At 34.5% G+C, this 130,919-nt stretch overlaps 2 protein-coding genes across 6 annotated transcripts; both read left to right on the forward strand.

The window, feature by feature from the left end:
• The first annotated feature begins 15,123 nt into the window (after window positions 1-15,123).
• On the forward strand, window positions 15,124-88,148 carry LOC127555412 (protein argonaute-3). Its single transcript, XM_051987678.1, has 18 exons — window positions 15,124-17,857; window positions 31,394-31,514; window positions 36,618-36,826; window positions 40,018-40,154; window positions 59,266-59,400; window positions 65,346-65,433; window positions 65,584-65,731; window positions 66,570-66,689; window positions 74,129-74,251; window positions 74,608-74,741; window positions 75,602-75,786; window positions 76,414-76,573; window positions 78,460-78,550; window positions 81,258-81,452; window positions 82,318-82,452; window positions 83,679-83,780; window positions 85,604-85,803; window positions 86,477-88,148. The coding sequence occupies exons 1-18, from the start codon at window positions 17,655-17,657 to the stop codon at window positions 86,583-86,585; spliced, it is 2,595 nt and encodes an 864-aa protein (XP_051843638.1). The 5' UTR covers window positions 15,124-17,654; the 3' UTR covers window positions 86,586-88,148.
• A 30,301-nt stretch (window positions 88,149-118,449) lies between these two features.
• On the forward strand, window positions 118,450-128,532 carry TEKT2 (tektin 2). 5 transcript variants are annotated; one of them, XM_051987674.1, is made up of 10 exons: window positions 118,450-118,527; window positions 119,280-119,484; window positions 119,771-119,896; window positions 120,097-120,302; window positions 125,090-125,233; window positions 125,503-125,617; window positions 125,906-126,013; window positions 126,186-126,329; window positions 127,272-127,351; window positions 128,156-128,532. In XM_051987674.1, exons 2-10 carry the CDS (start codon window positions 119,332-119,334, stop codon window positions 128,502-128,504), a joined length of 1,425 nt encoding a protein of 474 aa, XP_051843634.1. In that variant the 5' UTR covers window positions 118,450-118,527; window positions 119,280-119,331; the 3' UTR covers window positions 128,505-128,532. The 5 variants fall into 5 exon arrangements, with proteins under 5 accessions (XP_051843634.1, XP_051843633.1, XP_051843636.1 ...); XM_051987673.1 differs by having other exon boundaries at window positions 118,462-118,527; window positions 119,277-119,484; XM_051987676.1 differs by having other exon boundaries at window positions 118,501-118,578.
• The last annotated feature ends 2,387 nt before the right edge of the window (window positions 128,533-130,919 follow it).

Here is a 130,919-nt window from a genome sequence, read left to right on the forward strand (position 1 = left end):
TAGAGTAGGCTTTATGTGTGTGTCCCAGAGTAGTTTTAAGAGTTCCTTGCTCACCTCACCTTATTGTCAGGATTATCGAGAGAACGAATGTATTTGGAGTAGTTTTGGAAAAGTGTATAAAAGTATATATATGGTGATACTAGATGATACTCGTTGCTACTACTCGCCTCTTTGTTTTTAGCATTGTAAAGTGTTTCAAAGTTACCCCTTTAAGATAGTTGTGTTCATGCCGATGTGGTCTAGCACAAACTCAATCCCTAGGGAATATGGAAATATTTTTTACTCTACCTGCTCATTGACAGCAGGGACTATGTTTCTTTTTGCTTCTATTTGTATTCTGGCGCTCTGCCGCGTACCTGACACATTGTAATCGCTTAATTTGGTCTTTAAGCCTGTGTAAACTCTTCTAAAAAAAAAAAAAGTGTCAATTTGTTACCAAATTGTTTTAAATGTAAATATAAACTTTTTAGAGATTTTACTTTGGGGAAAGTTGAAATCTAGGCGATACTTAATTTTTCCACCTTCATCAAAAGGCCCTTTGTGTAGAATATTAAAATGTATGTCCAACTTGATTTGTTTCTAAAATGACCATATTTGGAAAATCTAACTTTAAAAATTCGATGTATTCAAGCAACCAGAAATTAATTTGATTTACTGTTTAGATAATTATCATAAATGGAGCTACAAATTACTGAGCTTTGAATTCACTCTTTGCCTGTTTTAGAAACAGGGAAAAACTTGAACAAGAAGAAACCAATATTATAGTAAAACCAAATTGCTTCATTTTTCTGGGCATGGTGCCCACCACAACATCCAGCAAATGCAGAAAACATTCTTTTTCAGAAAAGATTGTGAGGGAGGAAGAAAAAGCCTTCCATCTCCAAGTTCATTGACTACAGTTTTTACTCTTAAAATGCTACTTTATTGCCTTTACAATATCCTGTAATGAGAAGATTTTGTTTACCTGGATTTGTATAATATATATAATTGTTCTACAAGAATTTTAGCACCAGACTTGGAAATCAAAAGAGACTTGGGTTCTCTGATATTATCTGTGATTATGAAAATTCAGTAACTCTTTTATTAAATTTGAAGTAATATACCAAATACTTGTACTAGATAAAGAGGATATTAAGAACAAAAATTTCTCTCCCTCAAGCATCTTGCTGTTGAAGATTTGCAAAGACTTACATACATGATTTAATTTGATCTTCATAACAACCTTAGGAGGTAGGGGCTATTATTGTCATTTTATAAATGAAGAAATTGAAGCTCAAAATCAATAAACAGTAAGCACCTACTATGAGTAAGGGATTTTGGTAGAATAAAAAAAAAATTAGGGATTATGCTACAAAATAGGAACAATAGCCACAGAACTTGCTCCCATTGTTCTGAAATATAAATAAAATATGTAAAATGCTTTGCAAATTCTATACTTCTACATAAATGTCAATTATATCTTGTATTTGATTTATCACGTGGTTTTAAACTTAGCTCAATAGTAATATATGAGCACTTTACCTTTAATATCTTATAAGTCATTCTAAATCAAATATTTTTCACTTCTGCTTTAGGTAAAAGCAAAAAAAGTCTGGGTTTTTTTTTCCCTGAAATTTTTTCTGCTGATCCCCTTTCCCTTTTTGAATTTTTTATGTAATCTAGTTCCATTTTTCTGTATATGTGTAAAGTTATACAAATAATCTGCATTTAAAAATTAATTCCTTAAAATATTTTCTCCTAACTTAGCCTTTCATCCCAGAAGTTAATTCAATGCAAATTATACTAAGTTTTTGTCATTTTAATAGTTTTAATGTTTTTATTTTATACAAATACTGAAAAAAATCCTCATTTAAGTGAAAGCAGAGGTAGTGGTTAATATATACCTTTTCCATATGCTTGAGCATCATGAAACAGAGAATGACTTTATATGCTTATACATAAATTTTCAAAAGCCAAGGAACTAAAATAACTATAACATTGTTTTTAAATAATCACCTTTGGTTATTGGTCAAACAAAATCTTACACTATTCCAGAATATACTTGTAAATGTGAGCTATGCATTGACTTAGAAAACCACAGATGAACATTATTTATGTTTATATGTAGTTTATTTTGCTAAATATTTCTCAGTAACATTTTATTCTTGTTCTGGCTGCACTTGGAAGTATTGTGGTCTGCCTGCAGGTTCTATATTTGCAGCCTCTGATCTAGTCTAACTCTTAACGTGTCTGAACTAGAGATCCCAACTACAACTTCCTTGATAAGTGGTTACCTCGAGTGTTAAAATAACCTATTTGATCATTTTCCTACTCTAGAAGTATCATTTGAGTACCACAATTATACGCTGTTATTTTTCTGAATTTCTGAAATGCTCTAAAATAAGAATTGCAGTACATAAGTTAATTGTTTTAATTAGTGGTTAGAAAACAAATTGCAATTATAGAATTATTTTGTATTGTATGGCTCTGGAAAGAAAAAAAAATTACAATTGTATTTATTTTGTTAATCATTTTCACAAACTTTAATCCTGTTTCAGATGAAATACTTTGACTAATATTTAAGATTTTTTTATGGATTTGAGGTCTGTATTTAGCACAATTAGTTGGTACTGGCAAAACTATCCAAGATTAAAGTATGGTTTAAGACACCAGATATAATTAAATTATATTTATATTATTATTATTTAATTTTTTATTATGTTAGTATATATTATATGTTATTATATTTAGTTGTATAATATATTTTATTTAATTTAATTAAATAATACAACTAAATATAATTAAAACTTCAGTTCAAACTCTTAAAAAAATCTGAGTTCCTTTCCTTCTTTCTTCTTCTTCCCTTAAAAAAAAGCAAGATAATCTTTTAAAAGCAAAGATATTAATTAATTTTGACCATTAGCTTTACATGATATATAAACAGAGCAAAACAGTCCCCACAATGCAGTTTGAAAGACATCAGAAACTGTCAGCCAGAAAATACTGAATCTTGTCCACTAAGCAGTTGTCAATAGAAATGCTGGTTTTAATTATAAACTCCTTTGTAAAGCATTTCAAGGATGATAAAAAATTATGAGCAAAACAGTAAAAAGAAGTTGAGTAGAAAACAACTACAGACGGGTAGCTAACCTTTGGAGCTGGCTGAGTCAGGGCTTGTGGAAAGAATTTGTTTATGAAATTAATTGATAAATCAATGATCATTTATTAAATACTATGTATCAGGTATTATGAAGCACTGCAAATGCAAATATAAAAGTGAAGCAGTTCCTGCTAATTGGTGAAGCATCACATGTATACTTAAAGATAGATAGTAGATAGCAAATAAGGGAAGGAGAGAGGAAGGAAAGAAAGAAGGGAAAAAGGGAGGGAAGAAAGAAAGGAAGGATCCACTGAAGATTTTTGAGAGGTGATGACATGGTCAGAACTATACTTTAATACACTAGTTTAGCAGCTGTATAAAGAAGATAGATTGAAGGAGAAAGAGTTGAGACAGGGAGACCTGTTAGAAAGCTATTGCAGCAGTCCAGATGAGAAATAATGAGAGCCAGAACTAGAATGATAACTATGAATGGGCATGTATTTTACTGTTATCATTCATTCTTACTGAGTTTAGCTTTACTGTCCCATCAACTTATCTCTTAAACTTGTCCTCAAATCAGTGTCTCTTATTTTTGTCATTGAAGAAATGTAGACTTCTTAAAAGAATGAATCTCAATCATAGACTTTTCAAAGAAAAGCCAACAAAGGTTGTAGGCAAAGATAAAAACATCTATATATAGTCTTTTAAAGATAAGATTATATAGATTAACCAAAAAATTTTGCCCACATGATTTTTGTATTTAAGTTCTTTAAAATCTTAATTTCATAAGCAGTACTATAGATATAAGATTTCTGTCCTTTTAAACTTTTAAAAATTTTATTAATTTTTGGCATTACTTTTATAAGATTTTCATTTTCATTTTTTCCTCCTTCCTCCCCAAGACAGCAATCAATATGATATAGGTTATACATGTGCAATCATATTAAACATATTTTCACAGTAGTCATATTATGAAAAGAATCTGAACAAAAGGAAAAAACAAAAAATCCACTGAAAATAGAATGTTTTGATTTGTATAGTTCTTTCTCTGTATGTGGATACCATTTTCCATCACAACATTAGAAGTGTTTCAGATCATTGTATTGCTGAGAAGAGCAAAATTTACCAAAGTTGATCATTTGCATAATGTTGCTTTTACTATGTACAAAGTTCTCCTGGTTCTGTTCACTTCAGTCAGCATCAGTTTATATGAGTCTTTTCAGATTTTTCTGAAATATGCTTGCTCATTATTTCTTATAGAAAAATAGTATTCCAATTTTTTTGGAACCATTTGGTGGAACAAAAGATCAAGAATATAGCTCTACAAAGTAACTTTTTGGTTGCTTCGTTGGTATGATTTTAAGCAAATAAATTGATTTAAATAGTAAAAAAAAAAAATAGTATTCCATTATATCATTGCCCTTAAACTTTGAACATATTTTGTTATAAATTAGCTCTTACAGTCTTCCATACAGCTTTTGGAAAGAGTAATTCTCAAAATAATTTGAGGATTTTTACCTTAAAAGAGTAGTTTAGTAATTTTCATTAAACTTAACCATATTCTTTCAATTTTTCTACTACTCACACTATTGTTCTTGTATCTCAATACTTATTTAAACCTGATATCAGTACCAGCCCTGAAGTCAGGAGGACCTGAATTCAAATCTGGCCCTTAACACCTTTTTGACTGTGTGACCCTGGGCAAGTCACTTAACCCCAATTGTCTCAGCAAATAAATAATAATAATAATAATAAAACCTGATATAAATGCCATTCTAAGAATCATAGCGTTCACTTATAAGTTAAAGCACAAACTTCCATGTTGATCTTGGCTGCATCTACTTAATGAGGGACAAGGCACTTCAGAAATTCTTGTCAATAGTAGCTAGTAAATCAATGAATACCATAGTTTAAGTTAAACATGGATGTTTTTCTTTCTTTTCATCTTTTTTTTCATTAAAGTTTTTTTTTTCAAAACATATGCATGGATAATTTAACATTAACTCTTGTAAAACCTCATGTACAAATTTCCCTCCCTTCCCTTCTCCTCTTCCTTAGATGGTAAGTAATCCAGTATGTATTAAACATGGCAGAAATCTATGTTAAATCCAATATATTCATATATATTTATACAATTATCTTGCTGCACAAGAAAAATCAAATCAAACAGGAAATTGAGGCAAGGCTAAGATATGAGAATCCTGGCTCCCATATCTCATCACTATCTGAGACAGGATTTGAACTTGTCTTCCTGTCTCTAGGTCCAACTCTTTATTCACTCTGCCAGCTTGCTACTTGTCATTTAAAACTTTTTATACACTGACCTTTTTCTACCTTTTATCTAATTACATTTTACTTTTCTCCACACTGTGAACCAAACGTATTAAGCTACTTGTATGATACTTCATCTTTCCCCTTGTGCCTTTACATTGTCTCAGATGCCTGCGACTTGCTGTCTCTTTATCTCCTTTTAGAACCTTTGGCTTCTTTCAAGACTCAGCTCAAAACCCCATTCTAGAGAGATCTTTCCTGAGATTCCTCTTCCTCACCTCTCTGGAGGTCTTCCTCTCCAAGATTACTTTCCTTTTACTTTGTATTTATTGAATCATTCTCATAACAACTTTCTGCTAGAATATAAGTCCCTTGAGGGTGAGAATTGTTTTTATTCTTCTGGTTATCCTCAGTAAGCTATAGCCACTGAGGAGTATCCTGATAGTTGAGTGGGTAATTTGGTGGCTTTTAGTATATTGTTATTGACTTTATTTATAGAGGTAGTTTGATTTATAATGTCTGGAGAGGTTGAAGTTGTTATAGCCATTGAGCTATTTGATTCGGTGGGTAATTATTGTGTAGGACAGGATTGGAAATACAATACTTATCTTGTAGTATGTACATAAATTAATAAGTATTAAAACATAAGACAACTCGAATATAGACTACAATTATTTCTTGATATGCTTATTATAATTTAAGAAGAAAAGGATATTCTGTATTTGGAAATTCATGGATTTAATATTTCTCTGATACTAAATATTTTTATTAATCACTCAATTTCAATTTGTTAGTATTTACATAGGATTAACTAATTTAATAAGATTTTAAACAATTGTGGGAGATTTAAATGAGATCTTGTTAGTAGCTGTAGTATTTACTAATGATAGACTAAATTGAGGGAATAACTTTCTTAAAAACAATTCAAAGAATTGCAAATGTTATAAAGAAATGATTGAAAATTAATGAAATGAATGAAAAGATCTTTAGATGATGGTATTAAAAAAAAAAAAAAAAAAAAAAAACCTCTCCCTCTTTCTTTTGAAGGGGGTGAGTATATCTTTGTTAATGTAGAATTGACTTATATTTTCCAAAGGAAGTGATGAGCTGTGCTGGCTGGGCCTGAGTCTAAGCAAAGGTCTGGGGCCCCGTAAAAGGGAATTTTTCCTAGAAGGGTTCTTTCTGTTGGACATAGGCCAGTTCTCAATAACATAGAAAAAGCCTCAGTTTAGAGCAAAATAACTGCTTAGACAAATTATCTTGAGCTTCTGAACCATAGTTGAGTAATATTTTATTTAATAATGAAATTATCTTGTCTTATTGTCTATTTAAAAGATTTGGCTTCATTAATCAAGCCCCAAATACTTTGTTTTATAATACTAAAAACTTAGAATAGAAAGTATGCTGTTTTCATTTGTTGGCAAATAAGTATATGCTCGGAGGAAAGAAGAGCTGACTCTTCTTGATTGAGTGAGAAGTTAAAATACAAGGAAAATTTTCTTTCAGAACAATATTCTTTTTATACTTGCTCAGAAGATTAGAAAAAGTTGTTGTGATACCTCAAGATGCTTCTATGAATAGTGTTTACCAGACATTCCTACTTCTAATTTAGTTATCTAAGATACTCAATAGATCCTTATCCTGGACTTTTAAACAAAAAAATTGACCAGATTAAATATATTTATGTCGTTCAAACATAGTATTTATGTTCTTAGGATACATAAACAACCCTTCTATGTTTGTGGAATTTGTTTGGTCTTCCTTTATCAGTGTAATATTAGTAACTTTCTTCAGCAACTTTCTTCTCTTTTCTTGGGGGAAGAGAGGAGGGAAAGGGAATGGGAACAGGGAGAAGAGAGAGAATGGGGAGAGAACTTTTTCACATACTTCCATTTTTCCATTTTTAGTTATAGTCAGAGAAAGTACTGATGGAGTCTGAATGCAGATAAAAATATCATTTTTCACTTTATTTTTAAAAATTTATTATAGCTTTTTTATTTACAAGTTATATGCATGGGTAATTTTACAGCATGGGTAATTTTACAGCATTGACAATTGCCAAACCTTTTGTTCAATTTTTCCCTTCCTTCCTACTACCCCCTCCCCTAGATGGCAGGTTGAACAATACATATTAAATATGTTAAAGTATAAATTAAATACAATATTAGTATACATGTCCAAAGAGTTATTTTGCTGTTCAAAAAGAATCGGACTTTGAAATAGTGTACCATTAGCCTGTTTTTTCACTTTATTTTGGTTTTTTTTTTTTTTTTTTGGCCTGCTTTCTTTTATAATATGACTAATAAGGAAATTTTTGCATAATTTCACATATATAACACATATCAAATTGCTCACTGTCTTGGGATAGGAAAGAGGAAGGAAGGGAAAGATAGAATTTGGAACTCAAAAAACTCCCAAACAAATGTTTAAAATTGTTTCTCCTGGAAATTCTTTTAAAATTTCTTTGTCTGGCATTCAAGATCCTCCAATTTCTTAACACTACCTTTTTAGTATTCTCATATTAATATCCTTCAACTATGTACTGCTTGACCCCTAATCTTCCTACATTTTACTGTTTCACTTTTTTCTGTCTTGAATGTCTTCTTTCCCTCTGCTTATTTTATTTCTAATCATCTAATAAAGCTCAAGTCAAACATTACTTCCTCCACAAAGGTTTTCAATAACAGCCCTTACTTACAAACTTTATCTCTTAAAGGACAGAGAATGTTTTATTGTCATTGTATCTTTAGAATCTAGCACATATTTTGCACATACTAATAAGCATTTGTTAACTAGAATATTATGTGTGACATTCATTATGTTTTGGTTTATTTCTAAACCAGTACTAGACCAGTAACCTCCACAGGAACCAGAATCCTGCCTATCTTATCTAAGTCCTCTGTCTTCCCCAGTAACTATTTTGTTTGAGTGAAGTTGGGTAACACACAAAAGTTCAAGAGTATCATTCCAATACATAAAGACTGTAGACCACTATAAAGTAGTGCGATGTCATTTTGGATATCAATTTGGAATCATTCAAGAAAAATACCAAAGCAACTATTGAAGATACATTGTAAGAAAGTCAAAGACAAAAGCAAAAGTCCAATAAAAAACCAAAATCTTTATAGCACCTGTCATAGCAAAGAACTAAAAACAAAGTGGTTCCTCCCCCCATTAAAGAAATGCTTTAAAAACCCCAAACTTTGCAATTTGGCATGTTTTTAAAATTTTTTTTATTTTTGAAAATTGTACTGTCCCATGACCTAGTCCATATAACATCACCAGGAGAAGAGAATTCTAGAATTATTTTTAAAAATGAAACTCAAAATATGCCAGATAAAAATATATAGGGAAGATTACTAAATCCTAAGGCAGACAGCATTATAATTATTGAAAGAAGCAGATAGAAAGAATTGAAGAACAATTGCTTTGGTATGTGAAAACTATTTCCAGTATTCTGTTGTCCCTCAGTTTCAGAAGCAACATATTATAATCAGAGAAATTTTTCACGTCCAAACTTAATTGAAGAGCATCTCTAACATAGTTTCCTCATTTTATGCCTGTAATCTCCCTTAGTGAAAATAAGGAATGTATTTTATCACTTGTTCTCTATGTTTATGATTGATCATTGCAAATAATAGCCAATTGCCTTTTAGGGCTTTCATTTATGTTATTTATAGTCATTATTCTGATGATATCTATCTCATCTCTACAGCTTGCATTGACAGACCCCTATGTTTAAAATACACTTCCATGTTTGAGGAGATGTGGGAGAAAACAGGGACACTGATACATTGTTGGTGGAATTGTGATTACATCCAGCCATTCTGGAGAGCAATTTGAAACTATGCTCAAAAAGTTAACAAACTGTGCATACCCTTTGCTCCAGCAGTATTTTTACTGGGCTTATATCAAAAGAAATCTTAAAGAAGGGAAAGGGACCTGTATGTGCAAGAATGTTTGTGGCAGGTCTCTTTGTAGTGGCCAGAAACTGGAAACTGAGTAGATGCTCATCAATTGGAGAATGGCTGAATAAATTGTGGTATATGAAGATTATGGAATATTATTGTTCAGTAAGAAATGACCAGCAGGATGATTTCAGAAAGGCCTGGAGATACTTACATGAACTGATGCTGAGTGAAATGAGCAGGACCAGGAGATCATTATTATATACTTCAACAACAATATTATATGATGATTAATTCTGATGGATGTGGCCATCTCCAGTAATGTGATGAACCAAATCGTTCCAATGGAGCAGTAATGAATTAAACCAGCTACATCCAGCGAAAGAACTCTGGGAGTTGACTATGAACCATTACATAGAATTCCCAATCCCTATATTTTTGTCCGCCTGCATTTTTATTTCCTTCACAGGTTAATAGTACGCTATTTCAAAGTCCCATTCTTTTTGTACAGCAAAATAACTGTTTGGACATGTATACTTATATTGTATTTAATTTATACTTTAACATATTTAACTTGACAAGGTCAATCTGCCATCTGGGGGAGGGGATGAGGGGAAGGAGCGGGAAAATTGGAACAAAAGGTTTGGCAATTGTCAATGCTGTAAAATTACCCATGCATGTAACTTGTAAATAAAAAGCTATAATAATAAAAAATAAAAATAAAAAAATAAAATACACTTCCAGATTGTCTTTCTTTACCTCTTAGGATCTCTTGTTTTCTTCAGAGGTCAACCAATACCCTCTATATGAAGCATTTCCTGATCCCCTTGACTGCTAGTACCCTCCCTTCCAAAAAAAGAATAATTTATTTTGCATATTTTAGATACTTTTAAGATTTTTAAAATGTATTTCTCTTCTACTTTCTCCTCCTTAAAAAAAATTAGAGAAATAAAACTCCTAAGAAACATGCGTGTCAAGCAAATTCTCATATTGACTATGTAAAAAGTATGTCTTATTCTGGATTTTGAGTCCTCTCTCTGTCAGTAGGACTTGGAATGAGGAGGCATTCTTTTTTTTTTTTTTTTTAAAGCTTTTTATTTACAAAACATATGCATGGGTAATTTTTCAACATTGACCCTTGCAAAATCTTCTATTCCAGATTTCCCCTTCCTTCCCCTCACCCTCTCTTCTAGATGGCAAGTAGTCTAATACATGTTAAATATGTTAAAATATATGTTAAATCCAATATATGTATACATATTTGTGAATGTTAACTCAAGGCATTTACTACATTTGCAAATACCCTTGTTCCACTCTACATTCACTATTGTCAGTCTTTCCTAATTCCCAAGACCTCAGAGAAAGCTCTGGTCACTATCTTTTGCAGTGCTTAAACCAATTTTACAAAACTTACCTCTGTCTGAGGTCTTCAGAGATCTCTGGCCACCATTTCATAGGCATGATGGTTTAGATACACAATAGAGCTCTAGAGAACAGCCATGTGCAAGTTCAAGGTCTTTTATTCATGTGTTCACATTCTGCTCCTAACTGCTCTCCTGCTGACTCCCAAATGAACATCAGGTCAAAGAGGACCTATTTCCTTCTCCCATAGCTTAAATAGGGTCTATGACAGGGGTCCTCAAACTTTTTAAATAGGGGGCCAGTTCACTGTCCCTCAGACTGTTGGAGGGCTAGACTATAGTAAAAACAAAAACTTTGTTTTGTGGGCCTTTAAATCAAGAAACTTCATAGCCCTGGGCAAGGGGGATAATCGTCCTCAGCTGCCTCATCTGGCCTGCGGGCTGTAGTTTGAGGACCCCTGGTCTATGAGGTCATACACACAGCCAATCAGAGAAGGAGACACCTCCCGTTAATGATGTGATCCCAATGTGGCCAGAGTTCCCGGCAACAAGGTGGTCTCTGTTTACTCACAGAAATTATTTCCAGGGGTCTCAAGCTTAATTGCTTGTTTACTTTCTGTTGCACTGAACAAGACCTGACCCTTATACATATTTATACAGTTATCTTGCTGCACAAAAAAAAAATTGGATCAAGAAGGGAAAAAAACTGAGAAAACAAAATATAAGCAAACAACAACAGAAAGTGAAAATGCTATATTGTAGACTACACTCAGTTCCCACAGTCCTCTCTCTGGGTGTAGATAGCTCTCTTCATCACTGAATTATTGGAACTGGTTTGAATCATCCCATTGTTGAGAGCCATGTCCATCAGAATTGATCATCGTATAGTCTTGTTACCATGTATAATGATCCTGGTTCTGCTCATTTCACTTAGCATCAGTTCATGTAAGTCTCTCCAGACCTCTTTGAAATCATCCTGTTGGTCATTTCTTATAGAACAATAATATTATAACATTCATAGACCATAATTTATTTAGTCATTCTCCAACTGATGCGCATCCATTCGGTTTCCAGTTTCTCACCACTACAAAAAGGGATGCCACAAACATTTTTGCACATGTGGGTTCCTTTCCCTCCTTTAAGACCTCTTTGGGTTATAAGCCCAGTAGAAACTCTGCTGGTTCAAAAGATATGCACAGTTTGATAACTTTTTGAGCATAGCTCCAAATTGCTTTCCAGAATGGTTGGATCCGTTCACAGTTGCACCAACAGTGTATCAATGTCCCAGTTTTCCCATATCCCCTTCAACATTCGTCATTATCTTTTGCTCTCATTTTAGCCATTCTGAGAGATGTGTAGTGTATCTCAGAGTAGTGCTAATTTGCATATTTCTGATCCATAATGATTTGGAGCACCTTTTCATATGACTAGAAATAGTTTTAATTTTTTCATCTGAAAATTGTTTATATTCTATGTCTATTTTATCAATTGGAAGATGGCTTGATTTCTTATAAAATTTTCTATATATTTTAGAAATGAGAACCTTTGAATATAAAAATGTTTCCCCAGTTTATTGCTTCCCTTCTAATCTTATCTGTATTACTTTTGTTAGTACAAAAAAAAATTTAACTTAATATAATCAAAATTATCTATTTTGTGATCAGTGATGATTTCTATTTTTTTTTTTTTTGTTTGTTTATAAATTCCTTCCTCCTCCACAGGTCTGAGAGAGAAACTATCTTATGTTTTTCTAATTTGTTTATAATATCATTCTTTATGCCTAGGTCATGAATCCATTTCAAACTTATCTTGGTATACGGTGTTAGGTGTGGGTCTATGCCTACTTTCTGCCATACTAGTTGGCTAATTTTCATTTTTAAAAATTTTTAATGTTTTGGAGCATTTTGTCATAAAGCTACTGATAACTTAGATCTCTTCCTTTGAAAACTGCCTGTTCATATCATTTGACTATCATTTTTGGGTAATGGATCTTATTCTTATACATTTGAATTAGTTCCTTATATATCTTGGAAATGAGACTTTTTCTTTTTTTTAAATACTAGTTTTTTATTTTCAAAATAGATAGTTTTCAACATTCACTCTTGCAAAACCTTGTGTTCCAATTTTTCTCCCTCCTTTCCTCCCATCCCCCTCATATACAGCAAGTAATCTAATATATGTTAAACATATGCAATTTTTCTATACATCTTTCCATAATTATCATCCTGCACACACATAAATCTGATCAAAAAGGGAAAAAAAGAGAAAAAAAAAAAAGCAAGCAAACAAAAACAAAAAAAGGTGAAAATACAAGATAAGCATTCAGTCCCCACAGTTCTCTTTCTGGATGCAGATGGCTCTCTCCATCACAAATCTATTGGAATTGGCCTGAATCAACTCATTGCTGAAAAGAGCCATGTCTTTAAAAATTGATCATCACTTAATTTTGTTTTTACTGTGTACATTGTTATCTTGGTTCTACTCACTTCACTTAGCATCAGTTCATATATGTCTCTCCAGGCCTTTCTGAAACCATCCTGCTGATCATTTCTTATGGAACAATAATATTTGATAATAATCCCCTTACCATAACTTATTCAGCCACTCAGTTTCTAGTTCCTTGACATTACAAAAAGAGCTACTTCAAACATTTTTTGTATATGTGGATCCTTGTTTCTTTTTTATGATCTCTTTGGGATACATGCCCAATAGAGTTGGAACAAAGGGAATCACAATTTGATAGCCCTTTGGGCATATAGTTCCATATTGCTTTCTAGAATGGGTGGATCAGTTCACAACTCCTCCAATATCCCCTCCAATATTCATCATTATCTCTTCTTGTCATCTTAACCAAGCTGAGAAGTGTGAAGTGGGGCTGAGTTGTTTTAATTTGAAGGAAATGAGACTTTTTTCAAAGAAATTTCCAATTTTTTTTAAACCCACCACCTATTTTTAAATTTAATTTAATTTTACTCTCCTCTCCCTTTCCTTCCCCACTGAAAAAGAAAGGAAACAAAACTTTTGTACCAAATATGAATAATCAAACAAAATAAATTCCTGCATTGACCATCTTAAAAAAAATATGTAGATACTGATAGATTGCCTCTTCTTTTATTCCCAGTCTATTATTTTCAGTTGTTCCCTGTCTTCTGGTGCTTCCTCACCACCTGCAAGAACGTCCAAGTCTTCCCCAGTTTAAAAAATCCCTACTTAGTTCATCCACTCCTGAATAGCTATAGACCCATAGGGGCAGCTAGGTGACATAGTAGATAGAAAATTAGACCTGAAGTCAGAAAAAACCTCAGTTCAAATCTGGCCTCAGACATTTACTAGCTGTGTGACCCTGGGAAAGTCACTTAACCCTGTTTGCCTCAGTTTCCACATTTGTAAAGTGAGCTGGAGAAGGAAATGACAAACTACTTTAGTATCTTTTCCAAGAAAACCCCAAATGGCTGATGAGGAGTTAAATGTGTCTGAAAAGATTCGATTACAATAGACCTACAGTCCTTTACTATTTTGTGGCCAAGCTCCTTGAGAAAACTATCTATAATATGTATCTCAACTTCCTTTCTTCTCACTTTTAACTTTCTAAATCAGAGTTATCAAACTCAACAGTAGTCAAAAATCTTGAAAGTAGTCAGAATCATATTAAAATGTTTTAAGGAAATTCAATTCAGTAAATATTAGGTGCCTTCTATGTGTGAGACTACTGAGCCCAAGGTATACAAAAAGAGGCAACAATCACTTTCTCCTGGAGCTTATAGTATAACAGGGGAGATAATATACAAACAAATATATAAAAATAAACTATATACAGGATAATTAGGAAATAATTAACTGAGGAAAGGCCCTGGAATTGAGAAGGGTTGGGGACAGCTTCCTTTAAGAGGTGGGATTTTAGTTAGAACTTAAAGGAAACCAGGAATGTCAGTAGTCAGAGTGGAGAAGGAAGAGCTTTCCAGGTATAAAGGAGAGCCAGAGAGAATGCCTGGAGTTGAGAGATGTGTCTTGTTCATGGAACATCCAGGAAACGAGTATCCATGGATTGAAGAGATATTTGAGATATGTTGGAAAGGTGAATCCACAGGCCTTGGTAACAACTTGGATATAGGAGGTGAGAGATAGTGAAGAATCCAGAGTAACTCCAAGATAGTAAGCTTAAAAGTCTAGGAGAAAGTATCACCCTCTACAGTAATAGAGAAGGTGGGAGAGGGGGATGATTTAGGGAAAAGATAAATGAGTTCTGTATGGGATATAATAAAGTTTAAGAGTATCAAGTTTGAGATGTCTGAAAGGCAATTGGAGAAGTAAATTTGGAGGTCAGCAGATAGATTGGGGCAGGAAAGATAGATTTGAGTATCATCAACAGAAAGATGGTAATTAAATCCATAGAAAATGATTTTCTTAATAAATGAAAGTACAGTACAATAGAGATAATTTTATTTTATTTTTCTAAATCAGTATGTGTTTAGTAGGTATCCATTTTTATTTGAGTTTGACACTGCTTTTCTACAGTATATTTTCCAACTTCATCCTTCAACTGATTGCTTTCTCTAAATCTACTGGTATTTTCTCAGTCCTAATTCTTCTTGGTCTCTGTGCAGTTTTTGACAACACTGATTAACTTCTTGATGTGATCTTCTTTCCAGATTTTTGTGATATCACTCTCTTGGTTCTCTCCTATGTCTTTGACTGCTCTTCCTCAGTCTTTTTTTTTTTTTTTCTGCATCTTCATCCAGGTCATTCCTATTAAATAGGGGTGTCCCCCACAGCTTTCTCTATACTGTCTTCTCCTCTATTTCACTTGATATCATCATCTTCCATGATTATTTCTATTATTTCTATGTTAATGATTGTCACATTTGTCCAGTCTTAACTTTCTGATGATTTCCGGTCTGCCATCTCAGTTGTCTATTGTTCATCTTGAACTGAATGTTCCAAAACTCTTAAATCAAAACATCCAAAACGGAACTCATATTTTCCCCCAAACCCTTTCTTCCTTACAGACTTTCTTATTATTGTCCAGGACACCATATTCCCAGTTACCCATGCTTACAATCTAAGTGTCGTTCTTTACCTTCCCGTCTTCCCTAATATCTAATCAATAGTCAGATCTTGTCATTTCTACCTTCATGTCATCTCTCACATAGACTCTCTTTCTTCTTTATATCATCAACACCTTGGTATGGGCCTTTATCACCAGATATCAGGAACATTACAACAGCCTGCTATTTGGTCTCCCTGCTTCAATTTCCTCCCCCCATTATTTGTCATGTTGTGCAAGAAAAACCACACTAAAAGGGAAGAAATAAATAAAAAGGTGAAAATACTATGCTTTGATCCACATTCAGTTCTTTCTCTGGATGTGATTGGCATTTTCCATCCCAAGTTTTATTGGAGTTGACTTTAATCACTGCATTGTTAAGAAGAGCCAACTCCATTATTGTTCATCATACAATCTTGTTATTATGTACAATATTCTCTTGGTTCTACTCACTTCATTTAACATCAGTTCATGTAATCTCTCCAGGCCTTTCTGCAATCAACCTGTTCATCATTTCTTATAGAACAATACTATTTCATTACATTCATACACCATAACTTAATTCAGCAATTGCCCAATTGATGGACATCCACTCAGTTTCTAGTTTCTTACCACTACAAAAAGGGCTGCTATAAACTTTTTAGCATATATGGTCCTTTTCTCTTTTTTTTAATTATCTTTTTGGGATACAGACCCAGTAGTGGATCAAAGGATATGCACAGTTTTGTATCCCTTTGGGCATAGGCAGAATTTATTCTCCAGAATAGTTAGAACATTTCACAACTCGATCAACAATGCATTAGTGTTCCTGTTTTCCCACATCCCTTCTAACATTTATCATTAACTTTTCCTGTCGTCTAACCAATCTGAGAGGTGTGAAGTGGTACCTCAGAGTTGTCTTAATTTTCATTTCTCTAATTAATAATGATATGTAGAACATTTTTTCATATGACTAGAAATGACTTGAATTTCATCAATCTGAAAATTGTTCATATACTTTGACCATTTATCAATTGAGGAACGGGTATGCTTATAAATTTGAGTCACTTCTCTATGTATTTTGAAAATGAGCCCTTTATCAGAAACATTGTCTACCTCAATTTTCTATATATTCCAGTTCATCTTCTGAATGTAAATCATTCTTCCTAAAGAACATGTTACAACACTATTCAGTAAACCTTTCCCCTCCCCAATGCTTCTCTATCACCTCCTTGATCAAATATAAAATCCTCTGTTTGGCTTTTTGACTCTTCATAATTTGGCCCCCTCTCACCTTTTCAGTCTTCTTAAATACCCACCTTTCCCTTTTATACTCTACAATTAGTAAAACTGGCTTCCTTGTTCTTTTGAAGTATATGACAGTACATGTTTTGATTCCAGATATTTTCACTGACTGTCCTCCACGCCTGGAATTCTCTCCTTCCTCATCTCTATTTCCTGGTTTACTTTAAATTTTACCTAAAGTTTCATCTTTTACAAGAAGTCTTTTTTAATTTTCCTCATCCTTAATATTTTCCCTCTGGAACCATCTCTAGTATTGTCTGTACCTTTTTTTATACATAACTATTTGCATGCTGTCTTTCCCATTAAATTATGAACTTGTTGAGAGTGGGCACTGTTTTTGATATTCATTGTATCCTCAGTGCTTAGACTAGTACTTGGCACATAGTAGGTTCTTGATAGTAGATGCTTGATTTGAAATAGATTTTTATGGTCTATTGTAGTGGATTTTTTTTTAAGGTGTGGGTTGGACTAACTGACCATTTGAGTTCTTTCTATTTCTATAATTCTCTTATTATTATCTGATTTCTCTTATGTCTGTATGTGCCTAATGTGTATAGACATTTCTACTTGGTTGTCTCAGTGACACTTGAAAATCATGGAACAAGGGAAAATGAAATAGTTACAAATATATATTTTTAAATAAGATTCCTCAAGATAAGACGCCCTCCTCACAATCTCTGACCCTAATATAGCAACTGCAAGGTGTAATGATATATTTCTCTTTTTTTTCCCTAGTAGGACCCGTTGGGGCACAGCCCCTGCTTATGGTGCCCAGACGTCCTGGCTATGGCACCATGGGCAAACCCATTAAGCTGCTGGCCAACTGCTTCCAGGTTGAAATCCCAAAGATTGATGTCTATCTCTATGAGGTAGATATTAAACCAGACAAATGTCCTAGGAGGGTAAACAGGTAAGATATGAAACATTGTGATTTTTAGGGGTACTGTAATCTACTTTAATTTTGCATCTGTTGTAAGATTATATCTACAATTTGACTAAGTTACTCCAACCTTTTTTAGAATTCAGTATACCTTAGGGATAGAACAGTTACAAAAATAGTAGTTCAATTGTATAAACTGCTTTGAAACTCCATTTCATTTTAACTTGAACATTTACATTTCCCTAATTATAATAGAAAAAGTCTAATGTATATGTACATCCCTCCTCATCTGGGTAAAGCCAGTAGGCCTGTGGGAAGTGTGGAATTCTAACATAGTCAAAAGACTCAGAGGAGCTGGATTTGAATGTAAGTTTTAGGCAAATCAGTTAAACTCTGGCCCTCAGTTTACTCCTCTCTAAATATAGGGCTTATTACTAGATGATCCCTACACTCCTTTCAAGTTCTAAATCTCTAGTCTTTTCTCTCATTTCCACCTATTTTCACCCAACCTGCATGGGTGTCCACATTTCCTTATTTTCAGCTCCTGATGAGTTGTTCCTAAACAGGTCCCTAAAGACCAGAAATGTAATTTATGATATTAAGCTACTAGGACAGTTAGCATATACTAATTCTCTGTCATACTTATTAATCACAAGGCTTTGAATCAAATAATATATTGGTTCAGTTTAGAGATTCTTTTGGTCAGTCAGTAAGTTTTTAAATTTTTTAAAAGTTTTTATTTTCCTCAGTTACATGGAAAACAATTTTTTACAGTTGTTTTTAAAATTGAGTTCCAGATTCTCCCCTTTCCTCTCCACCCCTCCCCCTATTGAGAAGACCTATGTGAAGTCAAGCAAAATATTGCTATGAAAGTCATGTTAACAAAAGAAAACAAAGATTCTCTTCCCCCTCCCTCTACCCTTATAAAAATCTCAAAAAAAAAGTTTTTAAAAAGTATGCTTCAGTTTATATTTAGACACAATTAGTTCTTTGAGTATGGATAGAAGTTTTCAACTTAAGTCTTTCGGAGTAGTTTTGGATCAGTGTATTGCTGAAAATAGCACAGTCATTCACAGCTGATCATTCCACAATTTTGCTATCAGTAAGTATTTTTTTAAGTGTCTATGTGCTAAATTTTACTCTCCTAGCTACTTGGAGAATAGAAAGACTAAAAAAAAAAAAAAAAAAAAAAAACCAAACCAGTCTTCTTTCAAGGAACTTACTTTTTTATTGGGAAGACAACATATACAGATACAAGTGCATACAGAATAAATATAAGTAACTTCAAGGTCGTTAAGGAGAGTGAGTTAAGTCAAGAAGATGAGTTACATAGTGAAAAAAATGAGGGAATTTTTGAGGCATTGAGTAAGGAGTCCTTTCCAGGCTTGGAGGAGGACCAGTGCAGAAGCTCAGAAGTGGCAGTTAAAATACAATATGTGAAGACCAGAGAGAGCTGGTTTGGATGGATCATTAATTTGGATGGACCATAGAGAAAGAGAAGAGTAATATATAATGAGCTGGAGAAATGGGTTGAGACCAGTTTATTGTAGAGATAATGATTTCACTAGATTTTATCAGGTAATAGAATGATATAGTTAAATTTTAATTTGAGGGAAATCATTCTGGCTTCTGTGTAGAATTCAGAGGTCCTCAAACTATGTCTGTGGGCCAGATGCAACAGCTGAGGACGTTTATTCCCCTTACCCAGGGCTATGAAGTTTCTTTATTTAAAGGCCCACAAAACAAAGTTTTTGTTTTTACTATAGTCCGGCCCTCCAACAGTCCTCAGACTCAGTGAACTGGCCCCCTATTTAAAACGTTTAAGGACCCCTGATGTAGATTAATTGAGGTAGGGAAAGATTTGAGGCAGGAAGATTAAGTAGGAAGCTGTTGGCAGTAGTCCAGATGAGAGGTGAGGAGAACCTGAATTAAAGGTGATTTTGTGAGAGACAGAAAAAGGTTCAAGTGAAATGTGAAGAATATTATGAATGTAGAAATGGCAATATTGGTCAAATGATTCAGTATAGTTTGCAAACCTGGGAGATTGGAAAAATGATAATGCTATTGACAGAAATAGGGAAATTAAAAAATGAATTCTTTTGGATATGTTGTGTTTAAGACCTCTCTCTGAAATATCCATTTTAAAATGTCTTAATAAGCAAGTGGTAATGCAAAACTATAGTTCCACGAGAGATTTGGGCTGGATATGTATAGATCTTGGAGTCATCTGCATAAACATAATTAAACTCTTGGGAACTGATAAGATCACTGTGAGAGAGGGGAGGATTCATGAGAAAGCCTTAGGGAATACTCTCAGTTTAGGGGTGTATGATATAGAAAATTAGCAGAGGAGTAGTCTTTCAGTTTGATAGGTACTATCACTGGAGAATAGGATGGAGAAAACATCCTGGAGGAGAAAGTGATCAGCAATGTCAGATGCAGTCAGAGAACAAGAAGAATGAGGACAAAGAAGACTTAATCAGATTTTGTGATTAAGAAATCATCATTTTGAAGGCAGTTGAGTGGTACAAAGTAACTTAATGATCCAGTTACATTCCAGTCCCAAAGTTGTAGAGAATAATAGTTCACATTTACATAGTATTTAAACTTGGAAAAAATATTTTAAATTTTATTTTATTTTTCAGCTAACCAAATCTATTTTCTGTCTGTACCCACCTGTCTCTTTCACCAACATCTTATACTTTTAAAGCCCTTGACAATTTTTCATTTAATCCTCAAAAACTTGTCATGAGACTTGAAAGTTTATAAAGTGATAGTAAAAATAAACAATTAAGACTAAATAGTGTAAGAATTGTTCTCTTCACTGACACAAAAATGGAGGCTTAGATGTAATCTAGCATCATGACTTTAGAGATCATCTAGTCAAATCTCTTCATTTTTCAGATGAGGAAATTGAGATCCAGAAAAATTAACTTGCCTAGGTTTACTCAAGTATAAGATTAGGGAGGTAATAGTTGCACTATAATTGAGTATTGCTTCCACTTTTGGGTGTTATGACACAAGAAGAAAATAAACTGGAGTGTCTAGAGAAAGGGCAATCAGAATGGTAAAGAGCTTTGAATTGTCAATAAATAAAGATCAGCTGGAAGAACTGAGTAAATTAATGATAGAGCAGAGAAGACTCTAGGAAAACATGATACATATAAGTATTTGAAGAACTAATATATGGAGGAAGAGATTAGAGTTATTTTGTTTGAACCAAGAGCCAAATTTTGTGTTGATGTCAATAGAAACTTCCCATCAGAAGTGGATTTCTTCGACAAAGAGATCTAATTCAGTTTCAATTGATCAATGATGGACAGAAGCAGCTACACCCAAAGAAAGAACACTGGGGAAATGAATGTACTGTTTGCATTTTTGTTTTTCTTCCCAGGTTATTTTTACCTTCTGAAACCAATTCTTTCTGTGCAACAAGAGAACTGTTCGGTTCTGCATACATATATTGTATCTAAGATATACTGTGCCATATTTAACATGTATAGGACTGCTTGCCATCTGGGGGAGGGAGTGGAGGGAGGGAGGGGAAAAGTCAGAACAGAAGTGAATGCAAGGGATAATGTTGTAAAAAATTAACCAGGCATGGGCTCTGTCAATAAAAAGTTATAATTATGGGAAAAAAAAATAAGAGACTTCCCATCAATTAGAAGTTTACAAAAGTGAAATTGGCTTCTTTGAGAGGTGATGGGTTTCCTCTATTTGGAAGTCTTGAAGCAGAGGATAGATGACTACTTGACAGCTTAATAGTGATTCCTTTTGGATTATCACTTAAACCTAGACTGTCAAACTATTAACTCTTAATTATGAAAATTTGTGATATTGATGTGAATCTTGCAAGAAGATAAAGATTCTGAGAGGTAGAAGTGAGAAGGAAATATTTCCCAGACATGGGATACAAATAGATAAGGGGTGAAAAATGCCTTCCTGTTGTCTAACTTGCAGTTTATTTCTGATATATTTTTTATATCTGAAAATGGATAAGAAAAAACTACAAGATAGGACATCTTGGATTCTATTATAGATATTGGAGAAGGAGAATGAAATGTTAAATGACATGTTTAATTATATTTAACATATTCTGGGAAGATCTATCAGTTAATTAGCAGTAAGGTAGAGCCTGTGTGAAGGGTTTATTAACTCCTTTCAAGGAGACCAAATTTGATGTGATGAGAAACTGGACTAGAATTGTGGCAGTCAAGAGTAAAAGAAAGGGATATACTGGTTTACTAGATGTTTAAAAACAAACAAGCTATACTAGTTTACTAGATGTTTAAAAACCAGCCCCAAAAAACCCATAAATTTGTATGTGTGAATATTGATTTTGTTTGTAGTTTTAAATTTTTGTGTGGTTGATTTATTATAAAAATGCTAACTGTAGATGAGATTAATCCTTGGGTATAAGTTGGATTAGATGGCTAATAATTTCTTTTCCAAGTCTATTTCTTGTTCTTAATACATTGTTCCATTGTTTCCAATTTTACATTTTGAAATTAGATGATCTCATTTGTGGCATCATTTTTTTTGTTACTCAAGTACGAGAAAAGAGGATATCTGATTTTGTTCATTTTATTTTTATTTTCTGTTCCAAATGTTCTTCCTCCTCTATTCTCTTCTCCACTCATTGAGAAGGCAAGAAATGCAATACTCATTATACATAAGAAATCATGCAAAACATATTCCCATATTAACCATGTTGTGTGTGGGTGGAAAGAAGGAAGCAAAAAAAAAAAAAAAAAAAGGTTTAAAAGAAAAGGCTTCAGCATGCACTCAGTTCATCAGTTCTCTCTCTCTCTAGAGAACTGGTAGAATTAGAGAGCATTTTTCATCATTTGTCATTCAAAATTGTTGTAGATCATTGATAAAAGTGGTTAATTCTCTTAAAATTGATTATTGTTATAATATTGCTGTTGAATCAGTTCATGCAAATCTTTCTAGGTTTCTCTGAAACCATTCCTTTTGTCATTTCTTATATAGCATAATAATATTATATCACAGTCATATAGCTCAACTTGTTCAGCTGTTTCCCAATTGATAGATTCTGGATTCCTTCTCAGTTTCTTTGTTACCACAAAAAGAATTGCTATAAATATTTTAGTATTTTTTCCTTTTCTTTAAACTATTTGATCTATAAACTCAATAGTGACACTGCTGGATCAAAGTTATATACAGTTTGATAACCCTTTGGGCATACTTCCAAATTGTTCTCCAGAATAGCTGGATCAGTTCACAACTCCACTAAGAATGCATTAATGTCCCAGTTTTTCCACATCCCCTCCAACATTTATCTTTTATCTTTTCCTGTCATCTTAGCCAATCTGAGAGATATAAGATTGTACCTCAGAGTTATTTTAATTTGCATTTCTCTAACTGATGGTGATTTAGAGCATTTTTTGTATGACTAGAAATAAATTTTTTCATCAGGAAAAAATGAAATAATTTCTTCATCTGAAAATTATCTTTTCATATCCTTTAACCATTTATCCATTGGGGAATGGACTTATATTCTTATAAATTTAAGTCAGTTCTCCATATATTTTAGAAATGAATATTACCCCCCAGCTTTCTGTTGCCCTTCTAATCTTCATGCATTTGGTTTTGTTTGTTCAGAAACTCTTAAATTTAGTGTAATCAAAATTATCCATTTTGCATTTCATAATATTATGTGGTTCTTCTTTGGCCATAAATTCCTCTATTCTCCACAGATCTAACAGGTAGACTATCCCTTTGCTCTCCTATTTGCTTATAGTATCATCCTTTATGTGTAAATTATGAACCCATTTCAACCTTATTTTTAGTACAGAGTGTGAGATGTTGTTCAAGCCAGTTTCTGCCATGATATTTTCCAGTTTCCTCAGCAATTTTTGTCAAATAGTCATTGACTGTTATTGTGTCTTGTGTACCTAATCTATTTAGGTACCTGATCTATTACTCTGTTTCTGAACCAGTACCAAATGTTTTTAGTCATATCATGTGTTTTAAAAGGAAGTATTAATTTACCTGAAATTTTTGAATTCCATAAAACCCTATTCATACCAAACAGAATTGAGTCTGAGAAGTACTGTTAGCATTGATTCTAAAAAGAAACAATTTTGGTTTTATTCTTTCTAGTATTTACAATACTTTTTGCCTTAAGGCAGCAACTATTTTGTTTTGCCTTTTTATTTGCATTACTTTCCTATTGTAATAGTCACTTAATAAGTGTTAGATTAAACTAATTTGAATTTAGAGGCTTTTTGTACCTCTGGAACCACTCAGTAGTGGTTATCAGTGGTATCAGTTTTATGTTTTATAAATATTTTTAATTACAGTAGACATAGATTGAATTGTCAAGATTAACAGAATTTAATTCTAAATTCTTGGTATCTTTTTATATTCTTTCTATTCTATTCTACAGAAAAGTGTTTTCAATTTTCCTACTATGACTGCTTGAATGGACTAACTGAACCTCTTGATTAATTTATGAAATTTGTGGTTTAATGGGGGAAAAATAACCCTGAACTTGCACAGCTGCTATTCTAGAAGAGTGAGAGGGAGCTAAGATTCATCTGTTATTGCATTTAGTTTTAACCAGACAGCTGTGAATAAAACCCCAAAGCCAGTGTATGATTAGATTTTAATTTGCAGAGTGGTCAGATTCTACCCAGTGACTTGTCAGTGGAAAGGTTTGCTAATTTCTGAGAAGGCTTATAATGACTCACCAAAAAATGACTAATGCTCTGAAATATTCTGAAATCAACATGTGTTAGGTTCAGTAGGTCCCTATGCAGCTTGCACAAATATTTGCCACAATTATATATATATATATATATTTTTTTTTTTTTTAAATAACTTTTTATTGACAGAACCCATGCCAGGGTAATTTTTTACAGCATTATCCCTTGCACTCACTTCTGTTCCGATTTTTCCCCTCCTTCCCTCCACCCCCTTCCCCAGATGGCAAGCAGTCCTTTACATGTTAAAATAGGTTACAGTATATCCTAGATACAATATATGTGTGCAGAACCGAACAGTTTTCTTGTTGCACAGGGAGAATTGGATTCAGAAGGTATAAATAACCCGGGAAGAAAAACAAAAATGCAAGCAGTTTATATTCATTTCCCAGTGTTCTTTCTTTGGGTATAGCTGCTTCTGTCCATCCTTGATCAATTGAAACTGAATTAGCTCTGTTTATCAAAGAGATCCACTTCCATCAGAATACATCCTCAAACAGTATCGTTGTTGAGGTATATAATGATCTCCTGGTTCTGCTCATTTCATTTAGCATCAGTTCATGTAAGTCTCACCAGTCCTCTCTGTATTCATCCTGCTGGTCATTCCTTACAGAACAATAATATTCCATAACGTTCATATACCACAATTTACTCAACCATTCTCCAATTGATGGGCATCCATTCATTTTCCAACTTCTAGCCACTACAGAAGGGCTGCCACAAACATTTTGGCACATACAGGTCCCTTTCCCTTCTTTAGTATCTCTTTGGGGTATAAGCCCAGTAAAAACACTGCTGGATCAAAGGCTATGCACAGTTTGATAACTTTTTGAGCACAGTTCCTAATTGCCACAATTATATTAAACAAAATAGTAGAATGATAGATCCTGACGAATTTCCACTTCAGTCATAAGGAATTTAATTGGTTCTCAGCATGTCATTAAATGCCTTTGGGTCATCTCATGGCTAAACTTGGCTAGATTTAGTCAGACTTAAGAGTCTGCTATCTTTGTGTCTTTTCTTGCTTTAAAATTTTTTAAAAAAATATATATTTTATTTATTATATATATATTTTGCAGTTATACATTTAAAACAATTTTTTTACTTTTGTTTTTTTAAACTTTTGAAATCCAGATTCTTTGCCTTATTTCCATCCCAAATCCCCATTAAGAAACCACAAGTGACATTCATGCAAAATATTTTCAGAGGTCATATTGTGAAAGAAAATATAGATCTCCCATCCTAAATTTTAAAAAGCCCTCGAGAAATAAAGTTTTTTTTTTCTTTAAAGAGAAAGTATGATTCAAACTGTATTCAGATAATCAATTTCTTCTCTGGGTATGGATAGGATTTTTCACCATAAGTACTTCAGAGTAGTCATGGATCCCTGAACTGTTGAGGATAGCAAAGTAATTTACATCTGGTCATCCCAAAACATTGCTATTACTTTTTATCAATACATTTCACTTTGCCTGAGTTCATGGAGGACTTTATAGTTTTTTTTTTTTTCCTAAGAGCATTCAATGCTCTTAGAAGCATAACTTCCCATTGAATAACAATAGTCCATAACCATCACACACCACAACTTATTCAGCCATTTCTCAATTGATGGGCATCCCTTCAGTTTCTAATTCTTTGCCCTGAGAAGGGAGCTGCTACAAATATTTTTAAACATATAGGTTCTTTCCCCTTTTTCCCCTTTTCCCCTTTTAAAAAATCTCTTGGTATTCATGCCTAACAGTGGTATTGTTAGATTAGATGATATATATAAATTTATAGCCCTTAGGGTAATGATCATATTTTTTGATCATTTATCAATTGATATTCCTTTCTCTTGATTTTATTTCTGTCCAGTGGTTTTGATTAGAAGTCGTCAATAGTAGGTGACTGTTTTTATTAAACTACTATCAAATGCCACAAATGCTCATTTAAAAAATTAGATGGATTATATTTTAACATATTTAACATGTATTAAACTAATTGCCATCTAGGGGAAGGTGTGGGGGGAAGGAGGAGATAATTTGGAATAGAAGGCTTTTGCAAGGGTCAATGTTGAAAAATTACTCATGCATATGTTTTACAAATAAAAAGCTTTAATTTAAAAAAAAATTAGATGGATTATAATAAAAAGAAAATTTTAAAGAACTAACCTAGACAGAAATACTCTGAGTTCCATGCTGGTTCTTTATTTTGCTCATATACTTTATTATATGTACATTATTTTACTTCTTTCCTTCTGTGATTATGTCTACAAGTACTTGTAGGATAGAAATTATTTTAATTTCAGAAGGACTATATGTTCTACCATGTGTTTTATTTTATATTGTGTTAAACAGTATTTACTTTCAAATGTCTATCTATGTGCTATGGTAATATGGTATTCGCAAACAGCTTAGTTCTGCCACCTGGCCCTATTCCAACAAGGGTAACTCTTAAGGATCTTAAATGACTTTATCAGCAATATTATACTAACCTCTGTCTAGATGGGACCATTTAAGGATGCCTATCACTTCCCACTACTTTATTGATGCTTACAATAATAAAGTCCATGAAAAAGCGATATAGAATTGTATACAATTTTAAACTATTTTTCCCCCTGTACTAAGGCCACCTAGGCAACAAAGTGGCATTCTCCTTTTTCTGCCAAGTAAAAGGAACAGAATGTATATTAATTATTCATTATGTTCATTTAAATGATTTAGTGTGAAATGAGAACATGAAATATTTGAATTATATTTCAGTCTGTATTGAAGCTAGATTCTTTAGTTTCCAAATATGGTAAAAGTACCATAACAAATACTATGTAGAAATAGTTTAAAATCTAAGCATCTGATTACAGCATGGCTCAAGCTTCACATTCTTTTATAGAGCAACTGGATTATTTTGGAATAAGGTTATTTATTTTTTCTTATGCATTATGTGATTGTTACTGTGGATTTTACCCAGCAGGTTAGGTAAGATTTTCTGTTCTACTTCAGTTCCACAACTGCCATGGCTTCCAGAGTTGTAGCTTCTTTGGCCTTCAAGTCTTTTTCTTTTTGTAGTCAGTACTGTTCACTCTCACTCCAGGCCTGCTTTTGCCTGCTTCAGTCTCTGTTTCTTCCACATTACTGCTTCTGAAACCTCAGCAGCTCACTTCTGAGCATCTGTCCTTTATTCCACAGCAAAATGGCTATAACCATGCCAAGACTGCTAAAACCAAACTCACACCACATATTTAACTGGTGGGAAAAAGACAGTGAATTTTTTGAATACTTTTCAAACTGTGTCTTTGACCTGTATCATCAATTTGCCAAGTGCTTCCCTTTTTGTCCATATCTTCTCTGTAAAATATAGGATAATATTCCTTTTGTTGCAGAGATATTATGAAGATTGAGATATTAAGTGAAAAAATATTTGGATGCAATATTTAGTTGTGATTTCTTAATGGACTAATTTTAAGGAAAAAAAAACTTATGTTTTTCTGAATAAGGATGTTTTTAATTGCTATGCTAATTCTACTCCAATTATAGGAATATTTGTGGCTACAATGGAGTAATTGTTCTAGTGGGGATTTAGAATGCTTTTGTTTGATGTGATTTGAAAAAAAAGACCAAGAAAATATTGCCCATGAGAACTAAATATTATATGGTTCTCTGAGTGGTTAGCCCTCTTGGGGAAACTTTAGCAAAGAAATATATCAACTAATAAATAATGTTCTTAATTACTTTATTTAGAAGGTAAGAAAACTTAAGAGATACCAATTGAATGCTTCACAAATCTTAGACTAATACTACTAAATTACATCAATTATTAGAAAGGAAGGATGATTCTTCTGAAGGCAAAAATTTGGAATGACTATATAATATGGATTTTTATATGTAAAATTACATACCTTTCCAACTTTTAGGCATTTTGGCAAACTGTAATATTTTAGAGCTGAATAAATAGAACCCCAGGGACTTTGATTCTTTATGTTTCTTAACTTTGTTCTTTTTTAAAATAGAGGTTTTGGCAGGAGTATGTGGGGCCTCAGGGGCTGAAAGGTACTTTTTTGTTGAACATTTCAGGGCTGAAGTAGTCTTCCAGGATGAAGACATTTCTGGGACATATGGAGAAGTCCTGAGGAATGTAGCCAATTGGAAATGAAGAGAATTATGTAATGACAGATTTCGAGGAGGACCTTAATTATTTAGCCCAATTCTTACTTGATTAGGAATTCCTATAACAATATCTCTGAATAGTCATCTTTCTACCTTTCCCTTAAAGACCTATTCTGAGGGAACCTAATGCTTCCTGAGAAAACCTGTTCTATTTTGGGATAGATCTAACTGATAGAAAATTTTTCTTGAGTCAAGACTAAAGGTAGCTGAGACTACTGAATAGAGGTCAGTCCAAGTTTTGTAATCCTAAATCAGTTGGTCATCTAGCAGTTATTAAGTACCAGGCACTGCCTAAGCACTAGAGATACAAAGAAAGACAAAAATATAATTCCCTGTGTTCAAGGAGCAAGTTCATATTCTAATGGAGAAGAGAACATGCTAACAGATATGTACAAACAAGATAGAAGCAGGATAAATTAGAGATTATCAATACAGAGAAAACACTAGAATTAAAGGAAATGAGGAAAGTTTTTTGTGAAAGGTGAGATTTTAGAAGAAAGCCATAAAATCCATGAAGACCAACTAGCAAGCTATTTGTAATGATTCAGATATGACATGATAAAGACCTGTACCAGAGTGATGGCATTTTGAGAGAATGGGAGATATAATGAGAGTTATTAGGAAGATAGAACAGGATTTGTCCACCGATTGGAAATAGGAGTAGGAGATGGTGAGAGAGTGATAAGTAAAGAACAGTACCGAAGTTTTTAGACCTGAAAATGGTTGTATCCTAGATAGTAATATGAAAGTTTTGAAGGGCAGGGAGGATTTAGGGGAAAAAGATAAGTTTAGTTTTGAACATACTGAATTTTAAGATTTCTTGTAGGAAATTCAATTTAAGATACTCAATAGATTGGAGACTGAAGATCATTAAGGTTAGGACTGGACAAATAAATCTGAAAATTGTCTACAAAGAGATATACTTGAGTCAATAAGAATTGATAAGATCACCTACTGGTGATTACCAAGTAGTAAAAGAGAATCCAGAAGTGAGCTTTGGGGAACAGTTATTTAAATCTGTATATCTGCAAAAGTGTTTTGAGTTTGTGTTCATCCAATTCTTATATATATGTTAGCAAATGGACTTAGAAATACATTCTATTCCATTTAATCAGTTAGTCAATAATTATTTATTTATTAAGAATTTACTATGTGCCAGGCACTTTGCTAAGCACAAAGGATGTAAAGAAAAGTAAAATCCCAATTCCTGCTTTCAAGGAATTCATATTTTAATGGGAGACAACTTGAAAAATAACTTTACAAGATGCATACAATGTAAATAGAAGGTAATTTCAAAGGGAAGATACTAGCAGCGAAGGGAAAAGGAGTAGAACAAGCAAGAAGGTGGAACTTAAGTTTGACTTAAAATCTTGAAGGTACCCCAGGAAACCATGCATCTGAGGTGAGGAAGGAAAAAAACATTCCAGATATGGGAGCTGATAGAGTGCAAAAGCAAGGTTAAGAAGGTGGTGTATGGTGTTCAAGAAATACCAAATAACCCAATTTAAACTAGATCATGCTATGTATAGAGGGGGAGTAAAGCATAAAAGTCCTAAATAGTGGAGAAATTGTATCATTAGCAAGCCTGGAACTAGCTAGTAGTTTATTAGTTTAAGTTCAGTTTTGGAATGAAATGAATCACATATTTAGTTAAGGAGATTTACTTAACCACTAGCTGGAGATCATCAGTAAGAATACTGTACCATTTAACTTGGTAAATTCAGATTGATTCAGATCTGCTCCTTGCATAGCCTATTTCCCATGTTTGGAATGCATTCTTCCCTTTATATTCCCCTCATAGAATCCCTTTCATCCTTAAAAGCTCAGTTTGTATTGCCTACAGGAAGCCTATCCTGATGTCTCCAATCATTAGTTCTTCCTTCCAAAATTAATTTGTATTTATATTTTGTATTTTTTATTCCTGTATTTCTCCACTCTAATAAAACATTAAGTTATTTGAAGTCAGACAACATTTTGTATCTTCATTATCTAGTTCCATACTTGATTCATAGCAGTCAATCACTAAATGCTTCTTAGATGGTGAAAATGGAAAGAAATTTCAGTGTAGGAAATAAAACTTTTTTTTTAATAAAGGAGAAGAATGGGGAAAGGTTAGAGGCTTGAAGAGAGTTAAAAGGTTTGAAGAAAGCTTGTGAATGATTGGGGTTCAGAAAAAAATTATTAGGTAACAGTGTGGGCTTACTGCACTTCTAACTTCAGGTTTATAGATTTCCATATAGTTATATGTGCAAAGCTTCTTTATATACAATGCTATTTCATTACCCTTCTTATCACACCTGATTCTATTGAATAACTACTGTATTTCAAGCATAGGCCTATTTTACTATTTAAATTTTAACTAAGATATCTAACTCTACAGTTTTTAGATTTCTTTTTCTACCTTCTCCCTCCTTTCACTTGGCAAACTGCTTCATCAAATTATTCAGCCAAATGCATCTTCCCTATCTTCCCAAAACATTCTCCTTACCAAGAGCATGTTGTTTTGATAATCATTTTCCAAAAAACCAGATGCCCTTCAGAATACTGACAGGTTCTTAAATCTTAACAAAAATTTATTCAACTAAATAAGTGATATTAAAGATTTTCAAATTTGTGATTTATTACATTTCTCACCCTCCCCCCCCAACCCCAGTCTCACATAGAAGTTTGTGTTAATATTGTGTTTTCTTCTTTAGGGAAGTGGTTGACTCAATGGTACAGCATTTTAAGGTAACAATATTTGGAGACCGGAGACCAGTTTATGATGGGAAAAGGAGTCTTTACACAGCCAATCCACTTCCTGTAGCAACTACTGGAGTAAGAAATTAATTTTTTTGTAGTCTTTATTAGTATATATATATTTTACTAAAGGTCCTTCCCCCCTCCAAAAAAGAATACAACCAGAAAAACACTACACACTACTATGACTGTATAAGGAGGAAAAATGAAGGAGAATGAAGGGAGGTGGGGGTGGAGAAGCAAAGAACTCTGAGATGTGGCTGAAAAGTTATGATCTTTTGTGATATGTGATGTTATGTGATATGATAGATATGTGAAAGTTAATTTAAATGTTACATTTCATCTCTTGATTCCAAGCATTTTCTCTATCAGTCTTTCCTGCCTATGTAATTCTGCCTTCTGCCTTCTGCTGCTTCCTTCAAGTCTCAGATAAAATCCTACTTTGTACAGGAAGGTTTTCCCAGTCCCTATTAATTACCAGTCCCTTGTGCCTTTCAAGCTCTGTTGCTTACTTCTTGTTTGTCCTGTCAACAGCTTATTTTTATGTAGTTCTTAAATTTTGTCTCCCTCATTAGATAGTGGGGTCTTGGACGGCAGAGACTGTCTTTGTCTTTTTTTTTTTTAGTGGTATCACTTGAGCTTAGTATAGAATTTGGCACATAGTAGATAATAAATGCTCATCAATTTATTACTAAACAGGTTTAGTTGTTTTAAATGGTTGTTATTAAGATTTTAGTAACATTTAATTTAAAATCTGTGTTTATACCTTTGTAAAATGTCTTACATTTTATTTAAAATGCTTATTTAATATTGTCCATGTGAATAATATTTATTTTTCAAGTTTTATTTTTATCTTTTAATATCATCCCATTTCCTATTATGTTCCTCTCAGAAAGTCATCTACTCTTAACAAAGAGTTTTTTTATAAAGAGAAAAACTTAGTTCAGCCAGACAAATCAATAGTATGTCAACCTTGTCTAATGTTAAATGTAGCATTCTTCATTCATGGTCCCTCAGCCTTTGCAAAGAAGAAAGGGAGGTCTGTCATTTTACCTCTTCAATGACAAGGTTGTTCATAATTATGCAAAACTAAATTTAAATTTTGTTTTCAGTTTATTTTATTGTAGCTATTGTATGTATCGTTTTCTTGGTTTTGTTGACTTCACTTTGTGTCATTTCAATTTTTTTTTTTTAATTTTTTGCTGAGGCAATTGGGTCACACAGCTAGGAAGCATTAAGTGTCTGAGGTCAAATTTGAACTCAGGTCCTCCTGACTTCAGGGCTGGTGCTCTATCCACTGTGCTACCTATCTGCCCTTTTTATGTCATTTTATATGACTTTTTATGCTTCTCTGAATTAATTTTGTTGTTTCTCACAGTACAGAAATACTCCATTACATTTTATGTAACGCAATTTGTTTAGTTATTTTCCAGTTGATGGCATCTACTTTTTCTAACAGTTCTTTATATTACAAAAAACAATGATGCTAAAAATATGTTGATTTATTGGATCTTTCATTTTGCTATTATCTCTTTGAACAATATGTAACCATGGGATCTCTTTGTCATAGTGTATGGACATTTTACCCATTTGTTTAGCCTAATTCCAAGTTACTTTCTAGAACGTTTAGATCAATTCATAGCTCCACCAGCAGGGCATCATTTCCTATTTGTAATTTACTATTCTTTTCCTTTTCCATCTTTGCCTATTTTCTGAATACAAGATAAAGCATCAAAGGTTTTTTAGATTTTCATTTTTCTTATTAATGATTTGAAAATGTTTTCATATAGGTAGCATTAGCTTGTAGTTACATTTTTGAAAACTGTTAGTATCATTTGACCACATTAGGTTTATAGGGTATTCTTTTGTCTTACATATTTGCCTTCTCTATCTTATATCTCTTAATCAGAGATAGTTGATGCAAATATCATATGTTTGTTAATTTAATTTTCTTGTATAAAAGCTTTTTAGTTTGAATGCATGCATTTATTGTATTGTTGATGTATTAAATGTATAACATGTTACAAACATATATTAATATATATATATGTATTTAATATATTTATTTATTTAATGCTTACATACAAAATGGAAAATGACTGAAAAAGAAAAAAAATTGTCTTGTGTCCAATAAAACATGAGAGGATTCAAAATATATAACAATAAGTTTCCATTTCAAGAAAGCACATATAATAATAGAAAACATCGAATTCAGAACTGTCCTTTTTTTTTTTGCTTCTTTGTAGTTTTTCTTTTGTTCTCTGCTGTGTACTTTTAACTTTATTCTTTTCCCCCCTTTTCTCCCTCCAATTTCCCCCAAGCAGACACACATACAAACACACACACATATACACCTATATATATGTATACACACATATATATAAAACAATATTAACATGGGTGACATATAATGAAGATTTCTCTTTTGATTACATTTTTTAACTTTAATTTTGAGATCAATGATTACTATCTCTACTTTCTTTTCCCTAATAAATTCTACTCCTGATCATTTTTATTGCATTTGTATATATCTATTGCTTACCTCTATTAATTCTTCTACTTTACTTCTATATACTAGCTTGCTTTGCTATTACTTAACCTTCCCCTCCCCCTAAAAATCCCTCTTTTATCCTTTCTTCCCAGTATTTCTCTCTCTCTTTATCCTATTCCTATTAATCTATATACTTTATCCCATTTTCCTTAATATATCTTCTGTACCCCACCTTATGCTATTCCCTCTTCCTCTTATTTCTTTATATATTTTGAAGATAATATATATACATATATATATTAAAGTAAATGTATTTATTATTCCATCTTTAACCCATTCCCAATGTGAGTAGGATTTCAGAACTACCTGCCCTACTTCCCAGTCTGATTTCTTTGTATCAGTTCTTGTTGCCACACTTCCATTGTATAGGGTAATTACTGTTTTTACCTTTTCCTTCATAATTTGGCTTTTACATCATATTCAGTTCTACCGCAATCTTCCTTTTAAACTACTCAATTATAGACTACTCAATTATTGACAATCTTAGTCATATGGCTTAATTTCCATGTATAAAAACATAAAAAGTTCTGGTTAAGTCTCTTGAAATTAGTCTTTGATTTTGGCTTTTGTATATCAAATTTTCTATTGAGTTCAGGTTTGCCAAAAAAATCCTGAAAATTTGACTTGAATGTCCATTTTTTTTCCATTTCATTACTATTCTTAGTTTTACTGGATATAATATTAATGGCCACAACCCTAGTTTTTTTGATTGTCATCATATAATAGTCTAGGACTTGTGATCTTTGTATTGTAGTCACTGATAGGTCTTATGTGATTCTAATTGTAACTCCAACATATTTCAATTGGTTTTGTTGTTGCTTGTAAATTTTCTCTTTGTTCTTGCAATTTTGAAATTTAGCAATGGTGTTCCTGTATGTTTTCCTTATAAGATCTTTTTAAAATAGTGATTGGTGGATTTTTTTCTATTTCTACCTTCCCCTCTTGTATGATCACTTCAGGACAATTTTCTTTAATTATTGCATTATTGTATTAAGGTTCTTTTTTGGTCATAGCTTTCAGGTAGTTCAGCTATTCTTAAGTTTTGTCTTCTTGATCTGTTCTTCAAATCTGTTGCTTTTCTTATGAGATGTCTTATATCTTTTCAATTTTTTCATTTTTTATATTTTATTAATTCTTGATTTCTTTTACCTTTACTGGCTTCCTCTTGCCCTCTTCTAATTTTCAAAGTCATTTTCTTCCTAAAGACTCCAGATCTTTTGCTTTCCATCTAAGGGAGGGGATAGGGGGAAGGAGGGGAAAATCTGAAACACAAGGCTATGCATATATAGGTCAATGCTGAAAAATTATTCATGCATATGTTTTGAAAATTAAAAGCTTTAAAAAAAAAAGATGCTGGATCTCTTCAAATTGGTTAACTTTCTTTTTATAATCTTGTTTTTCTTGGATTGTTCTTTTTTCTTTTTTAGTTTTTCCTCAATTTCATTTGACTTTTGAATTTTTTGGGGGCAGGTAATCATTTACTCTTTGGGGTTGGAAAGGCTTTTTTTTTTTTTTTAAACTTCAATATCCTCCTCTTAAGATGAACCTTGATCTTCCCTATTCCCACAGTAATTTTCTATAATTGAATTATTTCTTCTTTGTCTGCTCATTAAAAATAATAATAATAAATAAGAATTTGTTAATGTAATCACTTCTAGTCCTTGGATGGAGGGGATAGTGCCTCTGAATTCAGATCCTCTCCCATCTGACCTGGATCCCCAAAACCAAGAATTTCATCTTCCTGTAAGTGCCCACAGCCAGCAGCTTTCCTTTCCCACTGCTTCTGTTCTTACTTCTGTAGTGGTTCCTTCTTGACCAGGGTCTTATCAGCAAAGTTTCCCTCAATCTTCCTAGACTCAGACCCTCAAATCCCCACACTGTCCAGGAGGTGAAAGTTCCTGTGGTTGGGGCTGAAGCTAACTAAGAGCCTAACTAGTCCCAGGGCTCTCCCAACTCTTGCTATTTCTAGGGAGCTAGAAGGTGTTTACACTTCATACTGGCCAAAACTCAGTCCTGGGGTCTTTTCTTCTGATCTTTTCTGGTTGTTCCAGAAGGACTACTGTTCTGCCCCAGATCTTATTTGTTTTTCACTGGTCTTTGTTTGCCTTGAGGTACAATTTTGTTTTGTTTGTGGGGGAAATCTGGAAAGCTTGAAATTCTCTGACCCGCTCTTATCTTCCCACGATCCTCTCTAATGTATTATTTTTTAAAGCTTTCATGTAAATTTGCATTTTTACTTGGTGTTTTTGCAACTATCACTTTAGTATTTTAAGGCATTTGTGTTCACTATTATATGCATTCTGTCTCTGCTTGAATAAGTAGTTTTTAACAACCAAAAAAAAAAAATCAATCCTTTTGTCAACATTTTAGTGATGAAGTTACTTGACTACAGCCTGGCTAGTCTCTCCATTAAAAGTACTCTTTAAAGTCTTGTTCCATGTTTGAAGCCTTTTTTTCTTTTGATGCAGGATATGGCTTATAACGTCTTACTGACATAGTCTTGATAGCCTAGTGATGTCCCCTCTGCCATGATGAAGCTTTGGACCTTAGTGGAGAACTTGTAATTAAAGATCAAAAGCTATGTGGTTATGTTGTTAGATTTTGATTTGGTTATTTTTCCCTTTCAACAGGTAGATTTGGATGTTACATTGCCTGGAGAAGGTGGAAAAGATCGTCCTTTCAAGGTGTCAATAAAATTTGTTTCTCGGGTGAGCTGGCATCTGCTGCATGAAGTTCTGACAGGACGGGCTTTACCTGAACCTATAGAACTAGACAAACCAATCAGCACTAACCCTGTTCATGCTGTCGATGTGGTGCTACGACATCTACCCTCCATGAAGTGGGTCTTCTTATTTTCTTTGTAAATTTTTTTTTAATGAGGAGTGATTTGTGCAGATTTTTCTTTGAAATTTCCTCACTAGGTTACTTATGTTGATCAGGCATAACATATACAAGTATAGCTGTATTTTCCTCCAAGATCTGAAGTCTTATACCTTATTGTGTCAGTATTCATTATATTTGTATTCTGATGGCTACTTGTGGTAAAATAGACATTGTGGTAAACACTCATCTTTTGTCTTAGCTGATTAATTTTTACAGTAGTCTTAATGTTTTACATGTAATCTCATTTAATCTTCACAAAAAAAAAAAACCCTATTGGGTCATATAAATATTGTTTACATTTCTCAGGTGAAATTGAGGCTTAGAAATTCTGACTTGCTCAAGTCAATGGTAGAATTAAGGTTAGAACTTAGGTTTTCTGATTTCAGGCTTGTTATTTTTTGCGCTAGACTGCAATATCTTTATTCCTACATTTAAATCACCTTATATTTTAAAATCTACTTATCTGGCTCTGACTCAGCCAATCAGTAAAGCATTTGGTACGTTCCTATCATTTCTCAGGCACTGTCCTGGGCACTGGGTTACAAATACAAAAAATGGAGCCTCTCAAGGAATTCGTATTCTGATGAAGAGATAACAAATACACATATAAATTTTATAGAATAAGTGTAAAGGAAACAAATACAAGGTTATTAGAAGGGGCACTAGCAGGTGGAAAATAGAAATCAGAAAAAGCTCCTTCATGTAGGAAATGGTGCTTGAGCTTCCTCTCAAAGGAAGAGAGGAATTCAGAGGTAGAGATGAGGAAGGATTGTTTCCAGGTATGGTGCATTCAACGCAAAGGATATTGTGGGAATAGGGACTAGAAAGATGACCATTTGGAATGAATCACAGCATATGGGAAAGATAGTGATATATTGAATACATAGATTGGATTAGATTTTAAAGGGCTTTTAAAGCTTAAAAAAAAAGAAAAAGCCCTAATCATATACTGGGTGACCTAAATTCCTATGCTGACTTCTTCCATCATTAGTTTTCTATGGATCATTGAGATTCAGATTATCAATAGGATCTTCTTTGGCATATCAGATTAGAACACTAGAATCATTAGGGCCCCTGGGCCGGGGCTGGCCAAGCCTGGGTACCATTTTACTGTGCTCGACTTTAAGCTGAGCTAGGCTGGGCTAAGCTGCCCTCTTGTACCCAGTGGCTCTTCACCTATCTCTAGGCTTTCTTAAGGGAACTTTAGGAAACAGAGCCTTTTGTTTGCAGGTTGCAATTGCCTATTTCTGGTCACTCTACATTGGCACTGGCAGATTTATTCCTGTTGCCCCTGAATTTCTGGCTCTTATATAGTTCTGGTAAGTCATTTAGTATAGTTTGTCATTGTGTTTCTTGATCATTGTCTTTCTCTCATGCACACATAAGGTCCTTGCTAGAGTAGGCATGTCTACGTAGACTCCTGTTCAGGCAACTATCTTGGCAGAAAGACTGATAGTCTTGTTTCAGTCTTCATCCTTCTTAACCTGTTTTCTGTTTTATTGGACACTATTGATAAATTTCTTCTTTGGGTTTTTATGAAAATTCTTTCCAAGCTCTCCTCTCTGTGTATAGATTTTTAATCTTCTTTGCTGGCTTATCTTCCAAATCATGGTCTCCAACTGTGGATGTTCCCCCAGGTCTCCTTCTTAGATGCTTTTCTCCCCCTATTGATTCTTGGTAACCTCATTAACTCTTTTGCTTTGAACTATCATCTCTCTGCTAGTAACTCCTAGATCTATATATCTAGCCCAATCTTTCCCCTAATTATCCCCATTTGAATTGAATATTTATATTGGATATCTTTGAAGTATCTCAAAGTCAGCATGTCCAAAATTGAACTCATCTTTTCCCAAAGCCCATTCTTCTTCCAAATTTCCCTATTTTTGATGATAGTCCTACCATCCTTCTATTATCCTTCATTGGCATTATTTTCAATTCCTCATTCTCCTTTACCCCATTTTAATTTAGTTGCTATCTCTTTTTATTTCCACATATCCAACCCATTCTTTACACTTACATAACCACCATCTTAGTTTATCACCTCTCGAGTAGATTATTGCAAGGGTCTCCAAATTGGTAACTTTATTTCAAGTTTTTTCTTAGTTCATCTTAACACGTTGCACTCTTCTGACCACATAACTTATCTACTCAGTAAACTCTAGTGGCCTTTTAGTCTCTCAAGATAAAATAAAAATATTTTTGTTTAGTTTTTTAAAACTTCTTAAACATGACCTTATAAGACCAGTCTTTCTAGGCATTAATTCTCATTCTCTGATTTAGTCTAACTGGACTTCTCTCCACTCTTCAGTCATGACTATCTCCCATCCCTGTAATGCCTTCTTCCTTCTAGAGCCCCTCTCTTTAAGATGGAGCTAAAGAACTCTTTTAAACTTAACTTAACTTAAAAACTTAAGCTTTTCTTGATTTCCACCCCCCAATTTTTATTGCCCCTCTCCCAAATGACCTTGTGTTTAAGTATTTTGTATATATTTATATTAACTTTATAGTTATGTTATATATACATGTTATATTGTATATACATATTTACTTACTGTCTCCCCCATTAGAATGTAAGTTTCTTTTGAAAAAAGATGATTTCATTCCAGTACATGTCATAGATATGTTTTAAATTCAGATCTTTCCAATTCAAGTCTGTTCTTCCGTCATTTGCCTGGCTATCTCCTGTATAGTAGAATCTAAATTACTAGTATGTTGGGAACGAGTGTTTTATTGTGCTACCACCTCATATTTTAGTTCAGTTATAGAAGAATATCTCTTTTGTTTATAGCAGCTTTTTATACATCAACAGTTATATAATCTAGACAGCATTTTCTAAGGCTTATAGAACTCTTGAATTTTTAAGCCATGTAACTTCTTGGAATGTCAAAATAAAACACTCATTCTACCAAATATATTTTTTTAAAAAATTAACATTGAGTCATGATGAATAGTTACAATCCAATTGGGTCCTTTTTCTTTTCCCTGACTAGGAAAATGTTCCTTTTATTTTCATATATTTGACATTTCTAGTTTTTTGATAATATAATTGTATATGTGACAGTTAAAGTTTCTAATATGTTCTAAGGGTCGTTTAAAAAGTCATGTAGGAAATCAATTGAATACAAAAAGTGATTTTTCTTTTTATAGATATACCCCTGTGGGCCGTTCCTTTTTTTCTGCTCCTGAAGGATATGATCACCCTTTGGGAGGGGGCAGGGAAGTATGGTTTGGATTTCATCAGTCTGTTAGACCTGCCATGTGGAAAATGATGCTCAATATTGATGGTAAGGAATCTAATTCTAGATTGCAATATTGGTGTAACTTTTGTGTAATGTGATTCTCTGATAATAAAATTATACATTTGCATTTTTTGATAAGACTTTGCAAACCAGGAAAAAGAGCCTTTTAAAATTTCATTAAAGCAATAGCTTTCCAAGAATCTTATGATGTTGTTTACAAGAAACACATTTGAAGTAGAGAGATACATACAGAGGAAACGTAAAAAGCTGGAGCAGAATCTATTATGCTTCAGCTGAATTAAAAAAAAAAGTAGGGCTAGCAATCCTGAACTCAGATCAAGCAAAGACAAAAATAGATCTGATTAAAAGAAATAAGGAAAGAAACTACATCTTGCTAAAGGATACTATAGATAATAAATTAATATTAATACTAAACATATATGTACCAAGTGGTATAGCCTCCAAATTCTCAAAAGAGAAGTTGAGAGCTGCAAGAAGAAATAGACAGCAAAACTATAATAGTGGGGGAACTCAACCTTGCTCTATCAGAACTTAGACAAATTGAACCACAAAATAAACAAGAAAGAAGTTAAGGAGGTAAAGAGAATTTTAGAAAAGTTAGATATGATAAACCTTTGGAAAATATACTTTTTTCTCAGTGGAACATGGAACTTACCCCAAAATTGACTGTGTGTTAGGGCATAAAAACCTCAAAATCAAATGCAGAAAGGCAAAAATAGCAAATGCATCTTTTTCATATCATGATGCAATGAAAATTACATGTAATAGAGGGCTGGGGGAAAAAAAGACCTAAAATTAATTGGAAATTAAATAACCTAGTCCTAAAGAATGAATAGGTGAAACAAAAGATCATAGAAACAATCAATAATTTCATCCAAGTGAATGATAATAATGAGACAACATACCAGAATTTATGGGATGCACTCAAAGCAGTTCTTAGGGAAAATTTTATATCGCTTATTTGAATGAAATAGAAAAGGAGAAGGTGAATTGGGCATGCAACTAAAAAAGCTAAAAAAAAAAAAAAAAAAAGAACAAATTAAAAGACTACAATTAAATACCAAATTTGAAAATTTGAAAATAAAAGGAGAGACTGACAAAACTGAAAGTAAAAAAACTATTGAACATGAAAAAATTAACAAAGTAGATAAACCTTTGGTATCAACCAATGAAGAGGAAATTAAAACAGTTGCTATTTTGCCCAACTGTATGACAGTAGATTTGATAATCTAAATGAAATGGATGAATACTTAGAAAAATACAGATTAACAAAGTAGGAAATAAATTACTTAAATAGTCCCATTTTAGGGAAAAAAATGAACAAGTTATTAATGAAGTCCTTAAGATAAAATCTTCAGGGTCAGATGAATTTATAAGTGAGTTCCACTAAACATTTAAAGAACAGTTAATTCTAATACCATGAAAACTATTTGGAAAAATAGAGAAAAAAAGAAATCCTACAAAATTCTTTTTATGACACAGATATGGTGCTGATACCTACACCAAGTAGGGTCAAAACAGAGAAAGAAAATTATAGACAAGTTTCCCTAATGAATATTGATGCAAAAATCTTAAACAAGATATTAGCAAAAAGATTACAGCGATTTATCACCAAAGTAATAACACTATAACCAAGTAGGATTTATACCAATAATGCAGGGCTGGTTCAATATTAGGAAATCTATTAGCATTATTGATTGTATTAGTAACTAAACTAACAGAAATATGATTATATCAATAGATGAAGAAAAAGCACTTGATAAAATTCAACTACCATTCCTATTAAAAACACCAGAGAGCATAGGAATAAATGTTTTCCTTAAAATGATCAGTAGCATCTGTCTAAAACATCAGCAAATATCATATGTAATAATAATAAATAATTTAATGATAAAGATAATAATAAACAATAAATAAATAATAAGCTAGAAGCATTCCCAGTAAGATGAGTGAAACAAGATTGTCTACTATCACCAATATCTTCAATATTATACTAGGAATGTTTGCTTTAGCAATAAGAGAAGAAAAAGAAATTAAAGGAATTTGAGTAGGTAATGAGAAAACTAAATTATAACTCTTTGTGGATGATATGATGATATACTTAGAAAATTAACTAAAAAATTACTAGAAACAATAACTTTAGCAAAGTGCAGGATACAAAAAAATCCACATAAATCATTGACATTTCTATGTTACTAATAAAGTCCAAAAGCAAGAGGTACAAAGAGAAATTTAAAATAACTGTCGATAATATAAATTATTTGAGAGTCTATCTGCCAAGACAAACTGGGAACCTATGTGAACACAATTACAAAACACTTTATATGCAAATAAAGTTAGATCTAAACAATTGGAAGAATATCAAATGCTCACAGATAGACCAAGTTAATATAATAAAAAATGACAATTCTATCTAACTTAGTCTACTTATTCAGTGACATATCAATCAAACTGCTGAGAAATTACAGAACTAGAAAAAATAATAACATAGTTCATCTGGAAGAAAAAAGATCAAGAATTTCAAGGCAATTAATGAAAAAAATGCAAATGAAGGTGGCCTAGCTGTACCAGATATAACACCATATTATAAAGCAGCAATCATCAAAACCATTTGATACTGGATAAAAAATAGAGTAGTAAATGAGTGGAATAGATTAAGTTTACAAGTCACAATAGTTAATAACTATAGTAGTGTTTGATAAACCCAAATACTTCAGCTTCTGGAATAAGAACTCTCTATTTGACAAAATTGCAAGGAAAATTGGAAAATAGTATGGCAGCAGTAGCATTCCAAAAAAGCCTTTAAAAAAAGCTTTAAATAAGGGTGTTCAAATTCATTTCATTGAAGTATTAAACATGGTGTTTGCACATAAGAAAAATCAAATCCTATTACTGTGCTCTGAACAGAGTTTTCTGTTGACTAGTTTTTGTCATTTTAACTCTTAACAAGCAAGTTTTTCTTTGTGAAATTTACAATTCATAACAACAAACTGGAACAGTTATAATGACCAAAGATATTAGGTTCTCTCTCCCCATCCTTTCCTATGTTCTCACACCTTACTCCCTACATTTCAGCTCTACAGCTCAGCTATACTGCCCTCTTTGCTATTTTTTTAACAGGATACTCCAGCTTATAGTTCTCTTCATTTTCACTGGATGTTCCCCATATTCGGAATTCTCTCCCTTTTTTATATTTGCTTCAAGTCGTAGGTAAAATGCCACCTCTATAGAAGACTTTTCCCAATCCCTTTTAATTTTAGTGTCTTCACCTGGAATTATGTGTATGATATATACAGATACATACATACATATATGTATGTGTGTATATATATATATATATATATATATGTATATGCTCTATCTACACATATACACACACACACAGTATATATGTACTATTTAGGCCGTGTGTGTGTGTGTGTGTTTGTTTGAATGAGCAGAGTTGGACAAAGTCATCAGCCTTACTGTTTGAATGAGCAGATTTATCAACTTTATTTTCTCTTCCAAAATCATTGAAGGATGAAAGCTAACGACTGGTTGATGACCAAGGATATAGTAGATGACTGGTTTCCATTGCCTGACCAAGCTCTAAGTGCTCCACAGCTCCTGCTTCATCTGCCTTTACGGCCTTTGAAACAAATTAATCTCATTTGCCCATTTCTGCCAGGAGAAGGCTTTCACATCCTTGGGATAGACATCTCTCTAATTCACCAACAACAAGTTTAAATTAAGGCCTACCAGTTACCCTCAACCTGGTTTAGCTTGTTTGCCAAGATGGTTTATGGGGGTGTGGCAGCGGCTGCTAGCTATAGCTTCTTGGAGTCACAAGTGAGAGTTGGGTGAATCAGATGGAGGATGGGAAGCCCTGAAAAAGGCTTGGCATGCCATTACACCAGAAGTACTAGTCTTCCTGAACATTCCATATATCCCATTACACATTTAAACAATACATGTATGTGTGTATTAAAGGGGTGTATGTATTTCCTGTAGGAAGCTTTTCCGAATCCTCTTTAACACATACATTGCAGGAAGCTTCCTATAGGAAGCCTTTCCCAATGCCTTTAATACATATACATTCACTAATCCTAAAAGCAAGGCCTTAGAATTAAAGGGATTGGGAGAAGCTTCTTTTATTTAGAAGGTGGGATAGAATAGAAATACAGTTACAAAGTTTCACTTGATAAATCTTGTATGCATTGTTGTTTTCCCCATTAAGTGGTAAAGAGAGGGATTGTTTTTGTTTTTCTTTGATCCTCAGTGTTTAGCAATGTCTGGAACATAGTAGATCCCTAATGAATGCTTACAGATAGATATCACCAAGGGATTCCCCAAGAAGCAGTTATAGGATGAATGTTTAATATTTTTGCAACTAAATTATTTTAAGGAATATATTGGAATTACATTGAGCTTTTACAAATAATAAAAGATCAAATGGATGAGTATTAACTAGAGAAAGTTTTTATTTTGCTTTTGGTAAATAGAAAGGAGTGAGAGAAATAATCCAAATTTTATGAGAGTTCTCAACTATCACTTATGACTAGGAAACACACACATAAATAATACTCCACTGCTGAACCAAAAAGGCAACAAAATGAAGGACATGAGAAGGAAGAGTATAAGATTTAACAGTATGGCAGCAATGTTAGTGACTGGAATATTGCATATAGTTTCAGTTAACAAACTTTGAGACAAACATCCTAAGGCTAGAGATGACTATTCATAACTAGAGGACAAATTAATAATAATTAGAACTTTAAGACTCATGATGTTTGAGCTAGAAAGGGACATTATAAATCTAGTTGGGGACTGTATGAAGAATGAAAAAGTGAGAGTGGAAAACAGTTTTATGACTTGCTATCAACACCAAATAGAGAATCTCATAATTGATCCTGGCAGTGATTGGGAGCTACTGAAGCAAATTAGGGAGGTGATGTCAAATTTGCAATATAGGAAGATGATTTTGGTAGCTGAGTGGAGGAGAGAAGAGGTTATGTGTGAGCGATATTATGAAGGTTAAGTAGACAGTGTTTGGCAATAGATTGAATATGAGGGTTGAAAAAGTGAGGCATCAAGGATGACATCAACATCATGAGGTAGGATATCTAAGCCCTGAATAGCAACAGGAAAGCTAAGAAGAGAGGAAAAGTTTGGGAAATGAGTACAATTTTGGACATGTTGAGTTTAAAATGTGTATAGAACATCTTTGGACATGTGATCCGGGAGGTCAGAAAGGTTTAGGACCGAATAAGTAGAATTGACAATCATCAACATAGAGCTAATTGAATCCATGGGGCTGATGAGAATAAATTTGTATAAAGAAGAGAAGAGGGCCCAAGACAGAACCGTATGGGACACCCAGAGTTAACAAGCATGATTTGGCTACAGCTATAGACAAAGAGTCTGAAAAAGAAAATATCATAGTTAGGAAGAAAATAGAGATTTGTGTCATGAAAATCTAGAGAGGTGAGTACTAGAAAAAACAGGGTGATCAACAGTATTAAGGCTACAAATATATAAGAATGAAAATTGAGAAAAGGTCATTAATTGGCAATTAAGAGATCTTTAGCATCATACAGGAATCACAAGATTTGCTTCATGTCTTTCTGATAAGATCTCCTTTCAAAAATATATAAAAATTGATTTAAATTATAAGAAGTGCCATTCTCAGGGGCAGCTAGATGGTGCAGTGGAGGTAGCACCAACCTTGAAGTCAGGAGCACCTGAGTTCAAAATCTGGTCTCAGTCACTTAATACTAACTAGCTATGTGACCCTGGGCAAGTCACTTAACCCCAGTTGCCTTGGCAAAAAAAAAAAAGAAGAAGTGCCATTCTCCAATCTATAAAAGAAATAAGAATGTGAACAGCTAGTTTTCAGGGAAGAAATCCAAGCTATCAATAAGTGCATGAAAAAAAAAAATGCTCCAAATCGCTAATAGGGAAATATACATTTCCCTATTTCTTAGCAGCTCTGTGGTTTCAGATCATATCAATAAAACTGACTAAGATCACAACAAAAATGAAAAATGGCAACTATTTAAAAGAGCTATGGGAAACCAGATGCATGAATACAATATTGTTTAAGCTGTGAATGAATCCAATCATTCTGGAAAATTTTGGAACTATATCTATAAATCAACTAAACTGTCCATGGTCTTTGATACACCCTCTCTCTATATATACATATATACATTACACACACACACACACACACACACACACACACACACACACACACACTTAAAATATACATAGTTACATAAATTTGAAGAGAAAAGTTTTAAGTGGAAGTTAAAGTTTAGAAGTCTGTAGAGTTGAGAGTGAGAGAGAGAAAAGGAAATGGAGGCATCTATTATGGATAGTTATCTCAAGTTATCCACAGGAAGGAAGAATGGAAAGGGACAATAGTAGGAATAGATAGATCAATTGAAGTTTTTTTTTTTTTTTTGATTTGTTTGTTTTTTTGAGAATGGGGTAGATAGGAGCAGAAGCAGCTAGATAAGAGATTGAAGATAAATGGAAAAAAAAGGGGGACGATATGAAGGATAGTCTACTAGAGGAGACAAGAATGGAGTGAAATGATTTGTGCATGTTAGGGGGAGAAGGGCCATCTCTTCATGTGAGTCAGATTAAGGAGGAGATAGTGGAGAAAGGCCCTTGAGGCAGTGTAGAAGAGGGAACTCTGATCTCTTTTACCTCTTCCCTTTTCCCAGCAAAATAGAAGTTCTTAGCTAAAAGGGCAAAGGATAGGCTTCTATTGTAGATGACCTCCTCAAGGAATTTAACCATAAAAGAGAATTGAGATAATGGTTAATAGCTAAAAGGAATGGAGAATTGCATTCTGTCATATATCACAGTTAACTGCATAGTTGAGGGTCAAGCAAAGTATGGTAGTGAGTACTATTAGAGGAAGAGATTATATTTACTTGGTGGCATTGAGAAGTAGTACCCGAATTAGACCTTCAAAGAAGGGAAGTATTTTAAAAGTGGCAATGAATTAAGAGCACAATTTAAAACAAAGGAATACACAGAAAAAAGGACATTAAGTTCTAGTTTTGCTTGAATATAGGCTAATTTTTCAACATTAATTCTTACTAAACCCTGTGTTCCAATTCCTCCCCCCTTTTCCGCATCCCCTCCCCTAGATAGCAAGCAATCCAATATTTGTTAAACATGGTAAAAATATATGTTAAGTCCAACATATGCATACATATTTATTCAATTATCTTGCACAAGAAAAATCAGGTGATTTAGGTTTTAAGCATGGACAATTAGGATTATATGGTGTTGCCAACAAGAAAAGTAGAATAAAGAAGAAGATGATAATTTTTGGATGTATACTAACTAGATATTTGTATGGAGATTCCCTGTTTGGAATGTGGGGCTATAGTTCTGAGGAAAAAACTGGTCATCTGTATAAAAGTAGTGGAAACTATGGGAGTAAATGAGGTCTTCATTTATTCTGATGAAGGCTAGAAAGATAGCTCAAGGATAAAGACTAATGGGACATTTATATTTTAGGAATTGTTTGCTCCTCAGACTTTGAGAATTCATTGTGACATAAACCAAAGAGCAGAGTATCTGGGAAAGATGGTTACATCACATAGAGAGATAGATATACACACATACATATATATACATACATGTATAAACATACACAAACACATGCACTTTGGAGAGATCACTATTTGATACTTATATTCTGATATATCTGAAAGAGGGAAACAGTTTAGTATAGAACATATATACAGATGCCATTTTAATTTGTATCTTAAGTACTTAACAAAATTGATGTGCTGAGACATCAGAAGGAAGAGGTCATTTCAGACTAATGTTCAAAAAAGAATTCATGGAAGAACTATTCTTGAGCCTAGTCCTAAAAGATTATTAAGATGTCATTAGCTTTGCTATAGCCAAGACAGAGTATGACACAGAGCAAGGATACAGAGATACTTTAAAAGACCTTGAAAAGTCTATGGAGAGAGATGAAAGCAAAGGATTTATCACATTTCCTAATTTTGTTGAAGTTTATGTATTGGATAGGTTTTTTTTCTAGATTGCCATTTCTTGAAAGTTGAGATTATGTATTACTCAATTTACTATTTCCCAAACAACCAAATATGGGACCTTGTATAAAGGTTTTCTGTTTTAGTAAAATTGAGTAATGTAGGTTTGATGTGTTTTAAGACAGTTATTTAGTGTTTACTATTTGCCAAGTCCCAACCTAGAAACAGAAACAAAGATAGCTGTATGTTCTCATAGCTTATAACCTAGTAAATTACTTTGCTATAGAACAACATAATTCAGTGCTGAATATCATCCTAAAAATTCACTCGGCATATACAGATTTATAGAATATACTGTTTCCCTAGGGATTATTAAATTCCATTTCCCCTAGTAACCTAAAACTCAGCAAGTTTGAGTTGAAAATTTTATTTCAGCACACTTTTCGAGCTCTTTTTTCAATAAGTTATATTTTTGTATCTACTTTTCCAGAGGAAAAAGTTTCTAGGAAAAATGTAGGGAGAGTAAATAATATATAAAATTTAGTTGCATTATAGTCAGAACCACCTAAAATGTCTCCTTTGGAAAGGAAAATATAGGTAACCAATCAAAATTAGTCTACAACAATGTTGTAGGCTTTTCGTGATTTTTATTATCTTGGATTCATAAGGGGAAACCCTAACTTAAAATTAGAAAACATTTTAAGGTAATCAGTTTCTATATCAATTATTGAAAATATTACAAACAGGTCTTTTTATTCTTCTATACTTATGGTACATAGTAATGAGACAGTTACTGAACAGCCTTCTTCCTTTTAGTAAATTGACCTGCATTTTATTTTTTAATTCGACCCATAAATGGGGGAGAGGGGGAAATGACTTATCATAGAGATGAAATTTTAGATATCTTCAACTATTCTCTAATATTGTTGTTTTACATTGAAAAAATGCTATTTTCTTTCCTATGCCATGCATTTACTTGATTTTAAAAGTACTAGGTACCTACTTTGTGTCAGTACCATCTTAAGCTGTAGAGAGACATAGATAAAAATGAAACATCCTTACCCTCAAAGAGCTTATGTTATGCTGAGAGAAGTCAGTATTGAACTCATTTAAATAAATACAAAATACATACAAAATCATTTGGTAAGAGCAGAAGGGAGTGGTGACTATTACTACTTCAGACAAAAGAATAGGCCTCATCGAAGAAGTGGCACTTGTCTGAAGAGATTTTGTGATGAACACACTAGGCTATACAAAAATACTGAGATGAGAGGTGCACTATATGATAAAGAAGACTGGCAACTAAGCCAATTTTACTAGAACATAAAGTGCTTGGGGCAGAATAATATATTATAAATCTGCAAAGGATGGGAAAAAACTAGATTGTGAAGGACTTTAACAGCCAACCAGCCAAGAGTATATTTTATCCTAGAGGCAGTTGTTAGCCACTAGAGCTTTGATGGGTGAGGGAGGGAGTTGTTCATGGTGACCCTGAGTTTTAAAGGCTTTAGGATAGGTAAAGAGATAAAAAAAATATCCCTATTTGATATTGGTGTGATGATTTATTTGGAAAATTCTAGGCAATTGAAATAAATTGATTAGTAGCAGGTTTTTAAAAAAATCCTCAAAAATTAGCTGCATTTCTATATAATAATAACACAATCCAAGAGACAATAATAGAAAGGGAAACTCATTCTAAATAATGATAAAATGCATAAATTATGTGGGGATCAGTTTTCCAAAGTCCACAGAAGATGTGCATAGATTCAATTACAAAGTGCTCATTAAATGAACAGTTTAAATAGCTTGAAAAATGTTTGTTCAGTACTCATGCCTAGACTGTGCCAATGTGATAAAAATGATACATTCAGAATTAATTTATACTCAATGCTATGCTAATCAGATAATCAGATAAATACTTTACAGAACTCAATAAAACAATAACAATTGACTTGGAGAAATAAAAGATCTAGAATATAAAGGGAAATAAAAAGAAGGAAGAAGGAATAGTACTTCCCAACCTCAGACTGTATTATAAAGCAATCAACCATTTGATATTGGTTAAAAAATAGAAAGTAGGTCACTGGAACACACCAGAAAAGGGAGACTCAAGAACAATGGAACTCAATAATCCAGCGTCTAATAAACCAGAAAACCTAATAAATTAGAACTCCCTATTTGATTTTTTAAAATTGCTGGAAATATTAGAAAACAAGCTGGAAGAAATTAACCTTTGACTATATTTCACAATTCATTCTAAATGGATACATGACCTTATTATCTGTATAAAAATTAAAAGAAAAAGCAGATCATATACCATAATAGCTCTAGGTAGATGTATTCTTCACTAAAAATGGGATAGAGATAATTACAAAAGATAAAATATTCTTTTGATTATAGGGAAACAGTTGAGAGGAGGAAATTTTTTTGTGTCAAATTTCTCTGGCAGGGAATTATTAATCAAAATAAATAAGTAAAATATATCATCAAAAGGCATTCCTCAAGAGATGTGATCAAAGAATATGAGCATGAGTTCTCAAAAGGATTGCAAACTTAACAAACATATGAAAGAATGTTCCAATTGACTAATAATAAAAGAAATGAAACCTTTAGGTTTCACTTTACACCCTGAAAACTGACAAAGATGAGTATAATCATGTTGGAAGGATTGTCGGAAGATTGCCATTATTGATAGAGTTGTGTTATTCTGGTAGAGCAGTTTGGAATTATGCAGATAAAGTGACTAAAGTGTACTCTTTGACCCTAAATATTCACATAGACTATTTGTGCCCAACTTAAGAGTAGAGCATTCTGAGCTTATATTGGTCCAGTCAGTTACATAGTCAGATATATACTACTTTGACTCCCAACACTGATATCATTTTGTCCTCTTTGAGAATGAAAGATAACAGCCAACCAATCAACTCTTTGACCCAGACATTCCATTACTAGGCTTATTCCTCAATAAGATTATTGATAAGAAAGTCCCCATATATACACACAAAATAGATACCCATTGAGTGGGGGATGGCTAAACAATCTGTAGCACATGAATATAATTATTGCACAGCAATGCTATAAGAAATAGTGAATGTTATTAATAGAGAACCTTAGAAAGATTTATATGAACTGATACAGGGTGAAGTAAGTAGAGCCAAGGATCACCCAACATACACATTAACAAATTTTTTTTTCAAAATTTAATAATTTCCCCCAGTTACATTTAAAACAATTTTTACACTTTTTTCAAATAATCTCCATTAGAAAACTTATCATCTCCCTGATGTCATTGTCTTCTTCGAGAAAAGGAAAAGCATCAAAATTTTAAAAATGTGAAATTATGCAAAACATTTTTATAAAAGTCATATTGTGAAAGAAAACATAGATCTCCCATTCTAAAAAACAAACAACCCCTCCCCACAAAAAAAAAAAAATTCAAGAAAAATAAAGTGAGCCAGCTCCTGCCCAGTCCCAGCCCTAGTCTAACCTCTGAATCAGTAATTTTCGTGGATCATTGTGTGGCTAAGAATAGCAAAGTTATTTACAGCTGATCATCCCAAAACATTACAAAATTTTATTTTATTTTATTTTCCTAGTAAATTTATTTATTTTTTAATATGTATTGCTTTATGAATCATATTGGGAGAGAAAAACAGAGCAAAGGGGAAAAACCATAGGAGAAAAAAAAAACGGAAAAAAACAAGTGAACATAACATGTATTGCTATACATTCAGTCTCCTTAGTTCTTTTTCTGAATGCAGATGGCGTTTTTTGTCCAAAGTCTAATGGGATTGCATTAGATCACTGAACCACTGAGAAGAACCAAGTCTTTCATAGTTGGTCATCACACATTCTTGATGTTATTGCTTACAATGTATTTCTGGTTTTACTTGTTTCATTCAGCATCAGTTCATATTAATCTTTCCAGGCCAACAATGCATTAATGTCTCAATTTTCCCACATCCCCTCCAACACTGATAGTTATCTTTTCCTGTTATCTTAGCCAATCTGGGAGGTGTAAGTTAGTATCTCAGAGTTGTTTTAATTTGCATTTCTCTAAATAGTGATGTAAAGCATTTTTTCATATAAATATAGATGACTTTAATTTTATCATCTGAAAATTGTTCATATCCTTTGATCATTTATCAATTGGGGAATAATCTTATAAATTTGACACAGTTCTTTTTTTATTTTAGAAATGAAACCTCTGTCAGAAACACTGGCTATAATAATTTTTTCACAGCTTTGTATTTTCCTTTTAATCTTGTTTCATCTTGTTTCTGTCGGTTTTGTTTGTGCAAAACCTTTTTAATTTAATGTAATCAGAACTGTCCATTTTGCCTTTCATAATGTTCTCTAGTTCTTCTTTGATCATAAATCCTCCCTTCTCCAAAGATCTGATAAAGTAAATTATCCCTTGTTCTCCTAATTTATTTATGATATCATCCTTTATGTGCAAATCATGTGTCCATTTTGACCTTATTTTGGTATGGGCTGTAATATGTAGGTCTCTGCTGAGTTTCTGGCATAGTATTTTCCAGTTTTCCCAGCAATTTTTGTCAAATAGTGAGTTCTTATTTCAGAAGCTGGAGTTCGGGGGTTTATCAAATACTAGATTATTATAGGTCTTGCTGTTGTGTTGTGTGTATCTAATCTATTCCATTGATCCACCACTGTATTTCTTAGCCAGTACCAGATGGTTCTGATGACTGCTGCTTTATAATACAGTTTTAGTTTTGATACTGCTAAGTCACATCCTTTATAATTTTTTTTCATTAATTCCCTTTATATTCTTGACTTTTTTGATCTGATAGAAATATTTTCTTTTAAAAAAGCATAGTTAAAAACAAGATGGTATCACTCCACTCCTCCCACATATATGGGAGGTTTATAAGTGTAATACATTGCACATATTTTTTAGCTTTTTTAGAGGTATTGATCAGTTATACTCTTTAGTTTTCATTTTCTTTTTAAAAAAATGTTATATCAATTAGCACTCTGGAAAAGGGAAGAAAAAAGGGATACTAGTAGAAACTAGTGATTTAAAATTAATGGAAGACATCAGTAAAAACCATTAAAAAAAAAAAGAAAGCAAAAAGCTAATGAGGAAAAGAATTTCTTAAAAAGCAAAATTGGCCAATTGGGAAAGGAGATACAAAAGTTCATTGAGGAAAATAATCAAGCAAGTGGAAGCTAATGAGAAATCGATACAAAAAAGCAAAACCAAAAAAAAGAAAAAGAAAAAATGTGAAATATTTCCTTAGAAAAACAACTGACCTGAAAAGTAGAGATAATTTAAAACATTATTGGTCTTCCTGAAAGTCATGATCAAATAAAGAGCCTGGATATCATTTTTCAAGAAATTAAAAAGGAAAACTGTCCTGATATTCTAGAACCAGAGGGTAAAATAGAAATTGAAAGAATCCCTTGATCATCACCTAAAAGAGATACCAAAATGAAAACTCCCAGGAATATTCCAGAACTGGGGGTCAAGGAGAAAATATTACAAGCACCCAGAAAGAAAAAATTCAAAAATAGTAGAATCATAGTTAGGATAACACAAGATTTAGTAGCCTCTACATTTAAAGGCCTGGAGGACTTGGAATATGATATTCTGGAGAGCAATGGAACTAGGATTACAACCAAAAATCATCTATCCAGCAAAACTGAATATAAACCTTCAGAAGAAAAGGTAGTCTTTCAATGAAATAGAGAATTCTCAAGCATTCATGATGAAAAAGACCAGAACTGAAAGGAAAATATGATTTTCAAATACGGACTCTGGAGAAGCATAAGGAAGTAATCAGGAGAGTGATATCAAAGGGACTTAATAAGGTCTGTTTACATTCCTCCATGGGAGGATGATACTTGTAACTCATAGAACTTTCCTATTATTATGGTAGTTAAAAGGAGTATATATAGATAGAGGGCACAGATCTGAGTTTCATATGAAGGGATAATATCTTTTTAAAAGATGAAATTAAGAGGTGAGAAAAAAATGTGCTGAGAGGAAGGAAAAGGGAAAAGTGGAATGTCCCAAATTATCTGTCATAAAAAAAGAGGCAAGAAAAGCTTTTACAGGGGAAGGAAAGAGGGAGAGGAGAGGGGAAGTGAACCTTACTTTCATCAGAATTGGCTCAAAGAGGAAATAATATACATACTGAATAGGTGTACAGGTGTATCTTACCTTGTAAGAAAATAGGAAGGGAATAGAATATGAGAAGGGAGGAGAATGATAAGAGAGGTTATATTAGGGGAGGGAGTGGTCAGTAGCAAAACACTTTTGAGAAGGAATGAAGTGAAAGAGAAGAAATGGGGAAAATACAATTAGCAATAGTAATTGTAAAAAATTTTCAAAGCAAGTTTCTCTGATGAGGCCTCATTTCTCATACATAGAGGGAACTGAGTCAAATTTATAAAAAATGAGAGCCATATCCCAGTTGATAAATGATCAAAGATATGATCTATGTCCAAACAGCTATAACTTTATGTTTTCCTTTGATCGTTTATCTCATCACACTAGCAAATACCTGCTCTCATCTAGTTCATAAATTTAGTTACCAAGGAAACCAAAACCTTGATTTGCAACTGTTGTGGGTGTAAGCTATTCATTTAGTAATTATCTTTGGTAGACTTTGGCTACAGCTTATGTCATTTGATGTTGCTGGGGCTGATGAATGATTGAAGAATGTTTTGTTATATTAGGTTTTTAAATATTTTTTACTATTTCAAATCTCAGAACTTTAAAAAATGCTGGTTAGCTATTGTATATTTGTCAAATTAAACAACAGATTTTGATGTTATACTTTAAAGCTAATTTAGCCATAACTAAGTGTTGTTGATCAAAGATAGTAATGGAAATTATATTAGTTCATTTTAGCCTGTTTGATAATCACATCAAAAGTCAAAATTGTAACATAGGGAAGATTTTAAGTCTGTCATGATAAAGAAGTAGCTTATTGGTATTGGAAGTAGCATTGTCAATTAATCATATAATTTTAGAGCTAAAAAGATTATCATCTTATCCAGATTGAGGAAGATGAATGGTAAATATATTTAGTTGTTTGCCTTAAGTTTCACAACTAGTTTGTGACCAGGATTAGTATCTTGCTAGTCCAGTTCTCATTATAACCATTAGGGAATTCCTCAATCCAGAGATGCTAAGATTCTTCTGAAAAGAACTTCCATCTTGCTCCATTTGACTGAAGGTCAACAAATCCAGAGACAAGCCTAGAAAAAAAAGTCAGTTATCATTAGCTGATGGGCAGTTGCCAGCTGACTAGCAACTCCACTTAATCAAGGGAAATACACACATATATAGTATTTCACAAAGCCCCGGGCAATATTACAGACGTTCATTTATAAGTTTTTTTTTTATCCTTAAGAAAAACTAGCTCAATTATTCTAATTCTTACAAGTCCAATTTCTGTTAGGAAATATAGAAATTTATAAGCCACCATAAGAGTTCAGAATTATAACTCAATTGGATCTCTTTCTACTTATTGCAATTGTTCTGCATTAGTCATGTATAGATAATATATTGTAATATTTTGAAGGATTGGCTTTCAGGGAATTATACAGACTGAAAAACACAAGGCAGTTAATGATTTATAAACTGGCAAACCCTAGATTTTGAATGTGGAATAAACTTATTTGTGTTTATTCTTTTATTATGCCTAATGTTGAGAATGTATGTGTAATGTTAAGTAATGTTAACAAGTGTCCTGTTTCCCTCTTTTGAACTCTTAATTGCCTAGTCCCCATCTCTCTTGGAAATCTATGATATGTGACAGTGATTTTTGTTTAGAATGGTGGCTGGATGGTTATTTATGTATTTCTCTGTCTTATCACTTTTTGAGAGCTACTACCAATCTACCTTCTAGCCTTTACTTGGCTTTAATCTTGCCACATTGTATTTTAAATTATTTACTATTGTAAAATACTTAAGTAATTTCTTATATAAGACCTTTTGATTTACTTAATAATTACTATTAAAATAAAATGTCTGACTATTTGCTATTAATAGCAAATGAATTGTTTAGCTAGCTAGATCCAAAATAGTTTGGGTTTTGCTTTTTAAACTTTAATCTGTTTTGGATGGAAATATTTTAAAAATGAACTAAACTCATTGTGTACTCTTTCCAGGTCACACATATGCAGGCAAATTTGCAGTGTATTTCAGATGTTAAGAACATCCTGCACAGGTGATATGATGAAAGTGGTCTTTTAGGAAGGTTATTCTAGCAATGCTAGATTGGAGTTAGATGTTAGGCTGTGTGACATGATAAATCCAAACCTAGGATGGTAACATTTGAAATGGGGGTTGAAGGAGATTTCTTGGAAAGAATTGATAAAAATTTGGTGACTATTTGTGTATATTGGAGTGAATAGAAATGATTAAGATTTTGTACTTGAAGATTTTTTAGTAAAAGATTGATCCTATTGATTATTTTGTTTAAATGGGAAAAAATAGTAAGAGTGGTTTTGTTTGTTTTTTTTTTTTCCTTAGCCTTTGGTTCTTTATGTATAATTGGAAATAGGATCCACTTCTTTTCTATTTACTGTGTCACATTCCTTCTAAAATAACATTTATAGCTAAAATTTATATATTGGTTACTATGTGCCAGGCACTGTGCTGAATGCTTTACAATTATCTCATTTGACCCTCATAGCAAACCTGATAGGTAGTTGCTAATATTATTCCCATTTTACAGATGAGGAAACTGAGGCAAACAGGTTAAGTGACTTAGCCAGGGTCATCTAGCTAGTAAGCATCTGAAACAGGATTTTAACTTGTGTCTTCCTAACTCTAAACCTGGTACTCTATGCATGGCACCATCTAACTCCCCTACTAAGGGAAAAGATTTGGGAGAAAGAGAACTGTTCAAATTCACAAAATCTATAAGGCCAAGCTTTAAAACAAATTTCTCTGTTGCACTTGAATGATTTTATAAAGTTACTTCCAAGCTACTTCTCATGCCATCCTGCCTAGAAAAGCCAAAATAACTTTAATGGTTTTTATATAAAATACTACTCAGTATTGTTTATGAGATCATGAAAGCTTTGCTCTAAAGTTTAATATATTAACCCAAGTGAAAGGTTTTTATTGCCTTCAGTTGACTGTTTCTGGTATTCCAGATCCCTGGTATCAAAATACTATTTGTCAAAATAAATGTTGCCTTTTAATTTCTAAAGATTTGATGTGAAAAAATATACTTTATTTCAAAATATCTCAAAATTATCAAAAAGGGCTGGAATAAGCCCTTGTTGATAACTGTAATGTCATATGGTATTTTATAGTTACAGATCACATGCCATACATTTTTTGATCACCCTTATCCTCATTACAACCCTATTCAAGAAGTTGTATAGATAATATTATTTATTTACAAAACTGAAAATGAAGTTCCTTAAATGTAAATAACCTTCCCATAATCGCCCATCCCTGAATGCCTATGGTTTTTAGTTATTAACATTTGATAAATTCTTGTTGATTAATTGCAGAGCATAGTGTAGAAATTTCAGAGAATGCTACTACAATAAAACCAACATGAGATATAGTATGAAGCAGCATGAATATAGCTCTACAGCAGAAGGAACACTGGACTATGAAACAATAGACTTGTGTCCTGATTCTGGTGCTTACTAAACCAAGTTTACTTGGTTTACTCTACTCTTGGTTTACTGTTTACTCTAAACAGAGTTACTTACTTACTTCCCTTCTCATCTTATTTTTCTCATCTTATAAATAGAGCAATGGTATTTGTGCAACATACCCCTCAGGGTGATCAAATGATGTAGTGTTTTATAAAGCATTTTACAAATATGAAGTTTTTTTAGTTGTAGCTTTGTGCCTTACTCTTTGGTTAGGAATAAAATTTCAATTGTAGAATTATTTTTATGGAAAAATCATGCTATGGTTTTCAGAAATATACTGCTGCTCAAAGTGAATAGCCTGAAAGTACAAAAGCAAGTCAGTCTGTGTCTCACATGACCTGTACATGTGCACGTACACATACATGCATAAAATTCCTATAAATTCCAAATAAAATAAGTAATATTGGGAAACATTTATTTATTTATTATTGTATCTTATTGACTATTGACATAGCAAGAAAAGCATCTTTTTGACAGCCCATTTATTAAATGTCTATTATTGACAAGGGCACTGCTTGCTAGACAAGAGAAAGGGAATATCCCTCTTAACTCTATAGTGTTTAGAAATGTTGAATAAGAAGCGTAATATGACTTAACAGAACTAGGAGAATTGCATCAGTTCTAACTTGTAGCATGCTTGTGCAGATAGGAAAATTAAAGACCCTATATTTCTTGCCCTTAACTTTTTATATGTTTTCCTCATTCATATGAGTCATTGGGTTTTATGATGATGATAAAAGGCAGGGATAGACCACAAATAGTAGCCTATTTACTAGGTTAGATTTTTTTTCTTTGAGGAAGAAAAAATGACAAAAAAAAAAATCTTGTCACAGATTTAAAAATCTTCTAGATCTGATACTATTCATAACAGTTTGACTCAATCACTTTTGTTTTATTTTGTTTTTTGGTTGAGGCAATTGGGATTAAGTGGCTTGCCCAGGGTCACATAGCTAGGAAGTATTAAGTGTCTGAGTTTAGATTTGAACTCAGATGTTCCTGACTTCAGAGCTGGTGCTCTATCTACTGCCACCTAGATGCCCCCAACTTAATCACTTTTAAAATTAATATACCATTATGAAAAGAGCAGGAGGGTGAGAGCCAGATAGCCTGTGTTTAAATGTACAAGTGACTTAATCTTTTTGAGTCTCAATTTCCTTATCTACAATGAAATTGAACAAAGTAATGCTGTATGATGTTAACTTTACTAAAATGATTTTAGATTGAAAGAATTGTATAAAGAAGATTCATTCATTGGTATTTTAGTAGTTATCTACCACAAATCAGGTTAGGATCATGCCTCATGAATAGGGCTTTAAAAACAAGTCTATAATTGGTTATGTTAGTAACTTTTGTTACATGTACTGTTTATGAACTCTCGATCTATATATTTCTTTTAAATAGCCTTTGAACTCTGTACAAAATAAATATGATAGAAGATTCCTTAATTTAAAAAAAATTTTTTTTTCTCCTTCTAGTTTCTGCTACTGCCTTCTATAAAGCACAACCTGTAATTCAGTTCATGTGTGAAGTCCTTGACATTCATAATATTGATGAACAACCAAGACCTCTTACTGATTCTCATCGGGTAAAATTCACTAAAGAAATAAAGGGTGAGTAGACGAGGGTGTCTTAATCTAGAATGGCTTCTATAATGACTAAAAATGGAATGATGATTATAGCTTTCTTTTTTTTTTTTCATAATCCAAGTAGTTTTTCATGTGTCACATATCACCAGTAAGACTATTCCCCAAACTGTCATATACATTCATATCTACAGCATCTTAAGTAAGGCTTTATTTAGCTTCATCTGCAAGAAACGAAATAGCAAATAATGAAAAGATTCTGTATTTTTTAAAAGCAGGATTGGCCATTGTTATGCAAAATAAAATTTGTGCCAATTATTATTTTGACTGAATACCAGAACTACTACCCCACGCGGAATGTTGGTAGAATCCATCTTTTGCCATGCCCTTAAAAAGCAGGCAACTCATCTCTCAGGTGTGTCTAATTTTCAAAGCTGGAGTCCTTAATCTTTGATAGTGTCCAATACAATGGCTTTCTTAAGTTTCTGTGAAATGATATAATGCAGACTGTCAAGCATTACCTCGTCAAGTTCTTTCTACTTTCTGTTTATTTAAAAACATTTGGAATGTGAAGCTGATCAACCCTGTTTAATATATGTTGTTTGGAGTAGTGCAGACTAAGGACAGTTAGAATTAGTCACATATTGGCCATTGATTCATTGAGATCCTAACAATTGGTAAAAACTTGTATACAGTTACTTGGAAAAGTGATGCCAAACAGATTAATTTTCCTATCATCTGAGTGGCACAGCCTTCACTTAGTATAAATAGTAATTAATTTACAAAATGCCCATGGCCAACGATGGATACATCATATTTTTAAAAAAAGTATTCTTGGTGAATATGTTTTGGTTCAATGAATTTAGACCATTCCAGCTGTCCACTGTAAATGTTTTAGAATGTCAAATAATACTATGAAGTGATATCTCCTGCTTCACCAACAGACTTTAATACTATGCCTGTCATCAAGAGAAGAAAAATTAGAATTTCTCCTGCTTTGAAAATAAGCATCTAAGTTTCACTTTAAGAAATGCTGCTCAATTGCTACCACAAGAAACGTTTATTTTAATCTTGCCTACTTTGTCATTGTCATTACATGATTAGCTTAACAGCACAGTTTGCATTTTTCAGGAGTTAGTGCAGAACCATTAATACGTTACCATCTAAGTGCCATAGTTTCCAATGGAGTTGCTGCTTAGTTACCACCTCAATATCATAAAATCACATACATTACTTTGGGTAACTATGCAATCAACTCATATCACCACTCTATCACAGAAAATACAAGATGTACAGAACAAGGATTCAGCCGCTGCCCGAAGAGCATGGAATCGAGCTTAACTTCAACTGCTCAGGGGCCCAAAGAAATGACTGAAAAATCACTAGAAATCATTATAAAGTTGATGTTATAGTGAAGGTAAAGCCAAGTTTATAGGTTAAATATTTGATTAAAGCCAACCAAACATTTGGTTGGGTGGAGGTGGTGGGGAGGGGAATGGGCACCAAAACATTTAGCCACATTTAAAAAAAACTCAGGTTTTATATCTTTTTTAACAATGATTTGAATATTTTGTTTCTGTTATCTTATGGTTGGGAAAGTGGGGGGGTGGTGACTGGCTAATAATATTATTTTTCTAAAATAATGGCATTTAAGTACTTCTCGTTGATAGGTTGAGTTTTTTTCTTTACTTCCTTCTATGAAGAAGACAGTTTTAAAGAGTTAATTATATATATATTTTATTAACTCTCTCTATGTATATATGCCAACAGTAGAAAGGCAAGCAAACAAAATTTTGGCCTTTCATGCTATACACATTAAATGGAAAATATACATAAATTCCAAATAAAATAAGTAATATTGGGAAACATTTATTTATTTATTATTGTATCTTATTGACTATTGACATAGCAAGAAAAGCATCTTTTTGACAGCCCATTTATTAAATGTCTATTATTGACAAGGGCACTGCTTGCTAGACAAGAGAAAGGGAATATCCCTCTTAACTCTATAGTGTTTAGAAATGTTGAATAAGAAGCGTAATATGACTTAACAGAACTAGGAGAATTGCATCAGTTCTAACTTGTAGCATACTTGTGCAGATAGGAAAATTAAAGACCCTATATTTCTTGCCCTTAACTTTTTATATGTTTTCCTCATTCATATGAGTCATTGGGTTTTATGATGATGATAAAAGGCAGGGATAGACCACAAATAGTAGCCTATTTACTAGGTTAGATTTTTTTTCTTTGAGGAAGAAAAAATGACAAAAAAAAAAATCTTGTCACAGATTTAAAAATCTTCTAGATCTGATACTATTCATAACAGTTTGACTCAATCACTTTTGTTTTATTTTGTTTTTTGGTTGAGGCAATTGGGATTAAGTGGCTTGCCCAGGGTCACATAGCTAGGAAGTATTAAGTGTCTGAGTTTAGATTTGAACTCAGATGTTCCTGACTTCAGAGCTGGTGCTCTATCTACTGCCACCTAGATGCCCCCAACTTAATCACTTTTAAAATTAATATACCATTATGAAAAGAGCAGGAGGGTGAGAGCCAGATAGCCTGTGTTTAAATGTACAAGTGACTTAATCTTTTTGAGTCTCAATTTCCTTATCTACAATGAAATTGAACAAAGTAATGCTGTATGATGTTAACTTTACTAAAATGATTTTAGATTGAAAGAATTGTATAAAGAAGATTCATTCATTGGTATTTTAGTAGTTATCTACCACAAATCAGGTTAGGATCATGCCTCATGAATAGGGCTTTAAAAACAAGTCTATAATTGGTTATGTTAGTAACTTTTGTTACATGTACTGTTTATGAACTCTCGATCTATATATTTCTTTTAAATAGCCTTTGAACTCTGTACAAAATAAATATGATAGAAGATTCCTTAATTTAAAAAAAATTTTTTTTCTCCTTCTAGTTTCTGCTACTGCCTTCTATAAAGCACAACCTGTAATTCAGTTCATGTGTGAAGTCCTTGACATTCATAATATTGATGAACAACCAAGACCTCTTACTGATTCTCATCGGGTAAAATTCACTAAAGAAATAAAGGGTGAGTAGACGAGGGTGTCTTAATCTAGAATGGCTTCTATAATGACTAAAAATGGAATGATGATTATAGCTTTCTTTTTTTTTTTTCATAATCCAAGTAGTTTTTCATGTGTCACATATCACCAGTAAGACTATTCCCCAAACTGTCATATACATTCATATCTACAGCATCTTAAGTAAGGCTTTATTTAGCTTCATCTGCAAGAAACGAAATAGCAAATAATGAAAAGATTCTGTATTTTTTAAAAGCAGGATTGGCCATTGTTATGCAAAATAAAATTTGTGCCAATTATTATTTTGACTGAATACCAGAACTACTACCCCACGCGGAATGTTGGTAGAATCCATCTTTTGCCATGCCCTTAAAAAGCAGGCAACTCATCTCTCAGGTGTGTCTAATTTTCAAAGCTGGAGTCCTTAATCTTTGATAGTGTCCAATACAATGGCTTTCTTAAGTTTCTGTGAAATGATATAATGCAGACTGTCAAGCATTACCTCGTCAAGTTCTTTCTACTTTCTGTTTATTTAAAAACATTTGGAATGTGAAGCTGATCAACCCTGTTTAATATATGTTGTTTGGAGTAGTGCAGACTAAGGACAGTTAGAATTAGTCACATATTGGCCATTGATTCATTGAGATCCTAACAATTGGTAAAAACTTGTATACAGTTACTTGGAAAAGTGATGCCAAACAGATTAATTTTCCTATCATCTGAGTGGCACAGCCTTCACTTAGTATAAATAGTAATTAATTTACAAAATGCCCATGGCCAACGATGGATACATCATATTTTTAAAAAAAGTATTCTTGGTGAATATGTTTTGGTTCAATGAATTTAGACCATTCCAGCTGTCCACTGTAAATGTTTTAGAATGTCAAATAATACTATGAAGTGATATCTCCTGCTTCACCAACAGACTTTAATACTATGCCTGTCATCAAGAGAAGAAAAATTAGAATTTCTCCTGCTTTGAAAATAAGCATCTAAGTTTCACTTTAAGAAATGCTGCTCAATTGCTACCACAAGAAACGTTTATTTTAATCTTGCCTACTTTGTCATTGTCATTACATGATTAGCTTAACAGCACAGTTTGCATTTTTCAGGAGTTAGTGCAGAACCATTAATACGTTACCATCTAAGTGCCATAGTTTCCAATGGAGTTGCTGCTTAGTTACCACCTCAATATCATAAAATCACATACATTACTTTGGGTAACTATGCAATCAACTCATATCACCACTCTATCACAGAAAATACAAGATGTACAGAACAAGGATTCAGCCGCTGCCCGAAGAGCATGGAATCGAGCTTAACTTCAACTGCTCAGGGGCCCAAAGAAATGACTGAAAAATCACTAGAAATCATTATAAAGTTGATGTTATAGTGAAGGTAAAGCCAAGTTTATAGGTTAAATATTTGATTAAAGCCAACCAAACATTTGGTTGGGTGGAGGTGGTGGGGAGGGGAATGGGCACCAAAACATTTAGCCACATTTAAAAAAAACTCAGGTTTTTATATCTTTTTTAACAATGATTTGAATATTTTGTTTCTGTTATCTTATGGTTGGGAAAGTGGGGGGGTGGTGACTGGCTAATAATATTATTTTTCTAAAATAATGGCATTTAAGTACTTCTCGTTGATAGGTTGAGTTTTTTTCTTTACTTCCTTCTATGAAGAAGACAGTTTTAAAGAGTTAATTATATATATATTTTATTAACTCTCTCTATGTATATATGCCAACAGTAGAAAGGCAAGCAAACAAAATTTTGGCCTTTCATGCTATACACATTAAATGGAAAATATACATAATTTTCAATCTATTACCAGAAAGAACTCTGATGTCAGGTACATTGGTACAAAGTGTGCCATGTAGGAAATGGAAGCACATACTCTCTTATTTTCCATGGTATTATTTTGCTTCCAGTTGAAATTTTTCTTGTATTTCTATTAATATTTATTAATAATCTAGGAAACATTGATTAATTTAGCCATTTTTCATAACTGTACTGCAGAAATCTTAAGGGAAATTTGTTTTTATAACTTAATAAAAATGTAGTTGCAGTAAGTTTGAAACTTATTTAGGATCTTTTCAGAACTTTATTAATGAAAATAATTGTCCATTTCAGAGGAGAAATCAGTTCAAATGATTCAGACAGTTAATTTGGCAATCTTTTTCCAGTTTATTGTTTGAAATATTTTCCTTATTTAACAATTTGCTCTACAATACACATACCTTTAGTTTATATTTTTGTAGCATTTCTCACTATATTTTATTAGCCTTTATTGTTCTACAGAAAAAATCTGAGTTTTGACTAATGTAAATTTTTGTAAGGGTCACCTCAAGGAGTTACCAGTAAAATTTTCTCCTTCCTTATTGACTCAGTTAATAATTTGCTAACAAGTCTTTACGAAGTATATCACCAAGAAAGTATTGAAGCAAAATCTTTTAGGAGGTCTAAGAAGCATTTAGGTTGTCTCTTGCTCCCAGTAGCTAGGAATAAAGTAGCTCCCTACAGAATAACCCCCCTTGTATACTAGGATCTATTCAAGATAGCTCTTGCTCAGTCAGTACATTAGTAAATCAGGCTTATCATATTTAATTTTTGCACCCTCAGTTTCCCTTCTAAACACCTGGATTTTATGACCACTAGATGTTTGTTTATAGTAAACCTTTGTCCCCTGACTTGCAGGGATTACTAATTTATAGAGTTTTCATTGTTTAAGTATAGAGTTTTTGAAGGGGACTGTATTGGGTATGATATTCCCTAAACATGTTAGTCTATCCATTAAATAAGTGACTCTTTAGCTCTTGTGGTAGTAGACAGGCTTCTCATTTTTTATATGTTCAAATGCAAATATATTTTATATGCAACAGTTTGTAACCTCAGTTTTTGTTGTTGGGTACAGGTCTGAAGGTTGAAGTGACTCATTGTGGAACAATGAGGCGGAAATATCGTGTTTGTAATGTAACAAGGAGACCTGCCAGTCATCAAACGTAAGAGAAGCTGGTATTTGTAAGTGGACAGAAATGTGTAGGAAATGTTCCAGCATTAAATAGATTGGGAACTTTGCTCATTCATAATAGAATGATAATTGATGATCTTACTTTCCATGATATTTCTAAAAATCTTTCTTTGTTTTCCAGCTTTCCTTTACAGTTAGAAAATGGTCAAACAGTAGAAAGGACAGTGGCACAATATTTTAGAGAGAAGTACAACCTCCAGCTAAAGTATCCTCACCTTCCCTGTCTTCAAGTGGGACAGGAGCAGAAGCATACTTACCTGCCTCTGGAAGTAATTAAAGCTGCTTGTCATGGTTTATAATTTATAATTGGGGGAACTGGTTTTTGTTGTTGTTGAGTTACTTTTTCAAATGTTTTGAAATGATTGTTTTTCAAATGTTTGTTCTAATGTTTATGACCCCATTTGGGTTTTATTGGCAAAAATATCGAAATGGTTTGCTATTTACTTCTCCAGCTCATTTGATAAATGAGGAAACTGAAGCAAACAGGTAAATGACTTGCCCAGGGTCACATGACTAGTAAGTGTCTAATGTTGGATTTGAATTCAGGAAGAGGAGTTTCCTGACTACAAACTTGGCACTCTATCCACTGTGCCACTTAGCTGCATCTTGAGATCTGTTAGAACATGTAAATAATAGGTTAATAATATATTTAGTGATCCATGAAGTATCCCTAGGATGTGGTATATTCAAATTTTTTATACAACCTTTCTTCTTCTTCCTTCTAATAAATAAGCAAAGGTATAAATTAAACACCACAAATTGTCCCTGATTAAAAATGGAAAAATCTCTCTACTTTCAAAAGTTCCTTAAACTTTTCACAGATGAGGAAATATAGGCAAATGGAAGTTAAATGACTTGCCTTAGAGTCATCTATCTATCTAGTAAGTGTCTGAGGTCTAATTTAACTCAGCGATTCCTGATTCCAGACCTACCACTCTATCCACTATACCATATAGATACTTGAGTAGAGTTTTGTGGAAGTAGAAGAATCACACCAAATTATGTATAGAATGGTTTGGTTTGGCTTAAGTTTTTTTTTTAATTTGTTTGTTTTTTTAAGAAGAACTCAGGTAACATGTAGAACATAATCTTTATCCCCATTTGTAGGTCTGTAATATTGTGGCAGGACAGCGATGCATTAAGAAGCTTACTGACAATCAGACATCCACCATGATCAAGGCAACTGCAAGATCTGCTCCTGACAGACAAGAAGAAATTAGCAGATTGGTTAGTTTTTTATTAATCCTTTAAAATCTGAGAAGTCACAGCAAGTCACAAGCGAACCCTTATTCCTTGGTCCACATCTAATCCAAATTTTTCATCCTTTGTACTCTGCCTTTACTCTACTTCCCCAGTTGCATCTATATAGATTTTCCTTTGTCTTTAGGAGCAGAATCTACTCTCCATTTCAGCTCTAGAAACTGTTAAGCAAACATTAAGTTTCTGCTATGCTAAGTTATGGGAATATTACAACAAAAATAAAATAGTCCATGTTTTCAAAGAGCTTGCATTTTATTAAGAGAATTCAAGAACACAATTTATACAAAATAATTTGAGTAAAAAGGCACTACTCACAGGGAGGAACAGGTAGGAGATGGTGTATATTTGAGGTTCAAAGCAAAAAGGAATTCTTTAGAGTGCATTCCAAACATGAGGAATAGTCTTTGCACAGGCTTTTAAATTGAGTGGTGCTTCAGAAGAACAAGTAGTAGGCCAGTTTGACTGGACCTTAGGATATGTGAAGGAGAGTAATAGATCCTAAGCCTAAAAATATAGACATGAACCTAAATGTAAATGACCTTATTTATTCCCCCCTCTCCCAAAATCAAATTTATTGTAAGGTAAGTATTATGATATCAGTTATACATGTGAAAACATGCAAAACATATTTCCATATTTTTCATATTACAAAAAAAAAGACAAGAAAAGTAAAATAAAAAAATTTTGCTTCAGTTTTTATTCAGAGTCCAGTTTTTTACTCTAGTGGTAAGTAGCATTTTTCATCATGAGTTCTTTGAAATTGTCTGGGATTATTATCTTGATAAGAGTAGCCAAGTCTTTTCATAGTTGCTCATCCTTAAAATATAACTATTACTATGTACAATCTTTTCCTAGTTCTATTCATTTCATTTTGCCTCAATTCATATAAGTCTGTCCAGGTTTTATGAAACTATCTTGCTCATCATTTCTTCTAGCACAATAGCATTCCATCACAGTCATATACTGCAACTTTCCATTCCCCAGTTGATGAGCATCCCCTCAGTTTCTAATTCTTTACCATTTCAAAAACCTACTATAAATATGTACTTATGATCCTCTTCCTTTTGATTTGCTCTCTTTGGAATGTAGGACTGGTAATAGTATTCTTGGATTAAAGGGTATACACAGTTTTATAGAAATCTTTGGGATATAGAATTAGTAATACTATTCTTTGATTAAAAGGTATACATAGTTTTATAGAAATCCTTTTAGACATAGTTCCAAATTGTTCTTCAGAATAGTTGGACCCGTTCATAATTTCACCAACAATGCATTATCAGTTTCTAATTTTTTGTATCTTCTTCCACATTTGTCATTTTGCTTTTTGTTAATGTTAGCCTGTCTGATTGATATGAGGTCGTACCTCAAAAGTTGTTTTAATTTCCATTTCTTTAATCAATGTTTTTCACTTGATTTTGATTTCTTCTTCTGCAAACTGCCTGTTCATATACTTTTACCATTTATCACTTAGGTAATGATTTTTATTTTTAGAAATTTGGCTTTGTTCCATATATGAGAAATGAGGTCTTTATTAGAAAAAACTTGCTATAAATTTTTTTTTCAAATTTCCTGTTTTCCTTCTAACATTGACTGCATTGATTTTGTTGGTACAAAACCTCTAAGTTAATTATCAAAATTATCTATTTTACTTTCCATGATCATCTTTCTCTTGTTTGGTCATAATTTTTTCCTTATACATAGATCTGATAGGTAAAATTTTCTAAGCTTCTCTAATTTGCTTATGGTAATATGCTATCTGCAAAGAGTGGTAGTTTTGTTTCCTTATTGCTTATTCTAATTCCTTCAATGTTGTTTTCTCCTCTTATTCCTATAGCTAGCATTTCTAGTACAGTATTGAATAGTATTGGTGATAATGGACAACCTTGCTTCACTCCTGATCCTATTGGAAAGATTTCTAATTCACAGATAATGCTTGCCCTTGGTTTTAGATAGATATTGTTTATTATTTTGAGGAAAGCTCCATTTATCCCTACGTTTCCTGTTGTTTTTAATAGGATTGAGTATTGCATTTTGTCAGAAGCTTTTTCATCATCCATAATTGTGATTTTTGTTGGTCTTATTATTGAAATGGACAATTATGCTTATAGTTTTCCTAATATTGAACCAGCCCTGCATCTCTGATATAAATCCCACCTGGTTGTAATGTATGATCTTTATGATATTGTTGTAATCTCCTTGCTAGTATTTTATTTAAAATTTTTGCATTGCTATTCATTAGGAAATTGGTCTATAATTTTCTTTGTTTTTTTTTTCTTCTTGAGAAACATCTCAAACATCAAAACCATATGCAAGTCATAAAATGTTTTTACCTGTTTTTTTTTTCCAGATAGTTTATATGGTATTGGAATTAATTGTTCTTTAAATATATGGTAGAATTCACTTGTACCTGACCTGAGGGTTTTTTCTTAGAAAGCTCATTGATGGCTTGTTCAATTTCTTTTTCTAAGATAAAGTTATTTAAGCATTCTCTTTCCTTTTCTGTTTATCTGGGCAATTTATATTTTTGTAAATACTTATCCATTTCTAAGGATTGTCAGATTTATTGGCAAGTAATTAAGCAAAATAATTCTTAGGATTGCTTCAATTTCCTCTTTATGGACAATCTATTCACTTTTCATTTTTCATACTAGTAATTTGGTTTTCATCTTTTTAAAAATCAAATTAATCTTTTTTCATAAAATCAGCTCCTAGGTTTATAAATTAAATGATTTTTACTTTCAATTTTATTATCTCTTTTGATTTTCACGATTTCTATTTCTACTTAGATTTTTTAGTTTTATTTTTTAAATTGCATGTCCAGTTCATTGATCTGCTCTTTTACTTTTTTATTGATACATATTTAGAGATATAAATTTTCCTGATTTCCCCTGATGCTTTGACTGCATCCCACAAATTTTGTTCATCATTGCTATTATCTTTAAAAGTATTGATTGCTTCTATGATTTGTTCTTTGACCTGCTAATTCTTTAGGATTAGATTATTTGGTTCCCAATTAATTTTTCATCTATGCTTCAAAGGCCCTTATTGAATATGAAATTTTTTGCATCATGGCCTGAAAAGGGTGCATTTAATTTTTCTGCTTTTCTGAATTTGTTGGAGAGGTTTTTATTCCGTAGTCAGTTTTTTGAAGGGATTATGTGAAAGTGAGGAAAAGATATATCTCTTTCTATTCCCATTTAGTCTTCTCCAGAGGTTGATCATATTTAACTTTTCTAAAATTCTATTCATCAATGTTTGTTGGGGGAAAAAAGTCTTCCCACCAACAAGATGGAGGCCTCCCATGGCTCATGACTCCAAGAAACATAGATAAGTCTGTTCAGAAAGAGAGATCACACTGAGGAGAAACTAGTTTGCTTGAGGTAAGCCAAGCCAAGAGTTCCATCAAGATTCTAAAGTGGTTGGGTAAGCAATGAGTGTGATTAGCACATGTAGAATGGGACAGTTATTAAAGTATAATGGCAAAGCTATTGGAACTGACATCATACCCTTTACTCTGCCTGGAACATGACCCATACATTATCTTCTCAGTCTTTTGTATGATCATGTTTCTACTGGGATAAGGAAAGAGCAATAAAAGTGAATTCATTTGGGAATGTAAAAAATAAAATAAAATTCTCTTCATCTCTTTAAGTTTCTTATTTTATGGTTAGATTTATCCTAGTTCTAAGGGAGGAAAGTTGAAGTCCCCATTAGTATAGTTAATTTTATTGTCTATTTTCTTCTGTAACTCATTTAATTTGTAAGACTTTGGAAGCTATGCCATTTTGTGTACATTTGTATATATAAAAAATATAACATATACATACATATACAGTATTGGTATTACTTCATTGTCTATAATATCTTTTAGCAAAATGTAGTTTCCCTGATTATCCCTTTTGATTGATTGTTTTTGCTTTTACTTTGTTTGAAGTCATGATTAGTACCCCTACTTTTTTTTTTATAGCTCTTAGCTGAAGCATAATAGTTTCTGTTCTAGCCTATTATAGTCTTTTTGTTTTGAATGTGTTTCTTTGAAAACAAAATATGGTTGGATTCTGGTTTATAATCCATTCTGCTATCTCTTTTATAGATGAGTTCATACCATTCACTTTCACACTATTTTCATCTGTTTATACTTCTCTCTTTCATTTTACTCTTCAAAAGTCTGTTTTGCTTTCTTTCATCCACCCTCCCTGCCTTCATCTTCTTTTTCCCCCTTCTGCTCCTACTTCTTATCTGGATAAGATTGATTTCATACCTAATTTAGGGAGTGAGGGGAGTGGCAGGTGTGGGGAGGTAGGTTCTTCCATTTAAGAGATTGAAGATGGTAATGAGCTTTCAGAGTTCAAGAAAGCAAGCCATCAGGGGTCCAAGCTTTGCCAAAAGCCAAATGGTGAGAAGTAAGGTCTCAAAAAATTTATCTGCTCTAACACTCTAACAATGTAGACACATTCATTCATTGATCATGATGAATTTGGAAATGAACTTTTTAATATTACTTTTGAGCTCTTTTTCCTCAGGGACTGAAATTGTATAAAGAAAAATACACTCTTAAATATTGGAAGCAAATGTTTGAACTTGAGGTCTTCTTTGATTTACTTCTTTGAAGTAAATACTCTTATTTTTTTTTTAAATCTCATTTTGGCTATAGTGTGGAGAGTAGATTGGCACAGGAAAAAATAGAAGCAGGAAGACTCAAGACCTGATGAAGTTTGAACTGGGATGGGGTTCTATGTAATGAGAAAGAAGAGGTAGATACAAGAGACACTGTAGAGGTGGAAACCATAAATAAGACTTTGCAACTGAATATAGGGAGTGAGGGAAAGGAAGGAATAAGAGAGAGGAAGAGTGTGCTAAGGTTGCAGAGCTGAATGATTAGAAGGATTAAGAGTAGTGCCTTCAATAGAATTATTACTGTTCCAATTCTGTTAGCTCTTAGTAATGGAAAAGAATATGGTATGGTTTGAAAGAGACGGTCTCTGCTAGACTCTGACCATTTCCCTATTAGACATTGAGATTGCTCTTTTGTTTTCTGCAGTTATATGTATTTTTACTATGAAAAATCTGAACAGATATAAAAAATAGAGAACTAATATTTTTGGGATATTGTCTCAACAGCATAATTGTTGGTCAAGTGATATGATTACTTTGTATCTTTTACTCTATTGTCAAATTGTTTTCAGGAAAGATTCTATAGGTTTTTAAATTACACCAGTGAACAAAACTACCTATTTCTCCACATCCCTACCATTTTTTTCATTAATTGGATGTGAATACTTCAGAGTTTAATTTATATCTCTCACTGAGACATCTTGAATGGTAAACATTCATATCTTGAATGGGTGAACATTTTGTATTTCTTTAATGAATTGTGCACATATTTTGAGCATTTATCTATTATTCACTAGGAATTACCTTATATATTTAATTTTAAGAGTTCCTTTATCTATTTTTATCTTAGCTTTTTAAGTATTCTGTTTGTCATAGATTCTCAGTCTTTTGCAACTGTATTTCATGGTATAGAAAATTTTCATTTTAATATAGTTGAGCACATTTTTTCTTAATTCCCTCTTTCTATTGAATAGAAACAGGAAATCCTTTCTCCACAGTTGAGATACATATATTCCATTTTTTCCATCTTTTAAATTTTTTTCATGTTTTTAAGTCTTTTCATCTAGCTATAATTTACTAAAGTAAATAATTTAAATATAATAAGGATTTAGATCTTATTTTCAACCAAGTTACTGAACAGTTTCCCAAGTATTTTTTATTAAATAACCTTTTCCTCAGTTTTTATCTTATAGATTTGTCAAGCCAGTTTTACTTACCTACATTGTTTTTTCTTTATTATGAGAGCATTTAAGCTTGCTTTGAAGAATACTTAATTATTACAACATTGTTACAGGTGTGAAAATTCTAGCTTCATGTTAGATTATAATTGTCATATCTTTGATTTTCTGTGATTGCAGTAAAATGCCAAGTCTTGTCAGTAAATGTCATTATGTAGAAATCTGTTCCATAAAAATAGGATTTTTTTTTCCTGAGGCAATTGGGACTAAGTGCTCAGGGTCACACAGATAGGAAATGTTATGCCTGAGGTCAGATTTGAACTCAGTTCCTCCTGATTTCAGGGCTGGTGCTCTATCCACTGCACCACCTAGCTCCCTGCAAAACAGGAAATTTAACCCAGAGAGTCATTAAAGAACTGCTGGTGCAGAACTACTTGTTTATTTGCCATTTTCAGATATATCTTTTAGAGATATATCCTTCAACTGAGCTGTTTTTTGGTTTTTTTGTTTGTTTGTTTTTTTGTTTTTTTGGTTTTTTTTGGTTTTATCTTATTTTTTTATTTTTAAATAACTTTTTATTGACAGAACCCATGCCAGGGTAATTTTTTATAGCATTATCCCTTGCACTCACTTCTCTTCTGATTTTTTTCCCCTCCCTCCCTCCACCCCCTCCCCCAGATGGCAAGCAGTCCTAAACATGTTAAAATAGGTTACAGTATATCCTAGATACAATATATGTGTGCAGAACCAAATAGTTCTCTTGTTGCACAGGAAGTGTTAGATTCAGAACGTATAAATAACCCGGGAAGAAAAACAAAAATGCAAGCAATTTATATTCATTTCTCAGTGTTCTTTCTTTGGGTGTAACTGCTTCTGTCCATCCTTGATCAGTTGAAACTGAATTAGATCTCTTTATCAAAGAGATCCAATTCCATCAGAATACATCCTCATACAGTATCTTTACTGAGGTATATAGTGATCTCCTGGTTCTGCTCATTTCACTCAGCATCAGTTCATATAAGTCTCTCCAAGCCTTTCGGTATTCATCCTGCTGGTCATCTTACAGAACAATAATATTCCATAACGTTCATATACCACAATTTACTCAACCATTCTCCAATTGATGGGCATCCATTCATTTTCCAGCTTCTAGCCACTACAAACAGGGCTGCTACAAACATTTTGGCACAAACAGGTCCCTTTCCTTTCTTTAGTATCTCTTTGGGGTATAAGCCCAGTAGTAACACTGCTGGATCAAAGGGTATCACAGTTTGATAACTTTTTGAGCATAGTTCCAAATTGCTCTCCAGAATGGCTGGATGTGTTTACAATTCCACCAATGTATCCAACTGAGTTTTTTTTAAAAAGAAGAAGCATTATAAAAATTTAGTAATCATATCTGGGATATGAATAAAATTTATCAATTTGACATTTTGATCAGTGTTAACAATCTCATATTGTAAAATTTTGTGGAAATTGTTAGAGCAAATTGTTAGAGCCTTGACATTTATGGTTCTATTAGCAAAACAAACCTAGAAAAAAACACAAGCTTAACTATTGAAGAATAACAGTTTCTAAATACTTAACAATTGCAATTTTTTTTCCTGTCATTAGGTAAGAAGTGCAAATTATGATGCTGACCCATTTGTTCAGGAGTTTCAGTTTAAAGTTCGGGATGAAATGGCTCGTGTAACAGGACGTGTACTCCCTGCTCCTATGCTGCAGTATGGAGGACGGGTAAAAGCCCTCACTTGTCTCTTCTTCACACATATTTCATTTTTTCAAGGGTGGCACAGAAGGATAGCTGATTTGGGCTAGCATTTTAAAGCTTTTTCCAGCTTTTCTTTAAGGTGATAATAGATCATTTAAAAATAAAATTGTTAATAGCTTTCATTTAGATTGTTTTGCTATGACTTTACTTTTTATTTAAGATCAGAATATGAGGTAAAAAGAGAAACCAGTCATTTCTTGGTTTAAAGTGAAAAGTTTCTGTTTTCATCAAATGATGCATCATTTAAATAGATTATAATGTTCTTACCACCCTTTGGCCTTAATACATATTCATCTTGTCTTGTCTTGTCTTCTTTTTTTAGAATCGAACAGTAGCAACTCCAAGCCATGGAGTATGGGACATGAGAGGAAAACAGTTCCACACAGGGGTTGAGATCAAAATGTGGGCTATAGCTTGTTTTGCAACTCAGAGACAGTGCCGAGAAGAAATACTAAAGTAAGATAAGTTATTTTCTTAAAACCTTTTGATCATAATTTGATTTTAAAATTTCTAGCTACATTTATATCTTGTTTGTCTATACTTTTGTTCTCTCAATGCTGAATACACTTGATTACTGTGTATAGTAATCTGATTGATTACTCTTTGAAATGAGTTATAATCTATCATCTTAATTGACCAGCAGATCTTGAAGACTTAAATGATTGATTTCTTGGATAGTTGATATCACTCAAAATTGGTGAAAGAAAAATACCTCAAATTTTGTCTTGCTATTCTCAGTAAAGTTTTACTGTGGCTTTCTCTGTATTTCTTGGCTTAAAGGGAAATCTTACCATATTTTTCCTTCAGCTACCATTCAAGTTCACCCTTCTCCCATTTATCAAAGTTATTCAGCTGTTTTTGTTAAACCCAAACTGAGATTTTAGATTGTTTTGTTTTTTAAAACATATCTGTTCCCTAATCATTCACTGACTCATGACAAGGTCCTTAACTTTGAACCTTTTTTATTTTAGTTCAGCTGATATTAACGTCCAAATAAATACACATTTATTTTAAGCCATACATTTAATTCTATTTTCCATCTGAGCTTTCCCATGTTCTTTTGAAATGGATTAAAGAGCATCTTCATTAATATGCAAAAATGCAAATGAAATATAAATGCAAAAAATAACTTTTTTTTTCCTCCATGGTTTCTGCCAGTTATCTTCATTTTCAAATAATTACCCATTCTGATTTTTCTTATGGAATGCATTTATGGTCTGATTCACTTTATTTTTCATCTTACACATTGGGCTCTTATATGATATATCATATTGTTCCTAGAGAATGTTAATGCATTCAAATGTTCTTTTCTGAAGGGGTTTCACAGACCAGCTCCGTAAAATTTCCAAGGATGCGGGGATGCCCATCCAGGGCCAGCCTTGTTTCTGCAAATACGCTCAGGGTGCAGACAGTGTGGAGCCTATGTTCCGCCATCTTAAGAATACCTACTCAGGACTGCAGCTCATCATTGTGATCCTGCCTGGGAAGACACCTGTGTATGGTAAGAAGTTCATATAATACTGTATTTTTATTCAATTATGTTATTTAACCTAGTCTTTCCTCACCTTTCCAATCTCCTTACACTCTGCCACACATTTAGTGATTTAGTGACACTAGCTTCCTTGGTGCTTCTCTTACAAGACAACTTTCTCTCTTGACTCTGGGCATTTTCACTGTCCATCTTCCCCCAATGGAATTCTTTCCATCCTTTCCTCTATCTCCTCATTTCCTTCAAACTACCTTCTCTGAGAAGCTTTTCCTAATCCCTATTAATTTTAGTGCCTTTCCTCTGTTATTTTCTATTTATCCTGTTTATAAGTTGTGCATAGTTGTTTAAAATATCAGATTGTCCTCCCTCTTTAGACAGGGAGCAGAAACTTGTCTTTTACCTTCTTTGTATCTCAGCACTATATGCAGTGCGTGGCACATTGTAGGTCTTTAATAAACTTTATTTACTGACTGATCTTCATTTTTTTCTTTAAATAAAACTCGGGTGCTTTATTTGGCCCTAAAATCAATTTGTCATTTTGTTTTAAATTTAAACAAGTAAAATTTTGGTGTCGTAGTATATAGTCAATTTGATTTTTTGTTGCTTTTTCCTAATGAAATAAGTGTATTTGTTTTTCAGCTGAAGTGAAGAGAGTAGGAGACACACTTTTGGGGATGGCTACTCAATGTGTTCAAGTGAAGAATGTTATAAAAACATCTCCTCAAACGCTCTCAAACCTGTGCCTAAAGATTAATGTTAAACTAGGAGGCATCAATAATATCCTTGTACCTCATCAAAGGTAAGAAAATCTTATAATATAATTCTCTAAATGACCCCATTTGGTTTTGCATAGCCATAATCTGTCAAAAATAATAGTCATTCTTTTAAACTTACATAGCATTTTATTTTCTTAGAGTACAAAATATGTGATAGTGGTATTTTCCCCAGTTTTCTCTTTGAAGTAATTTGCATTATTGGGTTTTTTTTCTTTTTTCTTTAGAGTTATATCTTGGGGTTATATAAAACAACAACAACAACAACAAAACAACATAATCCTAAAATGATTTTCTAAATTTATTGCATTTCTACCATTAACCTAATACAGATTAAATAAGATATTCTCCTTTTTTCACAGATCTTAGAATTTGGGGAATTTACATATAAGTGACTTTTTAAAGCACTTTCTAAAGTGTCTGAATCGAAATCATTCCTGCCTCTGGCAGGCAGGGCATAGGTAAAGGATAGATAAGCAAAGATTTATTTGGAAGAGATGTAATTTTCAAGTTGGGTTCTTAAATTACGAGGACAAGTTTAATAGCCATTCCAGGCAGAGGGAACAGAATATGAAGGTTAGAAAGCACAGAACAGGTTCAGAAGATTAGCTATCAACAAGCATTTCTTTGTCATTTTTCGATCATTTTTAGTCACGTCTGACTCTCCATGACCCCTTTTGGGGTTTTCTTGGCAAAGATACTGGACTGGTTTGCCATTTCTTTTTCCGGTTCATTTTACAGATGAGGAAACTGAGGCAAAATGACTTGCACAGGGTCACACAGCTAGTAAGTTGTCGGATTTGAACTCAGGAAGAGGGGTCTTCCTGACTCCAGGCCCAGCACTCTATCCACTGTGCCACCTAGCTGCCCCAAACATTTCTTACTTGCCTGCTGTGTGCCAGGTCCTGTGCTTGGTGTTGGAGGTACAAAGACAAAAAAAGGAAAGCATTCTATCAGAAGAGGCATGAACTGTGTGTGTGTGTGTGTGTGTGTGTGTGTGTGTGTGTGTGTGTGTAGACAACAGAATAAAAACATGCTAGCTAAATAGAAGAAAAAGGACTTTAGCAATTGAGGAAATTGGGAACGGCTTTGTGTATAAGATGGTGAAGTGAATCTTGAATGAATCTATGCATAAAATCATAAGATATAGATATGGTGAATTGTACATGTGTCTTAACTAATTCTAGGAATACTTGAAGTAATAAAGTTCTTAATCCTTAGTTTCAGAATAACAAAAGAGAATCTGGGGCAGAAAGTGGAAGGGGTGGGATAAATGTTATACCAGAACCCAGAAAATGTAGCTCCTAGTTCTGGCTGCTTCTTGACCATGTGACTTTAGACAAATCACTACTCTTTGGGCAACGGATTCCTCAGATGTAAAGAGAAGTTGGATTAAGTGCTTTGTAACATTTATTTACATAAACTTTAGTATTGTACTTCAGAAAGTAATAAGTAGATAGTGAAAATATAAAAAAATTGATAATAATTGGCAGATCTTATATCTGTAAAAATGTACTTAAGGGAATTTGAGAATATTTGGGGTAATTTCCTAGTCTTTTGTCAATATCTTTGAGGGTTATTATTATGCTGCTTCTTATTACCATTTTCATAACATTGGACTTGGAATCATTGTTTTGATTTAACGTAACATTTAAATATTATAGGATAGTGAGACATTGAGTTAAGCAAAAAAAAAAATGTTTTGACTAGAACGGGCTTATCAAGCAAACTATTCATAGATTTTTTTCACTTATGTAGTCTTTTTATACATAAGGGTTTCCCTCATTGCAAGTAGGCAGATCTGTAAATAAACAGTTTATAACTCAGTATTAGTAGACTAAAATGTGAGTATGTGTGTGTGTGTATGTGTGTATGTATATATATATACACATTTTTTTTTTTTATCTTAAAGACCTTCTGTATTCCAACAACCAGTGATCTTTTTGGGAGCAGATGTCACTCATCCACCTGCTGGTGATGGGAAGAAACCTTCAATTGCTGCTGTAAGTTTCTACTTTCTAAAATTTTTCTTAATTCTGAATTTAAATACATATACAAAGGAGAAATGTGTATGAAGCTATGAGTCCCCACTTCATATCATTGTCTTGGTAAGTTCCTTTCTGCTTTTTATAAGCCTATCAGCATTTTTTAAGCATTAGATTTACTAGTGGACTTGATAAATTTTAGAAATTAATTTGCAGTATTTTGGCATATACTTTGTTTCTACATTATGTTCTGGTTATCTCCCTAGAGGGACTTTAAATTTTCAATTAATGGTTTTTGAATTGTTTAACAAAATGGAGAAAGTTATCTCTTTACTTTATACTTTATAACCCAGTACTTCATTGGATCCATGATCTCCATATAGACATTTCATTCATAGTATAAACCACAATCTACTTATGGCCAATTCAGCCTGTGCAATTCATGTCAATCTTTCTATAAATTATCTTCATAGCAACATATTCAATATACTAGAGACTTTTCTCTAATTTATTAATATTTCTCTCACTCTTAACTATGTATCTGATATATCTCTTTTTCTCATCATATATACCTTGATGTCTTTAACTTTTCACATACTGAGTAATATGTTCCAACTTGTACCTACCATTTTTCTTTCCATTGCCCTCTGGGTCTCCTGTAATTGTGATTCTTCTATGATCTACAACTGCATAGCATCACAAGGAGAACATTGATATTCAAAAGATAGGATTTGAAAACATTGAGCCGTTTGGGGTCATTAAAAATGTTGTCATTTCCTAAATGTTGCCTAGCTCAGCCTCCTCCTTCTTATTCCAGATCTCTAGAATCTCTAACTCAGGCATCTTAATAGGAATAATACCTATTCCCCTATGATGAATAAGTGATTAAAAATTATGCAGCAAGTAGTTCTTGAATTAATACATTATTAATAATCACCTAAAATACTGTTCCAATTCTATAGTCTGAGAAATTGAAATTACAGTTTTGAAGTGAGTCAATAATTTTACCATTTGTCAAATTGTCAAAGATATTAAAATTGATTGTTGGAAGTATTGAGAAAACAGACATGAAACTGCATTGGTACAGTCTCTTTTGAAAGTGTATGTAATAGGGGCAGCTAGGTGGTGCAGTGGATAGAGCACTGGCCCTAAAGTCAGGAGTACCTGAGTTCAAATCTGGTCTCAGACATTTAACAATTCCTAGCTGTGTGACCCTGGGCAAGTCACTTAACCTCAATTGCCCGGGGGAATGGGAGGGAGAGGGAGGAGTGTATTTAGACATTCTACAGTGAATTATAAAACTGATCATAGCTTTTAACTTAGTAACCATATTTATAATAGAACTGTTCCTAAAGATATTAGTAAAAGAAAAATGCATATTTGTAGTAGCTTTACTTCTGATAATAAAAATTGGAAACTACCCTCTAGGTCTAATGATTTGGAAATAGCAATATAATAAAATATTATTGTGCCATAAGTGAAAAAGAATACAGCAAAACATGAAGACTAAAAGGCTATATTCTTTGATTTTACTTAACCTTTTCTCACAAGGGAGGTTAGAGGTCTCAACTTTAGGGAAAATTACTATGAAAGTGATTCAGCATAAAACAGAATCAGGACAAATTATAATGACCAGGGAGGATGGAAGGGGAGAAAATGCAGCAATCTGATAAATTTATGGAATAAGAATGATTAGAAGGGGACATGGGAACAAAATAAATGACAAAAAAACTTCCCCAAAATTCAAGCTTTCCAAAAGTGGTAAGTTTCAACCTATTAAAGATCTTCAGGTGAATGCTAGATGACTACTTGCAGAGATGTTATAGAAAAGATTCCCATGTTATAGAGAACTACCCATTCATCTATGAATTAGATGGTCTATGAGGTTCTTTTCCAATTCTGAAATTCTATGATTTTATATAAAGATATTTGTAACCTTTTGTTAAACTTTTTTATTGGAAGTTAATAGTTTTATATTTAATTATATTATTTTCACATCATTAAATTTATATTTTAAAGAAAAATCTTCTAGTATGATGCTTCTGAAGCTAGTCCTGTTGAATGGACCTTGAGGCAGATATTAGAGGCCTTTTTTTTCCTCCTCAATTCCTTTCTCTTCCATTCATCTCCTTTATTTCCCAATTTTTCTTTCTTCATTATTTTCTTCCCTTACTTATCTTGTAGGTTTCCAAGTTGCACTTATCAGTAATGTCCATACATCATTGGCGTCATAGGCTAGAGAGGTGCAAAGTTATATATAATACAATATAATATATGTGACATATATAATAAGGAATGCTCACATTTGTTTTACATTTCAACTTATAAATTGTATTCACATGCAGTAAATATTTCATTTCTTTCACAGAATGACCCTGTGATGTACTAATCAACAGGGCAGTATTAGTCACATTTTTCAGATGAGAAAGCCAAGTCTTGGAAATTTGATTTGTCCATAAGTATATTGGAGCCAGGAAAAAACTCACTTCCAACACTGACTCTCCATTACCTTTTGTGTTAATTTGTGCTGTTCAGAGGTTTGTAAAACAATGACAAATATAGACTCTTACAGCATAATTTGTAGGGTTGGGGTTACCTCTGGGCCTTAATTCTCTTCATTAACAATCTAATAATGCTCAATATGTGTAAAAAAGATATTAATTTGTCATAATTTCACATGACTTTAATAGTCGTTTCTTCATTTTCTTATATTTCTTTTTTGTAGGTTGTAGGCAGTATGGATGCCCACCCAAGCAGGTACTGTGCCACAGTAAGAGTTCAAAGACCCCGACAGGAGATCATCCAAGATTTGGCCTCCATGGTCAGGGAACTTCTCATCCAGTTCTATAAGTCAACTCGGTTCAAGCCCACTCGCATCATCTTTTATCGGGATGGTGTTTCTGAGGGCCAGTTTCGGCAGGTGAGCTGCCAAGAAGTTCTTATTCTGGGGTTGAATCCAGAAGTAGTGCCTATGTAATGAATTCTACCTCTCTGAAGAATCTAAAATTGAGAAGTCACAAATGGTTTTAAATTTTGATGTTTCAATATCAAATTATTTTTGAAATGATCAGTAAATAGATTTTATATGGTTTTAAATGTATAAAGAATAGAGTTTGACAGATGAGATGCCATTGTGTCTTGAAACTTTTCCTTATCATCCTGTCTGTCCTGCTCTCCCTCCACCATCAGAAACATCTCTACTGCCCACATACGATGCTTTTTTTTTTTTTACTTCTTTAGTACATTTAACATATAATGCCAAATATAACTATATATTTTTGTTTTACCCTTCTACTACTATAATCTTCATAAGAGCAAGAATTGTTTCTTATTTAAGTTTTTATCTTTCTTTATCTCAGTATACTACACAAAATTAGCAGTCAATGAAGAAAAATTTAAGTGATTATTTACATACCAGGCATGCTGCTAAGTACTGAGAAAACAAATACAAGCAAAAAAACAAAGAGAAAAAGAAAATCTCAATGTCCTCAAGGAACTTATGTTTTGTGGGGAGAAGTGAATAAATAAAGGAATATTCTAGAGTTGAGGGTGAGAGGGACACTTGTTTAGATTCTTCTTCAAAATGGAAGTTCTGGGAGGAATTTAACAATGAAAGAAGGAAACCATAGGAGAGAGCAGGTAAAGAAGCTTGGCTTCTGAAGAAATCTGAAGAGTCTGAAAGAAACTAAATTGAAAAAAGGGGAAGAGAAAATTAAGGAACCTTAAATACAAAGCATTCTTTTCAATTCAGGCACCACTGAATTTCTAAACTTTCCCTGATATAGGTATTATATTATGAGCTACTAGCAATTCGAGAAGCCTGCATCAGCTTGGAGAAGGACTACCAGCCTGGTATCACCTACATTGTGGTGCAGAAACGCCACCATACACGGTTGTTTTGTGCTGACAGAGCTGAAAGGGTAATCTTGCATTTGGGACAATGCCATCAGTCAGGCACACATCACACAAGATCAACAGAGTCTTCACAACTTATGACTTATTTGGGGAGATCTTTGCCATGGAAATCATCCTCTTTGCTTTGAAGAGTGGTGATTGTGTGTGTGGAACAAAGTGTGGCTACAGAAGCAATAGACTGTCATAGGTGTTGACTGTTAGAAATGAATGATCATTTTCTGGTTCTAGTGTTTTGAACAACTGGATAAATATTCAAAATTAATTTGATTTTAAATTAGTAAAAATATTGCCTATCTATTTATAACTGTTGATGTTCAAATATTCAGAAAAAAAAAAACCTAGCCTTTAGAGATTTTAAGAGAGTTGGCTGTGCTCTCTAGTAGAAGCCAGGTTATTAAGAAGAAAACTAAAACCTGATAGACTAGTTCATGTGTGATATTAATCCATTTACTGCAAATTAGCTTTTGTAGCAAAACTAGTTTCAAAATTAAATGAATTAGGGAAGAAGAGCTGCCCAGTTGTAAGAGTTTCCATGTGCTGCTTTTTTTAGAGATCCTCACATGGTTAGGTGGCCTTCTCACATGTACATAGCAGGAAGGGACAGATTTATTGAGCTAGAAAGCTAAGCTACTTGGAACAGAGGACAATGTGGAGAGTAAAAGGCAAATGTCATCCTCTTACAAAGAAGATTGCTAAGGTAGCAAACCAGTACTCTCTTTAATAAGTGGAAAATAAGTAGTCAAAAAAACTGTTAATTGCTGAAGCATAAATGAGAGAAGGCCAAAGACTTTAACTTAAAGCAAAACAAATGAAACCAGAATGCCAAGCTGCCTCTCCATCATTTTCTTATAATTAGAAATAAATTAATAATTATGCCCATATATCTTGAGACTTGAGTGTTTTTAAAAGCAAGCTTCAATGGCTAACTCATGCTAATCTATGTTATACAAACATGGCAAAAAAGAGATCTAGATAGTTGACCCAAGTAACCATAACTCATGGTATTCATGGTTTAAATGATGTACTCCATGGAATAACCCTGGGAGGAAGGAATCCTAGCACTTTACTGGCAGGAGGACAGAAACAAATAGATATGGAAAACTGAGATCCAAATCCTAGACAGAACTACTCAGATCTGCCTAGGCAGCAGACTGATCAGTGGATGCTTTTCCCTCTAATGTACATTCATGTTATTTATGTCTTGTTTATATTTTGATGGAAAAAAAATTAGGTTGGAAGAAGTGGAAACATCCCAGCTGGAACAACAGTAGATACAGATATTACTCACCCATATGAGTTTGATTTTTACCTTTGTAGTCATGCTGGAATACAGGTAAGTCTTTTGCATTTTGACATATACTTGCAAATATCAATAATCATTTCTTTTTAAAAATGTTAGCTTCTTAAAGGTAAAATTTGTTGAATCATTTAATATATGTTTTTTCAAACTACATTATGGCTTTAGGTGAAATTACTCCAAGTTCCCCCACCTACCCACCCCAGAAATATTTGAGTATTATTTCACATTTTACTCCAGGTGAATGCATTTCACAGGCTCTTTTTTAAATCTATCTACATAGAATATGCAAAGTGCAGATGGATATTAACGGAATTGAGAAATGATTCCCTGCCTTCATATCTGCTTATAAAGAGAAATAGAACATACTCATGTTTTACATACTACTTATATATTAACTACACATACATATAGTGACTATAATGCAGAATGGCAACAATATAAGTAATACACAAGGATTTGCAGTGTCCAAGGAAGAAAAAATGTTAGGGATGTGGGGGAGATATCTGGGGAGGATGCTGGAAGAGGTGACATTTCTTGAGTGCAGCTTTGAAAGATAGATACAATTTCAAAAGGTAGAAATTGTATAGGAATATAAGCTTACAGAGAAGGGAACAGAAGGAACAAAGGCATTTCCAGAAGGAAAGTACCAGAGATAATGCAAAGATAATGAATGATCCTCTTTGACACTAAATCAGCAGTCAGCTCCATTTTGACATTTCAGACTAATTTTACCATTATTCTTCCTCTCTTCAAGACACAGCTTAAATACCACATTTTGTATATAACTTTTCCTAATCATTCCTCCTCACTGCTGGTGCCTTCTTTCCCAAACTACATTGTATCTCATTTCTTTGTATTTATGCTCTTCATATTTATTCTGTTTACATGTTGCTGTGCTGTACTTGTCTTCATCACTAAGATTTCAGCTCTCATCAAGAAGAGATATTTTTATTGTCATTGTATTTCCAGCATCTAATATAACTCACATATGCTACATGGATTGTTGCTCAATTGTGTTAAACTCTTTGTGATCCCTTTGGGATTTTCTTGCCAGACACTAGAGTGGCTTGCTATTTCCTTCTCCAGCTCATTTTACAGATAAGGAAACTGAGACAGAGTTGCAGGGTCACACAACTAGTAAGTGTCTAAGGCCAGATTTGAACTCGGGAAGACGTGTTTTCCTGACTCCAGGCAGCCCCACCTACCTTCCAGTAGGTGAAGAAATATCTAATTGAGCTACACTCTTGCCAAACTATTCTGCTTTCCTTTCCCCTTTACAAAACATCTCATCTCCAGCTTTATAGAAATTGTCTCCCATGGCTAAAATGCTCTCCCTTTTCCTGTTGGCTTAGAATCCCCAGTCTAAAGCTCTGCTGAAATGCTACCTGAAGGGCCCCTATAATATTAGTGCTCCTGCATTCTCATCCCAAAATTGCTTCATATGTATGCTTTGTGTTCACTTAACTATGTCTACATAACTTCTTTAGAGCGGGTCCTGTTTCATTTTTGTCTCCCTTATCCTGGTGCCTTGCACAGGTTCATATGCTTGTTGGTGTTTCATATATGTTTGTTAAATTAAAAGGCATGACTTGTGTTTATATATGTGCATAAGGAAAATTACCTTAGTAATAGTGGTTCATAAAGTCAAACATCTAGAACTGAGAGGGACTTTAGGAAGCCTCAGTTTACAGGGAGTAGGAAAGAAACTAGAATTCATTTTTTACTAATAAAACAGGCTTTTTTTTTTTTAAACTAAAGAACAGGAGTTAAGCTTTGTGCATTTTGTGTGTGTGTGTGTGTGTGTGTTGCTCCAGAAGTTTTTTATTCTATGACACTTGCTGTTGCTTTTTGCCTAGGGTACTAGCCGCCCCTCACACTATCATGTTTTGTGGGATGATAACTGTTTTACTGCGGATGAACTTCAACTGCTAACTTACCAACTCTGCCATACGTATGTGCGTTGTACTCGATCTGTTTCAATACCTGCACCAGCGTATTATGCTCACCTGGTTGCATTCAGAGCCAGATACCATCTTGTGGACAAGGAACATGACAGGTAAAATGGAATAGTACACAGGTATTGTTAGTCATTCTCCTGAGTGCTTAGCACAGAACTATTCACAGAGTAAATAAATGTTTATTAAATTGAGTTTTGAGCCTCTCCTCTCTCCCTGCCCACATTCAGTTTCCTATTCTAGTGAACTAGTAGATTTTTTTTAAGGCTTCCTAGTTGGTTCTGCTGGAGGGAATAATAGAGCCTGGAAGTTCTTTACCTGACATAAAATGATTCAGGTAAATGGATTTGGAGGCCATGCTTTCAGAACCCATAATCCTTATATATTGCCAGAAAAACAATAGTATTTTCTATTTGAGAAGAGTTCTAAGATGTTATAGCACACAGGGTGAAGTGAACTTTTAAGGTTTTATTATGATTCTGCCTTGATATATATCTATTTACTTCAGAGAATTGCCATTCAAAATGAAGACTTTAGCATTCCAACTAAACTAAATGGGTCTTATGGATGTTAGGCTGAATAAGCTCTACAAATGGTTGCTTTTATGTTGAACTCTGAATTTATTTTCTGTGAACGTGAAGGTTTATCTGTTTTATTTTTTCCTAATAAGTAAAAACAGTGATATAATTATTCTACTTAATTATCCCAGGAGGGAAGTCTTCTTTCTCCAGGGTATCCCTTGGGTTTACGTATTGGTTTTCACTTTTCTTGCAGTGCTGAAGGAAGTCATGTTTCAGGACAGAGCAATGGTAGAGACCCACAAGCTCTTGCCAAGGCTGTACAGATTCACCAAGACACCTTACGCACAATGTACTTTGCTTAAAAAAAATGGAGTCTAAGTATAAGGAAATAACTTAAAATGAATTCACATACAATGTATGTTTGCAGTGGGGTCAGTTGACTTGGCATGCATGCCTCCAGCCATAAGGAGTCCTGCCTTGTGGAGGGGCCAGGGCTGATCCTCACCTTGCCGCACGGAACCCTGTTTACTTCATCGAGGAACACAGCACTATTACGCAATACGAAACCAGCCAACTGCTTTTTGTGCGGTCTCCCCTAGGAAGCATCACAGTCCATTGTTTTCTTGTAGTTAAACCCTTCTAATGCCTTTACCTCAAGTTGCTTGGCAGCACAGCTATCTTTGCAAAAAAGAAAAAAAGAAAAGAAAATTATGGTTTAACAAACATACACCTACAGGAATAATCAAAACAATTGTTCAAAAGAAGGGTGCAAAAGTTAACATGTGTATACATGTAAAGTGTCCATGTGTGTATTTCAAAAATATGCACATGCATACTTCGCATATGTATGTGTGTATGTGGTGGGTGGGGGTGTCTGTGTGTTTTTGTATGTCTGTGTGTGTATATCTGCATAGATAATAGATATATGGCTATGTATATATTTTTATACCCTATCCCATTGGAGAACATTCTCTTTCCTTTTTGCTCATCAATGTCCCTTTTCCTTTTTCCTTTTCTCCACCTCATCAACCTCAGTCCCTTTTTTCTGCCTAATGCTACCAGGGACATTTGCAAAAACTCTTCCTCTCTGGTATATTTGAATATGTAGCATTGGCTGACTAGATTTTTATTTTTGCACACCCTCACAGTTAGTTTAGCCAGTTGCTATCTTCATGTCTTAACAAAGCTCTGAGTTCTCAGCTCTAGAAATCATTTTCATGAGGGGAAAATGCTTATCTATTGACATGTATGCATTGAGCATGTGTGTGGAGATATATATATATATATATATCTCCACACACATTCACACAAATGCAGACTTTGTGTTTGTTGACTTGCAAGAGGTGCACATGTAAGCAGTAATAGTAGTAGTAACCTAAATTATTTTAGCTGGTTTTTTTTTTAACTTGTTAGAAGTTTTCACTGTTTTTCTCTGGTAAGCAATATGGATTTTAAAGCCTCTTGCATTTTACAAATTGATTACAGAAAGGGGGTACGTATTTGAAGTAATTGGAAATCCAGAGTTGGAGGTCTCCCTGAAGTATGAGGCTGGAAGATGCATTTGTTTTGCTAATTTACTTGCTGCCTCTCTTACCTTAATGTGACTTTCATATATATGTGTATATATATATATATACATGCATAAATATAAATGTGTATTTATATTTATACACACACACATACATACACATATATACACACACACACATATTGTATATGTGTATGCGTATATATGTATATATAAACATATGTATGTCTTGAAGTTTAGCTTCCTTTCTTTGGTATTTATTAGAGTAATAATGCTTTAATTTAATAATTATAGATCATATTGGCCACATTGTTTTTAGAAATGTAATCATGTTTATTTTACGAACTGACGCCTTGTTTTTGCTATCTTGTAGTGCAATAAGCTGTTCTAAAGGAAAGTTGTGTCTGCTTGGATGTATTGTAGCAGCCTTTGTACCACTCGCTGGGCGAGCGCGGCACCTCCACACTTTTAAAAGGGCGAAATAATACCAAAAAAAAAAAAAAAAAAGCCTTAATCTCAGAAAGTGCTTCATCTGTGGATACACAGACAGCTTTCTGGGTAACTTCACAGTGATGATGGAAGGCAGTGGAACCGCCTGCATTGGTATATGTGCTTTTCTATTAGGAATGAACTAGAGCTTTGAGTTTATAAAAGGCCAGTGCAGAGTTCAGGTTTCAGAACACACTGAAATGCCTTCAGAATGACCGAATGTTTGGGTTGGGTTGGTTAGGTTTAGTTTTCAGGAATCACATTTCCTTATGCCCATTTTCATTTGGCTGAAGTGAATCAGGAAAACTTCCTAGTGAACTAATAATCCAGAGGTACTTTTTTGCTTAATTATTGTTAATAATTCCCTTTTAAAATTAGCTGTTGGTGACTTAAATACTTCATTTCACTTTATAAATACATACTAAGGGCTGGGATATAATATAAATAAGTTAAATCACTGAGATGTGAAATTTTACAAAACTCTAATACCTTCATTCCACTTTAAAATGAAGAAAGGACTATAAAGCTGTCAGAACTGAGCATTAATAATAGGGGATCAGGGGAGCTTTGCACTTTGTACTTCTTGAAAAGCAATTTTAACTGTTTTGTTTGCACTGGTTCAAACTATAGATACTGCTGGTAATTGATAATGGGCATTGCTGTTATCCCAGCCTTTAGAATCCCCATCTGTTCTCCACATGAAAACCAATAAGTTTAGTTCTTTAGTTATTTCTCATATATAACCTACTTATTGCCAATTTACTGTATTTTGAGCCTAAAATCTGAGCCTATTTGCTCCAATAGGCATAAATTCTTTGGTCCTTCTTTTTATGCCAGAAAACTGAGAAAGTACTGTATTTGGTCCATCATTTTTATGTTGTATTGAAGTGTATGTAGTACTATTTACAACATCTGCCTCCAAGAGCTTACATTGCAGTGTGTAGACTGTATACATCTATTTTCTTTCAGTTTTCCCAGGGGGAAAGGAGAAGGAGGGAAATGTATACTGCAAAGACATGAATTTTTAATAATTAAATTTGCACTGGATGTAGTTGTACAGGTAGGCAAGAGAAGGAAACCTAACAGACCTCTAAATGATAAAGGGCCAGATTTCTCTGTGGCTGCTGTATATGTCCTTTTGTTAGTGAGTCGAGTGGGAAAGATTCTCATTCTTCAGTAAGCATCATAAATATCCCTCATTTACAGGGAAGATATTTCTCAGCATCTTAACAGAAGATCTGCTTGAGGAGGCCCTGGTTTTTTTAATCTATTGAAAGCACTTTTTTAGAGAAAAATAAACATTTACTTTCTGAGTAATTCCTTTTAAGGGTGCTCTGATTCAAGAATGTTATCAAGATAACAATGTTAGTTCAACATCTAAGCCTTGGTGAAAAAAAGTTTCTATTTTGCATACTAAAAATTCTTATTGGAAATATAATTACAATCAACATTAGATTCTGAGTCAAAGGGTAGATTTTTTTTTTGAAATTGGATTAAGTATTTATTCTTGAAACTTGGTGCAGAATATTTAACCTATTTGATTATTAAAAAAAAAAAAGTTCTTGAGACATTGTGCACCCTCCCCTCTTGCCCTTACCATCTGTTATGTGCTTTTAAGTTTGTTTGCTGCTTTAATTTTTCCTTCCCCCCCAAAAAAAAAAATGTTAGCCCTACCAACACAAATAATTGGTTTTCATGTGAAGAGAAATTGGGAGTTGAATGCAAATATGCCAATGCACATTTTTGCATTCCAATATTGAGTTTCAGGTATTTTGGGCCAAATGTTTGTGATATTGTAGCTGCTATATTTATTTAAACAGAGACGGTTAACTGCACTAGAGAATGAGGAGGTGAACAAGAATCAAGGCTTGGTGTTTGAAACCAAGTATTTTTTTTTCCCTCTTAAAGAAAATCAATGGAATGAAAATCAAATATAATAATGGGTGCTGTGATTTTAGCTGATATTAAATATCCATCTCTTATTTAAAATATTTGGGTTTTTAAACTTTCCCTTTTAGACAAAGGGCAGCTCAACTTCAGTGATAGTTGATGGCATTTTTTTTATTGGAGACCTTGGATTTCTTTTGTTGTTGATTTCTTTAGGGAAAAATTCAGAATATTTTTTAGTATACTTCTATGGAAATAAATGTTCTTGATTACGATATAAGTAATCTTTTATTTTTCTAAGAAAATAGTACAGAAATGATGTTATTTGCAAGGATGGCCAACTTTGAAAGGTACGTGAAGATGGCTCATCCCCACCTCCTGGAATTAATATTTCCAGCCTTTTCATTACCTGGTCTAGTTTGTTTAGCTATATATACATACATACTGATGTAGCCTCTTCCTCATATTTATTTCTATAATCTCAAAAAATAGAATATACTTGACTGTGGAAAATTCAGCTTCAATTACAGATAAGAAAATATCCAGGAAAATGAAGGGCCAACTGCAGTGATATATAGGAGTGGCTGTCAAAGAATCTCCTTGGTGAGACGCAGGATGACAGTATGGTAGGGTACCAGACAGATGGTCTGGATGAGGGACCCTTATCTGAGAAATGCAAAGCTGGAGTTCTTTTCAGAAGATCACATGATCTTGCCAAGAGTGATTATTTTTATGTTATTGTGTCTCAAGAAGTTTGACCTTTGGGTCCAACTTTCAAAAGAAACCAGCTGGAATTTTAATATTTGTATTTTTGTTCATCTGGGATAGGGTTCAGTTAGGATCAGGGGTGGGAAGGGTGGGGGTAGTAACATTTACCAGTGTACTAACTTAACAGCTTTGTGTAGCATTTTTACTAAGGGTCATTAGCCTAATTTTAAACATTTGTTAAACAATTTTTTCCTGATACTGTTTGGAGATATTTTGAGCACTGATAACACAAATATATAATTCACATTTAAAGAAGGTTAATCTGATTTTTCATCTATGTCCAGATGCTATTAATGTGGCATATTTTCCTTATAAGTCTTTAGATATCATCTGTCAGACAAGAATAATTAGAGTCTCATTTTGTCATTGGTGGAGTTTTGGTTTGGTTTGGTTATTGGGGGTTTTGCTTTTGTTTTATTTTGTCTGGTGAATTATTAGGTTCATAGAATTCCATACAAGTAAGGGATTTTATTTCAAGATATGAAGTCTTATGTTTTTGGTGTATCCTATGATCTTACACCTTTATAAACTTGGTTTGTGTATGTATGTGTATGTTTTCTGAGCTCTTACAGGATTACCAAAAGTGATGAAGGTATGTATGTGAATATAATATACATACATTTTATTTTCCTCACTTTTAATAGCCCTGAAGGAGTCATAAAAGAAATGAGGAAGATTATATGTCTATATAATCTTTCAAATATAAAATTAACTAAAGGAAATATGAGTTTTCCCCTCAGATCATTTCCTCATTACTAAGAACATAATTGGTCAGTCACTATATTGGTGACATTTGTCTTTTTTCAGTGGCCAAGTAGACTCTGGAGACAAATCATGTTGCTTTGCTATTCAAAAATGGTACCTTAAAAGTTATATAACCTTAGTTGCAAACTTTAAATTGACAAAATAACTTTGAGTGTCATTTTGTTGATACTGACACAATAGTAGTCATTTGCGCAAATATCTTATTCATAACTTTGCCTGGTTAGAGTTAAGAACTTAAGTTTTTGCTTGGTTATCTAAAATATTGAAAATGAAAATCTTAATATTGGATGAAGGCAAGAGAATTATATGTTATAGAGAAGCTTAGAATTATCCAAAGAAACGCCATTTTGAAGTATCTATTCCAAGAATGTCTTATCAAATTATATATGTACTCTTCCTTTTTGAGTATTGTCTGAGGTAACTCAGTTTTGCAAGCAACTAGAGTCTCCATAAAGCCTTTTTTTGTTCTTTCTTTCTTTTTCTTCTTCTTCATCTTCTTCTTCTTCTTCCTTTTCTTCTCTCTCAAACTCACACTCTCTCTCTCTCTCTCTTTCTCTCTCTCTCTCTCTCTCTCTCTCTCTCTCTCTCTCTTAAACGTAACTGAACTCAGGATGTGCCTTTTCCAGGAGATGGTGCTTTCAATTTTTATTCTCAACAATTATGTGGCTCAACCTATAGGAACAATTATTTTTAAATGCCAAGTGTTTTACCTTAGGATTACTGTTTCTCTTTGTCTAGACTAAGATAAAACAAGGAAAATAAGTTTGTTTTGTGCCTTTGTTTTTAGTTCTCTCCAGTAAAAAAGAATAAATTATCACCAAAGAGTTTCTGGAACTAATTCTTTCAGTTCTTGGTATCATTGGAGGCCACAGACATGGTAGATTTTAAAAGAATAAAACACCAACTCTTTTTACAAAGTTACAACTGACTTGAGTGCTGACAAAAACCCCAAAGGTGAAAATTTATCTTCCAGGGGCTATATATCAGGATAAATTTTCTTTCTCTCCCCGCTCTACTCCTTTTCGTCTTCCTTTTCCCCTCTTCTCCCCCCATCCTTCCCTCTCCCTCCCCAGTCAAGGTTAAGTGACTTGCCCAAGGTCACACAGCTAGTAAGTAACTGAGATCAAAATTAACCTGAGGTTCTCCTGACTCCAGCTTGGTAATCTACTCACTGCACTGCCTGGCTGCCCCTGTCTTCTCTCTTAATGTACAGCTTGGCCTTCTCTAATCATCTTTATCATTAAAAAAAAAAATTCCTAAAAGAAGATACTGCTTGTGTGAGCTCCCTTTCTGATACATACTTGCTGTGTGTCCTTGCACACATGATCTAGATCTGTGGCGTCAAACTGTGATAGAACCAGATCTGTAAACTATTTTTTTCCAATTTTTTTCTTCAAGCCTGATTAAAATTAACATTATATGATATAATATTTTTATTTATTTTATTGAATATTACCTAATTACAGAACCTAACCTGGTTCTGATTTCCCTTGAGACTTCTGCAGGCCTTGACTTTGACACCTCTGCTCTAGATAGCAAAGATTATAAATTACCAGAAAGGTGTTGAACTATATTAATAGGCATTCCTTCACTGCAGACTTTGTTATCTTAGTAAAGTCACAAGTCTAGTTCCTATTTCTCAGCAAATTAAACATATCCATTTTTGTAATGTCTTGATAGCAATTAGGGGTTTTATTATTTTTTTAGTGAGCTTTTTACTGTGGCAATTCTATTGTCAGTCTTTTTGCACTTGACTAAAGAAATTTTCAGATTTAGCTTACTTTTCTCAGTTGTGTTAACCTTTCTAATTATTCATAATAGAAGAAATCAAATGCAGTATAAGATATCAACCAAACTGCTTAATTTCATTCATTCCACTTAAAGTTTGGATTTGATTTATGAATCTATATAACCCCTTTTTCAATCATCATTTTTAACTCTGTTAATACTATCCTGGACATTAAAAATAGCAAATATGTAAATTTATGATATAGTGACTACCAGAGCTGAGTATATTTCTTCAGCTTGGACTTTATACCTCAAACAGCAAACTTTGTTACTGACTATGTAGGTTTCCTTAATTTACCAGAATGGTCATGACATTTCTTTATCAAATCTTACTTCATTTGAAATTATCTATGATAAAGTAACTAAAATTTCTTTTGGAACTGTGAAACACTTTTACAAATTCATTCAAAGGGTAATCAACTCAGTAATCTAACATAGCAGAGAATTACCTCTGGAATTCATTCCATGATGATTCCCTATCCCCCCACTCCACCCCTACCAAAGATTTGCTTTCCAAATTGTTTTGTTCCCTGAGTTGTTGGTATTAAAGGAAGTCTCTAAGCATAGGTTTTGGTAAATCAACAGATGTGATGGCTATGGGCAAAGTTAGTACATAATTTTAAAAGTTCTAGTAGTTGAGAGCTCACTATATTTTAACACCTTGCTAATTTGAATTAAGGACAAGGCTGAATTGTTACTTCAAAAATATATATATATATAATTTTAGTGTTCATTGTGATACAATAGGCCTTTGCTATACATTTACACATTGTAGTCAATTTAAAGAAGACCTGTATGTTTCTTACAGCTCCAATATAGACCAGAATTTTTATGGTTGCTATAGAGAAATCTCTCTCTTCTGAAAGGAATGAACATGGTGCTCATGTTGCCTTTTGGCTTAGGTTAAATCCCTAGACCCACATTCTCTGACATTAGGTCTAATATAATACAAAACATAGTGGTTGGTGAATTGAGATCTGTTGAAATACATCACTGAAGTGGAGAAAAGATGGATCAGCAAAGAGCATCCATGAATAATATTGAAAGAAGGAAACATAAGAATATAGGGAGTTTGGTGAGAGGAGCAGGGTTCTCTCCAAACAGTTTATATGTATACTTTTCCATTTAAATGGAGTTGCTTTAGGACAAGTAAGGGTGATTATTTTGACTTTTAGTATATTTCCAGTAATCGAGTAAAATATTTTAAATTACCTTTTAAAAATGTTTTCAAAACCAAAGAAGGGAAATAGTGTTTCTGTAGAAACACTGCAAATGTGTCTAGCATCCCTTTGTTATATAAGCTTGTGGAAATATCAGAGATCTCTGTAAATAAATAGGTGAATGAAAATTAAGGGAAAGCACTGAAGAAAATTAGCATTCTCCTCTTATTATTTTGCTTTGACTGAAACTTTGAAGTTGTTTAATATTTCTTAGCTACTCAGAATGGGCCACACTTGGGTGTTTGAATAGTACTTGGGAATTTCATAGCTAGGAAGGAGAATATATACCAAGTGAATAAGCAGAATTTACCTGAGGAAGTAACAGTGGAAACTCAGTTTCAATTCGTGCTTTACTCTCTGGTTGGACTGAAAGTCTCTTTGAGTTTGTTTACAGAATATGTATCAAGCTAATTCTTTATTCATATATATGGCCATGGCATTGTTGTCATATAATTTTGACTTAACTTTAACAGACTAAAAGTGAAATGCTAATCAAGGCTCTCCTATTCTGGATAGATTTTTCCTGTAGATAAAATAATGACTTTTGCTTAATAGTTTTCAAAAGATGTTGAATTTTGTCAAGTAGGTTTTGATGGAGGGGGAAAACATTTGATAGTAGAGAAATTTTTAGACATGATTGCATATCTTGTTAACTTCCTCAGCTGAAACACAGGATCACAATTCTTAGACATCTTAGGTCATTTTCATGAATGGTTATGATTGAAAAAATTTACCTAGTGGCTAACCTTATAATGCTGAGTCTATATCTGCATTTAGTTAGTCTGGGATTCAGGCAGGGGCATGGGCTATCACCAGGCTTCTGTATAAATCTTTTCCTACTTGTCAAGTCTAAGCTCCAAGACTTCCTAGTCACTTCTATACTACAGTGAAACACCAGAAATTGGGGGAAAACTTCAGTGGAGGAATATAAAATAAGTGATAAAATAATTTCAATTTGTCCCAAGGAGTTAGTAGTTGCAGGAAGTGTAACTAGTTTCTCAAATGTTGGGGAAATTCATAGGATCAGATCTCTATTCTTAATAATAGGTATCTTCAAAAAAAAAAAAAAACTATGAGCTTTTATTTTTAATGATAAGCTTATAAGTACCATGTGCCTTTTTAAAAATGAAATTCCAAATATTCCTACACAGTAGATTTTCCCTGAGAGATGATTAAAATGCCATGATTTATTTTCAAGTTAGTTTGTCAGAATCATTTAGCATTTTTTAAAAAATAACTTAGTATTTTTGTTTTAATAAATACTAGCATACATGAGTATTTTCCTATATAAAGAACAACAGGAAAAGATTATACCTGAAACTATGAATCTGTTAGTCATTAGCACGATAATTATGATCTGATTTATTAAACTGTTGGTTTCTTTCCTTTCTCTTCATTACTTGTTAAAGATTTACCTAACCTAAATATGAAGCTTCTAAATTGTGATTTATTCATTCATTCAATTGTTTTATATCACATGATGCTTCTTCAGAACCTAAAACTATTCTTGCCTTCCTATTCCATTTCCAGTTCTAGTGTAGACTATGAAAATGCTGTCCTTGATGAAAAATAGAGAGCAAAGAAATCCTATAAGTAAAAGTTTAGAATTGAAAGTGTTAATGCTGCAAAATTTGTTAGCAATTTGGTGGTAATGCTGATTATAGAAAATAGTATATTGTGTTTGCAATGTATATAGCAAAGTGATATAAAAACATTTTCTTTATTTGTTGTCTTCAAAAAAGTAGTGTTCAGTCTCTGACAAAAAAGATCCCATTCTTTACAGTCAATGAAAATTGCTTCCAGTTTTACTAGTTGGGTTTCATCTAATTTCAACTTTAATTCTACAACAAAATTTCCTACATTTAATTTCAATGTCAAATCAAATGCTACTTAAAAATCTTTCTTTTTAATCTATCCATTCTTTTATTTCATTAATACATCTGTTCTTAAGCAAGGAAATACTCTGTGTCATTTATTTTTACATCAACTAGGCTGAATGTGAGAAGGAAATATTTTCAAATACAGAGAAGAGAGAATAGCAGCTATAATAAAACAGTAGGTTGTTTGTGGCCTTCAAAAAATAGAAAGAGCACTTTGACTAGAAGTTAGCAGACTTAGCCTTGTTGCTGGGTCCCAGCTCTGCCACTGAATTGCTTTGTGTCTTTACAAGTTCCTTAATCACTGTGCCTCCATTTCCCCTTAAGTAAAATGGTGATAAATAATGTTTCCCCTACTTACCTCACAGAGATGTTGTGAGAATAAGATAATACATGTACAGGTTTGCAATTCAAGACAGTAGTAGCATAGTGATAACTGTGTAGATCTCTTTCCAGTTTGCCTCTGTGAAAGTGTCTTCAGTAGGCCCATTTCACAAAACCAGTATCAGAGAAACACAGTGTTCATTTGCAAACATGTCTTGCTTCATCCCTCCCTTTCACAGCTTGAATGCGCAAGAATATACTCTGTGATTGTTTTTAGCAATTAACTGAAAAAAAAATTAAAACTCATTTTAGTGGTGCTATAATAATTGAAGTTGTGTTTTGAATTAGTTTCCACAGGAAAGCCATCATATTTGTAGCCTTTTTAACTTCAGAGGTTTTTTGGTTTGGGGTTTTTATTTTGGAGCTACTTGAGTTTAGTGTACAGTTATTCCTTTACTGGTTGGAGATTTAACAATCCCTTTTTTCTCTTTGGGGTGGTATGATTGTTGTTGGGTTTTTATTTATGATAAGGGAACATTATTTTAAAGAGGAAAGTGTACTTATTTCACTCAGAGTAGCTTTGCCATTAAGATTGGCTGTGCCTCTGGCAGCTTTGAGGGCTCAGGTACCTGCAAATGTTTGCTAGAATGTTAGCACTTTTTCCATTTCCCCTCAAATCCACAAAACCCAGAGATGCTACTGAAAAAGAAAGTTTCTTGTGTCTCATCTAGTTTCCTTTAAGATGGGGATGAGGGCTAGGGGATACTCATTCAATTTCTGATGACCACCCTACTTCCCATTGCAGGATTACATCCCTTGGTAGATATCTTGTTAACAACAGTGGATTTTTTTAAGAATACATTTTGGGTACACAGGGTATAGATTCATTTAATAATTGACCTAATATATTTTTATATCTATTTATATAAAATATGTATGGGTGTAAGTAGTGCATGCATGCGTGCGCACACACATACACAGAGCTCCTCTTGGTACAAATGAATGGGGTTCTCTTAACAGATGCTAATATGAAGTAGGTGGCATTTGTCCTTGTTCTATTAGGGTATGTAAGACTTCCAGTTCTGCACAGTTAAAGGTAAATTATTTCTAAAGGGGAAGAACAAAACAACTTCATATGATTTCTCTTAACAAAGAGCACTGTCTTTACCATATAACAAATATTCGTTTAAAGGATTTTCACCGTATCAGAGCTTTAACATATTTCTTTATTCACTTATGGACCCATAAAAGTATTATTGTGCTATGTGAGCTTGCTACTAAAAGACTCTTCCAGATCCTAAGTTTTGGAAAGCAAGGAGTTTAATATATGTGCCTATAAATAAAGTACATGTATAATTTAACACTGTGTATCAGAAAAACCTGTAAAGGGAAAATGTGCTCAGTGCTTTTTAGAATTAAGTAATAAACCACTCCAGTGGACCAAGAGAACATTTATATATTATCTGCACACACACTCCATTAGCATTACCTACCCACTCACTGCTACTTTGGGCAAGTAATGGCAAATTCTGTTCACATTGGTAGAAATGTATCCTCTTAAGAGGCCTTTCTCAGGAGCAAATACAAAGGTGGGCTTTGAATGGGATAGGGGCAGGAGAGGGAACTTGCACCAAGGAATAGAATAGCAGGTTAATCTACAAAGCCTTTTAATGTTTCCATCGTAACCATTTTGACCATGTGTGCCTATCTGTGTTGCTGATGTAAACTATTGGGGGTTTGGGGAAGAATGTGTGTCTGTGTGTGTATAAATAAGCATTATATTTTAAAAACTGAATTGCTGTTTGAATCAGTCTCTTTATTTTCTTTCTTACACCAACTATAATTGCCAAAAATGTCAGCTTTCAGCATGGTAAAATGAAGGGATCTTAAATCTGTCTGACCCCAGTGTCCTTGATCTCTGGCTTACCACCAGGCCTGTCTGTGTCTTGTTTCTTTGTGTGTGTATATGTCGGCTCTTCTGAAAAATGATTTAAGTGGTCCATGTTAGCTTCAGTGTTGTCATTTAGAGACTGTGATTTTGAAATGCTTCTTTTATTTAAGTCTTTTTAGTTAATATATGTATGTAGTAAGGTCTGGATGTAACCAAATGAAATTTTGGGTAACTAACAAACAGAATAGCCAGATTTTTTTTATAAGAGGACTTAGGACTTTTCAGGAATGGTTCAGTTACAATTAAAAGGAATACAGTGGGGCAGAGGCAAGTTCAAGATGAAATAGTTAAATTCTTAAATTAGCTCCAGTGAAAATTTAAAGCATGGGGTTGATAGATTGCATTTAACTGGGCATTAAGCAGTACCAATGTCTTTGAAAACAGTCACTGTTCATGAGACTACCAGGTGACAGATAGGATTGTTGAAACTGTGAACACAGAATAAAAAGTGTGTTCAAGGTAATTAAAATTAATGGTTAATATTCTCTTAAATTGTTATCTTGATGATAAAATGTATTCCAAAGAATCCTTAGTTTAAAATAAACTTGGGGAAGGTATTTTGGATGAATTTTGTTTTAGTTTCTTAATGTCACTACAAGTACTTTCAAGAACTAGTCATGTCAATTTCTTTCTGAGCCAAACTATCACCAAAACTATCTGTGATAGATAGAGCCTTTCTTCCTTCTCTGCCCCAGTGCTGTATACTGGAAAGATTCTATATTGTGTCTTATTTCTACAATTTTTAAAATCTTTTGGTTTGTGTCGCTTTGCTTCAGTTTGAAGTGTAACTTTCACTACTGCAATAAAAAAAAAAAATTAAAAAAAAAAGTTTTGCTCCAAACTGTGTTGTCATTACAAAAAAACCAAAGTTTCTTTGAAAGCATTGTAGAAAGGCTTCATGCCAGTAACTCTGACCATTTAATGTCATAGTGTCACTTTGATTACCTGTTAACAAACTTTAAGCATTTTAGAATCAAAAAAGCTCACAAAGAGGCAGAAAACAAAGACTATGAAGATAAATTTAAAGAAGTAAAAAATAAACAAGCTTTGTTAAATTCAACAGATTTTAATTATCCCCATGCCTTAAGATGAGCACAGAAACAAAAATGAAGACAATCCTTGATCTCAGGCAACTTACATGATGGTACCAGATACACAGACTAGTCATTTGAGAGAGAAAGCACTAACAGAAGAGCGCAGAAAGAAGTGGAGGGAGCAGCAGCTGAAGAAGCCAAAGGTTCTAAGAGGTGGGGAGTATGTTCCAGAATAAGAAACGGCCTATGCAAAGACATGGAGAAGCCAGTTCAGGAAACAACTAGAGCGGTTTGAAGAATGCAAAGAGTAATATGACATATCTAGAAAAGTTAGTGGGACCTTGATTGGGGAAGACTTTTTAAGTACCAGTTGAAGGAGATTGTATCTATTAGATAGATACCTGGCACTCGTCAATCTACCAAGATATTCAGGACTCAGATGAAGACAACTTTTGTACAAAATATTATAATAGTGAAGGAAAATTAATCCAAAAGCTTGTGGTTAAGCTGCATCCCCCAAATTTACAGCAGTTCTCAGAGTATACCAGCAATTACATGGAATTTACATGCAGTAATTTCCAACTAATACAGTACCTTGAGCAAAATGTTTTGGTATCCCAAACACTAAGAGATTACTTTTTAGAACTAGGCAAAATTTAGCAGGAAGGAAAAATTATCTCAAGGGGTTCTTGAAGGAACATAGTACTTGCACACTTCAAAACCACTCTACAAAACAAAAATTAATTTGGTGTTGGTTTTAAAAAGTAGAAAATTTGAACCATGGAAGAAAGGTAAACAACCAGAAGCAATTGAACATAATGTCTGGTAAAGCCAAAGATGGACATCAACAGCTGAAGTGAGGACTGTACTTGGAACATAGTTTGGCAGAAGTAAGGTGTAGACTAACATCAAAGCAATTGTTCAGTCATTTATTAAGCCACTATTGTATGCCATGTATACAAGCACAAAGAATGAAACACTCCCTTAACTCAAAAAACTTAACATTCTAAAGAAAATAAGTATATTTATTAACATAGTCATTATGAAAATAGAAAAATAGTAAAGTAATTCAAGGCCTTGTGAGAGGAAAGGCAGTCACCATTGAGATTTTTAAAAAGGGGGGGGAGAAATGAAGAGGCAGAACATTTCAGACCAATAGGCTTACTAGAGAACAAAGGCATGAAAATGGGAAATGGAAATATTCTTTGTGAAGAACAGAGGCCAGTTTGTCTAGATTGCAGTGTGTTAGAGTAATATCCAGTGAGAATGGATAAATGGGGACCAAGATATGAAGGGCTTTTAAAAGCGAAATGGAGTTTTATATTTTATCCTAGAAACAATAAACATCAAATTAATATGAACCAAATAATTTTTTAAGAACAGAAACATTTACCTCTTGAAGTTCATTCATTCATAGAAATTCAAATGATCATTACACAACATTGAAATCCTCTTGTACAAAATCAGTTCAGCCAGAATTTGAAGAGAAGCACAAAGTGCCTACTATGTTTTAGGCACTGTTAAGTGCTAGATATGTACATGTTTGAAAAAGCCATTCCCCAAAGCATAAGTAGGCTCTGGAATGAGGGTTGTGGACTATGTCTGTCTTTGATCTAGAGATCATGACGTTACTATAAAAGAATATGAATAGGTACTGCTACTCCTAAGAAATTTTTCCATAAACAAATCTTGCTAGATCTAACCTCAAACTGCTATATCAACATTTTAATAAGGTAATCTTTTTCAGAATATTCACAAGCCCCACTAATTCTCATCTTTTGTACCCTCATCAGTCTCCCAATTTTATATCACTCCTGGCTGCTAAATTTGTACCACCCTCTCTTCATTTTTTCTATATTCTCAAAAGATTATATATATTGCATATATCAAATGAAATCGATCAAATGAAAAGCATGGCTGTGGCATCACAGTGCTCTCGGTTAATTCTTTGACATGTCATAAAGCACATGATGGGAGGGTGAAGAAGAGAATTTTAAGCATGGGAGAGCAGTAAAAATGCCCAAATCCGGGAGGAAAAATCATGTAAAGAATGGCAATGAGGCCGGTGTCACTGGATCAGAGTACATGGTGGGGTGCAAAGATAGGGTGTGAGAGAGCAAATTATAAATGCCAAATAGTTTTACGTTTGATTCTAGAGCTAACAGTTTAAACACTGGCATTTGATTGGGGGAGGATGTGACATGGTCAGACCTTTGCTTTAAGATCATTTTGGCAGCTGAGTGGAAAATGAAATGGAGTAAGAAGAAACATATAATATGAAAACCAACAAATGATTGCAAATAGTCCAGGTGGGAGGTGATAAAGCTCTGCTCTGAGGTGATAGCAGCGTCAGAGCAGAGAGAAGGGAGTGTATGCAAAAAATATTTAGGTAGAAATGACGACTTGTCAACAGGTGGCTATGGAAAGTGAGTTGAGAATGGTCTGAGTTGCAAGCCTAGGTAACTGAGAATAGCCGTACCTTCAAGAAATAGGAGTAGAGGCAGTTTTGTCTGGGAGTGGGGGAGGGAACATAATTCGTTTTGGACATGTTAAATTTAAAATGTCTACAGGATTTTATAGTTCAAGATGTAAATAGGCAATTGAAAGTACAAGATTAGAATTCAGGTTAGAGGTTTGGATAGGTAGGTCTGAGTTTACGTAGAGATAATTGATGAAATAGTGTGGAAGGAAAAAAGAGCACTATGAAATACCTATGATTAACAGGCATGACTTGGATGAAAGTGTAGCAAAGGAAAGGGGAAAGGAGCTGTGAGGAAGGGGAATCAAAAAATAGTATTACAAAAGCCTAGAGAAAAGAGCATCAAAGAAAAGAGGGTGATTGCCAGTGTCAAAAGTTGAAGAAAGGTCAAGAAGGGTAAGAATAAGAAAAGGCTGTTGGAGTTAATAACTTTGGAAAGGGAAGTTCGGGTTAAATTATGAGATTGGAAGCCAGATTCTGGAGACTTGAGAAAAGGAAGTAGAGGCACCTATTGCAGTTAGTTTTCTCAAGTTTAGCCACATAGAGTAGAACTGTGGAATGATGGATCCATTGAAGTTTTTGAGATGTAGACATGGGCATATTTCTAGGTAACAGGCAATTTGTAAAGTTAGGAAGAGGCTGAAAATAAGATTTGAAAAACTTACTGTGCTGAACAGAAGAGTCTCTTAGGAGATCAAGAATTTTCCTTTAACAAATTTGTAGAAGACCCTATTTAGCAGAGTTCTACAATGTTCTCTACTTCTTCGGCAATACTTGAATCAAGAGGTAAGGCATCTCTTGAGATGATGGGAATCAGTAATAGGATAAGGCTGCAAGGAATTGAACTGTTTCAGAAAGGAGCTGAGATAGGAGGTAAAAGAATATAGGCAATGCAGGGGTGATGGCCCAAGAAAGAAATGAGTAGAGGTATTGGAGGTCATAGGGAAGTAGTCAAAATTGAGAGGGAGAGAGGAAACAATAGATTATAATTAGATAAGTGAATTTTAAAAGAGTTCATGAACGTGACTTGTAGCTGAAGTAAAGTGGAGGAGTAGATCATAGGAAGTTAATTCAGGAACTAGGAATTTAGGATATTTAAAGACATATCTCCCAATATGAGAGCAGGAGTTTGGTCAGAAAAAGACCCTGAACCAAGCACTGAGCTCACTGAGGAAGATAGCTACAAAATTCTTAATTGGATAACTATTATTATTGATTAAACAAACTTCAAAAAAGAGAGGTTATTGAGTGATGATGGTCAGAGGAGAGTCTGGAAGTGGAAATGGGGAACAAGGAAGTATTCCAACTCTCCCAACTTGGTCAGTGAGTAAGGGATATGAAAATTCAATAAAAGTCCCATATAAGCAAAATAATTACAAAAACACTTTATAATGACACAGAACTGAACGTGGATGCTCATCACTTGCATAATAGCTTTTAAAAATGTAATAATGTAATATTGTTGTGGCCTATGAAATGATAATGGGGCTTCTGGTTAAGATGGTAACAAAAGAAATTCATAGAGAATCCCAGTTCTCCCACTTAAGCCCCAGAAAATGTCTGAAAAAGACTGTTAAAATAATTTTTAAAAGAAACATTTGCCCAGGTCATAGCTGTACAAAAAAGGGAACAAAAGGTAACTAGAAGCTGATTGAGGTGGGGAGAAGAGATATATACCAGAAAAGCCAACTTGAGCTCCTTCTAAAAGATCTAAAGCCAGCCAGCCAACACTGTGAAAGGGGATCTCGAGCCAGATCCAGGAATTGGGTACCTGAGGCCAGATCCCTGTCTGTCCTGTCAGAACAAAAATAGGAACTAGAACCTAGGGCCCTGGGCAGAATTACAGAGCCTGGTGGTGGATATTCAGAGGACTGGGGGCCACTACGGGAGACAGGACAGTCTCAGCACTGAGGCGCTTGTGGGGGCTGTGCAGCAGGCCTGAAGTCAGAATGACCTCCAGTATTCCACGTGGCCTTTACAGGGGACAGAGGGCAGAACCAAATTCTGATTATAGATCATAAAAGAAGACCTGTGGCAGACCAGTAGGAAACTAAGAAGCTAAGAATTTATACAAAACAAAGCCTAATACCACTCCCAAATCAGAATAGCAGCTATAATAGCATCAAGGACCATATAAGACAGACATGGTCTATGCAAAGGAACTGAATGAAGCATATAGTCCCAGATTCAAGAACTCAGGCTAATTAAAAAAGAAAAAAAAAAAAAACTATGAATTTTATATCCAGAATATAAAAGTAACTCCTAACATGTCTATGAGCAGAGCCACAGAGGGGGAAAATATGACTTGGCCAGAAATTCTGTGAAAGTAGCTAAAATGAAGAATTTCTTTAAAATAGTATTTTTCTTAACACATAGTTTTCAACGTTCACCTTTATAAAACCTTCCTCCTTTCCCCCTCCCCAAGACAGCAAACAATCCAATGTAGGTTAAACATGTGCGATTCTTCTAAACATATTTCCATATCTATCATGTTGTGCAAGAAAAATCAGATCAAAAGTGAAAAAATATATAAAAAAGAAAAAACCAAGCAAACAACAAAAAGGTGAAAATACAATATTGTGATCCAAATCCAATCTCCAGAGTTCTCTTTCTAGATGCAGACAGCATTGACCATTCCAAGTACACTGAAATTGTCTTGAATCACCTCATTGTCAAAAATAGCCAAGTCCATCACAATTGATCATCACATACATAATCTTGGTACCAGATACAGTGTTCCCTTGGTTCTACTGACTTGTAAGTCTTTCCAGGCTTTTCTGAAATCAGCTCATTTCTTATAGAACATTCATATACCATAACTTATTCAGCCATTTCCCAACTGATGGGCATCCAGAAGCAGGAGATTTTTAAAATAAAACTTTAAAGTGAGATGACTTAGGAAAGAAAAAAATTAAGAAAATAAATGGAACAGAAAATGGAAAACTTTACCTAAGGAGTAAATTCCCTGAAAAAGAGAATTAGAGCAATCAAAACCCAGTGCGTCCATAAGCCAAAAAATGAGAATGTAAAAGGCTTTTTATCTGCCCAAACCTAACAAAGAGGCACCCATAGGGGAGAACCCTGGGACCCGCTTCTGCATCCCCTACCACACAGATGGAAAAAAATCTCTCTGGATGGGCTGTAGGGGCCACAGGTTTATAACAACTGGACTGTGATCCTCTCTCTGGTGGTTGTCCAGCTGTGTCCTAAGAGAGTAAAAGTCTGTTTACAACAGCACCGGCCACATAAACCGAAGAGTGGGAGGAGAAGGACTTTTTTAAAGTCCTGTGGCCCTGAGTCAGGCTTGTGACTTTTCCTGTTTGGTTTGTCCCCTTTCAGAGGGGGATGCAGGCAGTATCCCCAGACATTCAAGCCCTCAAGTCATGGCGATCTGGCTGCTCTGTTGCACTTCCCCCTTATTTCCAAAGACTCCCTCAGCTCCGAAGCTCCCATCTGCTCCTGACTCTCCTGCCTTGAGCTGGCCCATGGGGCTGCAGGACGTCACCTTGCTCCTGCCCACCAGTCCCCTTTCTAGCCTCGTTTGTCTTGTCTCCCCATCAGATTGGGAGCTCTGTGAGGGCAGGGACTGCCTTTTGCTTTTCTTTGAATCCCCAGTGCCCACCCTGACACATAGTAGGTGCTTCAGAAATGTTTACTGGATTACAGGGATTGGGGGACAGGCTAGTCACTGTTACACCTGGGATGGGCATGGAGTGGAGGGAAATAGACAAAAAGGTAAGGTACCTACTACCAAAAACAAATGGCCTGGTCAAGGGGAGAGAACTGAAAAATCAAACTTCTTGAAAACCATGACCAAAGAAAAAGAAAAACACACAAAAGCAACTTGGATACCATATTTCAAGAAAGTTAAAAATTTCCAAATTAATTTGAACTATTTGAGGACTATCTTGAGTCACAGAATCCACCAATCACCTCCTAAAAGAAATCTACAAGGAAAACACCTTGGAATATGAATTGCAAAATACAAAACTTTTAAACAAAATAAAAAAAACAAACCTGCCAACAGACAAAAAGAGTTTAAGGAAATACAGTTAAGAGTACATAAGATTTAGTAGTTATTATAAAAACAACTAGCATTAGTTCTTTAAAAAAATTGGGTACAATAATTTTTTAAAAACCAATAGATAAAGGCTTGCAACCAGCAATAACTTGTCCTACAAAACTGAGTGTAATCCTATGGGGAAGAAGTAGACTTAATATAACAGAAAACTTTGAAACATTCCTGATGAAAATACCAAAGCTGAATATAATTTTTAAAATACAAACATCACATGAATCTAAAGAAACCAGATTGTTTTTTGAGCCATTAGAAGGGGCTAAATAATGAACAAGTTTACATTCTAATGAGGGAAAAGAAACAAGTTCTCCTTCTGAACCATAATGTCTTCAAGGGTCATGAGAATGTTAAGACATAGAAAATCTGGATGGGGCTTTGTTCTATGCGGTTGGATTTAAGAACAGAAAACAAAACTAGGGAGAAAGTAACAATTGGTAGAAGAAATGAGGACAAGGGAGAGAAATTATTTCACACAACTGATTCACAAGAAAACAATTATATAAATATAAAGAAGCAGATATGAGACTAAACTCTTATCTAAAACAGATAAAGGAGGGATTCGAGTACAAACACATGTACACAAAGAGTTTGCTGTCAAAATACATTGAATTTAAGACTGGATCACTGGAGGGCAAGCCCATCAGGTGCCAGCACCAGGGCTGCCTAAGCTGACCTCAGACTAGAAAGAGCTCCGCTCTCTACTCCCCTGCCATTCCAGTGTGATGAAAATAAAAAAGGCAGAAGCTCAAGCTGCAACCGTGTTCTATGTCCAACACATCTCAGAGAACAGGGAAAGGATATGTGTGGGTATGAAGGCAGGGATGTGCACTGAGTTGGAAAGGGAAGCATTCCAGTAAGTTTAAAAGAAAGAGCCCAGGTGGAATCAATCTTCTCCCATGGCAGAGAATGAGACCTGTGGAGCACAAATTGTCTAGTAAGGGAGGAAGCTGTGAGAGCTTTGAGGTACAGACCCAACAGAAACTGCCAAAAAAGGGAAAGGAGTCAGAAAGTGAGTGATATGGGAATATAAGGGCGGTAGGAGAGACAAATTATTAAAGATTTCAGGAGGAAAAAAATTAAAGACCTTGAGCCAAAGCAGATGAATCAGCAGGGAAGATATTAATAACAGAAGGGAATATGGCCTCTCAGCCTAGAATATCTATGAATAAACATTGCCAAGTCCCACAGAGAAACCACACACACAAAAAAATAATACCTAACATTTATATATGACCTATATTCTTTTTTTTAGGTTCAACACAATCTTCCCCTCAAATAGTTTTTCCTCATAATAGCTTTTCCCCCCCCCAAATACATGTAAAGATAATTTTAAATATTCACTCTTATATAACCTTGCATTCTAATTTTTTTTTCCTTCTTTCCTCCCATTTTCCTCCCTTAGACAGCAAGTAATTCAATATAGGTTAAACATGTGCAATTCTTCTACATATATTTCTACAATTATCATGCTACACAAGAAAAATCAGATCAAAAAGAAAAAAAGCAAGTAAACAACAAAAAAGGTGAAAATACTATCTTGTGATCTACATTTAGTCCCCATAATCCTCTCTCTGGGTGCAGATGACTCCATCACAACTGAAATTGGCCTGAATCACTACATTGTTGAAAAGAGCCTCGTCCATCAGAATTGATCATCATATAGTATTGTTGTTGAAGTGTACAATGATCTCCTGGTTCTGCTCATTTCACTCAGCATCAGTTCATGTAAGTCTCTCCAAGCCTCTCTGTATTCATCCTGCTGGTCGTTTCTTACAGAACAATAATATTCCATAATATTCATATACCATAACTTATTCAGCCATTCTCCAATTGAGGGCATCTACTCAGTTTCCAATTTCTGGCCACTACACAAAGGGCTGCCACAAACATGTTTGCCCATTTTGCTCCTTTAAGATCTCTTTGGGATATAAGTCCAGTAGAGACACTGCTGGATCAAAGTGTATGCACAGTTTATAACTTTTTGAGCATAGTTCCACATTGCTCTCCACAATGGTTGGATCCGTTCACAACTCCAACAACAATGTATTCTACTCTGTTCTTTTGCTGTTGTTTCAGCCGTGCCCAACTCTTCATGACCCCATTTAGAGTGTTCTTGGAAAACATCTTGGAGTAGTTTGCCATTTCTTTCTCCAGCTCATTTCACAGATGAGGAACTGAAGCAGAATTAAGTGACTTGCCCAAGGTCACACAACTGGTAAGTGTCTTAGGCCATATTTGAATTCATGAAGATGAGTCTACATGATTCCAAGTTCAGTGCTCTATTCACTGTGCTACTTTATGCCCGGTGCTACCCTAAGTGCTTTACAAATAAGAGTGACTGGATACCAAAACAAAACACCACTGTCTTGTAGTATTATATTAAATAAAATATATTTAGAAAGCAAAGAAATACAGAATAAAAATGAAGAGCAAAAAAAATGTACTGTACATGAAGTAAGTTGTTAGGATTCTTACAAGGTGCTAAGTAAGTGGAATTGAGGAGACAGTGGTTAAATCTAATTTATCACTGATTTTATCCTACAACAAATAATGGTTTCTTACTGATATAATGATTGGTTTGTATTCAGTGTGGAGCATATAAGGAGGAGCTGTCAGAGCCAGAAAGGAGAAGCCCACTAGAAGCTCTCGGAAACTCATCCAGGATTCCGTCAAAGAGATTCAGAAGCCAGAGAAAGTAGCTTAAGCTCTCGGAACCAAGACTACAGATAGACCTCTAAGAAAAACTAGCTGAGCCCCAAGTGAAGGAGACAAGACTTTGAAGGAGACAATAAAGGATTTGGACTTTAATACCTAGCTGCATTTGAGGTGATTATATTGAACTGAAAAGAAGGCTGCCTCCAGAAGCCCCCCAAGAAACCTGCTCCCAGAGAACATTATATTTTAGAAAAGAATATTATAGTAAGTGAATCAAAAAAAAAAATTCAGGAGTTGCAATCATGCTATCAGACAAAACAAAAACAACTACTCGAAACATAAAAAGAAATAAATAAGGAAATCACATTATGCTAAAAGTATTTATATGTCATTTATATGACAAATCAATGTTAAACATATGTTCCATATATCTTAGCATTTAAATTCATTTAGGAAAAATTATATGAGAAAACAATAACACACTAATGGCAGAGGATTTCAATATTTCTCAGTTTTGGATAAGTCCAACAGAAAGCTAAAAAAAAAAGGAAAAATATAAGAACCAAACAAATGGCTAGAAAACTAGACCTAAAAGATTTGTGATCTCTTTTCTAAATGGGACTGCTTTTTTAAAAAATACATATATCTTAGCACCACGTGGAACTTTTATAAAAATTAAGCATGTATTAAGGCACAGAGATATTATAAACAAATGTTAAAAGGCAGAAATAGTAAACACATTCTCTACAAGCCATAAGGCAACAAAAATAATCAGCCAGGGAACATAAGCAAAAAACTCAAACTCAAATGGAGACTCAACAATGAAATCCTAAATAATAAGTCAAAGAACAAATCATAAAAACCAATAATCATGTAAAAAATGATGATTATCATGATGATGAAACAACATACCCAAATTCCTGAGTTAAAGTAGGGAGGGAAATGGAGGGAAAATCACATCCCTACAAACACAGAATAGCAACATAAAAAAAAAAAAAAAAGGTTGATGTGTAAAGGGCTAAAACTCTGAATAGGTGCACTGGAATCAGACAACCAAGCACTTAAGGCTAATTACCTATTGGATAATATTAGCATATATTTGGAAAATGGCCCTTCTCACTATTCTGTGCTGGCTCCATCTTTTGATGTATACAAAGAATTGTAGGAGGGATTAGGTAGAGTAAGACAAGCCAGAGTCACTTTGGAGGAGAATGATGAGGAGAGAGGAGGTTGATGGTGAGCCTCATGGAGTTATGTCCATCTCCTTTACTTCTTCCCCTAAAGACCAAGGACTTTTTAGCTGATCCTAACTCTGGCTGATCCTGAGGTCAACAGGGAGCTGACCTGGACTTCACATTGATGAACTGAATATGCATTTTAAAAACTAAAAAATCAATAAAATACCTAAAATAAGTGCAAAAGAGGAGATATTTCAAATTAGAAAAGAAGTAAATTGGAAACAACAACAAAAAACAAAAGGTAAATAGAACTAGAAGCTAATAGTTTGGGGAGAAATTAATAAAATTTAAAAATCTTAACAACTTTAATTTTTAAATAGCAAATTAATAAGGTAAGATCACAACAGAACCAGTTTAAAAAAAAAAGAATCATTAGAATCTATTATATATACCATATGCTAATAAAACTGAGGATACACAAAAAATAGAGAAATATCTTCAAAAAATATAAAATATCCAAATTAAGAGAAGTCTAAATAGAAATCTCTAAAAATACTTTCTCAGAAAAGGAAATAGAACTACTTATAAGTGGGACAACCAAAGAAATAATTCCCAGTCCTAATGGATTTACAAGAGAATTCTATCAAACTTTTATAGAATTTAGTACCAATATTACACAAATTATTCTGAAAAATTGAGAAAGAAAATGCCCTAACAAATTCCTTTTATGGGACAAATATAGTCCTAGTACCAAAACTAGGGAATAATAACCTATATCAGGGAACCTATAGACAATATCATTCATGAATATTGGTTTTTAAATTTTCAATTAAATTCTGTCACAGACCACCATAATTCATCCAAGAAATCATTGATTATGATTAGGAACATTAGGAAAACAATCAACATAATTAATCATATTTTTAAAAATCTAAAACCACTATTATCATAATAGATAACAAAATGCATTAAATTCAACAGGAAAAGATGGAAAGTGAGAAGGAAGCAAAAGAAAGAGGGTAGAATTGGAGATGGTCACAAGCAAAGAAGTCACAAGTCATAAGCAAAAGAAATTTCAATTCCAAATTAAATTAAAGTTGATTTAAATTAGAGAGGATTAAGGAAAACTAGAAAAAGAGAAAGTAGAAGAATCAGGCATTGAAATTTGGGCTAAATAGAGAGGCAGAGGAGAAGAACCCATTTTAATTATAGATTTACTAGCGTTGACTATATTCCTTCTCTTTCTCTAAATCATTCTTTTGTGTGTTTTTTTTTCCAGTGAGACTGAAAGAAAAAAAGGAAAAACTATAAGAGATTTTGATGAAACAAAATAATGCAAATGTGATGAACTCATCCATAAAGAAGAGAATAGAAGAATGGATTAGAAAGCATCAACCAATAATATGTTGTTTAAAGAAATAAATTTGAAACAAATGATTCACACAAAGTTAAACTGAAGGACTGACCAAAAGACTCATAATGGAAAATGTGATCCACATCCAGAGAAAGAATTGATGGAGTAGGAATCAGATCAAAGTATACAAATTTTTGTCTTTTTTCATGGATTTTTTTCTTTTTCTTCTTTCAAAATATGACTAATATGGATGTATGATTGCACATCTATGACTTTTATCAAATTGTTTACTATCTTAGGAAAGGGGGAAAAGAAGGGATGGGCAGAGAAACTCTGGAACTCATAATTTTATATAAAAATTAATGTCATGAATAAATCTACAAAGCCTTTCAGTGGGCTAATAGTGGCTGAGATCAGCAGCACTCTCCTGAAACTTCCAGCCAAGGACAAACAGATCTAACCTTGGTCAGAAACTTTCAGAGTTCAGATCAAGAGAACAGTGATCAGGCTTTGTCCTGGACTCATATTGGGAGCACTAAAAACTTGCAAGTGCCCAGCTAGAATTATGAAAGCAACAGAAAAACAAAAGAGGAAAGAAATTCAATCCAGAAGTGTGCAGAGCCCAATCTTCCCATAAATTCCAAAGTCAAAAAGCAGGCTGGAAATAAAAAATGAGTAACCAAAAATAGGAGCTTCCATAAGGAGCTACTATGATGACAAGGAAGCTGAAAACACAAAATTAGAAGAAAAATCATGATGTGAAAATACCTACAAGTCTTAAAAAAATTTTTTTGCTTCAATACAAGTCCAACCAGAGTTCCTGGGACAATTAAAGCAAGAATTTTAAAAGAGTTAAAACTCAAATAAGAGAGGCAGCTAAGTGGCACAGTGAATAGAGCACTAGCCCTGAAGTCAGGAAGACCTAAGTTCAAATCTGGTCTCAGACATTTAACACTTCCTAGCTGTGTGACCCTAGGTAAGTCATTTAACTTCGATTGCCTCAGCAACAACAACAACAACAACAAATAAAATAAAAATAAAAATAAAATGAGAGTAGCAGAAAAAATGGGAAAATAGATGAGTACTATAGAAGAAAGCTATGGAAAGAGAACTAATAGCTAGATACATGCAGTACAAAACCTCATTCCAAAAAAATAACTCATTGAAAAATTAGAACATTCCAAATAGAAGCTATTGACTCTATGAAACAAGTTGAAATATTAAAATAAAGTCAAAGACTAAAGTCAAAATAAAAATAGAAGAAAATGAAAGAACATAGGAACAACAACAACAACAAAGAACTGACCTTGGAAACAGATCGAGGAGAATTTAAGAATCATTAAATTATCTGAAAGCTATGACCAAAAAAAAAAAAAAAAGAAAAAGAAAAAGAAAAAGAATCCAGACCTCATTTTTCAATAAAACATACTGGAAAATTGAAAGCCAATAGGTAAAATAGAAATTGAAAGAATGTGTTAGTCATCTTCTGAAAGTAACCCACAGATGAAAATTTCCAAGAATATTATAACTAAAATCTCAACTCCCAGATCAGAAAAAAATGCAAGCAGCCAAAAAGAAAGAGTTCAAGTATCAAGGAGCCACAGTCAGAATCCCACAAGATTTATTCACCATTCTAAAGGAATGGAAAGTTTGGAATATGAAATTCTAGAAAACAAAAGATCTAGGTTTACAACCAAGAAAAACCTACCCAGCAAAGCTGAGTATAATCCTTCATGGAAAAAAAAAATAGATCTTTAATGAAATAAAAGACTTCCAAGCATCGCTAATGAAAAGATCAGAGCTGAAGAGAAAATATGACATTCAAACATAGGAATCAAGAAAAGCATTCAAAGGTGATCAAAAAATTATCTTGAGATAGATATATCCAGTGTTGAGAATCTGACTAATGAAAAGAGTTTCTGTATTAAAGAGGATGGTTGGATGACCATTACTTGGGGAAAGATCTTAATCCTCCTCCACCCACTCCAGTAACTGCAATGTTGTGTAATTTCATCTACTGTGAAAGACTTGGCTACTCTGATCAATACAGTGATCCAAGACAATTCAAAAAGGAGGAGTCATGATGAAAAAATCTTATCCACTTCCAGAGAAAGAAAAGAATGTTAAGTGCAATCTGGTGTATAATTTTCTTACTTTCATGGTTTTTGCTTTTTTGTCAAATGGTTAATATGGAAATACATCTTGTGTGATTACAACTTGTATAAAATTAAATCATATTGTTTGCCTTCTTAATGGGTAGGAGAAAGAGCATCTGGAACTTAAAAAAATTGTTAATGTTAAAAATTAAAAAAAAAAAAAGAAAAGAAAAGAAATGAAGACCTGAACTAGGATTGTGGTCATATGAATGGACAGAAAGAGTTGTATAAAAGATAAAGATAAGGTGACAAGATCTGGCAACAAATGGAGTGTGAGTGAAAGTGAGGAGCTGAAAATAACATCAGTTTGGATCCTAGATAGTGATTTCTTCAAAAGTAATCAGGAAAATGGGAAAAGGGGAATGTATGAGAGGAAAAGGAATGAATTCTGCTTTGGGCATGTTGGATTTGATTTAAAATGTTTAGAAGATTAGTAATGCAAATTAGAGCTCTGGAGAGACTTAGCTTGGATATGTAGACCTAGCAAGCATCTGCACAAAAATATTCATTAAATCCATAGTACCTGTTGAAGTCATCAAGAAAGACAGTAAAGAGGAAGAAAAGAATGGGACCAAGCATCCTTGGGGTATCCTCATGGTGAGTGAGCATGAAATGGATGAAGATCATCAAAGGAAGGCAGCAAACATTAAGTGCTTAGTGTTTACAAAGTTCCAAGTGCTGTGTTAAGCAATGGAGATATAAACCAAAAAGACAGTACCTTCCCTTAGAGAGGGATTGGTGAGGAAGTTAGAAGAGCAATAAGAGGGAGTAGTGATGATATCACACACACCCCCATAAAAAGGAATTAAATAAGATATTTTTAATTTATAAATAAAGTTTAAAAAATAAAGAGAGAAGGAAATTTCTAAGGGAATAAGCCAGCCAGGCAATTTTGGAAGTATCATGAGGAATTAGAAGTAGGAAAAAAGACAAAAATAAAAAACCCCACATATAGATTAGATTCATGGTTTTATGTGCAGTCTCCAGTTTATAATAATGAACAAAATTTAATTAAGAGAAAAAAAAATTATGGGTATAAAGAATTGAGAAAAACATGGGAAGACATATGAATTGGTACAATGAAATAAGCCAAACAAGGAGAACATTTTACACAAGGGCCTCAATTATGTCAAGAAAAACAACACTGCAAGACTTCAGATTTCTGATTAGTACCATAACTAATGGATTATGAAGCATCCTCCTGCTTATTTTATTGGCTATGCTTATTTGTTACCAGGAAGAGAATCATTAGGATGAGACAGCAATGTTAAAATGTGTTTTGAATCAATAAAACATTTTGAAGGGAGATTGGTAACACTGGAGATAATAGTTACAGTAGATGTCTTCAAAAATGAGATTACAAAGCTCTGGGGAAAATTGGTGATGAGGAAGGGAAAACAATGAACACAAGCAACTCTGTAAAAGCTGAGCAATTAAAAGGAGAAGAGATGTAACAATAATTGACTAGCAGTCCAATGAAGGGTCTTTCCTGCATGGGAATCAAGACACTTGGTACCAACACTGCTTTTAGCTACTTGGTGTTGAATACAGCAAGTTTTGAGTCTCTTCTGTTGGCTCCATTTTCCTTATCTCTGATATGAGGAAGTCAGGTTAGCTGAACTCTAAACTTCTTTCTAGCTCCAAAATTCATGGGATCTGAGATCATTTAGTCCAACCTCCTTAGCAGTACAAGAATCTTGTCTACAATATGTGTGAAATAGAAATCAGTCTTTAGTTGAATACTCATCAGTGATGGAAAGCTCAGGGCTTCAAGAGGCAGATAGTTCCCTTGTTGAGTTACTTTGATTGTTCTATTGAGTCTAATTCTGACTCCCTACAATGGCCATCCATTAGGCCTAGTTACACTCTCAGGAGCAATAGGAAACTAATTTATTCTCTTTGTATCATCCACAAATTTGAAACTGGTGATCCTAACATTCCCCCTTCTCCTTCAACCAATAATTCTCTTCTCTAGGACAAATATATTTCAGATCCCTTCAGTCCTTCTTCATATATGATATGGTTTCAAGATTCCTCACAATCCTGGATAGGAAGGCTAGCTAGATGGTGCAGTGGATAGAGCACCAGCCCTGAAGTCAGGAATACCTGAGTTCAAATCTGACCTCAGACACTTAATACTTACTATCTGTGTGACCCTGGGTTAAGGGATTTATTGGGTAAATCCCTTAACCCCAAATGCCTCAGCCAAAAAACAACAATCCTGGGTGTGTATTAGTTGGTCAATGCACCTTCCAACATGCAGGTTTCGATTTTTTTTTAATCTATTGCACATTAAATTCCTGTTTTATCAATCTGATAACATGTGACTAAGGCAAAGAGTTTTACTCTTGAGCTGTCAACAGCTGAAGTTGTCCAAGATATAAGGATATCTTCTATATGACTGAGACTGCAGATCCATTTGAGTACCAATCTTGAAAATAGATTAATGCTACTTTGAATGAAATACCACCTTACTGTTTCCCTTCTAATCTTGTCTGCATTAGTTTTGTTTGTTCAAAAACTTTTTAACTTAATATACTCAAAATTATCTATTTTGTGTTCAATAATGAACTCCAGTTCTTCTTTGGCCACAAAAATCCTTCCTTCTCCACAAATCTGAGAGGTAAACTATTCTTTGTTCTTCTAATTTGCTTATGTGTAATAATATGTTTACAAAGCAAGAAACAATCATGAACCCATTTTGACTTTATCTTGGTATATGGTGTTAGATGAGAGTCAATGCCTAGTTTCTACCATACTAGTTACCAATTTTCCCAGTAGTTTTTGTCAAATAGTGAAATTTTTATCCCAAAAGTTGGGATCTTTGAGTTTGTCAAATACTAGATTACTATAATCATAAAATATTATTTAAAAATACTATTGTGCCATATAGAATAACAAAGGTGCAGTTTCATCTAAGTACCTAAGAAGACTGATGCTGAATGAAGAGAGCAGAAGTAGAGAACAATTCAAACAATAACAGCATCTTTATAAAAAGAAACAATGTTGATCAATGTCATGATCAAGTTTGATTGCAGAAAATCAATATGGACACACATTTTACACATCTAGAAAAGAGGTGATGGACTAACTCGGGGTGCAGAATGAGACATATTTTTGGATGTGGCCAATAGGGGAATGTGTATGATTTGAGAATATATTCATATTTTTTATTAAAATTTTCTATTTTCAAAACTTATGCATAAGTGTTTCTACAGGTCTTATATCCCAGAGATCTTAAAGGAGGGAAAGGGACCCACATGTGCAAAAATGTTTGTGGCAGCCCTCTTTGTGGTGGCAAGAAAATGGAAACTGAGGGATATCCATCAGTTGAAGAATGGCTGAATAAGTTATGGTACATGAGTATATGAATGTTATGGAATATTATTGTTCTATAAGAAAAGATCAGCAGGAAGATTTCATAGAGGCCTGGAGAGACTTACATGAAATGAGCAGAACCAGGAGATCATTGTACATTTAAGCAACAATACTATATGATAATCAGTTCTGATGGATGTGGCTCTTTGCAACATTGAGATGATTTCAGGTCAATTTTAATGATCTTGTGATGATGAGAGCAATCTATGTCCAGAGAGAGGACTGTGTGGGAATTGAGGGTGGATCATAACCTAGCATTTTCACTCTTTTTGTTGCTGTTTGCTTGAATTTTATTTTCTTTCTCACTTTTTTCCTTTTTGATCTGATTTTTCTTGTGCAGCAAGATAATTGTATAAATATGTATGCCTATGTTGAATTTAACATATATATTTACCATATTTAACACATATTGGATTACTTGCCATGTAGGGGAGGAAATGGGGGGAAGGGAGGGGAAATTGGAACACAAGGTTTTTCAAGGGTCAATGCTAAAAAATTATCCTTGCATATGTTTTAAAAATAAAAAACTTTGATTAAAAAATGTGCATAGATAATTTCAACATTTACCCTTGCAAAATCTTGTATTCCAAATTTTTTCTCTCTTCCCCCCACCTCCTCCCCTAGATGGTAAGTAACCCAATTTCAAATGAAATATTTGTAAAGTGCTTATCAGAGTGCCTGGCATATAGTAGGTGCTTAATAAATGCTTGTTTTCCTCTCTATATATGTAAGAGTACATGCATATATGTATACACACACACATACACAATACATCCATATGTGTATGACACTTTTTCCCCCTTAGTTTTCTCCTATCCTTTATTTTCCTTTCTCACATTTTTCTTGGTCTTAAGCAAACTGATCCTCTCATTCATCTGTTTTAGTCACAAATCATTCTGCATACATTATCCCATTTGCTACATCAGTCCTGTGAAGTTAAAAGCTCCACGCATTACTATCCCCATTTTACAAATAAGGTAACTGAAAATTAAAGACCTGGTGATTGGCACATGGCTCTACAACAAGCATTCTGTCACCCAAGAGCAGAACTGAGATGTGGACGAGCCATTTTCTTACTGTTAGGGACAGAATCCTGTCTATTTCTTCCCCTATCAGAGACTTTGTAGCTGATGTCATAGCTTACCACTTAGGCTCCTCCCCATCAAAGAATGCCCCCCTCGGACCCCAAGATCCCCAGCCCCCTTCACTTCGAGTTTTCTCCTCTCCGGCGTTGCCAAGTTAAACAAGGGAAGCTTGGCTCCCATTGGCTCTCGGAGAGAGCGGTTGCCTAGCAACTCCCCCCAGGGCGTGCTTAACTACTGAGCTGTGGCTTAAGTGGCCCCAGAGAACAGTGTTGGGCGAAGAGGAAGAGGTGAGAAGAACCTTGAGAAGCTGGTGAGGAGAGGGGTGGACGCCTCAGACCTGAGCCACCCTTTCGCGCTTGGGGTATCTCGTCTTGTCGCTGGAGCGCCTGCTGGGCTCCCATCTTCTCATTCCGACCAAACCTGACCGTACCCTTCCATCCTCTCCGGGGAGGCCCGGAAGACTGGGCAGCCGTCCGAAATTGAGGCGCCGAAGGCCCTCTCAGGAGCTCTTACCCAGACTGAATTCCCGAGGACTGCGTCTTACACTTCCCTAATCTCCCATGTAACCTCCAGCCCAGAGCCCATGTAGGGCTTAAGGGGAAGGGACGTGACTGAGACAATGAACGGTTGACTGAGTCTGGCACACTTGGGGTGAGGTTTGGGGGGTTGTTCTTGTCCACCAGGCCATCCTCTGCCAACATACGGTGGCTCCTCCCTCAGCTGAGCACGACTAGATATCCAACACATCGGCCAATGTTAACTAGTTCAGGTCCTTTCTTAGGGACATGATGATTATCTGGTACTACTGGGATTTAAGGAGGAAAGGACTTGCCCCCTGTTTCTTCCTCTGTACATAGGTGCACATACACAGTGAAAAGAGAAGAAAGCTTGCTAGAGAAAAAACCTTTTAATTGCATTCTGAAAGAGGGAGAAGAGTAGGTGGGCAGGAAGGAAAATACATGGCAATGAATGGAGGATGGGAACGGGAGAGAAGCTGCTACATGATTTCATCCAGTTTTTTTTGGGGGGTGGGGGAATGGGTGTTTTTTTTTTGTCTAGTAGCGAGCTGAAGGCATCCAGGGACAGGTGTGAGTGCCGCTTCCAGCCTTGAACCATGGCCACACTGAGCAAGCCTAGTGAACGCTTCCAATTGTCTGATTGGCACAATTGCAACCACCAGCTTTCCTCTAATGCTGAACAGCAGAGGGATCCCTCACACCAGATGAGACAGGAGTTCCGCATTCTCCGCAATGAGACCAACAACCAGGTAGGGAGAAAGAATCACATGAAATGGGGAAAGAAACATGTATCCCTTGAAATCCCTAACTGTCAATAACTCCCCCAGTTTAAATGATACATCAAGCTTTCCAAAGCACTTTCCTTACCACAGTTACATTGTAAAGGGAATTATGCAAACAATTAACCACATTTTACTGATGAAGAAACAGACAGGTTAAGTAATCTGCCCAATGTCACACAGCCACGTAGTAGCAGTTGCTAATCTTTTTTCTACTATATCATGCTCCTTCTCACACAATTCCTCTCTCTTCCAGACCATATGGGATGAACATGACAACCAGACCCGCCTGTCAGAGCGAATAGATTCTGTTGAGCGATGGAAGGAGACACTAGAAAGATGTCTAACTGACCTAGATGTTGAGATTGATGCCTTGACACAGGCAAGGGGGCTGAGGGCAGGGTGTAAAGTTGGGTATCAGGGAGATCATGGGGCACCCACCCTCTTGGGCAGGGAGGTATTGCTGGCTTCAACTGGCATTTTACCCTTGACACCCACTCTAGTATCAAGAGATTTGACAGGGCATTAATCCAAACTGGAAGAATCATTTTGGACTTCACTCTTCCTGCCCTTCACCCCCAGATGAAGGAGGTAGCAGAGCGGGCCCTGCAGGCCAAGAACCTCCCTCTGGATGTGGCCATTGAGTGCCTAACACTGCGGGAGAGCCGGCGGGACATTGATTTGGTGAAGGATTCTGTGGAGGATGAGCTGCACAAGGAAGTGGAGGTGATTGATCGCGCCAAGGAAGCCCTGCAGCAGAAGATCAGAGAGATCTTTGAGCAACTTTGGTGAGGACTGGAGGGGAAATGGTACCCGTGCTCATAGGCAAACGTGCAGGTAAGCCTGGCTTTACCAGTGCAATCCTGCTTTTATGCACACATGCATGTCTTTTATATTGGGATGCATAGGTTCCGTGTCTGCCCAGAGTATGTTAGACACGTTTGCTTGCCCCACATGTGATGGATATTATATATACATATATATGCCAGCAGCCTTACTCACATGCCCACCTATGTGCAGTGAATATTAAAGTGTCAATGTCCTTGTGGCCACGAATCACGAATTAGAGGCATTCACTCATCGAGTATTGAACATGCATGGAATATCATGTTTCTGGTTGGGAAGGATTATTAATGATATGGAATTACCTGAAAAATAGGGGATAATCTATGACCTGCTTCTCAAGAGAGCTTAGAGATAGATGGTGCACTTCAAACTTTCTCACATATGAGGTCCTGTGGTAATAATAGTCATGCCCCTCTCAGAATTCAGGTAAACTCCATGTACAAAGTTACTGCTAGGTGTGAGAATGACATTAAATGTCAGGGATACAAAGAGATGTGACAATTTATGCTTTCAAAGAGCTGGCATTTTACTCAGGGCTGGCATGTGGGTACATCCAAAAATGAAGGTGATACAAAATAAAATGTGCACAGATCAAAGGCAACATGTTGTAAGTAAATTTGGAGCAAGAAAGAACATTTGCATCTGCATATGTGTCTATATTAGTCATGGAAGGAGTTGGCTCTTGAGCCTCAGGTTGCTTTATAGGGAGGTAATAAGAATATTGGAAATTGAGGCAGAGCAGTGCATTTCAGGCCTGGAGATGTAGAGGGCAGGAACTCTGAAAAGGTGTACTTGAATCTAGGACAGCAGGGTATTTATAGTTAAGCACCTACTCAATGTGAAACAATGATTCTCTAAGCATGTACTTAATGTGATGTAATGATGTGATCAATCTAGTTGGCATATATTATGGGTAATATGGTGATATAATGTTCTACAATTCTCAGTGTGAATGCACATGCTTAGTGTGAGGCAGTGGCATAATCCTATTGGAGTATTTAAAGGGAATCTCAGAACACTCTTTCAGCCACAGCTGTCAGCCACAGATACAAGCAAATTTTAGACTCCATCTTTGATCAACCTTGTGGTGGCTATCCTGCCTCCTTCACTCCTCCACTAAGACCAAAACTAGAGCTGACCCCAAGGTCCTCCAGAGAGCTAGTCCTGACTTAACATTCGTTACATGGAGAGCTTGGGAAAATTTAGAGGTAGGAGATAGGATGCTGAGTTTGGGGAACAGCTACAATTCCAGCTTGGCTGCAGCACAGAATGTGTGATGAGTCAAATGCAAATGAGGCTTTTAAAAAAAAGTGGATTTGAAGCCAGATTGTGGAGGTTCTCAAATGCTAAGAAATTTGTATTTTTTCCTAGAAGCAATAAAAGGACCAATGAAGGTTGGTTTTTTGTTTGTTTGTTTGTTTTTTTAGAAGAAAATGACATGATGAAACCTGTGTTTTAGGAAGATTATTTTGGCAATCTATGTGAAGGATTAAGGGCAAGGGTCTGGAATCTGGAAGCGAGGAAACCAGTTTAGGAAGCTAGACAAAGTAAGAAGTGATAAGGGTGTCAATGGTGACAGTGTAGGAAGAAGCAATGAGTCAAAAGATATAGCACAGATTGAATTGATGAGTTGGGGGGATGGGGTAAGAGTATTGAGAGGCACAAGAGAAGGATAAGGAATAATGGAATCAAAGATGATTCCAGAATTTTGGGTCCAGGAGCCTCAGTTCCATTAACCAAGCCAGGAAAGTTGAGAAGAGGAAATGGTTTGGAGAGAGGGGGGAGAAGATATTAGTTTATTTTTGGACATGTTGAATTGCAGGATAAAGTTATGCAGATAAAAGTATTCAGTGGGGAGTTGGAGATGCAGAACTCTGGAGTACAAGGGAGATATTATGGCTAAAAATAGGAAGATCTGGGAGTCATCTCTGTCATGGAATTTAACTGTTGGGTATGGGATGAGATGATGAGACCAAAAGATAACATGTAGTTATGAGAAATAAAGAGGTTCCAGTAGGGAGATCTATGAGGAATGACTTTGCCTCAGCCAGAGCATCTGTTGTGGCCCAAAAGAGATCGGGCAGTAGATTAAGAAGGCTTGGCTCTCCTGGTAAGAGAACCCATATAGAGAAATGCCTCCAATGCCAAGAGAAGAATGTTCAGGAGGAGAGAGGAGTAGTCACAAATAATAATAGTTGGGGATCTGAGATTCACAAAGAATTTTGCTTACATTGTTATCTCATCTGAACCTTATAACAGTTCTATAAAGCACAGGAAGTACAGGCTTATTATTCACAATTTATAGATAAGTTAGAAAGGTTCTGTGGTCACACAGATGGAATCAGAGACATGATTCAAATCTTGAGTCCAGCTGACTCCTTCCAGCACCATAACTTCAATGCCATACTGCCTCAGCAGTGTCAGCACTGTCAAGGGAGATCAAGAAGGATGAGAACTGATGAAAGCCATCTGATTTATCAACTAAGAGATTGTCGGGGAAAAATTTTTTAAAGGGATTACTGGTTGGGGGAGAGAGATGTATTGTTGGCATCTTTTCAGAAAGTAATTTCAGCACAAAGGATGAGAATAGAAGCCAATGTGAAAAAACTTTGAGGTCTTAAGAAAGGTACATGCTAAAGAAATGGAGACAAATGTAAATAACTCTCTCTAGGAATTGGGCAACTTCAAAGTCAAACCACTCAGAAAATGTCACCTGTTCCCTTCAGACTTGAACCTTTGTCTTCCGTGATGCACCTAAATTCTCCCCTATCTTGATAAGCTGCTCTTGTTGGATTCTGCCAAAAAATCACATAGAATCAGAGCCAAAGAGATCATGAAGGACATCCAGTACAAGCCTATCGCTAGCCAGAATCCCTGAGAGTCCGCCACCTTCAACTCTTGCATACCGCACTGTTTCTTTTTTGGGTAATTCTGTTAGCAATCATTTTTTTCTTCCCATTAGACTTTCTTTACAGCTTCCATTCCAAGCTTCAAGTTCTGCCCTTGGAGTCGCCCTGTTTATTATATATCAACCTTGAAATATTTCAAGACAGCTGTCTTATTCATCTTCACTAAATTCTCTCCACCACACTTCCAAAACTCTATCTCCCCACTTTCTGGATCACCTCATATACATTCATTTACAATTCTAATTTGCCCATTCCTCCTTATACCTTATCCTTTTACCTAGCCATATGCCAGCCATGGTTCTCATTCAACCAAGTGGTACCTCCAAGGTCAAATTGTTCCTTATTTTAGAATTTGTAGTTACTTGTTATCTATACTTAGTACATTCATATATGATCACTGGATCACCCAGCATGCCTATTGTCCCTTCTTTAGAGACTCCCCTTGAATGAGAATAAGCTGTGAGATGTTTTTACACTTCCCTGAAATTCCAGCATTAAATAGATATAAATCAACATAGGGTTGTACAATAGTATCACTGACTGTGTCCTGGAACATTCCATTTCCTTTTTTTGGGTTCCATTTTCCTCAGTCAAAGTTAGAATAGTCATCTTTTAGGTCCTTTCCATCTGTGATATTCTATATTCTATGATTGACAATTTGTCTCATTACTAGATCTCATTCTAATTGGCCTAGTTGGGGTATAATTACACAGGACTTCTTCACCCTGATCTCTTCTTTCTTCAATCTAACTAAGCATACACAACATGGAGACAATGCTGAAATGAAGTTTTATCTGCCCCCATATTTTTCTTACCCATTGCCTCAAACTAAGCCTTCTCTGGAACCTCCATTTTCATAGATCACTTTTCACTCTGGGCCTATTACTGATTGATCCCCAATCTTTGGTACCTACTTTTCCTAGTCTGAGCATATAGGAGACACAGTAAATGCAGCATTGGGGTTGAAATCAAGAAGACTCATCTTCCTCTGTTCAAATATGGCCTCAGATATTACTAGCTGTGTGACTCTGGGCAAGTCACTTAACCCTGTTTGCCTCAGTTTCCTGATGTGTCAATTTAGCTGGAGAAAGAAATGGCAAACCACTCGGTATCTCTGCCAAGAAAACCTCAAAATGGTGTCATAGACAGTCGGATATGACTGAAACAACTGAACAACCACCACAACAAATTTCTATCTTGACCTATGAAGCCCCTCAACATTTGCTTACTTTGTAGGACTTTTCTGAGAATAAAGTGAGATCATAGATGAGAAAGTGCCATGAAAACTGTAAAATGTTCCTGGGCCTTTGACCTTTGGCCAGAACATGAGATTCCTAATCTCAAGGTCACAGAATCAAAACTTCCCATTATAGCACTGGCACCTCTGACACTAGGTAGATATATGCTGTAGAAAAAGCCCGATGCAGGGAATTAGGAGACTTGGGTCCTAGTGGTGAATTTTTACAATTCATAGTATGACCTTGGGAGCAAATCACTCTTAGTGCTAAAGTTGGAAGTTTTTGTGCAGTCCTCAGGCTGTGTAGATGGCCTCAGATTGGCCCCAAAAGGCAGTTTTTCTTTATCTGGGCAGATTTGGCACCCAAGACTTTGAAGCTGGTATCAGGATATCTGAATAGCTTGATACCCTCTAAAGAATGAGGAGTAAAAATCAGGAAAGAGACCCTCTTCCTCACTCAGCTTCTACTTGAGGGAGTTCTGCCTTGAACTGGGTCCTAAATTGGGCCTGAAGACTACACCTGTCTGCCCATCTGGTTAGTAATTGAAAGACACCTGAATCCTTAAGTCCTTGTCTTCCTCAGCCTTCTTCAAGAGGCAAGGCAGCAACTGAACTTTGACCAGCGAGACAAGATGGAAGCACTAGAGATAGATAGAGTCTGCCTCTCACTCAATGTTCACTCCCCCAATCTCTCTCTGAAGGTCAACCCTACTCGCATTCCCAATGGGTAAGTCTGAGTCTTTTACCCTGAGATGATGCTTTCCCTTGCTTTTTCCTCGGTCTATGGACCCTCCCTACCCACGGGGTTTGATTCCACCTACTCATTCATGCACCCTGTCTACCAGGCAGCCCTTAAAGAATTCATATCATACCCTTGTTCAATCCATGTGTGGCCAATGTCTGACTCCTTTGTAACCCATGTATGACCCTTATGGGCCTGGCCTCCTGGACCCTGTTGTGAGAGCCTGGCTCTTCTGGCTTTTCTGGCTGCCCCAGCTCCTGCACGATACAGCAGTGGGATGACTTTAGTCAATACAACAAGGAACGAGCAGAGGCTGAGAGGAAGGCTTCTGCAGACCTGCGAGAAGCTACAGCCCTCACCATTGCTGAGGTGAGCCCCAGCACCTAGGCTCTCAAAAACTCATTTCCCTTCCTGCTCAGGGAGCTCATCAACATCCTTGCCAAACATAAGAAGACAGATGTTGTCTTCAGGCCCATAAACTGATCTGTCTATGAAGAGAATGCATCTGCCCATTTTCCCTTCCCCCTTGACGGACCCTCTCTCTTTCAGGGTATCACATGCTCCCCTGGTCCCTGTCATATTCCCACATCCCATTCATGCTTTATTGTTCCCCTGGCTCTGTTCTCATCTCCCTTATTTCCTAACTCTTAACCCCAGACTAAAAATGAATTGGAAGCCCAGCGTGTGGCCACTGAGTTTGCCTTCAGAAAGAGGATGCGAGAAATAGAGAAGGCCCTGAATGGGCTCAAGTGGCAGGAGAAAAGCGTAAGAAGCGCACTGGTCTCCAAAACTCTGGAGGATCTGGGGGCTGGGAGTGGGAACCAAGGGTGGGCATGCAGAAATGGCAGGCACAGAATCAAATCAATATTGATGGGTTGTCAGCAGAGAAGAGTAGGCAGGGAAGCCTGTCCATCTACCCTCTAGCTTCTTCCCTTAGACCTTGGGAGAAACTGTGGACTTTGAAGAGGATATCCGACAGGTGGAGGAAGATCTATCCATAAAGATGCGGAATATGAAGCTAGCACACACCAGGCTGGATATCCGAACATATAGACCCAATATGGAGCTGTCCAGGGACCAGGTATATGCATGTATATTCACATGTCTGTGTTCAGCCAGATATAATAAGAGTTCCCCTGTTTGATGCCAAAGCCAATGGTAGAGAAGTCCTGAAAAAATGGACATTAGAAGGAGGGGATATAACTTACACGTGTGTGTACACATTTAGTAATAGTAATAGAACAACCTCAGATCGTTCCCTTTCAGCTCCCTGAAGATGAACACAAAAGTATAAGGCTGAGCTCTTGTAAGGTTAATCTAGATTCCAAATTTGCATTCAACAGATTATTATTATACCTTGATTCAAATAAGACATAAGTGAAAAGCAAACTTATAGCACAAAATACACAATTAATAAACACAGTGGCTACCATAACAATAAAGGCAATATAACAAACAACATACATCATCACCACTCAAAGGAAGCACCAACACCTGAATTTCTTGATGAGAAGAATCCCTAATTACAGCCATTCAGAATCTCAGAGTGGGAAAAGTTCCCAGGAAAGGTGTACAGTCCTTTCTAGGTGAGATTCTCAAAGTCCTTTTTTCACTAAGGGGCTTTTATAGGCTGAGAACAAAGAAGGAAGTACACTAAGTTTTCTCATTTGATACATTACTCTTGAAATAAAGCAGCCTTCCAGGTGCAGAATGCTCATCTCAGGGGAGCCACCAAAGAGAATATTTGTTCATTCCTTTAGGATGACTGCATTTACTCAGGGAACTGGCTAGATTTCCAAGACAAATAGAGGTCATTAATAAAGGAAACTTATTAATCAATGCACAAGGAGGTGGCCTTCCCTCCCTATACTTCCTGGTATTCTAACAGATAACTGCAAGCACATTCTCATGTTCTCAGCAAAAAGTTACACAAAAGACATAGCCAAGTCTCACTAGGATTCCTTACAGCTCTTGAATCATTAGAACTGAAGGATCCTCTGATCCCCATCTCTATCTTAACCAGGTGCAATATGGGCTCACTAATGAAGTGCATCAGCTGGAAGCTAACATCGCTACCCTGAAGCAGAAACTAACTCAGGCACAGTACGTTTGGGGGCTTAGTGAACTTGAGAGTCCTGGGGCCCCATAAGCTACTCCAGCCCTTTGGCTCACATGAGCCATGATTCATTCATTCAACAAATTTTAGTACTTGGTGTAAAGAACTGCAAGTCTGGAGCTGGGGGTATGGTTGTGGGGTAAAGTTTAAAGACTAGATGATACTTTTCCCTTTTGGAGCTCCCAAAGTAAACCACAGACACATGATATTAAATGATCAGTGCACGGGATGAAATGCAGACAGAACACTATGTCATGTTCTATGGAAAATGTCCTTATGGAGTCTGGGGATTATGAAAGGTTTCCTGGAGGAATGTCTTGGATGACATTTGAATTAATCTTCAAAGGAGGAGAAGGATGGAAATAGGGAGGAGGAATGATATCCAGGTACAGGTTGCAAGATGAGCAAAAGCACACAGGAGCAAGAATACAAAGAATATTTCGTGGACAAAGAGTAGGGCAATATTTGGGAGTATGAGAGCATCTCCAAGGATCATTGTCTAACTCCCTTCTTCGACAGATCAGACTGAAGTGCCAGGGAAGGTAAGGGACTTTTCCCAAACCTACAAAAAGCTAATGCCAGAGCTAAACTAGAAGAATCCTGGGACTGGGGCCAGGACTTGTGGGACTTGACTACCAGGAGCTGCTGTCTTTGCTGTGGCTTGGTACATGGTAACTGAGTCACGTTGAAGTTCAGGCCCCTTTCCCCTCCCTCCTTTTGTGGCTTCCTTCTGGACCGCAAGGAGAGAGGGCAGGAGTAGCCTTGCCCTAAGTGTTTCTCAACATTCCTAGGGATACTCGAGGTGGCTTTTACAAGCAACTGGCCCGGATCCAGGCTGACATTGCCTGCAAAACCAACTCCTTGATGTTGGACTCCAAGTGTTTGGACATCCGCCGAAAGCTGATGGTACCAGCTGAGAAATTCGTGCCAGAAGTAGATACCTTTAACCGAACCACCAACCGCTATCTGGCCCCACCCAAGAACCAGCAGCAGGAGCTGGCTCCACATGAAGAAGCCACAGGAAATGGAAATGGGATTGGGAATGGGGCCAGGAATGGGATCGGGAATGGGATCAGAAATGGGACCAGGAATGGGACCGGGAATGGTTCCGGGAATGGGACCGGGAATGGGAGAGTCTAAGTCTAATAAAACATTAGGTGTAATAATACTGGTGGTAATAGCAATAATTATGTGGTTTGACTTTTGTGAGGGTTTGGAAGAAAGCTTTGCCTAGTGTCAAGATCAAGAGTAATCTCAGAATGAAAGAATTTTAGAATTGGGAAGATCTAAGAGTGATCTAGTTTAACCTGACCTTCTGCTATAGCATCACTGACGATCTTAGACCCTCTGCATGAACACTTTTAGTAAGGAGAAATTTACAAGCTCTTGAGAAAACCCACTTAACTTGGGGATAGCATGCTGGGGAGAAAGCCTTATGTCAAATCTAAACTTGTCTCCCTAGTTTAAATTCATGGCCCCTAGATCTGCTCATATCTGCATGACAGCTCTTCCAAGACTTCATAGATGTATTGCCAGATCCTATAGAGTAGCAGGCTCACCATCTTTATCTTCGCCTTCTGGATTTCAATGTCCTTTCACACATGTAGTATCAAGAATGGAAAATGGTGGTTCAAAAGTAGTCTGATCAAAGTAGAACATAGCAAAGCTATCATGTTCCTCATCACTGATACACAGCAAGGAGAGCTTGTAGTACCTTAAGATCCCTGGATCTTATTCATATAAGCCAGATCTCTCCCATCCTGCAAGTGTTTTATTTTAAAACTAAGTATAGAAGTTTATTTCTATTTAGTTTCATGTTAATCATTTTGACCCATTTAAGTCTATTTAGATATCCAGATCCCAAGGCTATCATTCAACACCCCAACTTTGTCCTTTCAAGACTTAATATAAATGCTTCACATAGCTTTATCTAAATCACTACCTTAAGGATTAAGAATCTTAGGACTAAGAATAGTTAGGGTACTCCACTAGAGTCCCCCCCCCTCAAGAAAACATCATTGATGATTAATAATATGATCTGGTCTGTCAATTCCCAATCTACTTCAGCATCCTATTATTGAGCCCACATTTCTCCATCATGTTCAAAGCTACATTTATAAAATGCCTGCTAGATGGAAACTTCATCTGACATTTTTTTCCATTTGGTGGGACTCTTAGAAACTTAGCTCCCCTCCCCAATACTGGGTAATCCTTCTCCAATGTTCTCCCAACAGAGTAGATAGAGGCAGAGGACATAACTCTTTTGCTCTTCACTATCACTTCCAGATTATCATGTCACACAAATTTCTTGAGGTTTATTTCTCTTGACTATGTCACTTGGCTAGACCCTTGTCAGTCATCTGTCAATGGTGGGGGTTTAGTGAAAGCTGCATGGAATTGCCAGATATCATAATTTAGTACTGTAGATAAAAAGAGAAAGACGTCTGCCCACAAAGAACAGGGCACTTCAGTGTATGTTACTATGAGGTGATTTGAGTTGGGAGAGCTCTTAATTTTTCCATTTCACTTAGGTATTTGGCATGCTTCTGGCCCATAGACTTGCCTCAGAAAAGGGCTGTTAACAGATATGATGGGATGAGTTTCTGGGCTTCCAAATTTTGTTGCTACCTCCAAGCAGCCCTGGATATGAAAGCATGGTGTCTATATGCTCTTGGGCAAATCATTTAACCCCTCTGGGTCTGTTTCTTCATTGGTAAAATGAACAGCTGATGAAAACCATATGGCCTCAGCCCTGTAAAGTCTTAACCACTCCAGAAATCAGGCATTATGCCTTTTCTCCAGATATTTGCTCACTCTAATGGAGGTAGAATTATTTCCTGGGTCTCTGCCTTTCATTTTTTCATTCCTTATTAGGCAATTCTAAGAACATTCTGATTTCAGTGATTTGGACTGGCCTCCTCCCTTGTTTCACAGGTGACACACACTGCCAAAACCTCTGAAAGTTGGATGGGCCTTGCATCAGAGTGCTCATCTTAATTCACACCCAAGGTACCAATCTCCCCATGGCACTGGGAACATTTGAAGCACCCACTTATGCTCTGCCCTACAGGGATCTGTTCCAATGGCAACCATGGCATTGGAACAGATGCCATGGTTGCCATCTCTCTATGCAATGTTACTCTTGTACAGCTCCCTCCCCCACTTTTCCCTGCAAAAGATCTCTCTTCTAGCTTGAAATTCAATGAACTACTGGGATCAGGAATAGTTGTACATGAGAAGTAGTAGCATCTGAATAGAACCTTGAAGCAAAGGAGGGCAAGAGGAAAAGAGGCAATGGCTACATTTTAGAAACTACCTGTATGAAGGCTAAAGGAAAGCATAGAACTGTCAAATACTTTGCTGAAAAATATAACATTGCCCAGGGAGAGGTCTACTCAAGTCAGAAGGGACCCAAGAGAACATTCAGAGATATTCATGCATTCAGGAAACAATCATTTGGAAAACAAACATTTATTCAGATCAACTAAGGTACCACCTGTGTACAGATTACAGCTTCTACATGACATCAGATTCTTACAAAATTGACATGCTATT

Source organism: Antechinus flavipes, chromosome 3 (genome assembly GCF_016432865.1).
Source record: "Antechinus flavipes isolate AdamAnt ecotype Samford, QLD, Australia chromosome 3, AdamAnt_v2, whole genome shotgun sequence".
Classification (NCBI taxonomy): Eukaryota; Metazoa; Chordata; class Mammalia; order Dasyuromorphia; family Dasyuridae; genus Antechinus; species Antechinus flavipes.

Excerpts from the sequence above, each read along its gene's own strand:
- TEKT2 (XM_051987674.1), top strand. The coding sequence starts at position 119,332 with ATGGCCACACTGAGCAAGCCTAGTGAACGCTTCCAATTGTCTGATTGG. Across the intron at positions 119,897-120,096 it reads AGATTGATGCCTTGACACAG|ATGAAGGAGGTAGCAGAGCG; the intron begins GCAAGGGGGCTG and ends CTTCACCCCCAG. Across the intron at positions 125,234-125,502 it reads CCTACTCGCATTCCCAATGG|CTCCTGCACGATACAGCAGT; the intron begins GTAAGTCTGAGT and ends TGGCTGCCCCAG.
- LOC127555412 (XM_051987678.1), top strand. The coding sequence starts at position 17,655 with ATGATATATTTCTCTTTTTTTTCCCTAGTAGGACCCGTTGGGGCACAG. Across the intron at positions 83,781-85,603 it reads GTAGTCATGCTGGAATACAG|GGTACTAGCCGCCCCTCACA; the intron begins GTAAGTCTTTTG and ends CTTTTTGCCTAG. Across the intron at positions 85,804-86,476 it reads GTGGACAAGGAACATGACAG|TGCTGAAGGAAGTCATGTTT; the intron begins GTAAAATGGAAT and ends CTTTTCTTGCAG.